General features: G+C 48.0%; 1 protein-coding gene and 1 long non-coding RNA gene across 6 annotated transcripts; one reads left to right on the top strand and one right to left on the bottom strand.

The window, feature by feature from the left end:
* Positions 1 to 44,716: 44,716 nt before the first annotated feature.
* On the bottom strand, positions 44,717 to 116,374 carry CYTH1 (cytohesin 1). 3 transcript variants are annotated; one of them, XM_061144653.1, is made up of 13 exons: positions 116,258 to 116,374; positions 64,701 to 64,783; positions 63,503 to 63,567; positions 61,489 to 61,555; positions 61,097 to 61,215; positions 60,708 to 60,788; positions 59,733 to 59,845; positions 58,785 to 58,933; positions 58,280 to 58,392; positions 53,034 to 53,112; positions 49,497 to 49,568; positions 48,461 to 48,615; positions 44,717 to 46,606 (listed from the first exon to the last, which is right to left on the bottom strand). In XM_061144653.1, exons 1-13 carry the CDS (start codon positions 116,277 to 116,279, stop codon positions 46,528 to 46,530), a joined length of 1,197 nt encoding a protein of 398 aa, XP_061000636.1. In that variant the 5' UTR covers positions 116,280 to 116,374; the 3' UTR covers positions 44,717 to 46,527. The 3 variants fall into 3 exon arrangements, with proteins under 3 accessions (XP_061000636.1, XP_061000635.1, XP_061000637.1); XM_061144652.1 differs by lacking the exon at positions 116,258 to 116,374 and adding an exon at positions 83,528 to 83,675 and having other exon boundaries at positions 53,034 to 53,110; positions 58,281 to 58,392; XM_061144654.1 differs by lacking the exon at positions 116,258 to 116,374 and adding an exon at positions 72,964 to 72,983.
* LOC133057749 (uncharacterized) lies at positions 115,264 to 121,934 on the top strand. 3 transcript variants are annotated; one of them, XR_009693079.1, is made up of 3 exons: positions 115,264 to 115,395; positions 118,213 to 118,321; positions 118,781 to 119,165. It is a non-coding gene; the product is annotated as an uncharacterized LOC133057749 (long non-coding RNA). The 3 variants fall into 3 exon arrangements; XR_009693077.1 differs by lacking the exons at positions 115,264 to 115,395; positions 118,781 to 119,165 and adding exons at positions 116,625 to 116,701; positions 120,733 to 121,934; XR_009693078.1 differs by lacking the exon at positions 115,264 to 115,395 and adding an exon at positions 116,625 to 116,701.
* Positions 121,935 to 122,438: the final 504 nt, after the last annotated feature.

Here is a 122,438-nt window from a genome sequence, read left to right as displayed (position 1 = left end):
AGGTAACGGGGCTACTGTCCACCAGCACCTGGGCTCCACCTCTGTCCTCTCGAGCCCCCTCAGCTTTGCCCCTGAGCACAGTTCTTGGCCACTCACCAGCTGACAGCAAACAGCTCCTCAGGCAGCTAGCAGAGCCAAGCGATTGGCAGACCAGTAAAGGAAATGGCTCCCATCCCTCAAGGGGCGCCAACTGCCGTGGAACTCCTGCAAGTCTCCTGGGAACTGGGATTCTAGAACTTTCTTAGGACCTGAGTGACCACTGTGGTGTGGCAAAGGAACAACTCTCCATCACCCACCACAGTGGGGAAGGCTCTGCTGCTGCTGCTAAGTCGCTTCAGTCGTGTCCGACTCTGTATGACCCCACAGATGGCAGCCCACCAGGCTCCCCCGTCCCTGGGATTCTCCAGGCAAGAACACTGGAGTGGGTTGCCATTTCCTTCTCCAATGCATGAAGTCGCTCAGTCGTGTCCAACTCTTAGTGACCCCATGGACTGCAGCCTACCAGATTCCTCTGTCCATGGGATTTTCCAGGCAAGAGTACTGGAGTGGGGTGCCATTGCCTTCTCTGGGGAAAGGCTCTAGGACTGAACAAACTTTGTCTTTGAACTAGAACATTTAGTTCATTTTCATTTCATGAAATTACAAATGTATCAGGATTTAAATCTATTATCTTATTATGTGCTTATTTGTCTTACCTTTTCCAGATTCCTTTTTCTTTTTTTTGCCTCTTTTAGTTCAGTTTTTATTGTTTCACTCCCTCTCCCCATTTTCTTGGCTATTACACATCTTGCATTTCCTAGAGGCACATAGACATTATAACATGTATCCTGACTCACACTAGAATCACACTCACTGAAACCTGATAATGAAAACAATTACCCATTTACAATAGAATCAAAAAGAATGAAATACTTAGGAATAAATTTCAGAGAAGGGCAAGGCTTTCTTGACCTACCAGTGGCTGAGGCACCAGCAGGGTCCTGGTTCCCACTGTTGACACCAGGCGATTCTGCCTCCTTGACATCTCTGGACTGGTCCACCTTCCTCCATGGCTACTGCTCTCTGGTCCAAGCTGCTGTTACCCCCTCCCTTACCCCCTGATCTACAGACACCCTCTCTCCTTCTCCACACCCCTTCTTGTCCCCAGCAAGTCATCCTCCAGAGCACCTTTAAAAAGACAACTGTCATGCCAACGCCTGCTTAAAACCCATTGAGTTCGCCTGCACCACTTCCCAGTCTTGACACAATTGCCCTCACACTCCAGCCACCCTGGCCTTCTTCCAGCTCCTCCAAGACACCTGTTCCCCTCAGGGCCTTCCAGCCCTGTATAGAATCCTGCACCTGTGCACTCCTCCTCACCCTCAGATACCAAGCTATGACATCTTTCTTTCCCAGCCAGGGTCTCCTTTGGACCGTCCACTCCCTCGATCTCTGCTGAGCACCCCGCGTTGCTCTGTGTCACTATGACAACTGTAATCAGTCAGGCACTAATTAAGCATCAGTCATCCAATTACCCCACTCCTAGAGCCCATCCCTTCTGATGAACACTGCCACCCCAGGACCTGGCCCTGTGCCTGGCCTGCGGGAGGCCTTCAATAAACATCACTGAAGCAACAGCCACTCTGATAAGTCTTGCAAAGGCTGTTTAACCTCATCTGACGCAGTGTTTCCCCTAACGCAGTTGTGTGTGAAACCCTTCTCTCCTTTAAGCTCCGTTACTCTTCTGAGGAGCAGTTTGAAACCTCAGATCAAGATTCTAACTGGTCTGTGCTGTATGGAACTCTGCTCAATGTTATGTTGCCAGCCTGGATAGGAGAGGGATTTGGGGGAGAATAGATACATGTATATGTAAGGCTGAGTCCCTTCATAGTTCCTCTGAAATTACCACCACCATTGTTAATGGACTATACCCCAATACAAAATGCTTTTGGTGTTAAGAAAAATTCTAACTAGTCCAACTTCCACTAAAATTGTGCTCCTCAGGGAGCACGCATCCCAAGGCACAAATGACCAAACGTCAGATGGTGAAATAGTGGAGTCAGGCAGACCCCCCACCCCCACTCTTTGGCTGTGAAACAGCCTGGGGCTCGGGGTGAACGCTCTGCCTGGCATGGAAGAGAGACTCAGGAGGGACGTGGAGAAAGGTTATCCCCAGCGGGTCTCACCTGAGGCCCAACCTGAGCCGAGAAGCCAGGACAGGACTCCCAGGGTTCTAGGTGGAAGCGTTAGCTCTCACAAGGTGGGGGAAACAGCAGGCCCTTGGGAAATGCCAGGCGGTGGGAGAAGCTTCCTGACTGGGAAGTGCACTGGGGGCTGAGCGGCGGGTGACTGGCCGCGTCTACCCCTCCAGGGCCACCTGCCGAGGTACGTGGCTTTCTCACTTCCTCTGTTCTGACAGTCACAGCCGGGGCTGGGGCGAGCTGAATGGCTCACCCTCTACTTACAGTCCCCAGGGAGCGCTTCCTCCCGCTGAATCAACTTGGAAGACAAGTTTCCGCTGTCGTGACCCATCATTAAATACAACTGGCAGGACGATTTTCCTCGGCTGGGGACGCTCGCGGTGGGCGGGAGGGCGGGCCATCTGGGTCTCATCGCTGTCCCCACCACACGCAGCCTCCCCGTGCCGGCTTTGGCGCTGCTCCACGTCCTCAGGCTGAGCTCCCGCCAGAAGGGCCAGGAGGAGGGCGGCTTTGTCCTCTGTCCAGGCATGTCCTTGCCCCTGGCCTTGGGTAGGAAGGGAGAGCAGAACCCCGTGGCCAAGCTGGCCCAGTGGGGACCTCAGGCTTCACAAAGCGGGTAGGGTGGTCTGAGAAATGTCTCGGATTCACGAGGTTTCCAAACGTCACTGCCAGGCCAGGCACCCTGGAGGCCTAGGGGTCTCTGCCTAGCAAGCCCCAGGGTGATGCTCCATGTGAGGCATGGACGCACCCGGATTCCAGCCAGGCTGCGAAGCAGGCGGGTTACTGGGAGGGTTTTGCAGCCCAAAGGCCTCTGCTTGCTGGATGAAGGGGGTGGTGGGCTGGGCTGCCCGTGGAAACACATGTTTGATTGATGAGCCTCAGGGACAAAGGAGCACGATGCTGATGAGAGGTGATTGAGCCAGGTTTTATTCAGTCCTGCTCTTATAGAGGAAAAAGCTGTGCTCATCTCCGAGGGCAGCAGAGGCAGCTGGGGCTTTCAGTCAGGGAGCTGTGAGGGGTCCGTGGGTGGAGAATTGCTAACAGGAGGCTCCAGGGGAGGGTGATTCTTGTTAAAGGCAGGCCAAGGAGTAGACATCAGAGATGAGGATGAAGGCGCTTGCTCCGATGCCAAAGGTGGGGGGTGACTTAGCAGGATTCTCTGCCGAGACTGGCTTAGGCAGGTCCCGAGCCAGGCCTGGGGAAACCTGTCTAAGGTTTGGTCAAGAAGAGCCTTTGCCTGAGTTCAGACCGGGGACAGGCTCCGAGTGTGGGGATCAGGCCAAGCTGTGCCTCAGGCTTCAGACAGAGAGTTCCCTCCCCGTGACTGTCTGGCAGGAGGGGGAGCAAGACTTATGGCCAACAGGTCCTGGTGGATACAGGGCGTGCCCAGGTGAGCGGGTACGGGAGAGAGCGAGGTTACCCCAGATTCTGCCTTTATTAGGGTCTGAGGGAGGGGTGTGTGTGGTTTTGAGGGGTCCCTCATGGACTAACTGAACATAAGAGGGAGAGATTGGGTGCAGGAAGCTAGAGGTGGGGTCACCAGCGCCTGGTTACCCAGGGCCTCCGTGGTGTGGGAGGAGGCAGAGCGTCTTACCTGAATGTTCCATGGTTGGCTGTGCCACGCAGCCGTCAACACGTTCATTCAGGATGGACGTCTTCTGAAATGGAGGCCTTGGCACTCGAAACCTAACGTCAGGCATGTACACTTCCAATTCGCCTGGGCCTGGTGCCCAGTCCCTCCTGCCAGCTCCGCTGTCAAACTGCTGCGGGGGGGGCCAGGGCACCTCTGACACACGCTGGCCTTGGTCTCAACCCAGCCAAGTCCCGGGAGCGTCCCAGGCTGCCCATCCCCTGCCTCCTCCTCCCCGCCTTCTCCTCCCCTCATCACGCACACACTTAATTTAGCCTAAGAATTGACGGCACCTGCGATCTCCTTTTATTAAATGTGATATAAAATAGTGAAAAGGTTAGTCGCTCCCTCATGTCTGACTCTGCAAACCCATGGACTGTAGTCTGCCACCGCCCCTCTGTCCACGCAATTCTCCAGGCAAGAATACTGGAGTGGGTTGCCATTCCCTTCTCCAGGGCATCTTCCCGACCCAGAGATTGAACTCCGATCTCCTGCATTGCCTGCGGATTCTTTACCATCTGAGCCACCAGGGACACCCAAGATTAAATAAGCTCCCTGTCATTTTCATTAAAAACAAACAAAAAACCACTTCAAGCAAGCCTTTAATTTTTGTTCCCCTCTTTAGAGTGTGGTCCTTACAGGGGGTCCCTGGGAGCCTGTTGAGGATGCAGGTGCTTGGGCCCACACTGACCTGCTGAAGCGGGAAATCTGGGGGCAGGGGGAGCCATCCAAATTTTAACAAGCCCCCAGGAGATTCTAATGCACACTAGAAGTTGAGAACCACCGGTTTAGAGTAGAATTTTGGTCTCTGTTTCGAGTAAATCCATTTGAAGCAGCCAATTCTCCTTAGCTATGGAACCCTCCTGTATTTCCTTTCATTTTGGGCATACCCATTTGAGGAGAACCCACCCCACTCAACAAGAACACCCCCTTGTTGAGTCCTCTTCAACAAGCCCACGGGTTACACCAGGAGCAGGTGCCTTGAAAACAACGCTTCTCCCGGCGGCTGTGCAGTGGAATCACTTGGGAACCCACACTCAGGGTTCTGGCCCCACCTCCAGGGGTCAGGGCCAAATGCCTGGATGTTCACAGTTCCCCCTTGGTTCCAAGTGGGGGCAGGTGTAGAAACGTGGCCTGGGAGGGGAGTGCCCCTCAGAGGAGAGTCTGGCCGCCTGCGGCCCATTATAGCGGAATGTGTGCGTGTATTAGTCACTCAGTCGCATCCAGCTCTTTGCGACCCCATGGACCGTAGCCTGCCAGGCTCTGTCCATGGGATTCTTCAGGCAAGAATACTGGAGTGGGTAGCCATTCCCTTTTCCAGGGGATCTTCCTGACCCAGTGATCAAACCCAGGTCTCCTGCATTGCAGGTAGACTCCTTACCATCTGAGCCCCCGGGAAAGCCCCGCTGTAGCGGAATACTCACTGACAAACTAGAACTTTGGGTGGACTAAGCGATAAATGCCATCACTGCGTGGCAGGGCTCATAGCAGAACTATACATGAAGGACCCAGAACTGGGAGTTTTCACCCCAAAAACCTCACAGTCGGAATTGTCCACACTGACTGTCTCCCTTGGGGGACAGACCTTGGATGTCCCCTGCTGTCCTTGCAGGAGAGGTCCTGTGAGGCCCCAGGGGCAGTCCCAGGCTGGTGGCCTCTCCCTGCCCCCGCTACCGTCCTTGTCTCCACTAACTGCTCATCAATCACACTGGCCACTCGGGTGCACTTTGTACTTTACTGGGGGTGTTCAAGGACAGGCTGCCCTTAAGAGGCCCAGCATCCCTCCAACGGCTTCCAGAACAATACAGCTCAACTTGCACCTGAGACCTGGAAATAGCAAGTATTTCTTTCTTAAAAGGACAAAGACTCCTTTTGAAATATTAAAAAAAAAAAATTAAATGGTGTTCTAGAGTAATTTCCTCTTCAATGACTTGATTTATAATATCTCCTACTGGAAAACAGTATCTCCAAGGTGAAAGTCAAGGACCCTAAGTAGTAAATGGGACTCAACACACCAGCAAAAAGCTACAAGATGATGGCTTTCTCTCTGAAATGTGCCAGCCCTCCCACAGGCTCTGTGCTTCCACCAACCAATGTCCTATTTGCCTGCAGATTCAAGTCTAACTTCCAACTTCAGGGGAGAGAGAGAGACCTGGGCCCTAGGGGCTAGGCCTCTGCTGGAAGGCCTTCTCTGCTTTGTTTGCAAAACAAAATGTACTTTGAATGTAATGAGTCAGGAAAGAAGAATTTGATGGAGGTCTGGAAATGAAATTTCCTGCCTTTGGTTGGACTCAGCCCGTCTGTCTCTAAATCTAGCCCAAGGACATTCGTTGTGCGGAGACCAGGCTGTCTCTGCATCTCCCAGACTCCTCGGGTGGGGACAGGCCATCCCGGAAGCAGGGTGGCTGCTTGCACAAACACAGCCGTGGAGACTAGCCTGCAGTGTTGTGGATGCCATCCATCCCTGACTCCCTCTCTGGTCTCTGCCGCAACTAGGGGATTTGTCACCTACGACGTGGCCCCTCCAGCCTGGCCTCTGTCCCTGAAGACTCCTTAAACAAAAAGGAACTGTAAATTTCAAGCCTTTTGATAGGGACAAAGTAGGTAATTAAATAGTTAATGCCATTAAGGGGTGAAAGGAAAAATATGGGAGACCCCTGTAAGTTAATGATTGCTCAAGAAAGCAGGTTTGTTGCTGTTGTTCAGTTGCTAAGTCGTGTCTGACTCTGCCACCCCATGGACTGCAGCACTCCAGGCTCCTCTGTCTTCCACTATCTCCTGGAGCTGGCTCAGATTCATGTCCACTGAGTCGGTGATGCTAGCATCCCATCTTCTGATGATGCTAACCATCTCATCTTCTGCCACCCCCCTTTCTCCTTTCTTTGCCTTCAGTCTTTCCCCACTCTTTTCCAGTGAGTCAGGACCACAACAAACCAAGAACCACATAGTCTAGCAACAAAACCATGCAACAGAAACACGAGACATACCCCCAAACAATAAAACCACAGTGGCACGAGACCCACATCCTGCCCAGTAAGGTCAGTAAGTTAATGATTCCTAGGACATGCTCCTCTGTGCACTAAAAACAAAAACATAAGGAAAATATGACATTAGACTGAAACCTGAGTTATTTACCATATTTACTGTATATTACTGCCTTTTTGCTCATCTCCACTGCATCATGGCAGCCCCAGTTTGACTGGGTAGGGACAAGAAAACTCCCTCGCCCAACGTGGAGAAGGAACTAATGATGAAAGCTTGATGTCTACTCGAGAAGGAGGAAGAAGGTGGTCTTTATCCCCTCCTTACTTTTCCTTTGATTATAAAAATATAGGGACACCCCTGGCAGCCCAGCAGTTAAGACTCTGCAATTCTAATGCAGGGGACATGGACTCAATCTCTGGTTGGGAAACTAAGATCTCACATGTTGTGCAATGTGGCCAAAAAATAAATAAAATTGGTAGGTTGGTTGGGTCTTTTTTGTTGTTGTTTGCCTAGGCTCTCTTTTTTTTAAAAAAATTATTTATTTTTAATTGTGCTTTACAATATTCTGCTGGTTTCTGCCATACATCAACATGAATCAACCAAAGGGACGTGTCCCCTCCCTTAAAATTTCTGAAAAATGTAGCCACTAACTTCTCAGCATGGCACTCCCTTGCCAGTCCCCTTGTATCTCTCATAAGCGTTCTATACTAATCATCTCTTTCCTCCCCTGTCAGCCTGCTCTGAGACAGAGGGACCTATGCTCTATTGAGTACCCAAGCGTCTATCATTATTAGCACTGTTAATTGTATTTATTTATTTATTTATTTAGGCTGTGTGGGGTCTTCATGCTGTCCTCGGGCTTTCTCTGCTTGGGGTGAGCAGGGGCTGCTGTTCGTTCAGCGCTCGGGCGTCTCACTGCAGCGGCTTCTCTTCTTATGGAGCACAGGCTCTGGGCACCCAGGCTCAGTACTGGCAGCTCGTGGGCTCTGGAGCGCTGGCTCAGTAGTTGTGGAGCACAGGCTTAGCTGCTCTGTGGCATGTGGGATTTTCCTGGAACAGGGATCACACCTGGGTTCCCTGCATTGGCAGGTGGACTCTTAACCCCTGGGCCACCAGGGGAGCCCCCCGAGCATCTCTGTTGGTGGGAAAGCACTAAGAAGAACCCCATGTGGCCATGCTGGTGTGCCTGAAACCAAGGGGCTTCCCAGAACTTGAGACCTTCTGAGAGAGACCCAGGCCCACTAAGATCAGTGGGTCGCCTGGTTGCTGCTAGTAGAAGTGACACGGCTAGCTAGTTCCCGTGGACTTGTCAGGAACCCCTACGAATTCCCTGACGGTTCTCAGAGGCGTCTGAACTTTCTCATGACCCCACCCATTTTGCAATCAGTGAAGCCAGGCTTGGAATCTGATTTTCCAATTCACCAAATGCTGCTGCTTTGTCCAATCAAGGGACCACTTTAATTGCAAAGCTTTATTTTAAGGTCTTTAAGCTTGAGAGCCTCCTACCTGAAGGGTGGTCCTCTGACCGGACCACCTGGGAAACAACTGGAAACAAAGACTCTCCAGCCCCACCCTGTAACTCCATCAGAACCTGCCTGTCACCTCATCTGGTGGCTCAGACGGTAAAGAATCCGTCCGCAAAGCGGGAGACCCCAGTTCGATTCCTGGGTCAGGAAGATCCCCTGAAGAAGGGATAGGCTACCCACTCTAGTATTCGTGAGCTTCCCTGGTAAAGAAACCACCTTGCAAGACCATCATTAAAGCCTCGCTTCCCACCACACCTCTCGTCTCCAAGTCCGTTCCTTGGGTGTGGTCCAGTGGGCTTTATATCTAACAAGGACAAAGCCCTGCTCCAGGGATGGGGAGGTAGAAACAGAATGTGTGGAGGGGTGCTGGAACCATCACTGGTCTTATTTAAAGACACAGAAAAATGCAGCCACTATGGAAAACAGTATAGAGATTCCTTACAAAACTTAAAATAGGGTTACCATATGATCTAGCAATCCCACTCCTGGGCATATGTCCAGAGAAAGTTCTGATTGAAAAAGATACATGTACCACAGTGTTCACGGCAGCATCACTTACAATAGCCAAGACGTGGGGCTCGGCCCTCTCTGAGGGTCCGGTTCTGAGAACACTCACCAGCTCCTGTCCAGCATCAGCCCCTCTCTTCAGCTCATGGGCCGATGCTCTGTCTTTTCTTGCCTGAATCTTTCGAGGCCAGTGCTTCTGACCCCGCCGTACAGATGGCAGGGGCCGGGAAGGGCATGCCAGCCCCTACGTGGCACTGGGCGGTGTACCATCGTCACTGTGAAGACCAAGGTACATTCCAAGCTCCTGCAGACTGTGAGGTCCAGAGCGATGACCCTGACACTCTGGGCTTCACTTAGTGAAGCCTCTGAGATGCTGCAAGCTGGAATAGCTTCCTTCTCCTGCCCTCTTACCTAGAGTACCTGGTCCCTGAGTCCTATCTGCAGCGCCCCCACCCCCATCCGGTTGTTCTTTTTGCCGCTCCTTCTGCTTAGACTGAAGGAGATGACTCTCCCATTTTCCACGGGTGTGGCCTCTCGGGGACAGAGCTGGTCTCATCACCCGTGACTTACAGGCCTCCTACTTAAATGGGTTCCCAAGAGGGGAGAACACAGTTTTGTGCTGTGCTGGGAAATCTGCAGTTGGCATCCATGGAGACTGGGTTTTCTGAAATATGAAAGCCCTGAGCTCTCGACCACTCCCAGTCTTACCAGGAATTCAGAGAGGCAGGCCCGCAGCAAAAGTTCCCTTCAAGTCCCCAGCCCACGTTAGTGGTCCTGGAGGCCAGCACCTTTTTTGTGTAAAGGACCAGATAATATAAATAGTTAAGGCTTTGGAATCTGGATGGTCTCTGTGGCAACCACTCAACTCTGCCATTGTAGTTCTGAAGCCGCCACAGATGACCTGTGGATGGTGGGTGTGGCCATACTCCCAGAAAATGTTACTTCTAGGACTTCCCTGGTGGTCCAGTGGTTGAGAATCTGCCTGTCAATGCAGGGGACACAGGTTCCAGAGGATTCCACATGCCATGGGGCAGCCAAGCCCATGTGCTATAACTGCTGAAGCCTGGGCCCATGTTTGCTGTGCAACATGAGAATAACCCCCGCTTGCAGCAAATAAATAAATTTTTAAAAAAATGTTACTTCCAAAAACACGCAGAAGGGCCTGATTTGGCTTTCTAGCGGTGTGGCTGACCTCTCTGTAGAGAAAGAAGGGGAGATATTAACCAGCTTAATTTTCTTATTCATGAGTTCAAGAAGGGGCAACTCAGGGAGGCCCTGCCCACCTCACTTAGCCGGGGGACATCCTTGACCACCCACCCCCAGTACAAGTGTGTGTTTGTGAATTATATTCATGTTCTAAAGTACTGACAGTATTCTTTGTGAAGGGCTTCCCTGGCGGCCCAGTGGTAGAGAATCTGCCTGCCAATGCAGGAGACGGGGGTTAGATCCATGGGTCGGGAAGAACCCCTGGAGAAGGAAATACTAACCCACTTCAGTAATTCTTGCCAGGGAAATTCTGGCCTGCAAAAGAGTCAGACAGGACTTAGCCACTAAACAACAATACTTTATGAAACCTACAGAATGGAAACATTTACAAGGATAACAAAGACAAAATGAACCATTTAAATTTTTTAAAAATCTAGGCATATAAGAACCTTTGTAATTAAAGGTACTGTTGAAAAATTGACTTCAGCTGAAAGTTATAACCATCATATTATGTTAACCTCAAATGGAGCTGATTTTACTGAATTGCTATTTTGTGTGCAATTACTGGCTTGTACTGAGGTATAAAGAAATAAAATAGCTTCATAAAAGAAAACAAAATATTGACTAACCAATTCTTGATTTGAAGGTCTGAGTTTTTTTCAGGCATTTTTTAAAATTTAGGGGTTTTTGAAATTGAGGTACAAATAACATTCAGCATTGTATTAGTTTAATGTGTACCATGTGATGATTCAGATATATACACAGAGAGAGAGAGAGAGAGTGAAATATGGGGGCTTCCCAACTGGTCCTAGAGGTAAAGAACCCACCTGCCAATACAGGAAACGTGAATCGTGTGAAGGCCTCAGGTGCTGACTTCTTGATAAGTCCTCACATAGTAGAGAGAGGCTAAGAGCAAGCTCTCAGCATTAATCCCACCACGAGGGCCCCATCCTCCCGACCTCACCTAACCCTCTTCACCTCCCAAAGCCTCCACCTCCTAACACCATCATCACACTGGGGGTGAGGGCTTCAACATATGAATTTTGAGGGGACCCCATTCAGTCCATAACAGCCAGGAAGACAGTTGCAGAGATAGAATGGGATCATAAAAAATAATCTAAAAGAAATCAGGAAAAGGGAGCAAGAGAACAGATGGGACAAGTTGAAAACAAATAGCAAGATCGTGGGTGTCGATTCATCCTATGGATAAATATATTAACCATCTCCCACTCCAGCACAAGCCAGGCCTCAGCCAAGAGTGAAAAGGTCGGGAGCAGGGGAAGGACCACAGAGAAGCCTTTTAGTGGATGAGAGACTGAGGTTACAATTTAGACCTTTGGGCCTTTTATACCACAAAATGAGGCATTTCTGACATTGAAAATAACCCACAGAGCTATGGAATCCACCCAAGAAAAACAGCTTTAGTGAAACAGCGGGGCATCCCACCATGGCATGGTGATGCCATGATAAAGAACCTGCCTGCCAATGCAGGAGACTCAAGAGACTCTGGTTTGATCCCTGGGTCAGGAATATCTCCTGGAGGAGGAGACGGCAACCCACTCTAGTATTCTTGCCTGGAAAATCCCATGGACAGAGGAGCCTGTGGGCTACCATCCATGGGGTCCCTAAGAGTTAGACATGAGCATAGCACAGTGGTGAAACAGGGCATCACAGCAGAGAAGGTCAAGAGTATAGGTCAGCCGGAGAGCCCGTGTCATCACAGACCTTAGGCTGAGAGACACGGATCTGTTCCTTATCCTAGAGGTCTGAGGGTTCCTGAGCTCAGACCTACAGTCAGGACCGTCTCCCCTGCAAGGCGAATGGGAAGGCTTGCCAGCGAGGAGCAAGGCTGATCCGATGCCATTTCCATCTGGGCTTGCCAAGCAGATGACACGGAAGGTTTCCCAAGAGGGGCTCTTTCACTGCTGCTCCCTTCACCCTTGTTTAACACCCATGGGTGGGCTACCTCTTGTGAGGTCCTGGGCTGGGGGTGATTGGAACTGGTTTCCAAAATTCCAAGTGTGTTTATGAAAGGGCAGGAATGTGCTGGCCAGGATAGAGAAAGAGAGAGGGCAGGGCCTCTCGGAGCCGATCCCTGGAGTCCTTGGTGCAGGTATCTTGTGGCTGCTTCTGACAGCTGGGCGGGGGGAGCCAAAACCGGCCCCCGAGGAACCAGAGGCACGTGGCTCAGCTCACTCCCTCAGCATGCATGCTGCCCACCAGAGGCCTCTCCAGGGACCCTCTTTCCACCAGGGCAAAGGCAGGGGGTGTGAGGGCTGCAGATTCCAGGACTCTGCCCTGAGGATCGTAAGCTCCGTGGGGCCAAGCCCACCCACTGCCGTTTCGCTCACTCTTGCATCCCCTGCCCCTGGCATGGTTCTTGGAACAGAGTTGGTACAAGAAAAACTGGGTTGCCCAAAAAAATTTGTTCAGGTTTTTCCATTAAAATCTTATGGAATACTTGTGGAATGAATTAATCATTAATTATTAATTTAAAAAAAAGAAAGAAGCAGAAACCACAATCAAAACCCTAACAAATCCATTAAAAATGTGTATAATTTACTCGCCAGCCCTGGAATACTAACACTAGACACCGAGGGGGAACCACCTGGGGCTTGAAGGCAAGGAGGAAGAGGGGTAAGGAGTGAGAGGCACCTGCTTTGGGTACAGAATTTTGGGGAATCCTTAACATTCAGAGATTAAGATAAATGACATGCAATGCAACACTTGAAGGAAAGCAAAGTGAATGAAAATTATGCATGATAACAAAATATCCATATTCCAAGTAAAGACAGGAGAAGCAGCAGTGCCGAGCTTCCCAGGTGGCTCAGTGGTAAAGAATCCGCCTGCAATGCAGAAGAAACGGATTGGATCCCTGGGTCGGGAAGATCCCCTGGAGGAGAGAAGTGGCAACCCACTCCAGTATTCTTACCTGGAGAATTCCAAGGACAGAGGAGCCTGGCAGGCTGGGCCATGGGGTTATAAAAAAGTGGGACATGACGGAACAACTAATCCGCAACACTAACAATAAAGCAGCAGGGTTACATTGCAAGGCAGCACAGGGGAGACTGACTTGAAGACACTAAGGGCAGAGGATTGTAGAAATGAGGCCGCTCCACTGGGCTTCCTTCCTCTCCACTCCCAGTCCCAAGCTCCCAGGATTTTCAGAGCTAACTGGCTAGAGAACAGTGGGTATCTGGCCAGGCAAGGGGGTCCTGAGGCTCAGCTTAGTCCCCACAGAGAGGACCGGAGTAGGTCCCGTCTGTGGCCACGATGCAGCCCTCCATTCCCACTCAAGGTGGGTGGAGCCGCCCTTTTCCTGGGACTGTGAGTCCACTTCCAGGAGCGGAGTGGACCCTCAGCTCCCTGGGGCACAATGCCCGCCAGAGCACGTGCAATTCCTGGGAGAACATTCTCAGCAGGAGCGATCAAACATACAGACAACAGCCAGACCGTAAATGACCATAGAACTAGGACGACACCCTGTGCAGCAATCAAGACAAAACAGCCAGGACTTGGTCAGTGACTGCCAGCTTCCCTGGTTTTTTGTCCCTTGTTTCAACTCAGGGCCAACCTGCAGAAAACAAATGTGCCCCATAACCAATCACAAAGGATGTCCTACTTCTAACTAGCCCACTGCCAGCTCCCCGATGCCAACAGTCACCAATCGGGGCTCACCCAAAGCTCTGCCTTTGTTCTGCTGGCAGCTCTCCACTGCTCTGGCTGTCCCCCGTCTCATTTCCTCCCTCCATCCACCCCTCTCCATCCATCCTTTCATCTCTCTGTCCATCTCTTTCCAAACACAGGTGATGGGGGAGGCTCTGTGCCCCGGCCGGCTCTGAGGAAGTAGCCTGGGCTCTTCTTGTTGGGGCCGTCTTAGCTTCCTGGAGCCTGGCCTGGGGCACGGGCACTGTCTTGGTCGCTGGTCTCTGATTGGCTGAGCCGGCGAAGTACCAGCTCTCTGAGGGTCCTGGGTTGTTGGGGCTCTGGGTAAGCAGGGCTGCTCCCTCTCCCCAGAACAGCTCCACCAGCTTGCTGAAAGGGATGCGAGGTACTCCTGAGAGGCAGGATGGCAATGTAGGTAGAAGCCCAGACATGTAGCCAAATGGCCAGTGGTTGCAGCACAAGCCCACCCTCAGCCTTGGCCAGCCAGCCCTTCAGGCCCCATATGAAAATGGGGGACAATGAAAGTGCCCCCCTCATAGGGCAGCATGTGGATGAACAATGGGCAATATTGCCTCACCTATTATTATCACCCGTCTCCATTTCACGTGTCAAGTGGAACAATAAACTCGCACGGTCTCCTGGAATTTCTTTCCACCCTGGAAGCTAAAAAGTTCTCCAAAGTCCCTGGCTTCATGGCAGTTTTTAGGCAGGCTCGACACTCTATTTCTAGCCCTTTGTGCACATTCTTAGATTTTGTTCTTTTCCTTCACAGTTGAACACCCAGTCCACTGGGGTGATGCCAATGAATGCATTATTGTTGCTAAAAAAAATTGCTAATTGCAGCAAGACTAATGATTTCTCAGATTGTCTGCACTGTGCTAAGTCTATGGGACCCCAGCGCACTCCCTCAAAGCTGCCACCCGCTGAGTTAAAATGAGCCCAAAACACTCCTCTCTCCTCCTGTTCAGCATGAGGGGTGATGTGTGTGTGTGTGAGTTAGTTGCTTAGTCGTGTCCAACTCTTTGCAACCCCATAGACTGCAGCCCACCAGGGCCCTCTATCCATGGGACTCTCCAGGCAAGAATACTGGAGTAGGTTGCCATTTCCTTCTCCAAAAGGAACTATAGAAAGAAGGAAAGTGAAGTTGCTCCATTGTGTCTGACTCCTTATAACCCCATGGACTGTAGCCTACCAGGCTCCTCCATCCATGGAATTTTCCAGTCAAGAGTACTGGAGTGGGTTGCCATATCCTTCTCCAGGGGTGATGTGTACCTGGCTTCTTTTTTTCCCTTTTTGACCATGCCATGATACATGTGGAATCTTAGTTCCATGACCAGGGATCGAACCCACACCCCCTGCAGTGGAGGTGCAGAGTGTTAACCACTGGACTGCCAGGGAAGTCCCGGGGAGCCTGGCTTCTTAACCTCAGTCTTTTCTGTTACCTTTTGCCCTTCCTTCTGCCCTCTCTGCTCCCATCTCCATTCAGAAATCCCTGGGGGGCTCATCCATGCGCTTCCACTGCTGATTCAGAGATCCCAGGCCTCCAGGGTTGACACTGTGTCACACATGTCAACTCTGGGCTCTCAGTTCTCATCCTGTGTAATGAGATTACTGTCAAAACACAAGTGTGTTAACAGATAAGGCTTCCCAGGTGGCGCTAGTGGTAAAGAATCCACCTGCCAGTGCAGGAGACTTAAAAGATACAGGCTGGATCCCTGGGTCGGGAAGATTCCTCTGGAGGAGGGCATGGCAACCCATTCCAGTATTCTTGCCTGGAGAATCCCATGGACAGAGGAGCCTGGTGGGATACCATCCACAGGGTCACAAAGAGTTGGATACAATGAAGCAACTTAACACGTAACACACACATTAACAGGTAAGGATAACCACGCACACTTTTCTACAGGTGGATTTACTTCACTGTTTAGAACCCTGATATACACAGTCAAGGGTCGGGGGAGGGGGGAAGCCCAACCAACCCAGCACGCTCATCCTCTCCTTCCCTTTAGTTTTCACCTTCTAACATAGTTTAATGTACTTATTTGTGATGTTTCCTCATTGTCTCCCTCCATTTAAAGTTCCATGAGATGAAGCAGTGCCTGGAGCATAGCACGCACTCGAGAAATATTCACAGAAGGAATTCAGGAGTTGCTCCGTGCTCAGGGACACCCCGAGACTGCTTGTCCTGGGCCTGTGGTGAACCCAGAAATCGCGAGCCATTGTGCAGACATAGCTCCCGGGCATCTAAATGCATGGTCATTTTCCCCGGTGGTTCATCTTTATCATATTTCACAAAAGTATAAGTTGCATAATGGATTGGAAATGAAAAACAAAACAAAGTGACTGGTTCTTTGCCACAGGTGGCTTGAGAAGCACCAGACTAGCAGACAAGAGGCCTGAAGGGCTGGGACACAGGAAAAGTGTACTTCTTAGGTATACGTTTAAGTCAAGAGGAGTCCATAGCTGGTATGCTATGTGCAGAGCAGTCACAAAGGAGGCCTGGAGTGAGCAGGGCCAGGTATTAAAATCCCCATGGTCAACAATCAGTTGGTGAAGTCAGTGGTGAAGTCTGTTATCTCGGTAGCATCAGAGAGTCTAGCAAATGCGAGTTTCAAGGACTGGCCGGTATAAAAGGGCTCATTCTGCATGGGCAGAGAGTGCAGGGTCAGCTCTGGGTCTGCGGGGCAAGGCGACAGTCCCTGGCCATCCATTCAAACACTAACCTAGATGCTGCTGGGAAGGTAATTTTGTGGATGTTATAAAGGTCCATCATCAATGGGCTTTACATAAGGGAAATAGCCTGGATAATTGGGGTGGACCTCACCTGATCAGTTGAAAGGCCTTAAAAGCAGATCTGAGGTTTCCCTAAAGACGAAAGAATTTCATCTGTGGCCAGCAGCTTGAGCTAGTGCTCAGGAGCCCCAGTCTGCCCTTTCTAATAGCCAGCCCTGTGAATTCAGACTTGCCCAACCAGCCAACCACAATCACATAAGCCAGTCCCTTGTAATAAGCCTACACACACACACACATCCTGCTGGTCCTGTTTCTCAGGTCAAACCTTGATTGATCCAGAGTGTGTTAGCAACCAATGCCAAGTTTTGGTGTGCTGTGGTCAGAATACCAGAAAACCATGAAAACCTCAAACTTCCATTTACCCAAATGTAACTGTCAATAGAACTTCTGCGTCGTGGAACGAGAAGCTAAATTTTCCATTTTCTCAATCCTTGGCAGCAAAGCACGGTTGTATTTTGTACAGAGGACGCATATTCTGCAAGCACGCAGCTGCCGGCATCAAAGAGCAGAGCCCAACCAGGAGATCCTGGTAGCGCTGTCTGGACCTGCATGCGGGCCATAGACCCCGCGTAGGAGGTGAGGCTGTTTCTCAGCATCTTAGTGAAAAGAGGTTCTGAGGAGGAAAGTGAGGCACACAGTGATGGGTGCCCCTCCTGAGGACGCGGAGCTGACACGGCAGGGAGGGAAGGCGTGTTCCGTGAGCCGAGTGCTCACTTATAAAATCACCTGATGGGGTGATCCCCGAAGGCCTCCTGCCTCCGCACCCTGGGGTTCGGTCCGCAGGACACAGGACTCAGCACCAAACAGCAGCTGTCTGGTCGGGGCAGCGAGCTTTCACTTTGTGAGCTTCATGCCTGTTGTGACGCGTCCTAACCCTGGAAATGCTGAACAGGCTCTGAAAACCCCTGAATTCTATATCGACTCAATGAAGCTTCAAGGCTCACCTGGGGGCACAGCTCTTATTAGCATGAGCCTTCATACCCCTGGAGAGTTTTTCAACATTTACAGATGTTGTGAGTGACCCAGTCTTTCCAGAACCAGCATTGGCGATGTTTTCCCAGTGCTGCGATTTAGCTCTTTTACACATGTAACCTGGGTTTGTCTCTAATGCACAAACACGCCAACGGTCGACTGTGACCTTAGCACCTGGCATTCTGTCTTTGCCTGTGAAACATCAGGAAACACTTGCCCCGTGGGAAGGCTTGGGGAAAGCTGGCGATTGCTGGTGGGGCTTCTTTCACTTGGGAATCAGTGCACGTGGGCTTGGGAAATGGCTTTGGGAAAGCCAACCTGGGGCCCTCCTTGGACCCAAGACCTACTGTGGTTGGCGGTCCGTCTGCTCATGGTGGGAGGGGTCTGAGGCTCTCCTCTTACCCTGACTCTTTCCACCAGTTTCTGCCACTCTTCAATGATTTACAAAAAAAATAGCCACAGTTCTCAAGACGGAGACAAGTCACGTAATGCCGAGGAATGCTGAAATACACAGGGCCATCCGATTGCTCTGACTGTGCAGATATCTGACATAAACGATGGAACGCAGAGGAAACCTCCAACTTTCCAAATGTGAGGAAGGAGGTGTGGGGAAGGAATCGCAGCCTGACCCGTGGGGAGCTGGCTGGGGCATTCCATCTGGAGGAAGCAGGAACTGACAGAAACGAGATGCCCTGGGGACCCCGTGGAAATCATAACAGCGATAAAATGAGGGAGCAGAACTTTGCTTTGCAGACGGCGCTGGATTTTGTCTCGCAGGCTGGAGACAGTTCCTGATTGATGTTTACGTCTGTGAGTCATTCTCGGGGTATTTATGAGACTGAAGGGGAGAGCATAGCAAAAACACAAGGCGTGCTGGGCTTTTAGCATAAAAATGGACTTTCTTCTACCTAGAATGTGGTTATGCTTTAAGTTGAGCAATCAGGGAAAACCTTGAGTCAGGATCTGGAAATTTCATTTCTGCCCAGTCTGGTCTTTTCATATTTTGGGCTTTGGGGCTGGTTCTTCGGAGTCTCCTAAACTCTCCCCACTTCCTTGTGGAGAGAATGAAGGAAAAATCCCAGTAGAAAACACTGATCAGGACTTCCCTGGCGGTCCAGTGGTTAAGACTCTGCCTTCCAATGCAGGGGGTGCAGGTTCAACCCCTGGTCAGGGAGATAAGACCCCACATGCCTTGAGGCCAAAACACCAAAACAGAAAACAGAAGCTATACTGTGACAAATTCAATAAAGACTTTTTAAAAAATCTAAACATACAGTTATCATATGGCCCAGGATGATAGTCTTTGACATTTTCCTGGAGGAAGAAAACTTATGTCCACATAAAAATCTGTATATACTTATTTATAGAAATTTTTATTCATAAAGCCAAAAAGTAAAAACAAGTAAAACGTCTGACAATAGAAGTAGGATGGTTAAACAAAAGCTGGTGCATCCGTACCCTTGAATAGCACTTGGCAAAAAAAAAAAGGTATTACTGACAACAACCTAGATAGGTCTCAAGGGCATTACGCTGAGAAAAAAGGTTTATCTCCAAGGGTCACATACAGGATGATTTTATATCATTTTGTCAAAATGACAACATCATAGAGATGGAAAAGAGATCAGTGCTTGCTGGGGGTTATAGGCAGTGGGGAAGGTTATAGGTAGTGGGTATGACTCTAAAGGATGTCGAGGAGATCTTGGTAGTGAGGGAATACTCCTGTGCCCTGATTGTGGTGGTTCCATAAATCTACACATCTGATCAAATGAGAGGACTATACACAATTTTATGAGTCAGTTTCCTGGTTTTGATACTGTATTATAATTATGTAAGATGTAACTGTTGTGGAAAATTGGGTGAAGTGTACACAGGACCTCTCAGTACACAGTTTTCTGTCAATTTATTTTATTTTTTTTAACATTTTAACATTTATGTGGGATCTTTTTTAGATGTGGCATGGGATCTTTAATTGTGGCATGTGGGATCTTATTTTCTGACTAGGGTTCCAACCTGGACCCTGCATTAGGAGAGCTGACTCCTAGCTACTGGACCACCAGTGAAGTTCCCCTGTCAATTTATGAATATTTCAAATGAAGAAGCTGTTTGCTGTTTTTTGTTTTGTTTTTTTAATATACACTGGGAAGGATGATAGAAGCTGAAACATTCTATGGTTCTACTTTTTGAGAGCAAATCACGGAACATTGATTCCTTTTAGACTAAATATTCACAATGTAAGGCTAACTAAAAAAAAGAATACAGATCTATGTAACTTTCAAACTACTGGGGTGGGGATGAACTACCGAAAGCACAATCAAAAAGACAAGAAAAGAGGAAAATATATAAAATGTAAAATAAAAGATTTCATAATATGGTAGATACAAACCCAGAATAGGAATTATGATTATGAATGGACTAAATTTGCCAGTAAAATGATAGAGGTTATCAGATTGGACTAAAAAAAAATTACTATCAAGCTACATTTTAATTACAAGAGATTCTGTTTAATTACAGAAAGACCAGGACTAGATATGAGAAGCAAACACTACCAAGAATAAGTTGGCTTATACCAGTGAGAGGTAATAACCAACTTCTTCTTTTGAAACATTCATAGATTGACAGGAAATGGTAAACTTTTGGGGGGGTTATAATTTTAATTATTTATTTGTTTTTGGTTGCATGGGATCTCTGCTGCAGTGTGTGGGCTTTCTCTAGTTGCAGCGAGCAGGGGCTACTCTTCTTTGGGGTGGGTGGGTTCCTCATTGCAGTGGCTTCTCTTGCTGTGGAGCATCGGCTCTAGGCCCATGGGCTTCAGTAGTTACACTTCACAGGCTCCAGAGCATAGGCTCAAGAGTGGTGGCACACGGGCCTAGTTGCCCCTTAGCATGTGGAATCTTCCCAGACCAGGGGTTGAACCGTGTTCCCTGCATTCACAGGCAGATTCTTCTCCACTGTGTCACCAGGGAAGTTCCAGGAAATGGTAAACTTCAAGGCAATAGAGCATCCACAGGAAGACTTACATGTGAATGTTGGTAGCAGCGTCACTCATAACAGCAAAAATGTGGAAAGAACATAAATGTCCATGACTGGTGAGTGGACACATAAAAGGTGGCACATGCAGACAATAGAACAGAGTTAAAAAGGAATGTTACAACATGGATGAACCCTGAAAACATGTTAAGGAAAGAAGCCAGTTACAACCACTTCATGTTCCTTTTATATGGAAGGCCAGAATGGACAAATCTCTAGACAGAGAGAAAGTGGATTGCCTGGGACGGAGAGAGCAGTGGTGGTGGTAATGAGGTTTGCCTGCTGACACGTCTGGGATTCCTTTTTAGGGGCAACAAAAATGCTCTAAAATAAGATTGTGATGATGGACACACAACTCTGCAACTACTGAAAACCACTGTACTATACACTTGAAACTGGGTGAATCATGAGTGTTAACGACCTAAATAAAGCTGTTTTGAAAAAGAGACTTTAAAAATCCTCCAAACCCAGGCCACAACCCATTTCCAGGATTCATATTAGAATCAATTTCTAACAGTTCACATATTTAATTCACATCAGAATTGGGACTCAGACATCAGTTATTTCAAGAATCCTGGGTCATTGCAACACGCAGCCACTTGGAGCTTCAATAGACCAGGTGACAGCTATGTTTGTCTCAGACCCCAAAACTCTAAGCTAGACCTTCTGGGGCCCCCAAGTCTGACGTTCACTCTTACATGGTGGTAGATACTCTATTCAGTGCTTGACTTGGCTGGGCAGGAACACAAAGGCACCACACACCGTAAACACGGCCCAGGCCACCAGCACTGCCAGCTGACATTGGACCTCCCACTCCTCTGCTTTGGGGCCTGAAGGAACAGCTACTCACAGCAAAGGTCGAAGCGTTCCATCATCTCCTGGAGATGCGGGTGTTCCCAGTGATGCTCAGATTATCCAGGGCCCATAAGACCACATTCCAGCCTCCAAAACACCTGCACTTCTGCGGCAGGTGGAGAGTCCACAAAAAGAGAGAGCCTCAGATGTTCCCTTGTCCCCGGATCTGGCCTGCTCACCGGCAGAGGAGATGAAAGATCCTGGAAAGTTGTCAGCTTCAGTAGAGACCCCAAGTCCCACACCACATTGGTTTGGATAGGGTCCCCCAAAGATTCACGTCCACCTGGAGTTGTGAGTGAGACTTTATTTGGAAAGTAACTAGTGAGATGAGATTCCTGGATAAGGGTGGGCCCTCATCCAATGAGAGAGTCCTTATGAGAAAGCAGAGGTGCATAGGGCAGAGGCCATGTGACATGTAGGCAGTGACCACAGAGATGCAGCCACAGACCAAGGATCGCCGAGACTCCTGGAGGCCTCAGAAGTGGGGAGAGGCAGGCAAGTTCCCCGCCTTCATGCCTTTAACTCCCATTTTGCACACCAGGGTTGGTCCTGGGCAACGAGATGGCCAGATGATTTCTCACCGTGGACCAGAAAAGAAAGAGAAAAGGCTTTGAGATCAAAGGCTGCCTGACCACACCCACCTCTCTCCTTCCCCTTTCAGAACTCCGTTTCTGGAGGAAAGACATCATGAGGAAGGAAAGCACATTCAGAATAATATATTCTGCAAGGAAGACGGTCCCCAGCAGTAACTGAAGACATTGGACTACTCTGCTGTCCCACCTGTGTCCCACCCTCACCCCAGCAGATCGTCCCGTGAGACAAAGGACAGCACAGCACACTGTGGGTTGGGGGTGGGGTGGAAAAGTGGTTCAACAGAAGCACCCCTTTCCCCTGAAGGTAGCCAAGAGGCAGACCCGAAGGTACATCAGAGCCGGGGCAAGAAGGGCAGGCAGCTCCCACCTGCGCCCATCACATCAAGGTTGGTGGGACAGGATTCCTCGGGTTTTTGGGGACCCAGGGAGGCCACTGAAGCGGCTGGAGGACCAGCCATGCCTCCCCAAGTATCACCCACTGGTGGGCTGGGAGTGCCCCTTCTCATAGGAATGAGAGCGGTGCTGATCAGAGACTCTGTAGGGTCCCCAACACTGGTTGACTAGGGGAGGAGAAGACAGTGCCACCATGGGACACGAGAGAAGTCTCCAAGAATTGGATGGGAACCCCACCCCCATAGCCCGCGGCCGGCCACGGGCATGCACCTCTCTGGGTGACTCCCCGAGGCCCAGCGCCCTAGGCAGGCTGCAGGCGTGGGCTCCTGGGATGGGAAGGGGTCAGAGGGCTCCCGCATTCTCCTCCTGGCAGCTGCACCTGGCTTGGAGAGGAGCCTGAAGCAGACGGAGGTGGTGGACTCACTCTCAAATGGGCTCAGATATTTACCTGAGAGGGATGGAGCTTTAAACCAGATGCCGCTAGAGGAAAATGCCTGACGGAATTGTTTACTGGGTTAACAGGAGTTAAATTTAGTGTTCTTGTTGTCAAGCAGGAACGAGGGCCTGTCAGAGGAATGTCTGAGCAGAGACAAGAATAGAATTGCACGTCTGCACACCCGGACTGAGAGCCGGCATCTCACACCTGCTCTAAGACAGACATTGACATCCGTGCGCTGAGTGTACAACTTGAACAAAAGGACAGCAACTGTCACGGGTAAAGAAAGGAGTTAATAAAGAAGGAAACACAAAGGACCAGATCTCCCCAAGCCCAAGGAAAACTCATCCTAGGTCTGAAAATAAGACTGACAACTAGCAGTTTGAAAACATCAGCGAGATAAGCACGCGTCTGGCAAGATTAATCAAGGAAATGGAGAAACTGCAAGTACATATTAGGAGTAAGAGCGTCTTGTGTCTTATGCTTAGTTGCTCAGTCATGTTCGACTCTGCGACCTCGTGAACTGTAGCCCACCAGGCTTCCTCTGTCCATGGGGAGTCTCTAGGCAAGAATACTGGAGTGGGTTCCCATGCCCTTCTCCATGGGATCTTCCCGACTCAGGAATTGAACTGCAGTCTCCTGCCTTACAGGTGGATGCTTCAACAGCTGAGCTACCAGGGAAGCCCCTAATGAGGGTGTAGTTATTGCAAATAAGAAGGAAAGTTATATATGAAAGCTGTAGGTACCATTTCATGCCAATAACTTGAAATTCTAGAACAATGTTTTGAGAAACGTGGTCTCCTGATCATGCTGGTTCATCTAGTAAGTTTTCAAAATGTTCAAACATACACACATGTAGCTTTAGATGTTTATCGCCATCATCCCCATCACAACCTGTAATAAAGAGATTCTTACTGAGATTAAATACTTTAAGTAACGGGTCACAGGCTATGGAAGAGTTTTGGCTTCCTTGATCCTGGCTGTCTCCCGGATTTAACTGAATGAGACTCTTGATTTTGGAGCAAAGGCAACAACTCGGTCGCCCACGGTAGCCAGGAGCCAAGCGGTCCACTGTCCACTCTGCTGCAAGAGAAGCACAGAAAACCAAACGTAAGGCGTGGCCTCAGTGAGAAGGGGAAAGAAAACCATCTCTTTTCCATAAATCTAGTTTTCAAATCGCTCTGTCCAAACAAGCTACTCTTTCCCAGGTGGTCCCTTCCCCTCCACCAGGGTCCACCTTCAACGCCACTTACCACTTTCCTCCAGTTCCCCCAGTTGAGATTCTACCTTCGTCTCCAAAGACTAAATTGGAGTGAAAATCAATTCACAAAGCTTCCCTGGTCCACTGTATCCCCACATCTGACTTCCCTCCCCCAGGTGTCCCAATATCTACATGATGCCTCCTAAAGAACCCTTTCTGGGGCTCCTGGGAAGGAGGGCCTGCCCCTTCCCTTAGAGCAGAGGTTCCGTCTTGCTGTTTTTCAATCTTTCGTCCTGCCTTCCTACTTAGGTGGCCAGTTACATGGTATTCATCTCAAGCCATTTTGCACGTGTTCTAGAAAACGTGTTTGCCCATGTAACTAAAGAGAAGAATGGGCCACATTCGAGGCCCAGTCCTGCAGGGCTCCCTAAATAAAATACCCGTACAGAGTAAAGAAAAGACCCTTCTTGGTGCAGACTCTGAGCAGGGCGGCCTACACTGAGGGGTGGACAAGGCCTTGGGACACCTGACCCGGCCTCAGATCTGCTGCTAACTCGTGCGCGTGACCACAGGCAAATCATTGACTTGTGGGCTGAATCACCTTTCTGTATTGAGATGTGAGGACCTTCGGGGTACACTAAATGCTAAAGGTCCTTTCAAATCTCCCTGATTCTATGTGGATTCTATCAATCCGTCAATCTCCTTATCTAGGAGGAGTAAACCAGCCATGGGGAGGCATGTGGAACTCCAGGAATGCTGTGAGTGGTCATTTGAGGATGGCTCCCCTGAGCCAGAGGGCTTCGCAGGTGGCTCAGGGGCAAAGAATCTGCCTGCCAATGCAGGAGACACAGGAGACCTGGGTTTGATCCCTGGGTAGGGAAGATCCCCTGGAGAAGGAAATGGCAACCCACTCCAAAATTCTTGCCTGGAAAAATCCCATGGACAGAGGAGCGTGGCATGCTACAGTCCACGGGGTCACAAAGAGCCGGACACGACTTAGCGACTGAGCACGCACACACTCACACCTGGCCGAAAAGACAGCCCCTCCTCACCCCACAGCCAGTTACCTTGGTCACTGGAACAAGCCTGGCCTGGATATTTGGCTGTTGAGGAGCTTCCATCACTTTTTAAACATGATGTGATTTTCAATTGGTGGCCAGTCCTTCCAGGGCCCTGACTGCAACACAAGGAACCACGGGGACATCCAGAACTTGAAGGTCAGGGCCATCCGCCACAGGGCAGTTTTGCTGGGGAATCCAGCTCTGCTGCAAACGTCCCATTCTTGCCTGAAGTTAATGACCACATCAGGAGGCAGGATTCAGATTGTCCTGAATGCTTGTCCCCCAGGCAGGCTGCTGCGGCCATCCCTTTCTGAGCAAGCACCCAAGCTCAATCTGAACCACTGAAGAGCTTCCATACCCACACGACCAGGCCCTGAGCACCTGCCCTGAGCCTCCCGTAGTGACAGACACCACGGGGGCTGCGACTACTCATAAACGGGAGGATTGCCTATGACAGAGAACCTCGGGTTACTCTGCCATTGGGTAATGTGCTTTACAATTCTTGCCAGGAGAATCCCATGGGCAATGGAGCCTGGCAGGCTACAGGCCATGGGATTGCAAGAGTCAGACATGACTTAGCGACTAACACACACACACATTTATAGACCCCACTGTCTATATGAGACAAGAGACACAAATGGGGACTGTCCTCAGCAAACGGGACGTTTGGTCAAGCTGGCTAAAGGAAGCAAGTGCTAAGAAGTTGGGGAGAAGAACAAGAGACCTTTGTGGGCTGAAGAGAGAAGGACATTTCCTGAGGGATTAAGGAGGTCGGAGCTGGATTCAAAGGATACTGACGTTCGGACCAGGCAGAGTGCTGGGCCCTGGGCTGGAGGAGCAGGAAGCCCCCAGCACCCTGGGCTAAAAGGTGGGGGGAGGGTTAGCAGATGAGCAGGATGGGGAGAGCCACCCTCAGGAGCCGGGCTGTGGTCAGGGGCTACAACCAGACTAGGGTTATAGCCAGACTGAGGGTGGGAGGTGGAGGAATGAACGTGCTGGCCCAGCTCTCCTTCCTCTCATCTCCAGCCTGGCTCCCCGTGTGTATTTACAATTCTGGGGTGCACACGGGGCAGTCTGCAGACAGTGGGTGGGGTGTCCAGGGCATCACCCCACGTGTTTGCCCATTGCATTTTTTAGACTTGAAAACCATACTTATTCTCTTGCTGTGCTGTGCTTAGCCGCTCAGTTGTGTCCAACTCTTTGCGACCCCATGATCATAGCCCGCCAGGCTCCTCTGTCCATGGAATTCTCCAGGCAAGAATACTGGAATGGGTGGCCATACCCTCCTCCAGGGAATCTTCCCAACCCGGGGATCGAACCCAGGTCTCCCGCATTGCAGGTGGATTCTTTACCAGCTGAGCCACCAGGGAAACCCATTCTCTCGCTATGTATGTGGACTACAGCTAATGACAGCTGCTCTTCACTTCTAAACAAGAGCAATTTGGCTTTCCACCACTTCAAAACAACAAAATTGGTTTTTCATTTGTTGTAATTGGCGGGGGGCTGTTCTGGGTCCTTGTTGCGGCACACAGGCTCTGTTGCTATACACGGGCTTTCTCTCTAGTTGCGGTGAGTGGGGGCAACTCTTCACTGTGGTGCATGGACTTCTCATTGCAGAGGCTTCTCTTGTTACAAAGCACAGGCTCTAGGCACGCAGCCTCAGTAGTTGTGGTGCATGGGCTTAGTTGCTCCAAGGCCTGTGGAATCTTCCCAGACCAGGGAGCAAACCCATGTCCCCTGCATTGGCAGGTGGACCACCCGGGAAATCCCCAGGATGGGATTTTTAAAGGATGCTTTAAAAAAGTATGTTGCAGCCACAGCTGCAGATTGGACATCAGGAGTGGAGCTGGGTGAAGGGGTGGTGAGGGTAGCGGATGTCTGGGAGCCTGTGTTTGTCTTGGTCCCTGATAACAGTATCCATAGTTGGGAGGACAACTCGAGCCGCTGTCTTCTGTGTTCATCTCATGGGTGGGCACCTGGTGTGGAGGCAGAAGTCATTCACAAAGATGGTGAGCTGGCAGGTGCCAGAGATGGAGAAACTCAACACTGCTCCCAGAGCCCCTCCCCTTGACATCCGTCACCACTGATGCCGGGGAGGCTAACTCAGGGTGGCCCTGAGACGGGGTGTGTGGAGAAACAGATGCTGTCTTGTAGCTGGAACTGCTTCCTCCATGTCCCTTTTCCTGCCCAGAACACAGAGCTGCTGCTGGGGGCTGCCCTGGCTGCTACGGCACCGTGATGGGGCAGCCACAAGGGTGACAGCCGCCGTGCCGCATTGGCAGGGCAGCTGAAACACCCCCAGCAGGCACCTGCCTGCAAGCTCTTTGTTGCAGGAGAAAAAGACACCTTTGCTTGTTCAGGCCACTGTTGGTTGGGCTTCTGCTACCTGCAGCTCAAAGCATTCCTGAGACAGTCCTCATGGTGGGTAATACAAATTCTGGCTTTTCTGATGCATTTAATGAAAAGACCACGAATACCAATTCAATGGCCTCATCAAAACAGGCATCACGCATAGCGTACAGAGGTGAGCGGCTGGTGGGGAATGTCCCTTAAGGGAGCAGCAACCCTGCAGGGAAGAGCCTCAGAGTGAGAATTCTGTAGATCTTCACCTACACCTGCAGATTTTCAAACCATGATAAGAGCACCAAACTGGGCGAATCCTCCAGGCAGGGTCCTCAGAGTGGGGCCATGGACCAGCTTTAGGGAAGGGACATCACTGGGATTGTATGAAAGTTTAATCAGTACATGACATGTGCAAATTCTGGGAAATTTAACCATAGCTTTTAGCAAATATACAAAGAGCCTCAATCATTAAGGACCACAGTTACCTTCAGATGATCCAAGCAAATCAGCCTGCGCCAGAACTTGGTCTTTTCTGGGGGGTATTACGTCAGGATGAGTATCAATGTCAGGAAAACTTCTAAGGAAGTTAACCCTCAAAAGGACAAACATTGTTTTCTTTTTTTTTTTAATGATGGCATCCTCCTGAGTTCACAGCCCTTGTGAGATTCCTGGGGAAGAGCAGAAAGTAGAAACGCTTGACAGGTGAAGCCTGGAGCAGGTGAGAGTCTTCTGCTGGGACTCTCTCGCGGTCAGTCTAGGAGGAGGGTTCATGAGAAATAGCATATTTGCACCATCTCCAAGTGTCTCCTCCCTGATTTCCTATCAGCTGCAGGGAGAATAAAGAAACAGCGATTATGCTGTGGAGGAATTAAGCATACCTGGACCAGGCAGTCGACACCCACATCGCCGGTAAGGGGTGAGGACCGGATGCCTCCTGATGGGATGCCCTTTGCAGGTACACCACTCCCATACAACTTGCTGCCAAAAATGCATAACCCCCATCTGCTCCTGAGGAAATGTGACATAAACCCCAAATAAGGAGCAATCTATTATTTTCTAAAAGGCTGGGATGAGGGGTTATTCTTAAAAAAATATATCCATGTTGGGTCTTCCCTGGTGGCCCAGTGTGTAAGATTCCGAGCTTCCAGTGTAGGGAACCCAGGTTGAATCCCTGGTCGGGGAACTAGATCCCACATGCCACAATTAAGACCCAGTGCAGGCAAAAGAAATAAATATTTTAAAAAAGATTTTTTAAAATGTCCATGTGATAGCAGATGAAGAAAAGCCATAGAAATTCCAGATTAAAGGAGGCTAAAGAAACAGGATAACTAAATGCAGTGCCTGATTGTGGACTGGATCCTAGACTGGAGGGAAAATGCTATAAAAGACATTACTTTGGGTCAACTGACAAATCTGAATTCAAACAGTCAATCAGACACAAGTGTTGCATCCATGTTAAATTTGCTGATGTTGGTAACTATACAGTGGTTTTATGGTTATGTAAGTGGACATTCCTATTCTTAGCAATTATGCACAGAAAGGTTTAGAGCTAAAGGGCTGGGTGTTTGCAAATAACCTTCTAATGGTAGAGAGAGAGCACATGAAAACAGCAAACGGGTGAAATATTAGCAGCTAAGTCTGGGCATACAGGTGTTCTTTATAGTAAAAATTTTTGGCAATTTTTCTGTACTTTTGAAATTCTTTCAAAAAAGAAAACAATCTAAAAGGCAGGGCCTTTCCCTGTGTGGGTTGGGAAGGGGATGTGGGGCAGACAGGACTGTGGAGAGGAAGTTGGTGTCCCTATCAGGCAGGGGGTGGGGAGGAATGAAGAGGATGGCTGAAAATTAGTGATGGAATCAAACAAAAAAGGAAAACAGGTCATCAAGAATCATTCCACTGATCTGCGCCAAGGATTCTCTCACCCTTATGACCCTGGCGCCTCCCTCCTTCTTATTTAAAAGTCTTACATCTTGGGATCCTGAGCTGTGTGGCTGATAAACAAGCCTCCATGTTCTCGAGTGGAGGGAAGTGGACCAAGCCACAGCCAGAAAGTCCAGGAGTCACTTGTGGGGCAGACAACCAGGCAAAGCCACCAAATAGGCGGGTCCATCAGGGAGTCTAAGTTCGAACAAAGGCCAGGCTGCTGCTGTTGTTCACTAGCTCTGCACAAGGAAATGCCCACCAGGTGCAGATGAACAGGTGGAAGACAGTGGGATTTGAGCAGGAGGACCTGTTCCTGTCCCCAAGGGCCTGTCAACAGCTCCCTTTTTTCCCAAGTGGCCACCTGCCGCAGATCAGCGTTCCCCGTTGTCAGAAGGAAGTGGTGCACAATGCTGACTGATCGTAATTTTTTTCTCTTCTAGCTCTAAAGAGCATCTTAGCTTTCAGCCTCCTCAGTGAAGTGGAATTGAGTCAGAGAGATGAGGAGAGACACCCTGACAGCTGGGCATAGGTTGCACAGGGCTGAGAATGGAATCACCAGGGGCTGGAGGGCTGTTCTCAGTTAGGAGGAGGACACACAGGGGCATCTCCAGGAAACACAAGAACATGGTCCTGTCAGAGGTCAGGGCTCAGAGCCACCGAGAAGGTCCCTGGTCTGGAGGCCTGCTCCCTGCCCACACCACCTGCTTCCAGCAGCTCTTCCAAGACTCTCGGAATGACATGTGTGTGTGCTCAGTCACAAAATCATTTCCGACTCTGACTCTTATGACTGCAAGGACTGTAGCCTGCCAGGCTCCTGTGTCCATGGGACTTTCCAGGCAAGAATACTGGAGTGGGTTCATTTCCTTCTCCAAGGGATCTTCCCGACCCAGGGATCTAGCCCACGTCTCCTGCATCTCCTGCATGGGCAGGCAGGTTCTTTAACACTGGGAAGCCCCTTGTAATGACACCATCACTCAAAATTCTGTCCAAGAACCACTGATCAGCTGTGATCAGTCAACTATACCCACTCTCTGGCAAGTTGTTCTAATTGATTTTTAAAGGGTTTTCCCCTAGATGGCTACTTGGATCAGGTAACTGGACACAGCTGCCCGGGAAGAGAAATGACAGCTCCCATTTATGCTTTGGGCAGCAAGTCTTGTATTTCTCTGGCCTTGTGACCCCATCTGTACTTTTCAAACTAGAAACAAATATTTTTAATGCTTCTGAGAAAGAATAAATGTCTGAGGATAGCCAAGAACATCTCAAAACCAAGGAATAATATGGGAGGTTTGACTCACCAACTATTAATAGCCTCTTTAGAAACAACTGTAATGAAAAGAGAACTCGTGACACAGGAGAAAAAGAAGCCATTCCAAAAATATATGGGAATTTAACACATGATAAAAGTGATATCTCAATGGGAAAATGATAATTTAATTAATAGATTGCATTGGCATTATCGATTACTTTTCTGGAATAAAATAAACTTATATCCTTTCCTCATAACATAAGCAAAAATGAACCTTTGGTGGATAAAAAAATCCAAAGGTCAAAAAAAGAAAATTCAAATTAAATATTAGAAGAAAATCAAGGGAACTATTTATTTTGGAGCAATGGCAACCTCTTTAAGACAAGAAACTTAAAACTATACAGAAAAAAGTAGACATATTTGACTCTATAAAATTAAAAATTTGGAAAATATAATGCAAAGTCAAAAGGCAAATATTAGATTTAGAAAACTGCTTGTAATATACAGGTAAGTGTAAGTTTAATATCACTTAATATCACAAAAACACCTACTAATTAATTTTTAAAGACAACCCTAGGGACTTCCCTGGTGGTCCAGTGGTTAAGAATCTGCCTTGCAACGCAGGGGACACAGGTTTGATCCCTGGGTGGGGAACTAAGATCCCACACGCCAAGGAGCAACTAATCCCAAGTGCCACAACTACTGAGCCTGCCTCACAACTAGAGAATCTGTGTGCTGCAACAAAAGATCTCGTATGATAAAACTAAGACCCAATGCAGCAAATAACTAAATACACAAAAATATATTTTTTTAAAAAAAGACAACCCTAAAGGAAGATAGTCACAAGGCATGAACTGGCAAAGCACAGAGGGAAAAATTCAAATGGATACAGCGAGAGAGTGTACATTGGCACATGAGGATCACATAAGGAGTCAGGGAAATATAAATCAAAACTCCCACGAGTTGTCATTTCTCACTTTTCCCCAGCTCTTTATATTGCAAATATTGATATTTACCCCCAGGCTGTAGTTTGTGAAATCTAATTTATTCCTTTTAAAAAACGTATGGTGAGTATTTCTTGCACTAAGAGATGTTGAGATGGGACAATCATGCAATGTCACTCAGCCTAACATGGGCACGTTTCTCCTTCTTCATGATCCCGAGCTAACTCAGCATCCAGAATGTATTTAGTCAACGGTCCCAGCCAAGCAACTGAAGTAGGAACCTTAAACAATGAGCTCTTTGTGGCCACAATGCTCAGCGATGCAGCTTCCTCAAGTAAATTAACTAAAGATGGTCTTCTGGGGAAAAGTTGGGGGAACCTTGCATTTCTGTTCTAGCTCTCACCATTTTCCAACATGTCTTTAGAATTTTCTCTGCGTTTCGGATTCTGTCTCAGACTATGGTTTGACAGTTTCTGCATCTGCCATAATCAATCCATTCACTCAAATAACATCCTTTACCCTTTTGTGGGCTGCACCCCACAGGCCAGCAAGCTTCGTAGCGGCCCGGCCTCGAGATGGAAGAAAGAGACCAGAGACAACACAGAGACATCAATGGTTCCTTGGACAGAGGATCTTACACAGGGGTCCAGGTGCGGCAGAGCCCAGGCAGGACACGGGAGCAGTCTTCGCTGCTCAGGAGAGGAGACTACCGTTTATTCGGAGAATTGACATCAGGTGGAATCAGAGTTACCAGGGACATTAAAACCCTACCGTGGAGAGGGCTGGATGGTCATGTGAGGGAAGCCGGGACTAGTCAAGCAGGGAATGTAGAGAACAAGAGAAGGAGCCATCTTCAATGGTCTGACCACACTCCCATAGTTTCAGTGGGTTTTCCCCTACACTCCCACTTAGACTTTTAACTCAATCTGTGTAGGAAGAGATAGGATCAATGTAACGACACCCTTTTGCATGTTATTGCAAAACATCCCACTTTCCAAACACATAAGAGAATGAGTGTCTTAGTCACACAGCCTGGAGAGCACTGGACCACAGTGCTTACCTGAGTCCAGGATTGACTTGAGGGAGTCTGGACCACCAGAAAGGCATGCAGATCCCACCTTTACTGTCTGCTGCCTGGGGGACCCTGGCGATAACCTCACCATAGGTCCTGACTATGCAAACATCCACCTCCAAGAAGGGTCCTGGTCCTGAGTTGACTTAATCAAAGGAATAATATGTTTATGACAATAGCAGGAAGTCAGTAGATAATCATCATGATTTCTTACATGAAATGCAAGACAACTGAAGGGCACAATGCATGGCAGAGTGATATCCACGTGGTATTTAACCAGTCGGTATTCAGGGATAACGATGACGGGAAGGGAGCTCTCTCACCAGGAGAGCTGACATAACCAGGGGGTAAGCCGCCGTGCCCTGGTTCTGTTTACACTGGGCACAAAGGTGATGCAACCTGGACACACCAAGTGTTTAAAGAAAAAAGCAGCAGCTGTCTCACCCAGGGCTAGGGAGGGGAGCTTAGCGGACAGGTAGCACCCGTCAGGTGGACAGAAACGGGTCAAGCGTCAGAAGAGAGGGGTGAGACCCTAGAAACAGGCTCCTCGTTTCTCCTCCCTATGCTGCGTCCCCTCTTATATCTTCAGGTCGCCTCCATCCTTACAAATCTGGACCACTTTAAAAAGAGTCAGAACAACCATCCTGATAAACTATTAATGCACCTGAATCACGTTTGCTTGGGTTACAGAAAACAAATTCAGATAAAACTATTCACACAATTCTGTCTGCTTCCACTGCAGGGGACATGGGTTCCATCCCTAATCAGCTGCTGCTGCTGCTGCTAAGTCACTTCAGGGGAACTTACTAAAATCCTGATTTTTTTTTTTTTTTTTTTTTGGTGCAGCCAAAAAAAAAAAAAAAAGTTTAAAAGCAAGGCCAAGACTGGGAGAAAATATTTGCAACACACATACCCAATTAAGGACTTGTATCCAGATTCTACAAAGAACATTTACAACCCATTAACAAGAAGACAACCCGAAATTTTTTTTGAAAAAAATGGGCAAATGACTTGAGTAGACAGTTTGGCAAAGAAGAAATACAGCGAACAAGCCAATGAAAAAATGCTCAGTATCATGTCACTAGGAAAATGCAAACTAAAACCACTATGAGATATCCCCACTAAAACTGGTAAAAACCAGAGACTGACAGTACCAAATATTAGCAGGGATGCAAAGCAACAGGGACTTGGGGTGTTGCCTCTGAGAATGTGAGGGAGAGCTTATTTGAAAATGTTTGGTGGTTTCCTCAAAGATGCCCTCGCTCTACAACCTAGCAACCCTGCTCCTGGGTACTTACCAAGAGATTTAAATGGAAGCACTTGTCCACACCAAGACTTGTCCATGCAAGTTCATGACAGATTACTCAGAACAGAGAAAAACTGGTGGATGGATTGACAATGAAATGCCTCCTAGCATCTAATGATTCACGCAGCAAAGTGGAGTCAGCACAAGGGCATCTGGCCAGGAGGTAACCCAACTGGGAGACCTCAGAGAGGGCAACGCAGTCATGAGTGTTGGGCGGCAGAGGACTTCTCTCAACCTTCTTGTCCTGGGGGTTTCTTGATAAGCCTGCCCCTTAGAGCCGGGCGAGGACAGCTGTGACTGGCCTGGGCTAGGCTGGGACACCAGGATGGGGGCAGAGGGGTTCTCTGCTGCTGGGTTTGGACCTCAATCCCTGTGTCCCTGCACCTCCGGGCGGGGCTTTCTCGTGGTCCCGCCGCTCCCAGAAGTAGGAGATCTCTGCCGGAGTGTGCCTCCTCACAAGCGGCAGAGGGTCTCTGCTGCTCCAGCCTCACCCTCCAGCCTAAGTCTCCAGCTGTGTTTTCTGCTCCTCCCTCGGGGACTGCAGGCTTTTGTTCTGTAAGGAGAGCTTTGAGGACTTCGAGGAAGCTTTCTCGGCTGCCTGCCCTGCCCCCGCCCCCGCCCCATGAGCGCTGAGCGGTCCTTGCAGAGGGTCCTGTGGGTCTCGGCACCCACTGCTCTCGCCCTCAGCTGGCCTGCTCCATGCCTGCTGCACTTCACTAGAAGTCTCGGCTCACCTCCTGCCCAGCTCTGCCCCGTGACCCACTCTCCTGCCCTCTTTGGAGGCCTGTCTGTCTTAGATTTCAGGCAGCTCCTTGATGGGCTTGGAATGGTTTTGTAGATCTGTCTAGACTTCTCCTGTTAGGATGAGAGTGTGACTCTTTCCAGCTTTCTGTGTCCTAAATGAAAGCCAGAATATCTAGCTTATTGATTTAAAAAAACTGCAAGGTTGGGGGAGTGACAAAATGTGGATAGTTGGAAATACTGGGTAGTAGGAATATGGGTTTTTGGTATTATTCCTTGTCCTTCTTTGTATTTGTGAAATTTCAGGAACTTCCCCGGTGTTTCAGGGGTTAGGCCTCCGTGCTTCCACAGTGCGGGGCATGAGTTCCATCCCTGATCAGGGAGCTAAGATACTGCAAGCTACATGGTGAGGCCCAAAAATTTAAAAATAAATAAAAATTAAAATAAAATAAAATTTCAACAATAAATAGAAAGTGTTTATATTAATTTATGTTTAAATATACATTTATAATAAATATATTTATATTGTAAAATATTTATAATAATTTTATAATATTTATAAATATATTGGGGGCTTCCCAGGCAGCGCTAGAGGTTAAAGAATCTGCCTGCCGATGCAGGAGATGTAAGAGACATGGGTTCGACTCCTGGGTGAAGAAGATCCCTTGGAGAAGGGAATGGCAACCTACTCCAGTATTCTTGCCTGGAGAAGTCCACGGACAGAGGAGCCTGGAGGGCTATAGTCCATAGGGTCACACAGAGTCAGACATGACTGAAGTGACTTAGCACGCATGCATAAATATCTATTTATAAATAAACAGTAAACATCTATAAATAAGTACATATGATGTCAATTCAGAGGCAAATTGGACAGAGCTGTGGGTGATCTGGGGAACCACCTCTTTTGATTGGCATTTGGAGTTGGGGGAGCAGCCTCGTGGGACTGCGCCCTTCACCCGTGGGATCTGATGCTGCCTCTGGGTATGCAGTGTCGGAACTCAGTTACATTGGAGAGCATCCAGCTGGTGTCACGGAGGGCTGCTTGGCTGGGGACAACCCCCACACATCTGGTGACAGGTTAAGGAGAGACTCACAGGAGGTGGAAGCAGCATCTTCCCAATACACTGCCCATATTTTCTCTCTGTGGACATTTCCAGACCCAACCTTTGAAAGGTAAAGGTTAAGCTACAGGCAAGGCTGTAAGCAGTAATTGCTTGGAAAGTTTAATGAGGCCAATTACACAAGACACGTACCAATCAATGTCAATATTTGCATGTGGCCACATCCTCTTTGCCGGGAACCTGTACTTACCTAGGAATAGGCCAAGGGCTGAGTGTATTTGAGGTTTGGGCTCTGCTCCCTGGGAACTGACTACCTCCAAGAACTATTTGGTGACTTGGACTAGCTTCTCGCTTCCTTATATTTCAATCCAGAGACCAAGTCAAGGAAAAAGTCCTTGACCTGGTCTCCAGGGCATACCACCCAAACTTCTGTTTCAGTAGGCTCCCCAGACCCGTGGTCCACCCTTTGCACGCCTGAACTTCAACGGGGTCTCCCCCATGTGGTGGGCACCTGGAGGAAGGCAGATGCCCCCAGTTGTGACATCTGGCGTATGCCACCCCACGGGGGCCCTTCTGTCCCTCCTCCCACAGCCTCCAAGGGAGCCAGCCCCCCAGCCCTGCTGAGCAGACCTGCAACATCACCCTCCCGTGAGTGCAGAAGGTGGCACCCGAGGTCTGGGGAAAGGGTGCCACAGTAAGACAGTGTCGTCCACAGGCAGATACTTTACAGGTGTGGGTGGGTCTGGTGCCAAACTGAGTCAACCGCATCACACATGCCCGGGAAGAGCCAACGCCGTCTGGGCAGGCTGAGTACGTGAGTCTGTAAAGCAGATGAAAGGATGTGGGGTCCAGCTCTTCCCCTGCACATCTGCTAAGGTTCTCTTCAGCAAACTCCTCCCCGGAGCAGGGGTTTCTTCCCAGGTTTCTCTGTGTTGTCTGTGTGAGCCAGGGTCCTCCAGAAGAACAGAAGCGACACACCCCAGAGCTTGCTTCCTCTCTCTCCAATGGGTGAAGACACAGCAAGAAGGCAAGACAGCCTCACCAGGAACTGAGTCGACTGCCACCTTGACTTTGGACTTAGAGCCTTCAGAACTGTGAGGAATAAATTTCTGTTGTTTCAACCACTGGGTCTGGGGTATTTTTGTTGTAGTATCCCAAACGTGTGTGTGTTAAGTCGCATCAGTCATGTCTGATTCTATGCGACCCTATGGACTGTAGCCCGCCAGGCTCCTCTGTCCATAGGATTCTCCAGGCAAGAATACTAAAGTGGGTTGCCGTGCCCTCCTCCAGGGGATCTTCCCAACCCAGGGATAGAACTTGCATCATTTTATGTCTCCTGCATTGGCAGGTGGGTTCTCCACCACTGGCACCACCTGGGAAGCCTGTAGCCCAAGCAGGTTAAGATAAATAGATCTATTTAAAGATTATCTCTTCTCTGAATAGGTATAGAGCACATAGGGAGCAAACACCGTGAAGAAGCAAACTCCATGCAAGGCCTCCTCCCTTTCCAATCCACCTGGTGCCTCTGAGTTCCGAGGACAAAGGTTCAGATGGGAACTGTTTAACCTGGGACCGTGAAGGGACTCCGCTCCATGGGACTCCACCCATTTTGCACTGGGGGCTCCCCGTGTACTTTTCTAAGGCAGACCATCTGTAGCGTGTATCAGCTTTATGGAAGGGTCCAAGGCCCACAGGTAATAAGAACCACTTCCTTGGAGGCTCCAGGTGATACAGATCCAAAAGTTTTTGCCAGATGTGGACCTTTCCCTGCAAACAAATGACAGTTCCTCACGTGGAGAGGGCTGATGAAGTTCGGCGTTCTCGACAGGGGGTGGCATCTTCACCCCGATTCAGAAAACAGAAGGAGATGCAGCTTTGATTCCTAGAGGATGCTCAGAGAGCCTTCAGATCGGGGGCACGTGAGGCCTGCGGGAGAAACTGGCTGAAAATGTGACACACCTGGAACCCTCATTGGCTACACCTGAGCAAACATGCCCCGTCGTGGTGTCAGGTCCACGTGGCTGCTGAAAGGAGGGTCTATCCACCCCGCCCCCTTGATACAGGGTGACGTCTTTAGAGGGACCACATTCTGCTGATGGCTGGGGAGACGGTGCTGAAGCAGACAGGCTGGCCTGCACAGACACTCACCCTCAGAGCCCACCAGTGTCCAAAGGCTGAGGTCAGCCTGCAGAGACTGTGGCCCCTATAGAGGTTGGGACAGCAAGGGAAGCAGGGCCCATTGAGAGTAAGGTGTAAGAACTAGATGGCCCCCCACCCCAGGTAAAATCAAGCCCCAAACGATGGGAGAAGCCCCCAGAGAACTTCCAGAAGGGCCTCTGGTGCTGGCCTGAGACTGAGCCGGTCTGAGATCACAAAGCTGGTGTAGGACCAGGCAGCACTCCCCTCCCCACCCTCTGGAAGTTGTTTTGAGAGCACAAAATGAGGAAAGTGCCCGTGGATTCTGCCTAGCTTGAGAGACAAACCGCTGCGAAATTAAAATTCAGTGTCATCACGGGATACTCGGCAAGCAACACAATTAAGAGCGTTACTTTCCAAACAGAAAAGGAAGAGTCAGCATGATGTGATGAATCACGACAGGGAGAGTCCAGGGAGCTGGTAGGGAATTTGGGATGAAGGCTGGGAGGACTCCTGAGGATGGGGGGGCCCCAGCTGGGATCTTAGGGATGAGCAGAAGCATCCCAGGAAGAGGGAGGTGGGGGAACTTGCAAGCGGAAGGCAGAGCAACTTGAGGAGCTGGGAGACAGACGGTCCCTGAGAACCAGGCTAAGAATCCAGAGGCTGGAAGGAGGAAGAAACCAGGAAAGGGACAAGAAAGAGCCGAGAATGGGAGACAGGCAGGTCCAGAATCCTGAAGCAAGTGGAGCTGCCCAGAGGGGCAGCAACAGCCTTGAAGTGACGCGGGGCTGGGCTCACCCAGGTCACCAGAGAAAAGCGAATAGACCACCTGCAAGGGAGTGCCAAGCACAAGGCCCAGGAGGTGCTGTGTGCTCTGGACACCTGGAGAGAGGGAGAGGCTGCAGGAAAGGACGCTGGCCGCATGGCCCAAACTGGCAGGTCATAAATCTGTTCGAGCAACACCCAGGAGCACATGTTATCACCTGGCAGGATGCTAATTTTTTTAGGTGGTAGTCAGGGACCTCCCTAGTGGCTCAGATGGTAAAGAATCTGCAATGCCGGAAACCTGGGTTTGATCCCTAGATCAGGAAGATCTCCTGGAGAAGGGCATGGCAACTCCCCAGCTCGGCAGTGCCCCAGAAGGGCACTCCAGTAGTCTTGCCTGGAGAATCCCATCGACAGAGGAGCTGGGGGGCTACAGTCCATTGGGGTCACAGAGAGTCGGACACAACTGAGCGACTTTCACTGGGATAGTAAAGAAATAAAAAGGCCAGGACACAGGTGCTCAATAAATTGTAATTACGTCTTGCTTAAGAGCATAAAGATCGGAGCAGTCTGTGTATGACAATCACCAACGATGTGACACTGAGGAGGCCGGCCAGGAAGATGCTAAGCAGAATCCTGAAGCAACAGGGAGTATAAACAGATTTGTCTCCACTGAGTTTGTACAAAGATCTAAACCAAGAGCAGAAAGTTGATTCCCCGCAATACAGTGTGGTGAAGCAAGAGGAAGACTGGATAAGCTAAGAAACAGCTAGTCTGGCAGCAGGCCTCTGGTCCCTCTCGGGGCAGAACTCGGGTTCTGGCGCCCGAGTCACGTGACCATCTGTGACTAACAGGGCCAAGGTTTTCTACTGTCTTCCACGCAGCGGGTCACACACAGTGGACTGCTCATGTTAACCAGATTAGTAAACATCTCACTCCAGGTAGAAGCCAGAGGTGATCTAAACCATGAAGATCTAGCAGAACCCTCGGCTGGAAAGGAGAAAGACGCACTTCAGAGCAAGACCCAATGAAACAGCTGCTGCTGGCCTGTCTACATTGGAGTCAGGACCCTCCAGAGAGGGGATTGCAGTTCCGTAATGGGAGTCAGACAGGGACCTCCTCAGAACAGCGAGGCAGAGTCCAGGGTGTCACGCGGCCTGGAGTGGCGGGCTGGCCCTGTGCTTTGCTTGCTGTGCCAACACCCAAATAACCTATGAAAGAAAAGACATGGCAGCATTTATCACTCGCATGTGATCTCTGCTCAGAGAGTTTCCTTTCTACCAAAGCTCCTTTTGGCGCCCTTGGGGAGGGGTCTGATGTTCTGCAGTACAAATGGGGCAGCTGCTTGGTGGGTCCATGCATCACTTTTTTTTTTTCTCCTCTGATTTTTTTTTTTTTTTTTATTAGCATCACTTTTTTTTAATAATTTTTTTTTTAGTTTTGGCTCTGCTGGTCTTTGTTGCTGGGCTCGGGCTTTCCCTAGTTGCATCGAGCAGGGGCTACTCTCTAGTTTCAGTGGGAAGGCTTCTCATTGCAGTGGCTTCTCTTGTTGCGGAGCACAGGATCAAGGGCTCTAGGCTCAGTCGTTGTGGCACATGGGGCTTAGTTGCTCTGGGGCATGTGGGATCTTCCTGGACCGGGGATTGAACGCGTATCTTCTGCATTGGCAGACAGATTCTTCACTTCTGAGCCACCAGAGAACCCCCAGGCAGCACGTTTTAAGCAGAACTCTGGCACATCTGTCCACCTGTTTGGAGTGAGCGGGTGAGTCAGCTGGCCCCTTGCTCTGGACCCCAAACTGGGATTTCATGCATGGCATGCAAAGGATCAGCAAAGGATTCCATAGTTTTCAAAAATAAGTAAAATAATGATGATAATGAGGATGAAACTGAGTTCCAGGTCCAGGCACTAGGCTAAGAGCTGTTTTTGTTTTTTTTTTTTAATATGCATCATTTGATTCATTCATACTTAGCCCAATGAGGTATGTGCTGTTACATATAGGTGTACCTGTGCTAGAGTGTGTAGTGTCCATGTGTATCTATGTGCATGTTTTCTAGCCCTGTTCACTGAAAGGGCAAAGGGACCTCAGTAGCAATGGGCACACCTAGAGGCCAACTCTTGGCCTTCAAAAGGAACCGGAGGCCCCTGGAGAAATGGCTGACCCTGGAACTGAGGGACGGTGGGTATGAGGTGATCCTGAAGTATTTTGTGATGCCAGGAAAGGCGTCAGTGCTAAGAAAATGCAGGGTATATCACCCATAGGACATGGAGCCAATGGATGGGGCTCCCACTGGCCAAACTGGGGACATTTTGAGCGTCAGACTCAGTAAGGACAGTAGTATGTTACAGACCTCTGGAAACAGGAATCCATGCATCCACGCCATTAACAGGTGTGCAAGCAGGACAAAGAAAGGCTCCTCACAGTCAGGATGCCAAGGGCCAACTGGTCACTCGAGGCGGGCGCTGGAGGTGGGGCTCATCATTTTGCAGCCACCAGATGAGTGTGCGCAGAGCACTCAGGCAAGAATCACTGGTGAGGCTATGCTCAGGGGGAAGTGTTGACAAGGAACCCTCCTAGGGCGATCAGAGCATGAGCTCAGGTACAACACGCTGAGTGTGCATGGGAGGCCCCGGGGAACCCCTGGTGGACAGACCCAATAGGGGGCAAAGAGAGAGAAAAGAGGCACAGAGGCACATTTTGGGGCCCCAGCTGGTTAGCAGGTGCAACCATGTGACTGGTCATCTACTTGGCATTTGCGAACACTAGAGGCTAGTCCTGTGGAGTGTCAGCAGGCGGTGGGTGGGCAGAGGGGTCAGTGAAACAGCCTGACGTCGAGGTGGCAGAGAGGTAGGTGAGCCTAGATTCGTCCATCAAAGCCGAGAGCAGGGAGTGGAGGCAGGTCCTTGGCTGAGGACGAAGATGCAGATGCAATGGGACAAACTGTCAAAAACGCCAGCGATGTTCACAAAACCTGCACATGAATGCTCATGGTTCCACTGTCCATAGCAGCCCAAGAGTGGAATTTACTCAACACCCATCAACAGATGAATGAATAAAGATGTGGTATATCCATAAAATGGAACATCAGTCATAAAACAGAATTAAGTACTGACAACCTACAACACGAATGAACCTTGAAAGCAGTGGTGAGTGCGAGCAGTCAGACAGAGGACTACACAGTGTATGATTCCAATTCTATGAGATGTCCAGGAGAGGTTAAGTCCCCAGAGGCTGAAATGAGGGTCTGCCGAGGGCTGCAGGGGGATGAGAGGATGCTAATGGGAACAACAGGGTTTGTTTGGGGAGAATGAATATATTCCAAAATTGATGGTTAATGGCTGAATAACTTGGTGAATATACCAAACCCACTGAATTGTACACTTTAAATGGATGAATTATATGGTACAGAATTATACTTCACTAAACCTGATGTGTATATACGTATGTACGCATGTCTGCCTCACAAGGAAGAGAAGCAAGTGTAACTGATCAGGACTATATGAGGCCTTCCCTGGAGAGACACCTTCCCCCACCCCCCAAGTCCTCCACCTGCCCCTTGTCTGGAAAAACTTTAGCCAAAGAATAAATTCAATCAGAGAAGTGAGAAAATGCAGAAACAGAGGAAAATAGTCAACAAGACAAAATAACAGTTATTAAACAAAATACCTTTAGTTCCTCCTCAAGGGCTGCAGGTAACATCCTCAGTAATATCCTTTTGGCTGTTTCACAGATACTGAAACCCCAACCAGGCGGAAGTTGTTAACAACATGATGATCAGACCGCAGACGTGACATAAGCTGCTCCATCTTGCACAACTGCAAAAACTGGCCTTAAGGAAATGGGAACTGACCCTGGATCTGAAGATTAACTGAACTTAAAATAATCAAGGTGACATTGATCAGATCACTCCATGAGAAATTTCAAGATGACTATTGGAGCCGACTGTGCTGTTCTGCACGTGGCACCCCAACCCCACGTGTGTACCCCTGAAACTCCCCCTTAGAAGCTCCTGCCCCCTGACTGACAAGGGGAAATGGGTTCTTTGGGACATGAGTCCACATTCTCTGCAGGATTGCTGGCTTCTACGTAAAGCCATCTTTCTTTGTAACCAACACTTGTCTCTTAACATTGGCTACTTGACCAATGAGCAGCCAACCTGAGTCTGGTGACAAAAAGAATTGGGGTGGTTGTTTAAGGCAGTATTCTCAAACAGTACTGGGCGCCAGAAGCACCTGGAAAACTTGTTAAACCGTGTCAGGTCCCAGCACAGCAGGCTCCAATTCAGTGGGTGTGGCGGGCACCTGAGAATCTGTACTTCTAACCCATCCCCAATGCTGCTGGAAATGCTGTCCAGGGAACCATATTTTCAGAACCACAGGAAGTCATGGCATTTATTCACTGCTGTTGTTCTAAAATTGAGATCTAACTCACTTACCATCGAATTCACCCTTTTATTTTTAAAATTGTTTATTTTTATTTTTGGCTGCGCTGGGTCTTTTGCTGCACATGGGCTTTCTCCAGCGGCAGCGTGTGGGGGCCACTCTCCAGCTGTGGTGCCTGAGTTTCTCGTGTGGTGGCTTCTCTTGATGCAGAGCAGGGGCTCTAGGGTTCAGTAGTTGTGGCGCATGGGGCTGAGTTGTTCCACAGCATGTGGGATCTTCCCGGACCAGGGATTGAACCCGTGTCCCCTGTATTGGTAGGCAGATTCTTAACCACTGGACTACTGGGGAAGTCCAGAATTCACCCGTCCATTTAAAGTGTACAATTCAGTGAGTTCTACTGTATTTGCAACATTGTGCAACTATCAACAAACATTTTCAACACCCTCAAAAGAAACCCTGTACCCATGCGCAGTCACTCCCGTTCTCCCCTGACATCACCAGCCTCTAACAACCACCAACCCACCTTCTCTCTCCATAGGTTTGCCTTTTAAAGACACTGCATATAAATAGAATCATATAAACCATGAGCTTCTGTGTCGGGCTACTTTCATGCAGCATGATGTTTTCAGGGTTTGGCCATGTCACAACACGAATCCCAACCCCATTCCTTTTCATGGCTGCGTGATATTCCACTGCAGGAACACACCAAAGCTCATTTATCCAGTCATCGGGTGAGGGACATCTGTAGTGTTTCCACCTTTTGGCCACTGTGAATCATGCGAATATAAACATTCAAGTGCAAGTTTTTGTGTGGACATGTTTTCAGTTCTCTTGGGCATACACGCTGGAATGGAACTGCTGAATCACATGGTAACTCTACACTGCACTTTCTGGTGAAACACTAGCTGAGGGGACAGGCTAGGGCTTGTCTGTCTCCTTACCCTGTGATGCTATGCTGAGTATCTTCTGGGCTTTTTGGGTTCTACCTCACTGTGACTCTTCCCTGGTGTTATGGAGGCACATCTGGAAACTGAAATGATACTGAAAATGTATTATAAAGGCTGAAGGCACATTTCTTGATCTTAATAAAAGATGATGTCTGTAGAGGTTGTCATACAGAATGAAGTAATTCAGAAAGAGAAAACCAAATACTATATAATATTGTTTATATGTGGAATCTAGAAAAATGGCACCGATGAACCTATTTGCAAAGCAGAAAGAGACAGATGGAGAGAACAAACTTACCGATACCAAGCAGGGGAAGGACGGGTGGGATGAACTGAGAGACTGGGAGTGACACATACGTGCTACTATGTGTCACTTGTCACAACAAGTAACGAATGAGAACCCACTCTACAGGGAACACTACTCAATGTTCTGTGGTTACCTAAGTGGGGAGGAAATCTAAAAAAGAAGGGGTATGTGCATAACGGTTTGATTCACTTTGTTGTATGGCAGAAACTGACACAACATTATAAAGCAATTATAATCAATAAAAATTAATAAAAAAAATAAAGTCAATGTCTGACATTTGTTTTTTCTTCCAGAAAAGGGGGAAATCACTATGCCAGTCATCTTTCTTGCTCTGCTCTCTTTAACAGGAGATAGCACCATCCTCCCCACTTCTGATCTTTATCGTCACTAGACTTGACCTGTGTGAGGTTCAGGCGACACACCCACCCTCACGAGTGCACCTGACAAGCAGAACCTTCCTTCTCAGGGCCCAGTCGGGCACGAAGCAACGCCACAGGTAACAAAGTGGTTTGGGCAGATTTAGAGTTTATTTGCTGCAGTTCCTTGGCGCTAGTTTACAATGCAAAAAACAAACAAACAAAAAGAAATTGGAATAATAATTATAATTTTTAAAAAACCCTGTCAACAACTTTCAGTCGTTTATATTTTGACAAAACTTTTTTTTAAAACAAATACAAAATAATCTAAAAGGAGAAAAACTATACATGGATTATTTACACCTCTGATAAATAGACTAATACTGATCCAGGTGCCTCTCTGTCTAGGTAATATTCACCAGAACCTGGGCCAAGGACTCAGATCACCAGAGGGGCTCCAGCACCGGCCCAGACTCCCTGGCTCTCGGCTGGCCCTGCCCTGGCTCTCTCACCCAGAAAGGTCAGGTTACCAGCCTGGACCCTCTTCTGTCACCTTCACAAGCTCCGGCATTAAAATGCCTGAAACCACTCCAGGGAGGACCTACACCAAGGGGAGGGCCCAGAAAGCACCCCCACCCCCCTTTATCAAAGCTATTTCCAGAGATGCAAGCCTGCCTGGAAGGAGTCGGGGGAGCCGGGGTCACACGGCCTGGGAGGGGTCTGGCAACGATGGCCCGGCCGGCCCTGCTCTGCCTGGACTGGGTGCTGGGCCCGGACGAGAGTCCCTGAGAGAACGGCAGGAGAGCGGTGGCCGCGGCTCCTTCTGGCCATGTGTCAGGAGTGGGGGCCGAGCCCTCAACCCTGGCTCCCCCCGCCCTGGCCCTGCCACGCAGGTGAAGGCCCGCTCCCCTCCAAGAGCCACCACTAAACCCATGGTGTGGTCCAAGTGAGGGCCAGCTCTGAGGCAGGGAAGGCCGAAGCCCTCAGGTGGTCAGGTCAGACCCGCTCCTTCCTCTAAAACGAGGAATGGAGTGTAGGGGCAGAAGGAAGAAAAACCAAATAAGAAACAGGTCATCCCAGACCCTCGGATGGGACTGCCTTCCTCACAGTTTTGGTTATTAGGTATGTAGCTCGAGGAAAGATGATGACTTTCTATTTTAAAGCCCGACAAGAAGGACTCCTGAAAGAGAAAGAAGAGCGCAGGCGGCGGGCAGACTCCCTTCTCCCCGTGGTGCTCCCCAGGCACCAGGAAGGACAAGCACTGACTGGAGTGGCTGGCGCTGCCCTGCAGACCCCGAGGCTGTCCTCGATGCGTGGCCCCCTCCTCCCTCTCGCCACCCCCTCTCCCACCCAGCCAAGCCCCTATGAGCACGGGGAGGCAGTCTGCCCAGCCCCTGCCCTGGGCTGACACCTGCAGCAGTGGTCCAGAGAGCTTCTTCTCCAGGGAGAAGCTTCCCGAAGCACATGGGACAGAATGCATCTGGACAGCTCTACTTTCTCTCTTTCTTTAAAAAACAAAAATATATCTTTATAGTATGTGGCTTCTCTTCCATTCCCGCCTTTTTCTTAACATATAATAAGATACGGATACACGTATTTATGGTACAGGGTTGAAGGCTTCTTCCCAGGGAATAACCGAGAGGTAAATGGTCGGCTCTGAGCTCTGCTCTCAGACCTGCTGAGCGGAGACCTGCGGGGGGCGGCCTGGCCGACAGGAGCTCTGTTCTTTTTTAGAGAGAAAGGCTCAAAACCCAAGTGTGAAGGCGTCAGGCCCCCTTCCTCAGGGGTGACCATCTACCCTTCTCCCACTTAAAAAAATTAGCAAAAGCTGAAGCTAGTCTCTAGGAATTCAGGGTGATGCTTGGCCAGACGCTCCCACTCTGTCGGAGGCGCGGCGGCCACCCCGGGCCTCACTGGCTGGAAAGCACTCGCCGGGCACGTGGGCCCCGCTGGCTGTGCAGACTCAGTGTCTTTTCGTGGAGGACACTTTCTTCTTCCGTGCGGCCAGCATCTCGTAGAAAGGGTCCCTGCTGATGGCCGCCCTGCAGCACAGAAAAGGAGAGAAATCAGCAAGGACCAAGGAACAGGAGATACAAACCCAGGCCGGGGCTTCCTAGTGGCAGCTGTGCCCACACGCTCCCCTCAGCTGCCTGACCATCCCTGTCAAGGCCACATCATGGCATCAGCCTTCGCTGGATCCACACGTGGCACAGAAGACAAGTCTGGAGGGAGATGAGGTACAGGTAACAAGGTAACTGTGGGGCGCTTACTGCCTGTTTCAACCAAGTAATCAGCTTAAGTTCATGAGTCCTCTACACCTCACGGCTGCGCTCTAACTCGGGAAACAGTCGCATGCGATGCTCCAGCTCTGTGACGACAGAGGCTTCGTCTGCAGCAGTGACTGCCACACAGCCCTGTGTGTCACCTGGCACGTGGGCATCTGGCTGGGCAGCTGCAGTCTGTACTCGGCAGTCTCTGAGTCCCCAAGTGCACCAGCTCAGCAGCCAAGACCTGTCACTGGGCAGCGGGGGCCGAGCAGCGGCCAGTGGCCTGCCCCACATCCACAGTCTGGTGGGGACACAGCCCGGGCAGCCTCCACACTGGCCCCAGAGACACCTGCACAGGTGGTGACAGCAGGCCGTGGCCCCCTGCTGCCCCTTTACACTGGTCATTCTCCATGTTCAAGCAAGCTGTGATCCACAATTTGAAGTTTCATTTGCTTTTCCAGAGAAGTGGTATTCCAAGTGCCGACAGTTTCCGGGCTTGTCACAAGCCCATGTGACTGTGGACTCTGCACTTGACCAGGTGCACAATGGCTCCTACAAGCTGACCAGGTCCTGTTCACAAAGAGGACGTGTGCACGGGAGGCAAGACCTGGACAAGGCCGGGACGAGTCCCGAGGGACTCTGCCATGCGGGTGTCTGACCACATGGAGAGGTTGGGAAGGAATCCTGCTTCCGTCTTCAGGGAGTCAGGGCGAGGAGCCAACCCCCAGGGACGCCACGGGACATCTCTGGCCCACATGAGGGGCCCAGGACACATGATGTGCTCAGGTCTGGAAGCCCCGCCCAGCCGCACATGTAGGTGTGCTCCTTCTTGTGGTCATCCTCACTCTGGTCCCAGGGACACCCTTAGGGGATGGCTGGGTCATGCCTGATGAACGCAGCACCAGTGGGCAGAGTGCTCCCAGGAGGAAGAGCCACTGAGACAAGCATGGTGATGGGCGGTGGGCATGATGGCGGGTGGGACAGGGTTCACAGAAGCCCCAGGGGGGAGTGGGGAAGAGGGGCTGCAGCAGGATACCTCCCCTGTGATAAAGTTGGTGACAGGCAGAGCAGGGACCAGGAGAGCCCTGGATCTGAGGATCTGTTTACACCTGCCTTCTCCCAAACCTTCTCTTCTTCACAGCTCAGTGGGGGGTGTGGAGCTCTGCTTTATGATCCTGGATCACTGCCACATGACTTTGACAAGCGTTCACCACTTACCCTCAACAGGCCTCAGTTTGCCCATCTGTAAATGGGACAACAGTGTCTCGCAGGATTAAGGAATTATAAAAGGGAATGGTTACAATTTCCGCTGAGCTGTCACCATGAAGATGAGACCTGCTTCCAAAGACATGAGAAGGCCAGTCTGGCCAGTGGCATCTGTGCCTCTAAGCCTGCTCACCAGTCCCCTCTGTGGGGCCAGGAGAGGCTCTTGGGAAACCAAGATGTGAGGTACTCTCTGAAAAATGTCCAAGGGTCAAGAATCCAGGGACCCAGTGAAAAGTCACCCGGGAATCAGAGTCGGACCACCCACCATGGATTCCGCACAGGGTGCTGAGGTGGGCGGGCACACACAGGTAGCTGGGGTGTGACTGTCTGGGATGCGAGGGCCCAGCGTCATATGTCACCTACTTGATGCACTTGATCCAGTCCTCCTTCTCCTCGGGCGTTGGGGCCGAGATACGGTAGACCGTGTGGTTCCCCTCAACCACGCGCCCATCAGCCTCCGTCTTACAGGCCTTAATCACCTGGTCTTTATTGTCGGGGATGTAAAGTTCAAAGCAGTTCTGAGAATTAAGAAAGAGAGGGAGAGCAATAAAGATCCAAGAAAGCTGCTGACCAAGAAAAAAAAAAGGTTCATTTATTTCCCCAAAAGGAAAATTTTATTAAAAAAAAAAAAAACGTTAATTTCTTTATTCTGACTTTCATAGGAAACATACATTTTCCTTTGAAAAAGAGGAGCCTAAAAGTGGAATTCTGGAGAACATACATTGTATATAAATAGGTCTTACTAGCAAAGATACCAAGCAGATACACATTAGCTCTACTCCTAACCTATAGAAAATATGGAGGTAACTGCAGGTAACCGAATGCCTTTTACAGCCAAGTCAGCAATACAATAATCCAAAACAAAGGAAAAATATTTATAAGCCATCTGAAGATCAAAAAATAAGTGGCCCAATCATGAGAGCTTGCTAAAGCCTTTTAAGGAAGAATAATCCTATACCTTGTGTGATAGAAAGTGACACTAAAGCAGATTGACAGAATGCAAGACATTATTTAGTTTCTTTCACCTCTGCCTTACCTGTAAAGATAATTTTAAAAGTTAGGCTAAACTAAATTAGTACTTCTGGAGTTTTTTCAAGTCCTTGACCCTTGAGTAAGGCGGGGGTGAGCACCGACCTTCTGCACAGTAAGAGACCACGTCTGATGGACAGGTGGCCTCCGTCTGTGCAGCAGAGGCTCGGCCTCCAAGGACTCGGCCCAGCGCAGACAGTGTTCCACTGCAGCAGTCACCACTGAGAACAATCCGCTTGTAAGCGGACCCGCGCAGCCCCAACCATGTTGCCCAGGGTCAATGGTAAACCTTTGTGACTTCATCTTATGTTGAACAGCTGCTAAGCCCATCTCTTCTGTCCCTCCGAAGCAGCTCATCAAAAACACTCACTGGTTTTTTGGAGTCTTCCACCTCCCGGATGCTCAGGTTCTCTAGCGGAATAATTCCCCGGGGCTCCTTATCCTGCAGAAGAGATGGAGAGAGGAGACCTCACTGCTCGGCTTCCGAACACCTGTTCTGTTACCCTCACACAGAGACTCAGCCCAGCTCCTGCACCTCCCCGTGACCTCAAGTCCACAAATCAGCTCTAGAGCCCACACCCTACATTCTAAAACAAGAATAGGGTCAAGAAACGTGTGGGTGTTGTCAACATATCACAGACGAACCCCTACAACCGAGAGGCCTTTGAAGAGGTGCTTCTGCAGATGCTCTGACAGCATGAGTGTGACAAGAGCTATTGGTGGCCTTCCAGTGGGGAATGTGTAAGTCCCTTTCACACAAAAACTATCTTGCTTCTTTGCCTAACTCATCTTTCAAGCCTCAGTTCTAGTGTCAGCAAAGCTAGGAAGCCCCAGTCTCACCCTGGGCGCCCCTGTTCTGTGCCCCCAACATCTGGACTACAGCTGCATCATGTGTCACTACCTTATCATTACCTCCGGCACCGTCTTCCTGCTCCAGGCTGTAGGATCCTCAAAGAGACACTGCCTGCCTGATAACTCCACCTGGACCAAAAAGGCACCTAGACTCCTGTCCAGAACAGAGCCCCGCGTCCTCTCACCCCCGACTAGCCCTCCTCCAGGGCTTCCCATCTCAGCCAAGGCCACTCCCACTCCTGCCGGCACCTGACCAGCAGCCTTCACCTCCTCTCTCGGACGTCCAGACACCAATGGCCAAAAACTGTGTTCCAAGGTCAACAGTTTAACTGGGCTATGCCACGCTTCGTAGAGCAAATGTTCCTAAAATACCATGTGCACCCTTTTGATTTGCAGACTCAGGTTTCTTTCTCCTTTTCAGGGCAATAATCTCATGACCTGTCTTTGCATTTGCATGTCTTGGTATTCTGGCACTGGGAGCATTCTCACCTGTCCTCTGCACCTGTTAGCTTTCTCCCCCCGCCCCAATATTTTATTTATTTGGCTGCACTGGATCTTAGTTGCAGCATGAAGGGATCTTTAGCTGTGGCATGTGAACTCTTGGTTGCAGCATGTGGGATCTAGTTCCCTGACCAGGGATTGAACCCAGGTCCCCTGCATTGGAAGCCTGGAGTCTAAACCACTGGACCACCAGGGAAGTCCCACTAATTGCTTTAACGCTTATCTTTCAATCTCTGGGATTGTCTCAAGCCTTTCCTCTAGAACAGGAATTATATTTCTGGCTAATCATTCCTTAAAGTTTTAACTTGTTAATAAATAAGTTATAATTCCACACTTATATAGCTATATTTTGAATATGCAGTTTTGGTTCTTACTTGTTTTTAGTCTGAAACTTCTGGAGGGCCGGATATCTTGTATTCTGGCAGCTTCTGACCCCCAGGAGAGAAGTGAGTGGAGGGAGCGCCCCCCTCAGACACCCTGCGCCCTGACTCTCCCCTGAGGCCGCTGGTGTCCAGCGCGGGTTGGAGCTGACGCGCACTGCAGACCCGCCACGGACAGTCTGCTCACATGAACACATCCTCAGAGCTTTTACTGATATAGCGAGTCCTGTTGTTCCACTGTTCCCTGGTTTCTACCCTTCAGCAGACCTCTCTACTCTCCATCCACAGGGGTAAAGGGAAGAACTCCTGCTGAGGTTGCTTCTCCTGGACTTGGGCATGGGGCAGGGAGGTCTGGGGTTCGCTGGGCCTGACCATACAGCAAGGGCCCTTCTGCTGGCCCCAGGATGCGCCAAGGCCCCTTCTGCCAAATGGGAAGCGTGCTGAGCTCTGCCCTTTCCTTATCCGGCTGTCTTGTTCCCACTTATTTCTACTAGATTTTCCCTCTTTATTAGGTAATTCCATGAGGATGTCTCCACCGACCATCTTGAGCCCGAGGCTCCCCCATCAGCATCTTTGCGAACGTTTTCTCTGGTTCCCACTGCCCGATAAAATGCTGATGCACTGCTAGACTGAATTCAGGTAACACTGGCATGGTCGGCGTCATTTTAAGAACCACAAGCTTCTAGACTCTCACTGCACTACCACTGAGACCGCCGGGGACCTAGGGGTGCACTGCTGAGACGCCTGCAGAGAGTTCATTCTAACCCAGAGACCAACGAAAAAGACCCAAACAACGTTTTAGAGATGTCATCAGTCTAGAAGAAAAAAGGCAATACATGTCGGGGGAACGGGTGCAAAACAGAAGAAAGTTTACCAAATTGTTCACAGCGGTACTTTGAGGGAGTTAAAAAAAATGTTTGTCCTGTTTTTGGTATTTGAAATACATCACTCTCCTATTTGAAAGGATTTTCATAACAGAAAAGCAAAGCTGCAGAACTTCTGAGGCATGAGTTCAGCCCCCGTTACACACAAAATCCCGGTCAGCCTCCCTTGGGGACTGCTGAGTGACTGAGTCACCAGCTGGGGCTGTCACGACTCTCACTGCCGGGCTGAGAAGCCACACCCACATGACGTCTACCAGCTGAAGAACCGCCGTGAGGGACAGAGTGGAACCTGCTTACCCCTGAGCTGCAAAGGGTCAGGCGTGGGCCTGCCTCCTGGCTCCCACTGAGTGTCACACAAACACGACCAGGACTCTCATCCCATTGTGCCCCACCTTTATGATACAAGATGCTTCTAAAATCCTCATTCTCTCAGGAGGACCTCGATTGCCCTGACTTATGTAAGACCCTCGCCAGTGCTGCCAGCGGTATGTGTTTTCTTTTCTGATGACCAAGGAACAGGGCAGAAACAAGAGCACCAGCCGTGAGGAGCCTGTCTGAGAGGGCTCCAATCTGAGGCCACCAACCTGCCAGGCTTCCTGGGGGCTCCTTTAGAGGGAGCTTCAGAAAAGGTTTTGCTGTACAATCTTTATGCTCATAGGTCTTGTTACAAACGGGACTTGTATGTAACAAGTATTTGTACTGTGTTACAATTTCATTCCCACTGAATAAAAAACCAACAAAATTTTCAATTTAAGTAAACATCAGTTTCTTAAAACTCCAGGTAGTCTCTAACTTTTCCCATTTCATTTCACTTTCTTTCCTCTGTTATACATTGTGCCCTTTGGCTATTCCTTCTAAATCAAGTGCTTCAGTATTCCAGCTACCACAGATGCGCATTCTCCAAATCACAGTTACCTCTGTCTCCTTTTCAGTGGGGCCACAAACTCTCCCCTGGCCATGGATCCAAACTCATTAGCTGGGCTCCATGACCCCTTTCTAATGCCATGTATGACATTCTCTGCCACTGTCTCCCAGCCAGGCACCAGCTGTCCCAGTTGAGAGCTGGACATTGGCTCTGAACTATGGTTCCTGTGGCCACACACCGCACACCATGCCCAGGCCCCAGTTTTGAGATTCCTCTTAGCCCTTCCTCTTCACTTAAAACTCTTCTCCTGCCCTCAGAAGCAGCATCTGACCATCACCCCCACCTCCTCCAATCTTGTCTGATTAGAGCTGTTTTAACCACAAAGCCTGGCCCCCCCTGGTCCCAGCCGACCAGCAGGCGCTCACCGTCGTGTATTCAAAGTAGTAAAGGCAGTTGTCAGTCAGAATGAACCAGCGTCTTTTCCAGGTCTTTACCCTGCCACCTGCAGAGCAAAGAGAGATGTGTGTTGGATAGGAGTCCACTGGCCAGGGTGCGGGACGAGGAAGCGAGGACAGGGCGTCAGGAGGACACTGAGACCATGGCAGATTTACATCAGTTACGAGACACAGAGCCAAAACAGAAGCACCTTTCACAGTGTGAAAGTCTGTGGGTACAAGCAGAGCAAGCAAGTTGGGCGGCCCCCTGCAGATGACATCAGGACAGCAGATGAGCGCAGGGGCTGGGGAGGGAGCTGGGACAGCGATGAACCAGAGAAGCGTCAGCAGAAGCCCATGGATGCAGTGGAAATGGGGCACACAGAGGAGGGGAGAGGGTCAGCCCCCTGGCCACGCTACACTGCCGGTCCACCAGCCCAGGGTTTTGTCAGAAAAGGGCGGGAGAAGAACTGGGAAGTAAGACATCTTAATCCCCTCACAATCAAATCCAGTGTTCCTGGAACAAGGAACCCACAGTCCTGCAGTTTCACCGTCCAGCCCACCTTGCTGATTGTAGTATGTTTCTACTCTGACTTTTTAGGTTTCTGGGCCAGTGTCCTAAATTCCCCCAGAGTCCTGGGTGGGACAAAGCAGGATTCCTGGAACAGGGAAGAATCCACTGGTAGGCTGAGGTACCTATTCAACTGTGGACTTCTCACCAGAAGCTTGAAACAAAAATAACTGGAGGAAGAAGCCATAGGCCAAGTGAGCTCTCACGGGTGGCGGTGAGCTGGTGAAGGCTCCCCTAGTCCTTTTAAATGTTCCTCAATCAAAGGAAACGTCAGAGTCATGACGTTATCCTGAGATGATGTGAAGGAAGAGAAACTTTGCCATGACCTGGGTGAAGGAAGGCACACTCTGCTCCCAGTCTGACCCTGAGCACAGCCATTCTCCTCAACGCACACCAGGTCCAGGAAAAGTTTTCTGAATACGAACCAAATGAAAAGCCTTCACGTGGTAAGATACGCAGGCTGTTTCACAAACAACCTCGCGCTGCCCTGGACAGGAGGCGCTCTCTCTGCCAACGTAACCTATAGAGGGCACCGCTTCTCCGATCCTCACAGAAAACAAGGACCACAAGGTGTGAATCCAATGACCCCAGTCACGTTTCCTCGCTTGCCCCTCACCCCCAACAGATGAGCAGGGGCTTTAGAGGGAGTGTCTCCAGCTTCCAGGATGTGGCTGTGCCCTCACGCCTGGCTTCCTCAAAGGACCCGATTGCTGGAGCAATGCAAGTCCCATTCCAGAAATAAAGGGTCCAGCACAGGTCCTGGCAGCAACTCTAAGGGCTGCCTGACTTTCAGGCTCCTGGCACGGCTCTGCTTGGATGCCCAAGCTCTGAGAGGTTAAGCGACTGCTTGTGAACTGCGGAGGTTCTCAATGGCACAGACCTTGGTTGGGGAAGGAGGCTGGCCGTAAGCCAGCGCGTGCTACGCCCCCCACCCGCACCCCCTGTCCCGTGCTGGTGTCAAGCAAAGACTGACTCTCTCCCCCACATCGACTGCCAGCTTCTGTGAGCACGTGCTTCTGGCCCCTGAGGCCCTAGGGCAGGAGTCAGGAAGACCATGGATGGAAATATGACATGCATGAGGAAATGGGAGAGGCTGGGCAGAACCAAAATAAATGAGGAGAAGGAAGACAAGGATATACTTAGGACTGGAGCTGATTTGCTGTGAAAAGGAAGCCCGCCCCCGTCAGCGTCTGAGGAAGTGGCTCTTCTGCCTCTTGGGCCTGCACCCCCACGCGGGGCACCCCACACAGGACACCTCAGCCCACGCCCACTGCCGTGCGCTCCCCTCACAGGACTACCCCGGGGGCCCTCGGATCTTGGGAGGTTGTGGAAGAGGGATCAGATGCCAGAAGGAGGAAGACGGGAGGAAATCGAGGACAGAAAGCAAAGCTGGACAAAGCCTCTCCCTGGCGAAGAAAGCCTGGCTATTTCCCAACGACCTGCTGCGCTAACAAGCTCCTACCATGGAGCACTGCGTGGTCCCAGGGGCACATTCCATGTTGGAAGGAAAATAGACAAGAAAGAAGCAGACAGACTGATGCGCGCACCTAAGACAGTCCCTGAGGAACTCACAGGACCACTGCCCTGCCCACCGGCCTCCACCCCATAGATATAAAGGCCTGACTCTGGCTCCCCGGGAGTTGGGAGCCACCTGACAAGGCCCCAGAACGTTTTACAAACATCAGTGTTGGGGCTGTTCTTTCCTGTGTGGCTCTGCTCAAGTAACAGACACCCAGGGACTCCTCATCTGGAAAACACGTGCCCCGAAACCAGCAAGGGGAGGGCAGACACCAGCGACATAACTAAGAGGCCAATCTAGGGGTCTGAATGATGACTCATTGATAAAGAGGGATAAAAACAAAACATAAAAAAACAGAGCCGAGGTTGTAATGCCCTCCCCCAAAACAGGAAATTAAACGGAAGGCCTTCAAGAAGGGGTTTTGGGGTTTTTGTCTTTTTTTTTAAACCTTACTTGGCCTCATTCTGAGTTTAAGAAACACCATTTCCCTTTTTCATGCAAAGGCAAATGTCCTACGTTGTCTAATTTAATTCTTTTCCTAGTTTGCTTCTCTGGTCATCGGAGGTGTGTCAGAAGCACACGGCCGTGGGAGTCACTTCCTTCTCCTCCTCCTCTTCTCCACTTGAGAAATCTCGAAAATGCATGGGTGTCAATTTGAATCAACAATATAGCATCCGCCTGACCAGTAAAGTCCAAGAGAGAATTCAGTGACTGCTTTGCTTGCTTTTAAAAACCCACTCTTACTGCGTTTTCTTACACTATTGCCCTCAGGAAAGTTCAAATTATTCCACATCTGGGCCCAGCTGTTGGACACACCGTGCACCACCCCTACCAGGGAAAGATGACAATCCCTCCGCACCCCAAGCCTGACCAGTTCCCGAGGGACTGTATGGTAAGTTAGAAGCAGCATTAACACTACCACCAGCAATTAAAAAACAAAATAACCAAAAAAATAACAAAATAAGAAAACGCTGCAGCGATTACAGTGGCCTGGGCAGAGCGAGCGAGCAGGGTTGAGGGGATTACATACCTCCTGGAGTTTGGGGCAAGGAAAAGGAGAGCCAAAATCATGGAAACATACAAATGAGGGAGAAAAGAAAATTAAAACAAAGAAATTAAACCCGACTCCTTAATCTTAAGGTGCACTGTATTAGTCATTCATGTCTGCCTGGGCGGGGGATGGGGACATAAAAACAGTCACAGGGCAAATGCTGCTGTCTGGCGTGGGAATAAGGGGCCTGCCTCATCTGCCACGTCCTACCTGGTAAAGGCAAGACCCGAGGCACCACCCAAATCCTGGCCCCAAAGATGCCACCAATCAGTTCTCATCGAGCTGACATTTATTACTATATCCAGAATCCAGAGCAAACACAGTGAAGATTACTTTGGGAGAAATTAAATGTCTCTCTTTGGATGGCTACTCCTATTTAAAGTGTGAAAATGCACACTCACAAGCCTGTGAATACATATGTACATATGTGTATACACAAGAATACACATTCTTACAGTTATATGCATACACAGACATACACATACAACTAGACGGCCGGAAGGCCCGCCTTCCGTGGCACACACACAAACAGGGGTGATTCTAAGTGTGCTACGGTGAAAACACGACAGGAAGAGTTTAGGAGGGTTTGGTGGAGGTTCAGAAAAAGTAATGCCATGACCTAAAAATGAGTTTCACATTTAGTTAAATTTTTTTCTTTTTTAAAAATATGGGATGCCTCATGAATTTACATGTCATCATGGTGTAAGAACCAAGATAATCTTCGTACTGCTCTAAATTTAGTATCTGGGCTGTCAAAGCTAACACTTAGTATTAGCATTTAAACAAATTTCACTGGAGGGGAAAGCAAACCCAAACTTGGATATACTTCTTACATTTCCAGCAGGTTTCCTTTTAACTCTGTCCACTTGGCAATCAGGACGCAGAGCAGAGTGGCTGCCACTGGGATAAGTAATTTTAGAGCCTTGACTTCAAAGATTCTACTGGCTTAAATATATATGGCATGCTGACCAATTTGAGAGACATAAAAAACTCCGATCAGTGAGGTGGTGCTTTAAGGAGAATTTATGAATTAAGTCATTATGTATAAACACAAGGACTTAGAATTTTAAAAGAGTATACAAATTCTCCTGAACGAGACAAAAATTGAAGATTCCATTTCAGCACTTCCCAGATGTGTCAGTAACAGCCTAGGATGTAATAAGGACTTCTAATCTCACTGGGACCTACAGCTGGAATGGTGACAGGAGGATCATTCCAATGACACCTCCTGAGAATGCAGGAACCCACACATCAAAAGGCCAAGGCAAAAAAACACCAGAGGAATGTACTCTCTCAGTGGCCAAAAAATTAGCATCATTATGTCTGGGGGTTCTCCCTGTGTGCTGAAACTGTCAATGAAACAGTCACAGGTACATGTGCGTAAAAACCTACTGCTCCTTTTGCTCACTCCTGTCCCTCTGATGGCAGATCATGACCACACAGCTCAGCAATACCAGCTCACTTTTGGCAGAGGGAAGGGGAGCAACTTTTAGTTTTTCTGAATGAACAAAATCATTAATGTGGCTGATTTGGATTGGAAAGGAGGGGGGAAAAAAAACCAGCGCCCGAGAATGAGTAAGAGTGCCGTGGATTGCGCTGCAGCCAGGGCCCTGGGTTTGCCATGCACGCTGCCTGTGGGGAGCCAGATGCAGAAGGAAGTGATGATGCACTGGGGGTGGGGGAGGCGGGAGCACTGGGCACAAACTTGTGATGGGAAGTAGAGAGATGGGCACAGCTGGCCACCCTCCCAGTGGTCAGGGGGGCTGGGAAGGGAAAAGGACGAGGTCCTCGGGGAACCGCCTTGAAACGAACCCTCCTCAATCCACCCCAGAGAGGTAGCATGGAGCGCAAACACCCGTGGGCAATATTCATGTGGGCAAGTCTGCCCCAGGAGTCTGTGTGTCCCGTGGGGCGCTGGCCGTGCATTCACTGTCTCTCGGGAGGCACTTCTGTCAGAACAGTAGGAACTCATACCACAGTCTCTCCTTAGCGCCTCCTGTACCAAACCCCCTTTCCCCACACTGCACGTGCGGCTGTGCACACGCACATCCTTTCTAAGCTTCTGTGAGGAGCCCTGACCCAGAGGGCATCACTTACCAAGCTTCAATAGCCAGCCTTCTCGGTCTGGGTTGAAAAAAGTGTGGGTGAGGTCATTCCCATCGTCTTCGGGGATTTTAAAGGGTTCATTTTTTATGCTCTCATACAGGTTCTGGAAGAAAAGACGACGACGTTGCCCGTCTCCGACCCTAGAAACACTTCTCCCCCGCCCCTGCCCGTCACTGATGCAATGAGCATCACTGCGTGCCCTGCACTGGTGGCACGAGAGCCCTCTGCCTTCAGGACCCAGAGACAAAAGGAACAGGGGCCTAACCGGCGGGCAGGAAAAGGGGAGACCAGCCCAACCTCCACGTGAGCCTCCAGTCTCAGAGCTATAAATCACTTTCCCCCACTGACTGCTCACTGGGCCTGCTATCAGTTTCTTAATGCAATTCATATAGCTGAGTGGACGGGCCGAGCAGACACTGGATTGACCCCACGTCCCTCCTGTCCCCTCCATCAGCATCGCCTGAGCCCGTGGCCTTGAAGGAGAGCTGAGCTCACCCGGAGCAGCTCCTCGGGCAGGTCTCCCCCATCATTGATGCCTCGATTCATGGCGATGAACCTCTCCACGGTGGGCTTATCTTTGACATTGGGGTTATGCAGGCTGGTGTTCAACATGATGATGGCAAATGAGAGGACATAACAAGTGTCTAAAAGGAGAAAACAAAATCCAGTCAGAAACATCCCACCATAAAGAACAAGAAACGCCAGGTGAGACTGAGATTACAAAGCAGTGCCCCCAAGAGTAAGCCAAACCCACACGTCTGGACACACTCCAACTGAGAAGGGCAAGGCACAGGAAAGAATGTAAAGCGCTCAAGATGTAAAAGTGTTTCATTTTTCTCAGCTTGTAAAAGAAGAACATGTACAGAGAAGCACAATATATGAAAAAGAACATATAAACTACCTACAATCCCACTACCTAGGAATAACTTATTTTGCTTTCTTACATAAATGTGCCTACACGTAATGTATCACAAAATGTACCTCAGAGGTTTGACAGAAAACAGCAAAATTCTGTAAAGTGATTATCCTTCTATTAAAAAATAAATAAATTTTTTTTAAAAATGTACCTCAGAGATACAGACTGTAACATAATTAGAATTACAACAGATACATAGTTTTGAGGTCTGCTTTTGGCTAATCTTATTAGCATTTTTCCATGTCAATAAAGCCTCTTTATAAAAACATAAATTTTAACAGTTGTACACTTCATAATTCAAGAGGTGCCCTTACTTAGATGCCTACTACCTTACTGGCAGACTTTGGATAGTTTCCAACTTTTTACTATTATAAATACCATTTATTTATTTTTTTTATTATAAATACCATTTAAAGTGATGTCCTTAGGCAGGAACCTAATCCCTCTGGTTTTAGGAATGACCCAGTACCTAGAAGAGAAGCTGGCAGGTGCTGCCGACCTCAGGAGGGGACGCCCCTCGTGCTCACCTGTGGACTGGAACACCCCGTGGTTGCACTGACAATAGCGCTGGGCGAACGCCTCCATCATCCGGTCAATCTTCTGCGCCTCTCCCGGCAGCCGGAAGCTCCACAGGAACTGCCTGGAGGGGAAGACAGGGTGTGTTACCGGACTGGGGAGAAAACCTGTTTGTGAAAGATTTCTGCAGTGAAGGGAGATGCGGGGCCTTCAGCCTTCTGTCAGATGGAGGCTAACCACTCCACATCTCTGTCCTCTCAACAGGAGGGAATGTATTTATGAAAAGAAAAAAAAGAAAAAGATTTTCCTATTCAAAAGAATGGTTCAGCTCTTCAGACGGATACATAAGAACTCAAATTAAAAGAACTCCAATTTCCAGAAAGAAACAAAAAAAAGACATAGCAGGAAAAGAGACTTTCTATCAAAGCAGTCACTACTGAGCCCTTTAAGTCAGAGACCCGTGGCCAACAGCTTTAATTCTGGATTTTTTTCATCTATCTAAACAACAACACAAAACATGGTATTATTCACACTTAAACAGCAATGAAAATACCAAATTACAATTTCTCAAAAAGCACAAGGGGACTACATTTAGCAAAAAAAAAAATTAATGTTGACTTTTTTCCTTCTAAAATGAAGGGCACACTACCTATTTCCTGTTTCAGGGCAAGAAATTTAAAGGATTTTCTGAAGTGAAATTGGGAAAGATTCAAAGGGGAAATTTTCATCAATTTCCAATGATAAAGATCTGAGGAAGAGTTTTGCAAATTTTGCTTTCAATTTAATCCCCTTTAACCATCCAATCATTTCAATCATAGATACTCAAATCACCACCCAAGGTACAATTTCACTACAACGCCAGGTTGTGCAGGACCCACGGTGTCGCAAAGAGTCGGACATGACCAAGCTGAACTGAAGTGTGCAGGACAGATCTACAACCAGAGACCCGTCTCCCTCAACAAGGTAGTGGCTGCGAACACACTCACCGTAAGGCCTGGACAAGGTTGAGATCGGTGAACTCATGCAGCTCCACAAACGCATGAAGAACCTGGATGTTAAACTCGTCTCTAGCAAGAGAAACAAAAGATACGGGGTTAGGGAGAGCAGAAGTCAGACAATGATGCTGAGAATCCAGGGTCGTGCAGACCCCCAGTCAGGCTGCCTCCCAGGCTGAGCGCTGAGACCGCCCGCAGCCCAAGAGGCACCCAAATGTCAAATGAAAGATCTGCAGCCCTCTGTGCACTGGCTGAACACAGGACAGCAGCTGCTGAACACCTCCACCTGCCCGGGACAAAGCTCGGGGCATCTTGGAGTTTGTTTCTCTAGGTAACTGCCGACTAACCTTCTCTACTGCAGGGGTCCCCGGAAGTCTTACCTCTCCCCCAGGTAGTCGCCAATGGCTGTTTTGTTGAGCCCTTCACCTTTATACAAGAACTGGGCAATGTCTTCACAGGTGTTCTTCAGCAGATCATTCTCTATTAAGAACTGGATCCCCTGGAAAGGCAGCAAAGATGCCAATAGTGCTTCAGACGCCAGGAACACCCAGGAAGGAGGTGGGGGCACAGGAAGAATGGGTGCAGGTGCTCTGCACACAGAGTAAGTATATAGTGAGTACATCCTATGTTCTGCAGGAGGCAGGGCTCATGACATGAGCTGCACTCCACAAAAGGGAGGGAGGCTGTCTCAAATGCCCCCGGTTCCCGCTGACAATGTGGAAACCCCCACTTTACAGACTACAGGCTCTGGCTGCTGTCTTTTGTCACTTACTTTTTTAGGATCCATGTTGAATTTTTTCCTGCCCATGGCTACCTGTTTGTTCCTCTGCATATTTTTCCTGTAAAACAACCATCACAGCCATTTAAGTATTCTCGGTGATCGGGAATTTTTGAAAGACTGACATAACTCCCACATGTGTCACTTAAGTGCACTGATTTCTGAGATTTATCCAGGAAAGCTCAGGCACACTTGGGTCTAACTATGGAAGGTCAACTGAAATCCTGACCGTGGTCCTAGGCGCCTTTGTTTCTTCTACTACAATGGGTTTCTTTTTTTTCCATTTCATTTTTGAAACTTTATTGAGGTATAATTTACATATCATATAACATACCCATTTTGAGTGCACATCTGAACAATGTTTAATAAGTTTACTGAGTTGGGCAACTATCACCATAATCCAGTTTTAGAGTATTGTCATAGTTACATATTAACTATGTAAGTTAATAGCTCATGAAATCATCTGTTCATCTGTTGGAGGACGTTAAAGCTAATTCCAGTTTTGGGCTATTTTAAATAAGAACGCTATAGATGTCCTCATGTGTGTGGGCATGTTCTCCTTTCTCCTGAGTAAATACCTGGGAGCTGAATTGCTGGGCACAGCAGGGGTATACGGTCAACATTAGGAGGAACTGCCAGTCGGTTTTCCCCAATGTTTACACTGCTTGTTCTCACCAGCTCTCGGCAACACGAGGCACCACCTGTCTGTTTAACTCTGGCCGTTCTAGTGGGTGTAAAGTGGCATCTCCTCATGACTCATGATACTGAGCATTTTTCACGTGTCTATTATACACGTAAAAGCGTTCACGGTTTTTTTTTTTTTTTGCCTGCTTTTTAGTCAAGTTGTCTTGTTATTAGTGAGTTTTATAAGTTCTTTTTATATAAATTCCAGATACAAGTCTTTTTTCAAATACAGGTAATGCAGATATTTTCCCCTTGTCTGTAGCCTGCCTATTCATTTCCTTTTTGAAAAATTTATTTGGCTGCGCTGAGTCTTGGTTGCAGCACACAGGATCTTCATTGTGGCATGTGGGATCTAGTTGCCTGACCAGGGATCAAACCCAGGCCCACTGCATTGGGAGTGCAGAGTCTTAGCCCCTGGACCACCAGGGAAGTCCCTATTCACTTCTTTTAAGAGTACCCTTTGCAAGAGCAGAAATGGTAAATTCTGACAAACACCAATTCGTCCATTTCTTTGAAGCTGCAAATTTTTTTTTTTTTAGTGGCAAGTAAGAAAGCTGTAATTCAGAACTGGCAAAGCAGAGACTGGACATGATGAGCTGGCTGGTTTCTGCTGGACATGCAGCTTCACTAATCCATATGACCCTGCTCACACAAGTTTAAAATAACAAAACCCAATGGTCTCCTGAAGCTAGACGGGGAGACTTAGGCTTAGAAAAATACAGACATGCAGTGAATTAGAAACAGCCCATTTACAACATTAAGCAGTTAGAAAACGGTCTGGGAACCCCATTCAAAATTAAACTCTCAAATCAACTAACATTTCATGTAGTTAAAGGAAAAAAAGAACCAGCAGACACGCCTTGGCACTTTGTGCTATAATCTCACTTCTATGTTCTCTTAAGTGTTAGGGAGGCACAAGCAAGCTTGCAGTGATGCCTAGACACAACTGGGCCTCCAGCCTTCTGGAGCTGCATCAGCAGCATCCGTTCAGCTTTTCCTTTACCCAAAGCGAAAAATGGAAACTCTAAAATAGGAACCCAGTGGATATGAGAAGAGAAGAAATAGTTCACACAACAATTTAAAGGCAGTTTAAGATTTTGGGGGACCTGCCAAGTTCTCCAGTTCAGCCTTTCCAAAAACATTCAAAAGCCTTCACATTCAGGAGTCCCTGCGCGGAAGGCAGAAAGTATGGCTACATAGGTGCTTGCTCAGAAAAGAAGGCAGAAGACGCACTTTCTCCTTAAATACATGACATGGGCACAATTCCAGGCTGGCGCTTAGCGATGCCACAACCACAAAACCACCCAGAAAAGGACAGACTCACCTCTCTTCTGTGGACCCCAGGTTTTCAATTTCATTAGCTACTTCTGCTATCTCATCCTTCAGCCTCTGCAAAACACAGTCCAGAATTACCAGGAGGAAGATATAGATCAGATTAAAATCACCAAAATCAAAAGAAAATAAAAATAAAAAATAAAATCGCCAAAATCTCCTATAACTCCCTCTGACCAAAAAGTAAAACAGAGCAAACCAAATAAAGACAACACCGCCCCAAAACCTAAAAATTTTTGGAAAATTCGTCTGTTCAACAAATGTTTCTTGAGTTCCTACCAGACTGTAATCATTCTAGGGAATACAAAGAAGAAAAAGATAACAACCTGACCTCAAGGAGTTTACAATCATTTACACTATGTAAAATATATATTTTCCATTGGAAAACAGCTGCCTGGCCAGTCTGTCACAGTGTATCTGCAGCTCACTGAAAGGGGGACAAACCAGTCCCCAGGCACCCCACTGCCCAGCCAGCAGTGCCCGGACTGGGTCAACACTGCCGCCAAGTGGCCAGCAAGGGGAACGCCACTCCTGGCTATGCCTTCCTCCTCCTGCCCCATCTAACAAACAGGTCTGCAGAGTGGACAGCGTTCACTGCTGGGGTGGAGGGGACTTGAGTGAAGAACTGCTATGCTTTTCCAGCATTCACCAGTGAGGCAGGACTCAAAGAACTACGTAACAGCAAAGTACGCTCACACCAACACAGGAGCAGACCCAGTCCTTCCTCGACACGATGAAGCTTGGGGTTACAGGGTGTGCCCCCTCCCTTCCCTGCTCTTGGGCTTCCAAATCTTTTACAGAGAATTCTAAAAGAAATGGCTTCCCCAAGGCCTAAAATAATCCAACTAATGGCAACCTACCAAGAGGTGTTTTTACTCCTATCTAAAGTTCAAAGAACCCAAATTCTCTCTCTAGAATTGCCCTGCCAGAAAATAGCCACTAGGACGTGGACGTGGGTCTGCTTAGCCTGAAGCCTGGGTTCAAGTCGCAGTCAGGAGACCTGGGGTCACTCTAGCCTTACAGCCGACCAGCTGGGTGCAGCTCACAGAGCACTCCCCCACTTAGAGGTTCCATTCTTCCTTGTTGAGAAAAGCTGGTTGTCAATTCCTGCACCTGGTCCGAAATGTGGTGAGAGCAAGTCAGAAGGTGTCATGAGAAGACACCTGGTCAAGGAGCTGCCCAGCTCCTACCTGGATGTCGGCCAGCAGCTCCTGCTTTCTCCGCCGAATGTTCTCCAGCTCCTGGCGCTCCTCTGCAGTCAGGTCACTGGGAACTACAAAAAAAGGAGGGAAAGGTTACTAAGAAAGCTTTTACCTTACCAAAAATAAACACAATTTGGAGACCACAAAAGGACAAAGATACCACAGAAGAGGCGAGAAGCATGTGTCGGAAGTGACCGACTGCTGGGGAGACTCTGGCTCTCATTCACCATCAGGTTGCCCAAAGTTAGAAAGGACCATGGATCACAGTTCTGATAAAGGAACAGCTGTCACCAAAAAAAAAAAAAAAAAAAAAAACAAACCCAAGAGAAAAGGCTGCCTGTGGTGAGATGAGGTTGGCTAGGAATGAAAGAGGAGGACCATTAATCAGGGCCCAGCCATTTCCATCCCACAGGCTGGGGGGCTCAGGCCCCTGGTTAACCAGTCTCTCCGGGTCTCTGCTCCCTCACTGAATCCCACCCTGACATGGGATGATGTCTAGGACCCCAGCAGGGAGGGGGAGGTAACTGCAAAGCAACATGAATGACAGTTTTGTGCCATTTCTGGAGTGGGGAGGCTAGTATGTACAGAGAAAAAGATCTAGAAGGATACATCCCCAAATTGAAACAATGCTCAACTCTGGGGATGGGGTTATGGGGACTTTTCTCTCTGTTTTTTGAACATTTTTGAATAATGTTTTAGAACGCGCTTATCATCAGAACAGTTACTGCAGGCATCCATCTTTCGCGCAGGCGCCAAAGTGAGAACTGCTCCATGTGACATGGTGGCCATGGGCCACGTGTGGGTAGTAAGCACTTGAAATGTGACTAGCCCGGTTCGAGATGTGCGGTGTATGTAAAAGACACACCAGACTGTACAAAAAAGTAACATATTTCTTTAATACTATTTTATATTGATCACACATTGAAATAACTTGGTACACAAAATACAGTATTTTAACTGCGCTTGCAGGGGCTACTAGAGAGGAACGCTGCCCTTGTGGCTCGTGTGACATTTCTGCTGCGCAACACAGAGGAATGGCTTGGCTTCAGAGTGCGGTCAGGGTGCACGACTCACCAGCCGTGCTGCTGAAACTGAACCTACTGCACTCAGAGAGCAGTTCTTCTCCCCGAATGTTTCATACAAATCGTGCAAGACAGCAGAAGAGGGTAGAAACGAGAGACCACCACGATTCAGTCTCAGCACAGGTTAATTAGCTATATTAGAGTCTCAGCTGACTTCTCCCTTTTAATCCAGTTTTCCCCCACCCTTTCATAGAATAGTGTCTTTCAAACTTCAAGACCCACAATTAAGAAAGGCATTTGACTTCACGACCCAATCTGCCCCAAACACAACAGTAACAAAATAATACCCTCATCATGTGAAATCCATTGACATTTCCTACTGTTTTAGTTTTCCTAACAGTAGCTTTAGCCCATGAAATTGATTTCATAGCCTAATAAATGCACTGCAGTTTGAAACACACTCCAGTACACTAAAGGCTGGAAGACACAGCCACCTAGAGATCCCAACAGACCACCTAAATGCAGCCCAGGCCTTCCACGTGAGGCTTCAACTGTGTCTCTGGGAAGCCAGGGTGAGCATTCCAACGGCTATGTCGGGAGAAAGTTAACAAACAACAGCTTAGCTGTAGTTTGAGCAAAAACCACGCTGAGAAACAACACAAATTCTACTGATTCACACCCCATTCTAGAGAAAAGCAAGCCTAAAGGGAGTTTATTCTGCTTTTTCTGGACTTCACAAACCAGAAAAATTTCTAGTCCATGAAGATGAGAAGTTCCCTTTAAGAAACTTTTTTAAGAAAATTTTTTGAGGTTCTAAAAGACAAAGATTCATTCCAATATAACATGGTTTTGAGAATCTGAGGCAATAGCTCATCTCTTTAACAGCTATTCCACAGGGGAATGAACAACCAGGCTTTGACTGTGAACCAGAGATGGCCTCATCAGATCACCAATGAGTCTCGCCCCCATCAGAGGCAGGACTACAGTCCCCATAACAAGGTACATTTAAAGCAGAACCATGATAAGAAAAATCTGTATCTCAAGACTGCTGGGTACCCTAAGAAGTCAAATTTTATTGTTCCAAACTGGAAACTCTCAGTGGTGGCTTCCTTTTCAGAATCTAAGCACTTGGCTATTCTGGGTTAGCCTTCACACAGGACAGTTTTTCTGGAAGGTCACGAAAGAATAAATAGGAAAGAGCTGGAGTGTTCACGATGGAAGAAGGCATCGCTGGGTCTCCTCTCAGCAGAATAACAAGGCAGCTGGAAACAGGAAAAACAGAGGATGCAGGGCATCAGGGTACAAGCCACAGGCCAAGGGGAGGCACAGAAGGAGAGGCATGACCCTGGTGCTGGGAACAGCTCCCAGGAAAGATGATCAGCGCGCACTCTGGTCTTGGGCAGCGCTAGTGGAGCACACACAGAGGCTCATCCAGGCTCCACAACAAAAGCTGTATGTAATCAGCTGTCAGCTTGTTGAGTTCGGGAAAGCGTGGACAGAGGCTAGAGGGCTGGAGGAGGGCAGGGAGCACACGAAGGGCAAGCAGGGTCCCTGCGTTTCCTCCTACAAAGGGGCAGGAGGCACTCATGAAAGACCACAGACAGAAATCAAGGTTGTGAATGTGTGTGTGAAAATCTCAAAGATGAAAGTTAAGCAACCACACATCTGTGCTAACCTATCAGACAGGGAGAGAGTGAAGAAAAAGAATGCTGCTAGTGAAGGAAATCAGGAGAGAGTCTTTGATAAAATAATCAGCAGGACAAGAATATTAATACAGACCTGGCAGCACCTACCAGAAGATCAAAAGTCAGAAAAAGTTAATTCTGAGTGACTGCTTCTGGGAAGGGTGTGTCTGGGAATGGAGAGAGATGGGGAACATAAGCTCCTGAATATCTGCTTTAAAAAAATACAGCTAGGTACAACTGGATTTTTTTTTTTTTAATGAAAAATAAAAATGTTAATCTATGGTTATGAGAAAAGATAGGCCTCCTATGTCCTGGTAGTCAGATGGAAGGTGTTCTAGCCCAAGTGCAGCTAGAACCAGCAAGACATTCAACCACATTTACTTTGAAACAGTCTCCTGACACTAACCCCATGATTTCTAAATCACTTCTCCATTCTACATCTAGTCCCCCTCAAATCACAATACTGCTTCCTTTATGGGTCAATAAATCACCTAAGAACTTACCAAAAAAAAAAGAAGCAGATTTAGATCTCATTTTTCTAGTGGAATTTTGTTCTGAGATAAGAAAAAAAAATCCAATATTTTAACAAATGTATTTTCATTTGATTAAACTTATCAATGCAACACCAAATCTTCAATTCAAGCCTTCATTCTCATATTGCCCATGAAGAAAAAAAAATTCACAGACAAAATGCTTAATTTCATTTAACAGCATGAAGAATCAAAACCATGTCTGGAGAGGTGAAGGAGAGAGGGGTCCCAAGGATCCTGGCTGGCATCTCCAGGACCCTAACTAGCCACCACCAGGAGAGAAACAGCTGGTACTCAGAACCCACCACATCCACCCCGAGATTCTGAGGAAGTGGCATGGGCACCTGGCAAAGGCATCTATCTGCCCAGGCCCGGGCTTTCCTGCGTAGCCACTGGGGTTAAACTGTAAAATATCTGCTGATGGGCCAGATGGCAGAGCAACAAACAACTCCTCCCTCCCCCGACTGCCACGTGCTGCAGCCACACTTCTGTGCCAGGGAGGCAGCTAAGCCCTCTTCTCCTGAAAAGAATGGCAGCGAGGGAGGCAGCGGCCCGCGCAGAAAGGACACAGAGCAGAGGGCCCGGAGGCCTCGGGAACTCATGCCTGCAAAGGTTAATTTACAAGGTGTCCTGCTTCCAGCACGGGGACCATTCCAGCAGCAGCCCCTCACCATTCCCTTGCAAGGCCCCAATTTAATGAAGGGGATTAAAGAGCCTACAACAACAAGGGACCATTGTACTCAGCTGTGAATAGGAAAGCCACACAAGGGGACCTTCTATTTATTTCTTTATTTAAATGTTGCTCTGCAGATTTAACCAGCAGAAACCCAGAGCTGCAATGTGCTCCATCCAGCGCATACAAAGGAGGCTGTCTTAAAGGGACAGTGCCCTCCTTCCGGGCTGGGGACAGGTAGAAATGCATAGGGTGGCATTGCTAGGTTCAGCTTCTCCAGCCCCAGAGGCCACAGGCAGGTGCCCAGAGACCTTCTGTGGAGTCCAGCTGAAAAGAGAGATCTACTGAGAGCGGTTTCTGCTCAACAAGAATACAGGCCAAGAGGGACCATGCTTGCTCTCTGTCCCCGCTCCCCAGGAGTGACGTACATCAAAGTGTTGAAGGTGCACTTTAGGGCCCAGACACAGCTCCCTGAGAGGCTCTAGCTACACCAGGTCCCACTGCCTAGATTTAAATTTGCCTTACCTTTTCCACCATAATCATCAACCATCGTCCTTATATATAGCCCCTGCCTTTCAGTGATGACAAGGGTCCAAATTTAAACCAGCACAGCAGGGTAACATTTTAAAAGGCAGGTCAAGAGTCAGAAGGCCCTCCCATTCCCCACATGTGGAGAGGGTAGACAGACAGGTCTGGCCCCCATGCGGCCCAGGAGGGTGCCGCTGTGCAGATGGGCTTCCAGCCCTCCAGAGCCTGCACCACGGGGCCCTGCTAAGCAAGGGTGGACGGACCCTTTCCAGGCTGGAGTTTCATGAAACTGAAAACACACAGGGCCTCAGAAACCCCCTGCCCGCCTGAAGCCACAGCAGCCGGATCAAGGATGCCGAATAGCAGATGCAAAAACTATTGTACACAGAATGGATAAGCAACAAAGTCCTACTGCAGAAACAGGGAACTATATTCAATATATTGTGATAAACCATAATGAGTATGAAAGAGAATATGTGTGTATATATATACACAAATATATATATATATATATATATATATATGAATCACTCTACTGTATGCCAGGAATTAATACAACACTGTAAATCAACTATACATAAATTACTTTTTTAAAGAAAGAAAGGTAAATTAAGCACTGGACCTTGCTGTACCCTCTCCAGAAACTGTTACCAGCTCCAGAGGGAACACAAGCTATTTACAAACAGCTTTTGGGCTTAAGAGCACAAATCTGGGAAGCTGCCCATGGACTGAAGGCGTTGTGTCTACTGCCTCCAGAGACAAAGATCAAAGAGCCCGCCGTGTGGCGAGTGCTGGTCACACACTGTGCCCTTCCTGACTCAGCCTGTGCAGATCCTCCGGTCAGATCACTTCCTCTGCCCCGCCCTGGGGTAAGTCACCTGGTCTCCCAGGTGATCCCAGCACCTTCCAGTGTGAAAAAATTCTAAAGACTAGAAAAAACTCAGGCTTTGGGTGACACACAGTCAGCAAACTTTCACAAAACTCTCAATTCTATGCTGACATTAGAAATACACAAGGTCAGATATTCTCGACAGGGATAAGAAAACAACCAAAATTCACAGGGTCCTTAAGAACAGGCAACGTAGAGATGAGTGAAACAGAAAGATACAATGAATAAGGGGCTTCGCTGACAGCCTCACACTTAAGAGACAGACCTCAGGGTGTTGTCAGACCAGAGGACACAGAAGGACGAGGCAAAGGGATGTGACTGAAACCGGAGACCTGGGGATACACACGTGGCCAACTGGGTGCTGACCTGATCACCTCACGACTTTACAGAAAGCCTCCCAACCTTGGGGAACAATTCCTTTTCCCTCCAGAAGTCAAATCTATAGCAACCCTTTGTAAAATTTAATACCATATTATTCTGCCTTGAAAAGGAATGAAATTCTGACACGTGCTACAGGATGAAGGAACCCAGAAGACACTACACTCAGTGAAATAAGCCAGCCACAACAGGACCAATCCTGGACGATTCCACTTACATGAGGTACCCAGAGAAGCCAAATTCACAGAGACAGAAAGTGGAACAGTGGGTGTCTGGGGGAGGGGAGAACGGGAGCGAAAATTCAACAGGGACAGAGTTTCAGTTTCACAAAAGTTCTAGAGATGGATAATGGTGATGGTTGTACAACTATGTGAATGAATGAACTTAATGCTACTGAACTGTACACTTAAAATGGTAAATTTTATGTTACGTATATTTTACTACAATTAAAAATAAATTAAACAAAAATTTTAATAGCAATATACTGAATTCCTGATTTCTGCTAAGCTCAGTCCCTTTCCTCAGAAGTTATGATCTGACTTTTGTATAAAGCACTGTAAAAGAAGTGTCTCACCACCAATTTACAGCCTATGCTATGCTTAGTCGCTCAGTCACGTCCAACTCTTTGCAACCCCATGGACTATAGCCTGCTAGGCTCCTCTGTCCATGGGGATTCTCCAGGCAATAATACTGGAGTGGTTTGCCATGCCCTCCTCCAGGGGATCTTCCCAACCCAGGGATCAAACCCAGGTCTCCCACATTGCAGGCGGATTCTTTACTGTCTGAGCCACCAGGCAAGCAATTTACAGCCTAAGTGTCTAAAAGAATGTAGACATACCAACAGGACCAGAAGGAATTAAATTGGCATGTGCTAGCATAACTGACATTCAACATCAAAGGTGAAAGGTGCCTTCCAGCAAATTACCAATGTGAATATTTACTCGTGTAGCTTAAATTTTTTCCACATAAAAACCACTCAGTCTCCCACCCAGAAGTAAGTATATTAAACATTTTCCTCCTCTAGTCTGCATCTTTAAGGAAAACTTTGTTCCTATATCTATCTTACAGACATCTCATCTAACCACTAACCTAAAAATTCAGGCCTCCTTAACTGAGATGAGACACTGCCCAGGAGTTGAGGTAGGGGGCACCTGAGTGGGGCTTCACTGACCAGTGTGGTTCTGTGACCTGGGAAAAACCACCATCTCTCCCTGCCTTGGTTTCCTTAAGCAGGAATGGGCATGTCAGCATCCTCGCCCTTCCCAGTAAGAGGGTGTCTATCAAACAGCTCCATAAACTGCCTCATGAAAGCAAAGCACTTTATCATCCTACCTTACTTAGAGAAGGAATGGACACATTTTATCTAATAAAAAGGAAAACTTGAAGACAGGTTTGGTAATCAAAGGGAAATGAGGTCAAATTTCAAGGTAGTAAAAGAGACAAAGTCATAAAATTTTATCCTGAAAGTTTGGTTTAGAAAAATAAAGTTAACATCTGCTTTCAATAAAAGCTGAAAACTAGAAAACAATCATTGAAGACCCTCAAGCTCCTTCTAAAACCTGGCAGTGGTAATACGTGGTTCAGCCGGACTTCTGCAGCAGTTTCTTCCCCATGCTCACACTTTCAAATCTCTGTCTCCAAGGCTGTTTCTGAAAGGGTCTCATGGACTGAAAGCAGAGTTGGAGCCAGCTTGACAGGAGAACCATGTTCTACCTCTGGCTTCTCGAGAAAAGAGCCCTCCACTCTCAGGGCAAGCCTGGGAGCTCCCGTCCCAGCAGACAAACCCCACCGTCATCAGTGCCCTTCTCCTTCCTCCCAGGCAGAGCAAGCACTGCCCCCTCCCCAAGCCAGCTGCCATCTGGGCACTGCACAGCTATGCCACCACACCCCTTCCCTCCAAAACAGAGGCTCGGTGGGGACCCGAGGCACCCAACTCAGTTCCCTCTGCCTTTACTCACCTTCCTAAAACCTATGTGCACGCTGGCCCTTTGTAAAACCCTGAATATTTCTGCAGACTGAAACATTCCCCCTCAGCCTGACAGCTGGAACAGACTCCTGGCAGCAAAATAAACAAGGGACTCCAGCTCCTCTTCTATGTGCATTTTTGGGAAGAGGGCTACTCATAGCAGGGGAAGGTTCCCAAGTTTTTGATGAGTAAAATAAAAACTCCAAGGGGTGGGTTGGGAGGGGGATCTCTCAGAATTTGCCCCTCTGCTTTCTGTCCTTTTTTTAACCTCATCCGAGCAGGACCATACAAATTGGTTATTAGCTTATTCCTTAATCTGGGGCCTAGAAGAAACCACACTGAAGGCTGAAACCTCTATTAGAAGCTACTGCAGGAAAAAAAAAAAGAAACCCTAGGACGAGAGAGCAGAATGCGAAACCACACAACAGACATGCAGAGAAGCAGCGCTGCACACATCAGGCTTGCCTGGCTCTGGGGTGGGAGAGGCCGGCAGCGGCACATAGTAATAACAGGGATTCGCGCTGCACAGGAGGAAGCTCCACACGGTGGGCTAGCCCACGCCACCCACCCGGCCTCTTACCCGGGGCGAGTCCCCTCTCCGGTGGCCCCAGGATCCCCGGCAGCCCTGGGGCAGCGACGTCAACGCCCCAGCAAGTGGCAGCTGTCCGCTTCAGAGGCCATGGTGGCCCGGCACCGCGACCCCCCAGTCCCAGGCCCCTGGCAGCGCCCCCAGCGCCGGGTGGAGGCAGGGACGGAGCCCGCGCGGCATGTGCGCCCGCACTGCTCGGGCAGAGGCGGCAGCCAGGCGGGGACACAAAAGCTGAGGAGAAAGCCGGGTGCGGAGGAAGGCGATCCTGGTGGGGAAGGCTGGCGTGGTTGGAGATGGCCGCGGAGCTATCGCCAGGCGTACACTTGGAGCGTATGCTCAGTCCTCCAGGCTTATTTCCATGAATGCAATTACAGCGCCCCGCCCACCGCGCCCCAACTCGAGGCCTCCGAGGGGGAGGGGACGCGCCACGAGCCTTTGCTCACAGGCTGCAGCGGCTTTTTCCTCCCCCTTGGAAGCAAAAGGCTGATGGTGGCTTCCCCGGGAGGATGTTAACCCTTACTTAAGGTACCTCTCCTCCCTGAGTGGATAAACAGGAGGGTAGGATCCAGAATGCAAGCTATTCTGTCACCCTCAGCAGAAGGCCACCTCCCCTCTCCCCCTACCCCCTGACTCGCACCCCACCAACAGCGTCAGCAGGCAGGGATGCTGACCCCGCTGCTCCAACATCCTGCCCCCCCCCCCAGGCCCCACCCCTTCTGGTCCTCTGCAGCCCTAAGCCCCCTGTCTGCAGGTGACCTGCTCCAGCCTTTTACTAAAACGGCTTGCCTCCTACTCAGGCCACAAGCACCAGAGGCTCCAACCCAGCGTGCCAGTACACACTGGTTAGGGCGAGTGGCAGGTGGGTCTAGGACAATACTGTAAGACGGCTGGTGACAAGAAACGTCACTACAGCCTGAGAGGAGTGGCTGTCCCCCTCAAGGTGTGAGGATCACCAAGGGCATTGGCAGACACACACCGGGGACCTCAGGCCCCAGACCTGGGGTCTGGAGGCTCAGGCCCTGTGTTAAAGCAGAACACAGGGCGACTGCAGGCTGTGTCTGCTGACTCCTCTGGGAAGCACTGCCTTTGACTAATAAGGGAAGAGACCTAAGGATTAAGACAAGTGCCAAATACACGAGGAGAAAAAGAGAAAATAAACTACTACACTAGATGACGTTCTCCGATCTCGGGACTACTGATGTTCGGGGGCTCCTTCTGTGTGGGAGGGTGTCCTGTGCCTTAGAGCACATTTAACTGCACCCTGGCCTCCACCCACTGGATGCCCGCAGCAGCATCCCACCCTACCCCCTCAGAGGACAGCCCCACAGGCTTCCAGATACGCCAAATCCCCTGCAGGGTCAAACCACCCTGCCTAAGAACCACTGCTCCAGACACACAACAAAAAGAGGAAAAAAACCTAAAAATCCCACACTCTGGCCTGCCTTCCAGTGCTCCGTCCTCAGGAAACTGCTGACAGACGGCTGATAGACGGCTCCCTCCCGCCACTACACTAATGTGGGTTCCATTCTCTGAGGTTTCCTCATCACCAGGACAGGGTCACCAGACTTGACCAACACTTGGGTTTTGCAGGCCCAGCCTGTCTTTAAAGAAACAGTCACAGTATGAAAAGTTTTATTTTTGTGTCATAAGAGTTCTCATCTAAAAGAATCATACCAAATCTATGAGAAACAAACCCTAAAATTATGAAATCTCTGTTTAAAGCTACAAAGGAAGACAAGTTTTCAACAAACATACCAGCTGAGAATCCCTACTAGATACTGGGTCTGGTAAGCAATCACACACAACCTATCTCCGTTTCCTTCTTGTTGTTTAGAGGCTCATCCTCCCCAGCCATCAAGATCACCTCTTCCAGGAAGAACTCCCTCAGTTCACACAAAAGAACCATCACTAAGGCCTTCTTCATCCATATGGTCTCCTCTGAACGTGTTTGTATCACGAAGTTTAACACCTGGTTGGACACTGTCCTGTTCGCAGGGGGGGGGTTCTGTCCATGAAATGAAGCTCTTGCCTTCCAGTAAAATATCATAAATATTCTCACAGCACTCTGCACAGTCCTAAGGGCTACATCCCCCTTTTTGAAGTAACATCAAAATAGGCACACATACCCTCCAGGGGTGTAAAGGGCCCAGCAGGCGGATCCTGACATCACTTCCTGGGCACAGCTCGGTCATAAGGCACAGGCTCGGGGTGGCTTGTCCTGAACACACCAGCTACAACTAAGCGACACAGGATCCACTGCTGGGGCCGGACTTGCAACGTGTAAACTGGCAAAGACCTCAACATGTCTCCAGGCCAGACTCGCTGGCAGCAAAGCCTACACCACAGTCAATTCTCTGCACAAACAGTATGATCCGAGGAAGCAAGGAGACGAGAAGTGACGGGGAAAAGCTACCGACAGGAAGTCTGCAGTGTGGCTCACCTCATATCTACAGACAGATCTCAAATAAACAGCCCCAAAATCAAGTTTATGAAATCACAGCAATGACTGGAGAAAAAGACTGGGCACTGGGTAGTAATCTCAGGAAATCTACCAACAGGGAAAATAAAAACTTTAAAAAATTACTTTCTCAGATTCATACTCCAACAATCTTTTGGGGAAAAAATGGTTACCACCCATAAACTAGGTGGTCTATTAGTTACTGTAGAAGATACAGAAAGACACAGGTTTACCCCCAAAGAGCTTCCACGTTACCGCTCCTTTTAAAGAAAAAGAGTCAAGCAGCATAAGGGCCAACGGAACACTGGTGACAGGTGCTGTGGGGTCAGCAACGGCAAAGCCGGTTGTCCCAGGAGGCCTCACGGGAGCTGAGGCCAGGCCAGCGGGGAGAGGGCACATGAGGCTGGGGACAAAGGCCAAACGGGGATACAGAACAAACTGGTAACTCCTGGGAAAGCCGCACGAGTCAGAAATGGTGTCCTCTGAGTCTGGCCTGGAGACAACATCTGACTGTTGTAGGACAAGCGGTGAGATAGTCACAGGGGGTGTCGGGGCACCAGGAGAGAAGGATGGGCAGCATTTCTGGGGTGACCAGGGAGAAGTGACAGGGACACAGGGCATTCATCTAAGGCAGGGAAACTTCAGCTCAGGAGTGGGAGCACAGAATTAAGTGTCTTCTGCCCCCTGACAGCTCAGAGCTTCCACGGCCACCCACCTGCACTTAATTCCACAGACAACTCCTGAGAGGCAATGAATCAGTGTCTTTCAAATCATCAACATCACAAACTTGCTAATCCATCCCCAAGCCCCACATCCTCTGGGCAAAGGCCCCAGGCCAGCCTCCACCAGGCAGAGCCCTGGGCGTCTAAGCACTCCCACCTCCCCTGCTTCTGCAAAACAGGAAACTCAGGCATGGAGTTTTCAACCATTCTACTCCATTCCTTCTGCTTTAAAATGCTGAGTTACTCTTTAGTAAAAGATAGGAGCATAAATGTTTCTTCAAAGAAGCCAAGACGGGCTTCTGTTCCCGCTCTGAGAAGGGTCGGAAGCAGTTAAGAGGGTAGCAGTTCCTAACTCTAACCTCAGACTAGAAAAAGCTGGCTCCTGGTGCCAGACATCAACCCTTCTCAGAGCTGCCCGAGGTCCAGAGAAGGTTCTCGAGGTCTGAGAGAAGCCTGAGAGGAGCTGGAGGCACCAACCCAGGCCCCCACTCTCTGGGTCCCAGCAGCCTTGAGTCCGTTCACAGGCAGCCTGCCTTCCAGATGGGGGCCTGATCCCAGCCGCAGCATGGGGACTCATCCCTGCCGGGGCTACTCTCGGGGTCCTCTCCCTCGGCCCTTGGCAGACGGCGCGGCAGGGCGGCGGGTGGGGGTGGGAGACTGCAAGCAGGGAGGGAGGAGGGCGGGAGGCGGGAGGCGGGCAGCTCTGCCCATGGAGAACCAGGGTCGCTCAGTGCCCCTCCACCGCCAGCTCTGGGAGGCAGGCTGACCCGGGAGAGGGCACGGGCCTCCTCCATCTAATACAAACAGATCCTCCCTCAATTCTACCCCCAAGACCAGCAAATTCCCTGCAAGCTAGCGTGATTACCATGGCTGGAGGAAGCCACCAAGAAAACAGGAACGCTCTGAGCACAGGCAGGAGGACCCCAGGGCGGGAAGGCGGTCCTCAGTTTGCACATCGGTTTCTAAAAATACTATTTACATTACGAACAAGAGTTTTACAGGAAGTGTGACGGATAAAACAATATTAAAGTTCACATGGAAAATGCATATGTGAATAGCACAGGCAACTATGAAGAGGAAGAAGGGTAATGTGAGAGAGCTGCTGCCAGAGATTAAAGTGCGGCGGTGGCGGCTAAGTCGCTTCAGTCGTGTCCGACTCTGTGCGACCCCATAGACGGCAGCCCACCAGGCTCCCCCGTCCCTGGGATTCTCCAGGCAAGAACACTGGAGTGGGTTGCCATTGCCTTCTCCAAGAGATTAAAGTGAGGTGTCAATAATTTGAAATTTCAGCAATAGAGAAGGAAAACAGCAGAAAGGAAGCTCAAGAAATACTGAAACACTTCAAGTCATGAAGTCTCATAAAGAAAGTACTTTTAAAAGATACAAAAATATAAAGAAAAATAGGATTATTCAGTCAATGGTGGTATGGCAATTAGCTACCCATTTGAGGGAAAGCTAAGCTGAATGCCTACCTCATTTACATCAGAATAAATTCTAGCTGAATCAAAGATTTTAATATAAAAAAAAGAAATTACAGAAATTCTAGAATAAAGCACAGATTAATGTGGTCATAATCTCAGAATCTGTTCAATTTGCTATAATAAAATGAAAGGCTTCTGAATGGAAAATAAAGTTCTATGAGCTAAAAGGTAAACAACCAGGACAACAAATGTACAAAATCTATGACAGAGGGCTAACTTCTTTCCACAAGGAGAGCACCATACGGAGCAGTAAGACAAAGATAGACACGAGCCATGAAGGACATAAAAGGCAGGTTACCGAAACACAACGGCCAGACATGAAGGACGGACGCTTCAACTCTCCGTTAAAGAATGGATGCCACACCGCTTCCCGAGAGCCTGACAGAAACAAGTGTCTGCCAAGGGCACAAGGGTCCAGGCTCTGCTGGGGGAGCGTAGAGGGCGTAAGCTTTGCACAATACTTCTCCATTCAGCAACTGCATTTAAGAACTTACCCAACGGACATGCTCTCAAAACTGCAAAAGTGAAAAAAACTACTTACACACAATTTGGTCGTTAAAAAGAGTGAGCTGCTCACAGATGCCAGAACAGCAAGATCTCCCAGACACAGTGCCACGAGAAGGAACAGGACACCACGCATGTGACACTGATGCTGGGAAATGCACAGATCTGAGAAGGATGCACTTGAAACTGTCGACAGGGACCCTCTTCAGAGACAAGGAGTGTGGACAGGGAATGAGGAGGCAGCGATGCCGCACTTTATACCTTTCTGTTTATCTGGATCCAAAACTAAGGCAAAAATTTACACTGAAATCTCTGTTCAGAAAAGAATATGGAAATGTCACCAGCCAATTACCCCTAAACATTTGCTCAGCTTATGCCTAACTATTTCTTTTGTGGGAGGAACATACTTGGAGTCCTGTTATATATAATGCATGTAAAATCCCTGGGGGGAACTATACCATCAGGCTGTGTTGTCTATGTAGGATTCCACTGGATTTCTATGAATCAGAATCCTGAACTCTTAACAGAAGAGACAAAGGAGAAGAGACTCAAGATGCCAGAAAGAAAGGAGATGCAGAAACAGTCACTAACTTGGAAAAGAAATGTGCTGCATTTTTCTAGGTCGGAAGTTAAGCTTTCATGATTTCTCTGTACGGTAAAGAAGGAAAACCATACAAAAGTCAAGAAATTATCTTCGGAAGAAGGGAAGGAAGTGGCGGGGCGAGTCCTAACCATGAGCAGAGCTGAGGGCAGCAAGCCTGACTTCTGTGTCCATTCTCCCTGGTGTGTCACACCCAGCACGGGCTCAGGAGGAGGACACGTGGGTCCTGAGAGCAGCGAGTCTCAGCAGCACTGCCCAATGCCAGCCCTGGGGGAGCTCCACGTGCCCTGGGAGCCAGCATCCCATGAGCCCGTGGCCCGTCTGAACTAGTGACAGTCCCAGCTGCAAGGTGAACCCATCTGAGTCCCCATGAGCAGAAGCTCTTCACAAGGTAACAGGAAAAGACAGAAGCTGTTACAAGAATCTTTCTAAAAAGGAAATCTCAGCTTGGCTTCAGCAAACAGAGAAGCAAAGACAAGAACAACGTAAATTCAGTAAAGGTGCCTTTGGAAGACTGGCAAAATGCAAGGGAAAAGTGAGAAATAGATACTATATAAAATGTGCAGAAGGTCTAGCCCTCCACTTTTAAGGTAACCAGCAGCAAACTATATGTAGGTCCAGTCAGCCCCTCCCCACCACCACCACAAACACACTCAGCGAATCTTCCAGAGCAACAGGGAGGGCTGAGTGGCAAGGTCCTGACGCCTCCTGTCCAGATCTACCACATCTCCCTTGCTCTTGGCTCTGCAGCCCACTCTACAGGCTGGGGGCTGCTAAAGCCCCAGTCCTGCGTCCTGCCAAGACCACACTCCCTGCCTGTTCTTCCCACAATGCTGGCTCCTCAGACAACTCCACCTGCTGCCCTCCACACCCCACCTGCCTCCCGGATGCTGGGTCCTGACCACCGACAGCCAGCCCTATGCTTTTATGTTCCACAGCAAAGAAAACTTGGGAGGCTGTGGAAAGCCTCACATGACAGATAAGGGTCCACTCTTTTCAGAGCAGAACCTGAGCTTCATTTCTTCAACCTCCTTCATCAAGAAGAAAGGGCAGTCCTGACCTGTTCAGCGCTGCAGCCACTCACGCTGGTGTGCTCCACAGACAGCCTGTGAAATTCAGACCAGAGCCAAAGAAATCCAGACCAGAGCCTAAGAAATCCAGACCAGAGAGAGGCCCCTTCAAAACTGGTCCTGGCAGATGGTGATGCAGGTCTGCTGAGATGTGTGCTTTGTACAATGCCAAGAGCTCTTGCTTAAAAATAGAGATGTAACCATTTTTGGTTCTGCAAAATACAAACTCAATGCATGAGGAAGGGAGTGGGGAGTATCTATGGGGTGTGCACTTATAGCACCTCTGCTTTCTGGATTAAAACTCCTCTCAGCCTCAGCAACCTGCCCAATGGGAGGCTGGAACAATGGCAAGGACCACACTGAGAGGGTGGCATAAGGGGTAAGTTACCACTGGACAGAGTATTTCAGATGCAACCTGAAAATCCAGCGTCCTAAAGGAGAGATACTCTACTTAATTCCATTCCAGTCAGTATATTTTCCTACAAATAATACTAACTTATACGCACATAAGATCCACGACCTAAAATCTTTTTTTATTTCCATTATTTCAACTTGACAACAAAGCTCAATTGTGAACTTTGCGCACTTCCTGACAATGAACTATGTATGCGGTGTTACCTCCAGTTTAGAGATGAGGTAAGATTCAATGAGTATAAATAATCCAGGAACAGACCAAGGCCAACTCAAACTCACTGGCTGAGCTGTCAGCTCTTTCTTTTCTCTCCCCGGAATAATCATGCCACGTCAGCTCAGTACTCACTGCGCATCTGCATATGCCCTGCCAATGCTGGGGAAGGCATTTAAAGAGCTCAGCCCTGCCCTGCACAGAACAGAGAGGACAGGCCAGCAGGGGAGGCGGGCGAGCCCTCAGCAGCGGCACAGGCAGCCACCGCAGCCAGGCTGCTCAGGACGAGCCTCAGAGCCTGGACTTGAGGACAGAGCAGATGCAAAGAGAACGTGGATGCAAGGATCACGCGAGGGGAGGAGGCTGGAGTAGCTGAGTGCCTGGGGACAGTGAGCACAGCTCCGCTGAGGGCCCGGGGCACCCAGCAGACAGCCTGAGCTGTGCCGGTGAGGGTCTCGTATCCCCCTCAGCAGGGAGCTGCGATCCGAGTCCAGAGAGAAGGTTCAGAGGCAAACCAAGGGGGGTCAAACATTCAAAAGATAACAGCTAAAAACAGCCTCAGGCGGCTAAGAAAACAGTGCTCAATTCAGTACAATGGTTAAGTCTCACACACCTGCATAACTGGACACTATCCTTACACACATGTGCATAACTGGCCACTGGTTAGGTCTCACTCACATGCACCTGCATAACTAGAGTGGAACTTGATGAGCCTAAGTAACAGGGAAGGACAGAGGCAAAGCCATGTCTGTAACTGAAGGACTGCAGACTCTCATGCAGCAGGTAAGATCTGACTTCTTTAGAGACATTTTTTAAAACTTCATTCCCCTGTGCTGGATGGCCCTTAGGGTGACGGTCTGATCAATGCAGCTGTGTGAGAAGCACATGCTGACACTTCCCCTGCCCTCCCGGGATGCTGGGGACTGACCCGGGAAAGTCCATTTGCTCCCTTCACTTCCACATACGCCCAATGCCATTTGTCATCTCATCTCAGTACCTAGGGGCAACTATCTTAGCAACACTGTGCCCCCCAATGTATCAAACAAACAACAAGATGAAACATTCCCGGAGGGGGGGTGGGGGGAGCTGAGGGAAATGGAGAACCACCCATTCTGAAGACTACTTTTTCAAAAGCAAAGTTGCCCATTAATCCTATCTCTAAAAATTGATTTCTAAATGCCCTAGCTCTACTCCCACCCACGAATCAAAAGCACACACACTGAGCAGTTTATGTTGAATGTTAAAGCCTCTAGGATGGCCAGAAGCCAACGGCATGGAACCCCTTGATTTTGACTTTAAAGTGATTGTTAGCACCACCTCAGCAGGTCTGAAGCCAGGCCACCAGGAAGGAGTAGCGGCAAGCAAGAGGGAAGAACCAGCTCAGCGAGCAGCAGTCACCCTCTGCCCAGGCCGGGCCAGTGCACCCCTACCACCCCAGCATCATCCACCAGTGTCCTCCCCCACTCTCACAAGGGTCCCCTTTCGAGCTAGAGACCGTGGCTACGGTGGACACACCTTTCAGATACAAAACCTCCAATGGGGGCAGTTCAGCCCTGACAGAGAACTGCTTCATCATCTCCTCCTCACATGCCAGGTGTTGTCGACCAAATGCCCCTCTCCCCCATAGGCTTTCACACACAGTATAGCTTTCCGAGCCACCCGGTGGGGTGTGGTCCATGATACCATCTGACACAAAGATGAAACTTCAAATACATTTTACAGTGAACCAGATAAGGAAAAAGATAAAAAGGACCCCTAAAGTTTATTATCACTTTCACAAAGTCCATTTTGAAAAACAGCTTAATATTTATTTCTGACTTATTCACATCATCCAATACCATCTACAAACCAGTATGTATTTTGCTTCTTGTTTTAAAGGCACTAAAACGTGGCCATCTGGGACTTTCCTGGGGGCATGAGTGGGTAAGAATCTACCTGGCAACGCAGGAAACCCAGGTTCAGTCCCTGGTCTGGGAAGATTCCACATGCTGCTGAGCATCTCAGCCCACGCACCACAGCTACTGAAGCCTGCATGCTCTAGGGCCCTCCAGCCCCAACTAATGAGCCCCTGTATCGCAAGTGCTGAAGGCCGTGCGCCCTAGAGCCAGCAAGTCGCAACTACTGAGCCTGCGTGCTGCAACAACTGACGCCCACACGCTTAGAGCCTGCGCTCCGCAGCAGGAGCAGCCGCCACGGTGAGAAGCCCGTGCCCCAATACTAGAGAGAAGCCCCCGCCTGCTGCAACTAGAGAAAGCCCGTGTGCAGCCACGAAGACACAGGGAAGCCATAAATTAATAAATAAAACACAAAAGTGTGTACATGTCACAAAAATCAAAACAAAACACACAAAAAATACATGGCTATCTGATGAAAGTATCACAATAAAGCATACACAGGTCCACACACAAAACTTCAAGACATTTGAGAGCCCTGACCTAGGGTGCTTTAAAGCCAGTCCTTCTGCAAAAGCTTTTGGGACTTAGAATCCACAAAATTTGTGAGCCCTTTACTCACAGCTTCAGTTTACAGTGTGGGTGTGGAGAGGACAAAGGAAGTTCCCCCGACCCTGCAAGGCTTCAGTCCTTACCTAATACCAAAAGAGGAAGATCAAACAACTACGGATATTCCCTCTGTTACATTTTTATTTAATAAAAACAGTTATTATTCATCCTGAACCTCACGCTTATTCTTCATCCTCAGGTACTTTCAAACCTGGTCTCTAAGATCTTTCCTTTTTTAGTGTCACACTGGTGTACACGCAACTTTCAGCGCTTCTAAGACTGTTACTCAGACTCAGGAAGTCAGACACCATCGCCAAGTAGGAGGGCAAACGCCACCAAGACACACCCAGGGCGGATCCCCAACAAAAGGCAGAGTGGGGTGGGGGCTGGGGGACACTTTCAGTTTAAAAACAGTCTCTCTCTCTCTCTCTCTCTCTCACACACACACACACACACACACAAGCAAGAGCCTTTCAGTTGGTACTCCTCAAGGGGCTGTAAAACTGTCTGTCACACAGCACATGTCGTCACATGTTGATCCAAAGAGATACCTAAGCCTCACCCCACACACCCAGGCCAGGACTGAGACTCACCATCCTCTTCTTCGGTTTTAAGGACCATCTTTTCTGTCACAGCAGGACCCTGAAGGCTGCTGGAGTTTGTACTTCAAAGGAGAGCTCAGAGTGCGAAGCCCTGGGAGGCAGGGCGGGAATACCTGTGGGCCGTCCAACACTGGGACAGCTCAGAGCTGCTTCCTGGACTGCCGGGGAACTCCCTGGCTGCGCTCCTGGACCAATCAGCCTCCATCCACAGAAGCGTCACTCCCAGCTGACGGCCACCACCCAGTTCCTGAAGTCAAGCTCAAGGAGCTCCCTAGAGGCTAACCACCTCCTCCCTGGAAGCAGTCTGAGGCTGGAGTCCAGTGAGGAACAGTGGCACTTCTGGTCTCAGACTCACCCAAAGCAAGACAGAGCTGGCGTTTCTCTCTTCACTTCCCAAGTACTTTCTTAGAACGAAATCACTTAAAAACCTCAGGTTGTCTCACAGTGAGGTAACAGCACATTTCCCAAGAGCGTGACTAAGAGATCATAATCATTACAGTATGTTATGAGGTCACGGGATAAAAATAGGAGGCAGATTTTAGAGGCAAAAAAAAAAAATAAACCCACACCAAAACAACTAAGGGCATCATTCCCATATAAGTTCAATTTCATCCCCATTCTATGTTCTAATATATTGCACCAAACTGTTCTTTTCTGCATACTCTTAATATATTCATGACACGTTTATTGTTGAAATTAAATTATAGTGGGGGGGGCTTAATCCTATCACTCAGGTATAACCACTGATTTCAGACATTTCTTAATATTCATCCAGATTTTTGTTTTCTATGTTATATTCTCATTCTCTTTTTTACATATTTAACTCTTTATATATATATCAATATCTATATCTCTCATTACATCTGCCATATTTACTACATATAATAACCACATATACTATATGTGGAATATATTTATCCTTTTCTTAAGACATATTCACCTCAAGAGCTAAGTATACAGATGGTCCCTGACTTTCAAAGACTGACTTTTTTTGTGGCTATGCTGTGGGGCATGAGGGATCTTAGTTCCCCAACAGGGATCAAGCCCGTGCCCCGTGCAGCGGAAGCATGGACCCCAAACCACTGGACTGCCCAGGAAGTCTCACAACGGTTGACTTATAACTTTTCGATTTTGTTATGGCGTGAAAGTGATACACAGGCAGTAGAAACTATACTCTGAATGTTGCTCTTTCTGGGTCATCAGTACGTGGTCCGATCCACTCCTGTGTTGCTGAGCAGTGGCAGCGAGCACAGCCCCCTGTCAGCACGCTGTCCCGAAGGGGACCAACGGACACTCACAGCCGCCCTGGACGCAGACAACCGCTCTGTCTCCTCTCGCCATGTCAGGACAGTGCTCCAGTCACCGCAGGAGACAGGGGCACGGGCTGCGCATCAGGCGGCTTGGCCCCACTGTGGCCGTTTTACTGTTCTGGGCACATCTAAGGAGGCTGTGCTCAGCTGCGCTGCTCGGTCTGCGTATATCACATACATGTTGACCTATGACATTTTCAACTTATGATGTGCTTATCAGGATGTAACCTGAAAGAAAGCTTCTGTGAATATTCACATCATGTTCTGGGGAAAGTCTTTTCCTCAGCATAACACCCACATCAGTCGCAATCGCAAGGAGACGGACACACACTCAGTGGGAGTGACGGTCTAGAAGAGCAAGGGCAGGGTCCAGGGAGACCACAGGGAGAGATGTAGCCCTGGGCCGGTGAGAGTGGGCGGCCCTGACCAGGCCAGGCCTGCGGGGCGGTGGAGTGGAGGGGACCCCAGGTAAGGGTTCAGCTGACCTCAGCTGCCTGGACAATCCAAAGGGCCAGAGGGCTGGGGAGAGTGTAGAGAGTGGGGCCGGGAGGGCACAAACCCACACTGACCATCCTGACCACACAAGCCCCAAGGCCAGGAGCCAGGCCCGAAGTTCTCAGTCCCGTAATCAGCACGGCGCCAACACCCTCCTCCTGGGACCCTGTGCCTTTCCAGGCTCTCTCACCACCACGCCTGGTTTGCTTCTCTAAGCAAAAGACACACACATCACAGAAAGCAGGTAGTACCTACGGTTTGAAACAGAAAACCACAGCTTCCTGCCCGACTCCCCCCTCCAAAATCATGCTCCATAGACGTAGGTCTCTCGGCTATTTCTTCTGCTCATCACCTCTCTGCTGCAAAATAACTAGTTACACCACTTGTTCTCGAGTTTTCAACTCTAGATATCAACTGCCTGCCACGGAAGATGAAGACTCGGCTTCTACCCCACACCACACCCATGTGCACACACATGCACACACCCCCTTGGTATAATTATACAAACATTTTTGGTTAAATCAGTATTTGGTATTCCCATAAATACTGCTCAAAACCTAGCTACATAATGTACTGCGGTTAAAATAACCACATAACGGCATTAAGGGTGCTTTTTGTGTCTATCTGCTCAGTGCCAAACTCTCTACCATGCTATGAAACCGTCAATATGGTCAGACTTGTGGTCTGTCTGCTGAGACGGCCTCCAGAAACCTCCACGCTTCTGCTCAGCCTAGTCTTAAGGTTCTGAGGCCCAAGTTCTAGGGACCACCCTGTGGACTCCCTCCACTGTTTCCCACCACTGGTCCTGAGTCTCTGATTCTATGTTTTCTTTCTTTCTTTCTTGGGATTACTCCCTCATTTTGATGGAGCACATCCTCTCACAACTGACAGAGAGAGGCTGTGAAGGAGTGGGTTTTCATCACCGGGGCTGTGAATTTTGCATGTCTCTTCTCTTACACCTGACATTGTGGCTGGGTGTGGCACTCTAAGTGAAGTTATATTTCCTCCGCGAAGTGGAGGCATCCCCTTACTGCTCCCTCTTCCTGTACTGCTGGTAGCGATGGTGCCACTCTGATTCCCAATATTTTGTATGTGACCCTTTCCCCTATCAGGAAAGGTTTTCAGGACCTTCTCTCTATGCAGAGTGTTATGAAATTTCATGTTATGTTAGCCATCAGGTAGAACCTATGCCTGAAATCTTATACTCTAATAATTAAATTTCTGTCCTTTTTTTCCCCCCAGTTCTTGTTTTTTGACATTTTTATTAGCATTTTATTAGCATCTATTGACATTATTATTAACTGGACCTCTCTTGTGGATCCTTTAATTATTCTTACCTATTCACTCCTACTTTTCCTTTTCTTTTTGAGCTGCTTTCTAGGAAATATTCTTTCAATGGACCAAATGTTTGTGTCCCCACATGCACAATGTGATGGTATTTGGAAATGGATCCTCTGGGAGGTGCTCAGGTCATGAGGGTGGAGCCACCTGAGTGGGATTAGTGCCCTTATATGAAGAGGCCAGAGAGTTAGCTAGCTCTCTTTCTGCCACGTGAGGACACCGCAGGAACGCAGCTCTCTATAAACCAGGAAGGAGGCCCTCACCAAGAACCCAATCCACCAGCACTGAGACCTTAGACTCTCAGCCTCCACAACTGTGAGAAACAAACATCTGTGCCACCCATCCTGTGCTACTTTGTACAACAGCCGGAACAATTCTCTGCTTTAGCTTCCAATCTTTCTATCTGAATGTTCTATTTCTGGTATTTGTTTGGTTGCTAAGTCATGTTAGACTCTTTGCCACTCCACGGACTGTAGCCTGCCAGGCTTCTCTGTCCATGGGATTCTCCAGGCAAAAATACTGTAGTGGGTTGCCATTTCCTTCTCCAGGGGATCTTCTGGATCCAGGAACTGAATCTGCATCTCCTGCATTGCAGGCAGATTCTTTACCACTGAGCCATCTGGGAAGTCTATTTCTTTTATTTTTATTCTGCAAGAACTCATTCTTAATCTCTGAATTTATCTTTTTGATAGCATCCTATTCTTATTTCATTAATATAATTTCTGAGACTCTTAAGTATAGAGTTTTAAAGTTTTCTTCTATATCTTCCATGACCTGTTTCCTCTAATTTCTTTTCTTTTCTTTAATTTTTCCTTTAATTTCTTTTCTTTTGTTTACTTTGTTCTATCATGTTCAGGGATTGTCCTTAAATGTCTAGTAAACTGAGGCTATTTCTTCATATTTAAGAGAGAGGCACTGACAATCTGATTAAAAACTGTGTAGTAGCTATGGCCTGTTGAGTGGTGAGTGTCTTTGTAAAATAATAAAGCAATTAACACATAGAAACACTGCATGTAGGGCTCTGTAGGTTCTTCTCTTGAGCAGTGACCTAAAGACACACGATCTCCAATAGAGCTGGCCAGTAGCACCTGGGCAGGTAAGTAGAGAGAAAGGGAAAGGAGCTCCTAAGTAAGTACACACACGTTCCCTCACTCCCCTTACAACCTGATCTCCATGTTTTACCACAGGTAAAGAGAAATCGCCTTGCTACAGGAGATGGAAAAGAACTGGGTGTCTTAACTGCCTGTCGTGACTTCAGACCCACCCTCCAGTTTCTAGCGTCACTCCATATCTCCAATCTCAGAGGAATTTCTGAGATCTGAAGATATGTCATTTTGTTTCCTGATGACCTCTTTCTTTGCAGCTTAGATCTTTCCTGATAAGCTGCCAACAGGAAGGGCTTGGAGAACACAATCATGCAAGTGTCCAAAAACCCACAGAAGTGCATCTGTAAGGTGACACAGAAAATGACAAAGAACCTCAATCTTCTACAGACAGAAACCTGCAGTTGCCTAGAAATATTGCAAAGGTCTTTTGAAAGTTACTTCTACTTCTTGGGCTTCCCTGGTGGCTGAGACAGTAAAGAGTCTTCCTGCAGTGCAGGAAACCTTGGTATGATCCCTGAGTCGGGAAGATACCCTGGAGAAGGAAATGACAACCCACTCCAGTATTCTTGCCTAGAAAATCCCATGGATGAAGGAGCATGGCAGGCTACACAGTCCAGGGGGTCGCAAAGAGTTGGACACAACTGAGCGACTTCACTTTCTTTCTTTCTTTCTACTTCTTGGGTTACTTGAAAAATATGGATTTGTACTGTTTTTCCTCATACACATGAACAGCATCAAATCGGCAATGTACAAAAACAAAAAGACTTGAGGACAAAGGAAATACTAGGCATTTGTTGCAGAGAATGCAAATAAAAAATTTCTGGATGTGCACTTAACTTGCACCTCACTACTGTTACCTGCACATACTTTGTAAGGCAGAATTTTTAGCAGTTTTATCATCAACAGTAAAAGTCAATTAGATATTTTTCAAAAGCCCTAAGCCATGTCCTTTTACCCTTTGTCTTACTTAGACAATCTGAATTTCAATTTTTTCCAAGAAGAGTCATTAACTTTTGCAAGGAAAAAAAGAGAAAAGTGTAATTCTTCAGAATCTGATCTTAATTTCCATGTGAAGAAAATTCACTATCAATGCCATAGAATGCCATAAAACGGGGGGGGGGGGGGGGGGAACCATGTGGTTTTGAGTATCTGTGCAATTTTCCTTTAAAAGGGGGTCGACACATCACCAGAGGCTCAATGAGGACCTTCATGCTGGGGGATCTGCACGTGGATCCAGTCCTCCAGGAGCCAGTGAGAGCAGCCCTATCCCTGAGAGAAGCCCGGGTGAATGCTTAGCGCCCCCCAGTGGTGATGGAATGACGCCCCACAGGACTCACACCAGTCGTCACCATCACACTCAGAAACTTGGTCCTGTGTGCTTTAGAAAACATGCGCTCGACCTATTCGTGATGCTAAAGAGAAACGTCTTCCTCCACAAAGACACAGAAGCAGTAGCATGACTCAAACGAGAAAGCAGTATACTGTATTAGACGCTGAGGAATTCCCTGGCGGTCCAGTGGTAAGGGCTCTGTGTGCGTCTACTGCAGGGGGGCTGGGTTCGACCTCTGGTTGGGAACTAAGATCCCACATGCCTCATGGTGCAGCAAAAAAAAAAAAAAAAATTAAACTTGATATTGAGATAAACACTGAACTACATCTGAAAGCAGTTGCTACAGTTTTAAATGTCCTTTAAAATAAAGTCAAAATTACTAGATGTGATAAATTCGAACTGTGCTGCCCTCTGCTGGCTACACGAGAAGATTGTTAAAAGGTTTACAATTAGCCATTTTTGCAAATACATTACCTTTTGAATGTATACAGAAGAAAGTCATATTCTACCTAATATGTAGGGCGTGCTCTGGTGATATTCCACTGTTCTCATTTCCTGAAAGGTTTTCGTTATATGAAAACTGGTTTGCCACTGTGATTAATTTATGGGACTAGGTGATGACCAATGGGAATTTATGTTACACAGGCAGACACAGACAACAAACAATATTCACAATAAATAATAAATTAACTAGCATGCTAGAAAGTAGCAGGTGCTATGCGGGAAAGAAGGATCCAGGAGTGTGTGTGTGGGGTGCAGTAATTATTGAAATATTAAACACGAGGCTTCCCTGGTGGCTCAGTGGTAAAGAATCTACCCGCCAACAAAGGAGACATGGGTTCCATCCCTGATTTGGGAAGATCCCACATGCTGTGGAGCAACTAAGCCCATGTGCCACAATTATTAAGCCTGGGCTCTAGAGCCCAGGAACTGCTACTGCTGAGCCCAGCCACCGTAGAGCCTGTGCGTTGCAACGAAGAGTAGCCCCCCACTTGCTGCAACTAAAGAAAAGCCTCCCCCAACCCAAAATAGAAACACTGGACACAGGCTTTTCAGTTCCAAAATTCTGCAGTATGTGAGGTGCATTTATATTCTCCTCTGAACCTCCTGCTTCCTGTTCCCCACCACATGGACTAATGAAATTAACGAGGCACTGTGTGCATGACTAGATTCCCAAAGCTGTTTCCCCATGAAAAGACCTGAGCTCGGGGACCCAGAGCCACTATGGTGGCTGAACCTCCCACTTCCTGTGTCCTTAGGAGAAGTCTCATCCCCTGGTAACCTGAGGGTCTGCCCACCATGTTCTAGCTGGTGTTCACAAAGCTGGTGCTCATTATTTGAAAAACATAGTGCTAAGTTGTTGTTTAGTCACTAAGTTGTGTCTGACTGTGACTCCATGGACTCAGAGTGCCAGGCCTCCTCCCTGGCACTATTTCCCAGAGTTTGCCCAAGTTGATGTCTACTGAGTCAGTGATGCCATCCAACCATCTCATCCTCTGCCCCCCTCTTCTCCTTTTGCCTTCAATCTTTCCCAGCATCAAGGTCTTTTCCAATAAGTCAGCTTGTTCACATTAGGTGGCCAAAGTACTGGAGCTTCAGCTTCAGCATCAGTCCTTCCAAGGAGCATTCAAGGCTGAGTACTCTGCATTCCCTCAAAAAAAGACTTGGATCTCTATTGTGTGTTCAGTTTGAACTGTGCTGAGTGCCACGCTAGCTGGGTGCTGGGCTCCAGAGGTGGCGAGAGCACAGGTCTCTGGAGGCCCTGGGTGGTGGCAGAGGTCACCTGAAGCCACCACCTGGTCTGCTCAGGACTAGGATGTGAGGGTCGGGTGCTCCAAGCTCTTGGAGAAAGAACACCAAAAATCAGTCCCTGGGGGCAGCAGGAAGAATGGGGGCGTGAGCAGTCCAAAAAAGAAAAGTGACTTTTGAGAAAATCCACAATCTTAGTGGCTATATCTGGCATTTAGGAGGAGATCAGGGGTGATTCAAATACTGCCTTGGGGTCACAATCTTGAAGAGAAAAGTAGAGGTGACCTTTATGGGTGAGCAGGCACTGTCTGGGAGAGGAAGGGCATTTTAGATATAGAACTGCCCAGCACAAGAGGCCCTTCAAGACATGGTCCTGCCTATCTCCCCGCTTGTCTGCTGTCACCCCAACAGAGTCCCTCCACCCACAAAGACCTACCTGAATTTCTGTCATTCGCATAGTGATCATTCATCCTTCCAAGACTATGGGCCCCAAACTTAACTTCCCTCCACTGAACAAACCCTCAGTCCAATTAATTACCTTACTCTTCTTGAAAATGATTTTATACCCAAAGCCACAGAATGACATTTGTATTGGTGGGGCTGCACATTCTCTTCCCAGTCAGGAAACCTACCTGGAAAGAAGTCTGCAGGAAAAAGAGACCTGAGAAATGCAGATTCAAAGACAAAACAACGCAAAATTCCAAACATGAACCAGGTTCATGGTGCTGCTGGACAGCCTGAGGTTTGTCACTCTGACAGAAGGGACACGTGCTGCTGCACCATACCCAATCAGGTAACCTTCAAAAGCCGCGTCAGTTTCCAAAGAGACACAGAGATGTTGTCACAGAAATACAGAATTTCTCGGGCATCAAAACCACCTGCAGGAGACCAGGCAGCACCCCAACCACCACCATCGCCCTTCCACGATGAAGAACGCTGAAGACACGGGAGAGCTGAGGAGCCATGTGACCACGGTTGCCAATACCAAGCCCCGGGTCCCTCCCAGGGCAGAGTGCTCCCTCAGCCCGATGGACACACGCCCCAGGCACAGGAACCAGACACCTCCAGCGGAGAAGTCATCACCTGTGAATTCCCTTAACTCTGAGACTGCCTAAAACACAGCCCCTCTCCACTGAGGTTAGTTTAAGAAACACAAATATGAATCAGTAAGAAACTTTTCCTAAGGGCTGAGTTTAGGTCTTTGTATTTTTATCAAAGAACTGCTTATAAAATAAAGCATAAATATTAAATAATCATTCTGAGTTTTTCTAACACACAAAAGAGGATGATCTCATTGAAGACAGAAAATACCATACTTACTGTCTCCCTATTTTAAATTATAGAAGGAGTACATGATTACTACATTCTGGGGGTGGGGAGGAAGATGGAGAACATATAAAATACAAAAATAAAAGTACATTTTTTTTTACTTCTTATATCACAAAGTTAAATTTAATATATGATTTTCTGCAAGTTTTTTTTTTTCATAGAGATTTTCCTATGTCAGGGCATATAAATCTACCTCAATTGTTTAAATTGGTACATCCCACAGTAAAATCTGTATTAACGCTATACTTTGATTTTGTACTGGTGAATCTCTGTTTACAATACTCTGCCATCAAAAGCTATGTGAAATCAACATTGTTTTTTATCTATCTTTCTGAACCCGCAAAAGAGATTCAGAAACTGAATTCCAGAGTCAACCAGTATGAGCAGCTAACTTTTTATTTTGAAAAATTTTAGATCTGCAGAAAAACTGCATAAACATGGACTTGCCATATGTCCTCCAACCAACTTCCCCTAAGGTTATCTTATCAACACAATGCTAATAGGCAACCCGGTAAACCTACTGGAACCTCCTCAGTTTTCTCAATAAGGTCCTCTTCTTCTAGTCCAGGATCCAATCCAGGAGACCCCACTGCAATCAGTCTGATCATGACCATTCCCAGTCTCAGTGTATGACCTTTTCACTTCAGAGTATTGCTCAGTTGTTTCGTAGAATGTTCCCCAATCTGGATTTGCCTGCAGTTTTTCTCCCAATGCAACTGAGGTTGTGTATTTTTGGCAAGAATTACACAGAAAATGTGGAGAAGGAAATGGCAACCCACTCCAGTATTCTTGCCTGGGAAATCCCACGGACAGAGGAGCCTGGCAGGCTACAGTCCATGGGGTCGCAAAGAGTCAGACACAACTGAGCAACTTTCACTTACACTTACTTACTTACACAGTAAACAACTAAAAGATAAATGGTAAAAAAAATAACCTTAATAATAAGCTTTAACCCAATATATCTAAAACATTACCATTTCTACATGTAATCAATATAATAAATATTCTGCCTTTTTTTTGTACTAAAGTTTCAAAATCCTGGATTTGTTTTACGCTGAGAACATACTTCAAGAACTCAGTAGTGGTTATCATGTGAGACAACGCAGGGCTAGACTAGCTCATGACATAGCTGCATAATACACGGTCACAACGATGTGACACATGTACCTGCAAGAAAATTACTGAAAGAACTGAACAGCCACCCATGGCTGAAAAGACCTCCTGACAAACTAGACACAGGACGCATTTTTTTTTTTCAACATGATGAAAGGTATTTACAACTCACAGTAAATGTTACAGTTTGTGGGGAAATGCTGAAATCTTTTCCCTTAAGATGGGGAAGAAATGAAGGGTGTCCACGCTCAGCAACTTCACTGGTACTGTGCCGGAGGGTTTTTTAAGCCCAATCTTCTCAGCCAGGGAGCCCCAGCAGAACTGGGCCCAAATGCTCTAGCCAATGAAATGGGGCAAGGAAAAGGGCACAAAGATTGTAAAGAAAGAAAAAAAAAAAAAAGGAAATGATTATCTCACTATGGATTGACTATCCACATAGAAAAGGTAAAAAAAAAAAAAAAAAAAACAACCTAAACTGTTAGAATCATTCACAGAGGTTGACAAGACTGCTGGTTACAAAGTCAACATATAAAAGCACAAATTAAATTGTTGCTTAGTTGCTAAGTCCTGTCCAACTCTTTTGCAACCCCCTGGACTGTGCCCACCAGGTTCCTCTGTCCATGGGATTTCCCAGACAAGAATACTGGAGTGGGTTGCCATTTCCTTTTCCAGGGGATTTTCCTGATCCGATTGAACCCACATCCCCTGCATTGCAGGTGGGTCCATTACTACGAGCCACCAGGAAAGCCCACAAATTTAATTAACATTGGGTGATAAATCAGTTCAACAATGTGTAAGAGTTTAATGGAAAAAAATTCTAAAATTTTGTTGAAAAACTTGAAAGAGGACCTAAATCCATGGAGAGAGAAAGCACACTCAGGATCCAGCACTCTCAGCTGTCACTTTTCCCAGAGGATCTACAGGTTCAATATAGATTTGTCACTGCGAAGCACAATCCCAGTAGGTTTTTACTTCTCTGTTTTGGGGGTTATAAGATGGGTGGTCCTGACATGGGACAGATCATCAGAACAGAATACAAGCCCAGAAACCCTTGTAGATATAAACATTTGACATATGACAGAGCTGGGAAAAAAAAAAAATCACAGACTGAGTTTCCTATAAATGCTAATACATCATTCACATGAATACCAGGAAACACGAACGTGAACAGTCCCAGCGGCACTTGTAGTGATAACCCCCAAGTGGAAACCACCTACATGTCCAGTGAGAGTGGAACGGTTTTTAATTGTGGTATATCCAGAAGATAAAATATCGTGTGTTTGTAAAAGTGAATATAACTATGTGAGACAACATGGACAAATCTCACAGGCAGAATGATAAGCAAAAAAAAAAAAAAAAAGTAAAGTAAAAGTCTTCAAAATCAGAAGAAAATTTTACTAGAATTTTATACCTAGTCCAAAAAGTGTTAAGGACAGACCAAGACATTTTCTAACATGTGGACTCAGAACACAGACCTCCCACATACCCTTTCGAAGGAAACTTCTAGAGAACGTACTTAAGGTAAATCAAAAACAGGAAAGACACAGACGAAGGAAAAGGTGATTCAACAGAGAGGTAATCCCAAATGACTCTGGGGGGAAGTGGAAACAAAGGCCAGACAGCAGACCTAAGAGCAACTGATCTAGATTTGAGCAGAAAAATGACGGGCACAATCCAGGGGGACACAACTGACTGATGCACTTAAGCAGACAAAACACATCACAGATAAGCTTACGGCTCAGCTGCCGTATTTTAGAAAACAACTGATAATTTCAAAGACAGCTGGGCAAAGGGAAAAGTTGAGGCAATTAATAGCTCCAGGAAAAACAAGGAGTGGTACCAGGAAGACAGAATGATTGCCGAATACTACGAGGCTTGGCAGTGTTGTGCTCAACAGAAAGTCCGCAGAGCAGGTCTGAAACTGGCCATCAAGAAGCAAGAGAAGATTACTGTTGAACAGCTTAAAAAATTCAAAATGGCTGCCCCTCAGGAGGAGGATCTCAAGGTGGTGCAGGGAACTGCTGCTTTTCATTTTATTGTTTTTAGTTCTGTAACACGGTTTTCTTTTTTCCAAGGTGGCAAATGTTTGCATTTGAAATTTACAAGACCAATTCTTCAAAGTCCAGCTGCTGAGACTCCTCCCATGACCCTCTTACTGTCACCTACTACACCACATATACAGGAAACAAGCTGAAGGTGTTGACTCAGATTTATGGTAGGTTTGGCTCAGACGGTAAAGCATCTGTCTGCAATGCAGGAGCCCTGGGTTCAATACCTGGGTCGGGAAGATCCCCTGGACAAGGAAATGGCAACCCAGTCCAGTACTCTTGCCTGGAATATCCCATGGATGGAGGAGCCTGGTAGGCTACAGTCCATGGGGTCACAGAGTCGGACACGACTGAGCGACTTCACTTTCACTTTTCACTTCCCCTCTAAACATTTTATGACTCTGTGAACTAAGATTCCCCTTCTCAAAGATGAAAAGCGTCTGCTGAACCAGCGTCCTACGGTCTCAGGTAATCACAGAGCAATCACGTTAGGTGTTCCATCAGCTCAACGCGATACTCATCACCCACCGGATGATGAATGGATGGGTTCAATGCTGTCCTGCATCAAAAGGAAAACATTTATGAATCAAACAAGCCGAAGGTTTTGTAGGGGACAATGGTGACTAAGCTATCAGGCAAGTTCATTCTTTAACTGTAATACATGAAAAGCACTAGCCACTGAAGATAAATTCAATTGATATTTCCAGAAATGATCTGATACTTTTACTACTTAGGGGAATATGAGCAATGTCAGGGAGAATGATCAAATTAATTCACTGGGTGTTCTGTGCACTTCTAAACCAAATTCAATTAATAGTTTTTAGAAAAAGTGGCCAGCCTTCAACAAATATGAAAACAAGTGTCATTATGGTGTGAAATTCACGTGTTTATGAAAGCAAAGCTCTCTGACAGCTCAGAGTAAGGACAGGTGGGGCTGGAGAATCCAAGAGCTTGCCTGCCCACTCTTTCTTGCCTTGGACATCAACTCTGATGCACAAGTGCTGCATATTCTCTTCCTGTTTCCTTCCCTCCCTTTCTGACTTACTAATTATACATCACCCCTTTTCTTCGTAAAACCACAAGACGGACGTTATAAAATCGGTGCACTCGACCCATCCTTTTACTCAGCTGACAGAGTGCAAAGTGAACCCATGGAAAGGCGCCAGGGCCCTGCTGATGAAGCCACCACGTGAGAGAGGAACAGGAGGGGACAGACCACGCTCACCCTGCGTCACAGGGCAGGGCAGAGAAGGCGGAAGGCAGTGCCACACACACAGCCAGTCCGAACTTCTTCTTGGTGCCCGTCACTGATTCTAAAAACAAACTAAGCGGAAACCATGGTTTTGTCTAAAATCTAATCTCCTTGTTTTAGAAGACAGGTGGTTTCAGTGAAATACAAAACAAATAAGAAAACTCTAATAATCTATTCTTGAAGGGGCATTTCTTCAAGATTTTCTTCAAGCTCTTAAACCACTGTTCTGATGTCTATTTTCCCTATAAAAAGAAAAAAGCAAACCTCCTTTCCAGTCTCAAAAATATTCCTACCAGGTTTGGAGGCAGGTCTGTTTGCAGAAGCTACCATCACCCAGAGTGACGTCAAGGACTCAAACCACAAAATCTTTCTCAGCCTGCTCCCTCTGGGTCCTCCTGAGAAGGAACAGCTGGTCAGGTGTCCATAAGGGGGAGGGCACGGGATACAGGGTCACAGTGAGGGTGACACAGGGAGCTGGGGTCGCATCCCAGGAGCAACGCCAGGGGTCTCCACTCATGTGGCAGCAGGAGAATGGAGAGAAGCAGGGGGTTCAGACCATGTTTGGAGGTGGAATGGACAGCACCACTAAGAAACTGAATGTGGAAAATGAGAGAAAGGGAGGAATCGGGGTTGATTTCTCAACATGCGGTTTGCACACCACGTGGGTGGACATGCTGTTTCCTAGAATGGGGACATCTCGGGGTTCTTCCGTGCCACGCCAAGCACAAGGCCCCCTTTAGACGTCTCGGTGGGGAGGGAAGAGAAATGAGGCAGTGAGCCATCTAAGCCTGAAGCTTAGAGGCGAGAAAGAAGGCTAGCAATACAGTCAGTCCTCCTAATTCAAGCATCCTAGAAAGGCTCCTAGAAAAGTCACTCTTAAACCCGAACTGCCAAATACTGAAGCCAGGTCCCGGGGAATACAGGGCTAGGTTCCTGTGAGCCCCTGATTCCAGTTCCGCCACGGACCAATATGTGAGCATGTTTCAGGACACACCTCTGACCTGAAGGAGGCTCACTGAACACACATGTGTTCTCGGTGGGTACATCACAGCTTCTTGCACTTGGAAACACCAGTCAGCACTTCAGCACTGTGCGTGGGGCCATTTTAAACAGAGAAATCACCAACAGAAATACCAAAAACATGGCACTAAGCAGAGTGGATCCAGGGCCCCTGCTCACCACCTCAGCACCGAAACGGGAGGCAGAAGGTCCTGGGAGCCTGCGGTTCTGAATGTTCAAAAGATCCGATTAGGGGTTAGAAAGAGAAAGAAACCTGACCTACTTTACAAATTTGCAACCTGTTCCCTGATGCCTGGCGTTAGGGGGATGCCTTCTCTTCACCAGTTACAAAGCCTGGTGGTTTGATCTCCACTTTCCTCTTCCTTTTTCTATTTCCAGCAGTTCAGAACATGGCAGGAAAAGAAGGGGCTGTTATTCATTGCTCTCTCTCTCACTGGAAAGGAAAGAGCTTTATCATTCGCATTTCATAGCAACTTTCATAGAAATTACCTTTAAAACATATCTAATAGGAGGAGAATATCATCAATTAACTGGCTTGGGATTATCAGGACAAATAATGTTGTCAGTGGTTAAGACGATGACTGATAACTATGCAAAAGCATATCAGTGAGTTTGTTAACACTGACCAAGTAAATGGAGATAATGTCACAAATGTCTTATCACAAAGTAATGGGACAGATTGAATCCTATATTGAAAATGTAAAATGTCTAATTAAATACAAAACTAAAGGATATCCTGTAGAGTACAAAACTTCTTGTTTCATAAACGACAGTCCGGCCTGGGCGGGAAACAAGACATCCAAGGATACATCAAGAAAAAGAGTACACGCAGTCTCGCCAAAGTTTACCCCTCCTTCCGGAAGCCTGCAGGTACGGACCTGAGTGAGCTGGGTGACGAGTCAGCAGGAGCACGAGGACGCGGGGCCGAGCCTCCCAGCCACCCGCAGGCTGAAGGGCTGCAGACGGAGGCTCAGCGGGCTGCTGGCGCCCGTTGTTCCTCACGTGGGGTGTACACAATGACCTGAGGGAGCCTGGCATCACAGCCATTAAACTAAGCAGTACTAACAGTCAGGACAGAAAACGGTCTATAGTAAGGTGCTAGGTGGACTAAATCGCCGGCTAGCCACGTTGCAATTATGAAAGGACTAATTTCCCAGCTCTAAGTTAAACTACTTTTAACTCCCACCATCTAACTCATCTGGGGACATAACTCACTGATTCTTTAGAATAATCTTTAATTAATACCTTAATTCCAAAGTAGAAAACTTTTTGCCTGGTAGTTCAAATGCCAAAAACCCCTAAACAACAGAACTGTTCAAAAAGATTTTACAGAATAATTCCTTTTAAAATAAATATTTAACTCCCATTTCCCTCTTTTTGAAAGATTTACACTTTGAGTGCCAGTGGCACAAGCAATTCAGTGGGTGGCAGAGGCCTGACTGCTGCCTTGAGAGGGCGCCCGTCCTCTGGCTGCACTGGAAGGAGGAATAAGGTGACCATCAAAGGCCTGTCCACGCTGTGTCTGTCTCACAAACATCATGGACAAAAGCCACGAGCTACCAGGAAGCAGCTTACCTAGATACACAGAGCAACTCTGCAAGGCACACACAGGATACAGGGAGACCCTTCCTGAGGGCCGCCCCGCCCCCACTCTGACTCTGCTGTGCTCTTGGGTGCATTTGCCCACCCCCAAGAATTTATACTTAGAAATTTTTGTGTGAAGCTTTCTCTTCAATTTTAAGGAAGCACAGAATTGTGTACAAGAACAGGAAAAAAAATTTTTTTCATTTATTTTGTGATTGTTTCAAGTTTTATTGTCACTGTTTTTTCTAGGAAAATCCAGTATTTTTTAACTGATGCAAAATGATAATATACTAAAACACACTTTAACTGATTTGCATATTATACTTACATTAAACAAAAGCTTTTCTGAGACATTTTAAACTAGTTACATACTACTTGTACATACCATTTCTTACATATAATAAAACATTTTTTAGGAGAAAAGGAAAACCCTACCATACAACCCAGCCATTCCATCCACGGGTATTAACCCAACAGAAATGAAACACATCCACACAATGACTTTACACGACAGCTCACGGCAGCTTTATTCACAACGGCCTCAAACCAGAAACAATGCACACGATCAGGACAGGTGACTGGATAAATACAGACAGTGGGACACCACTCCGTAGTAAAGAGGAAAGACGGACCTCCCAACAATGACCTCAATTACTTCATGCTGAGGGAGGGCCAGATACAGTAGAGAATACTCTGTATGATTCCATTTATACAATTCTGGGGGACACAAACTAATATATAGTGACAAAAAGATCCAGGGTGCCTAGGGTGGAGGGAGGGATGGGCTGCAAATGAACCTGAAGAACCTTTTCAGAGAAATGTTCTGTATCTTGACTGTGATAGCAGTTTCAATGGTGTATAAATCTGCCAAATATATCTCATCAGACTGTACTTCAAATGGATACAATTTATTGTATGTAAATTATACCTCAGTAATTTTTTAAAAAACTACAATAGGGGGGAACCAGAAAAGTTTTTAGCAAAAAGATAAATGGAAATGAATGTGTTTATTATCACTAAGTAAGCTGTTTCAACATCACCTTTGGTATCCTAGCATCTGTGGCGGCCCTACCAAGCCCTCCAGTGTGGCCACAGATGACAGCCATCACTTCACTCTCCAGGCTCCTGCTGTGTGTCCCCCCCGCCCCCGACTGATGTACATAGAGCATCTCACTGGACCTTTCACAATGACCTGCAAGGCAGGTGAGACTGTGTCTTTACCCCAAGTCTGTGCCCCTGAGAGAAGACAAGATAATTTGCCCAAGGCATAAGGTGGCCTTCGGCCAAAGGGTAAAAATTAAGGCTGACAGATGAAAGATCCATGACAATGCATTTTGCTCTTTCTCTGTTTTTGGCCATAGCATGTGGCTTATGGGATCTTAGTTCCCCAATCAGGGACCAAAGCCAGACCCTTGGCAGTGAAGGCAGAGTCCTGACCACTGGACCGCCAGGGAATTCCCAGTCAGTGCACCTTGGAAAGAGTAGTAAGAGACAAAGTTACCAGGTCAAGTTTAAGCTTCTTTCCACCAGAAAGTCCCTAACAGGCACTGTTCTCCCTATCCTCACACAAAAGGATTCTAAAACCTATCCGTTCAGGATTAAATCGTGGTTTGTGTAGACTCACTTTCAAAAGTCTTTAACACAATTTGTGGATGCAGATGTCTTATAAAAAGGCCCTGTCAGTTGCAAGGGGACACATGAGTGCTGAAAAGTCAGGAACACAAAGTTCAACTGCTGACCTGTGTCCAATAAACACAGGGTGGGAAGCAGATGAGTTCTCACCCTTGCTTAACTCTTAAGAAACCTTCATCTGAACTCCACATACAGTTGGATGAAACATACACTATCCAGAAAAACCAGCTCCCTTTCTTGCTTAAAGGTCAAAGTTCTCCTTGCACCTAGAATGCCAGGTCCCTGAGATTTCATGTCTAAATCCCAAGACCCACAGAGTGCCCAGCTTCTAGTTTGTCCTCAATAAATATCTGTTGACTAAATTAACAAGAAATGACCTGGGAAAGAAGCTGCTATAAATCCCATTCTGATTTATACGAACACCAGGCCAAGGTCTTAGAATAAAGCTACCCTACCAACACTGTGAAGAGAGAGAAAATATTTAAAAGTTACATTAAAAAACAATTCAATGTTTAGAAGGATAAATTAACAAACATTATCATATATATCATAGTATGAAATGTAAATGTGACAGAACTTTCTGGAAAATCACTTGGAAGTACATATCAAGAGACTAAAAAATAGTTTTTAGTCACTGGCCTAGTGATTTCACTTACAGAAGTCTAGACTAAGAAAACAATTAGAAACGTGGGCAAAGCTTTACCAACAACGATATTTATAGGGTTAACCTGTTACACAACAGAGAGGAAACTTCTAAATGACCAACAAGAAAGGACAAGTAATCAAATCATGGGGCAACCATATTATACAGCCTTGGGCAGAGTCAGGCCACCATGGGGCCTGAGCATCCCTGCACATACTCTGTCACAGCTGGTCGGCCAAGGAGGCCACAGCGCGACCAGGTGGCTCCCGGGGAGGGCGGGCTTGTCTGCTGCGGAAGGTGCTAAGCCCCAGGCAGCTGGTTCCTCAGCTGCAGACTAACCCAGTTCAAGCGTGGCCATCATTTGGGCTCACCTTGTCACCCCATGGGCCTTGGTGTCGGGGAAGCAGCACTTCCAGCCTGGGTTCCGGCTTCTGCTGGGCTCCATGTGACAAACTGTCTGACCCCATGAGGCCTGCTCCCTGCCTCCAGCCCCCACGGAGCCGAGGGGAGACAGCCAGCGGCCAGCACCTTCTTTGGAATCTTGCTTCTCCTGCCATCCCTGTGAGGATGGGGTCCTTCCCCAGCAGATGCCACCAAAAAACTCATCCATATATACACTTCAAGGGCAGAGAAAAATATTTATCTTTCTTTAAAAAGCTACAAAACATTCCACAGAACGACTGGAACTAATTTTTAAACTTTTTGTTGTTATCATTGTTGTAAATAAAATCCACACATATAAGCCCCGAGCTTCAGTTGATCTAGTAATTTCAAATTTCTCCTTATCAAATTTTATACTTTACTTTTTTTCCAGCTGTTATATGTAAATTACTTTCACATGCATTGTCTTATTTGACCTTGCAACAACTCTGCAGGGTAGGTAGAAAAGATACCACTGTCTATATTTTCAGGGGACTTGGTGATGCCAAGTGACTTGCCCAAGATCAAAGGGTCCTTAGAGACAGTACCAGACCCAGAGGCCAGGTTCCATGCCCAGTGCTCTTTCTACCATGCCACTTGCTCAGCACTATATAACCCGACTGCTGAACTGTGATCAATGGAGTGGAGGCCCTCCTCCTCCTCTTTGCTAATCCACTTCCCTTCAAGGTGGGAACTTTTCTGGGCAGCTGCTCTGTCTTCTATTTCACTGATTTCTGCTCTTTTATATCTTCCTTCTGCTTGCTTTGATCTCATTTTCTCTTTTTTGCTAGTCTCTTAAGATTGAAGCTGAGGTTTAAACTTATTTTTTAAATCCTACATTTTCCAAGAAGGACTTAAGGTCGGTGGACATGTAGGAATATACATTAAAAAAAAAAAAAAAAAGACTGAAAGGAAACTACACCAAAATGTTTGTGGTGATGGGTCCACAGGAGTTCATTACATTCTTCCATCCACTTGTGCGTGTGTTTTAAAGTCTTACACAACGTTAACTTTTCAAAGCTCATCCAAGTAAGAAGGACATCACAATTACAGCCAGCCTAGCACAGCCAGACTGTCTACCAGCACCCTCGGAGAGGCTGAGAGCCGCTCAGAAGCTGCTCTGGCGGGTGACTGGGCCTCAGCCCTTCCGCAGACCTCACATGCCTGGCAATCCACGTCCCGAGAGAGAGGGGGGAAGACTCTTTTCAGGTCACTTCCTCTGCCGTGCAGATCAGGACTCCAGGATGGTGCCTGCCCAGCAGCTGCCCAGCAACTGAGCAACACACAAGGAAGGTGTCTTTCTAAAAGGAGCAAAAACTAAAACCACACAGACACTTGAGGAAGCTGAAGCAGGGAGGCAGATGAACTTGGTAGCTATAATAGAGGAGTAAAAATAAAACCCAAGCTTGGTTATTTTTTGCTTCTTTGATCCGCGAAGCCTTTTCTTATGAACCTCTGCTTGAAAGCTCAAAACCCTCTAAGGGGAATTCTGAATGGCCTAAAGCAAAACCACATCAATTAGATGGTTACAGTTGGGAAAAAACTGCATTTAACACTCAGTCAATCCTTCCTGTAATCCTGGACACAAATCCCCACACCATCACTTCAAACAAACACAGGAAATAAAGGGAACCATCTCTAACCCAAGACAGGACCAAGCAACGTGACCTCAAGGAGAGCAGCACAAGCTTCCCAAGAATTGGTCTTCTACATCTGGGCTCCTGAATTCAGGTGCTTTGAAAATATGTGTGTACACGTGTGCACGTGTGCGTGTGTGTGTGTGTCTGTACTCATTCACTCATTCCTGGATCCTACCCTGGAGGATCCTGGTTCATTAGCCATGGCTAGAGCAGGGCCCTAGAGTAAATTGCTTTTTAAAATGACCCATGCGATGCTGTAGATAAGCCAGGTATGGGAAGCACTATTCTAACCCCTATTTACTAGATTCCCAACTTCAGGTGGGCAGGTAAACAAGCAACTTTCTAAATTTCAGTCTGACTCCTGCAGTAACTCAGAAGTACATATCCTTCCTCACGTGGTCTCCTACATGTGAGACCCCCTGACTTTCGCATCCAAAGGGTTCTAAGGTTCCTATTTTCTCCAAGCTGCAGATCTCCAAGAGCAATTCAGTCTCACAAGGACTGCTTTCTTCACTTCTGCTGCACAGGCAGGAATCGGGGGATGATGTGCAACATATTTTTGTGTGGAAATCAACTGACCTTGGAGGTAACACAGAGAACTAAAATCATGCAAACTTCCTAGAGCCTCGTAGAACCCTTTAAAAGTCAAAAGTGACTTTTAACTATAGGCTTTTCTCTGTCAATCATATTTTTACTAGAACGACAAGTTGCTGTGCTGTGCTGAGTCGCTCAGCCGTGTTTGACTCTTTGTGACCTCATGGACTGTAGTCCACCAGGCTTCTCTGTCCAAGGGGATTCTCTAGGCAAGAATACTGGAGTGGATTGCCATGCCCTCCTCCAGGGGATCTTCCCAAACCAGGGATCAAACCCAGGTCTCCCACATTGTGGGTGGATTCTTTACCATCTGAGCTACCAGAAACACTCAAAAATACTGAAGTGGGTAGCCTATCCCTTCTGCAGGAGAACTTCCTGACCCAGGAATCAAACTGGGGTCTCCTGCATTGCAGGTGGATTCCTTACCAGCTGAGCTACCCAGAAAGTCCATAAAGATATGTTACTTCTATAATTTTTTAAAGCAGAAATTTAAATTCCTCTTATTAAAAAAGTTGTACGTATACATATTTATATGTTTGAGAAAATGAAAAATAGACAACAAGATCAAAAAAGGGAAAGAACAGTAGTATTTAGCCAAAAATTCAGTTCCATAGGAAACTAAACCAAATGAGCCTTTAACATGAATTTGTGAAAGAGTGTCACACCTCGCCTGCTTCCTCTACATGAGATGCCCATCATGTGACACTAAGAACAAAAGCAGGTCAAGATCTTCTACAACAAGGAACTCCTTTTTCCTAACAAGCTCCGTTGTTCAGGGATGTTTTCATTACCTGAAACCAAAAGAAAAAAAAAAAATTCTCTTTGCTACCAAATTAAGTATCAACACAAAAACATTCAAGAACAGGCAGCAACAACTGAAGACATTCTCTGTTCTAGCAGTCTGATGATAAACAGGGCTGCTGAGGAGCAGAAACAGGACACACAGGTCAGAGTGTGCTGCTGCTCTGCACGTGTGCTACCTCTGAAAGAGAAATTCTCTTCCAGGACGAGAAATGCTTAAAGCAATTAGAAAAAGTCCACACAATACTGCAGTCCTTTCTATCCACATGGAACATCTCAAGAAGAAAGAGGTCCCACCTCACAAGAAACAGCCAAGGAACAAAATCACTAGGGTGATCTGGTCTGCAGAACAGACCCCAGATCTGTGGATCTGGTAAATTCCATGGTGAAGGGGAATTAACATTGCAGATGGAATTAAGATTGCTAATCAGGTGACCTAGAGATGGAGAGATTATCCTGGGTTATCTGGGTAGGCACAATATGATCACAAGACTGCTTGAAAGTGGAAGTGGCGGGGGGGGGGGGGGGGGTGTGGAAATGAGGAAGTGGGGCAGAGTCAGCATCAGAGGGATGAGATGTGAGAAAGCCTTGACCAGTCATTGCTGGTTTTGAGGATGTCATGAGAGGAATAAAAGAGAACAAAATGAATGAAAAAGATGTAACAGGGCCATGAGCCAAGGGATGCAGATAGCTTCGACAGGGTGGAAAAGGCAAGGACATGGATTCTCCTCTGGAGCCTCCAGAAGAAACAAAGCTGACACCCTGAGACCCATTCCAGACTGTGACCCCCAGGACAACAAAACAAATTAGCATGGTTTTAAGCCATTCAATTCATGATACTTTGTTACAAAAGCCATAAAAAACTAATACAGTGAAGCCACTTCTTTTGTCTATCATGCGGCGTGTCCAGAAAAGGTCCAAGTCAAAGCAGCATCCTACTAACATGTCCAGTTGTCTTCCTGACTTTTAAAATCACACACAAAAAAACAATTAACAATTTTTAATCCATGTCACATAAACCACTAAGCTACTAATGGCTCAGTGGGTAAAGAACCTGCCTGCAAAGCAGGAGACACAGGAGATGCGGGTTTGACCCCTGGGTCGGGAAGATCCCCTGGAGGAGGAAATGGCAAACCACTCCTGTATTCTTGCCTGGAAAATCCCATGGTCAGAGGAGCCTGGCAGGCTACAGTGCCAAAGGTCATAAAGAGTCCGACACGACTGAGTGGCTAAGCACTCTGTGCACACCAATCCTTGTCAAGAGGCATACATTTGTCAAATACCTTAATACTTCCTAACTCACACCAGAAATCACCTTACTGTAGGTGATAGTAGCCCTCTTAAAGAATTTTCTTGCCACAGTCATCTTTCAAGAACAGAATAATCATATGCTTTGTTCAAAATATCCCTTTTTTAAGATTTGTATTGAAATCTCTGAATGCATAGAAATTGTACTCATAACACTCCCAGCAAGCCGGCAGTGAGAAACTTCCTAACTGGTTATCACCATAACCAGCTGCAGCAAGAACCAAGCCCCCAAATAAACCACAAAACACAGAAGAATGAACCCAGACAACGCACATGTGAGGTAAGAGGGCTAAATTCTAATTTCAACAGCTTGCAAGTTGACAGGAACAATCCTGGCCCCCTACATTGGGAATGCAGAGTCTTAGCCACTGGACCACTAGGAAGTCCCCATGAAACACCGTCCTCGTGCAGGCACTCCCACAGCTGAGCTGAGAGCAGTCAAATGACCAAAGGCTGGCTTTAAAAACTTCTCACAAACGTCATCATAAATCAGCATGCTCGCTTAGGAATCTAGGCCCCAAAGTCTTTTTCAGTCCGCAGAGCTAACTAAGTCTTGCACCAGAACCCTCGGTGATCCCTCCAGGGGACGGTCTAACAGACAGCCCCTGACAGGAGGCACAATGATGAAGTCAGAGTGGTGAGATGGATGCTGGATGAGTGCCAACACTGCCACTTCCGTGAAGAAACACTGTGCCTCCACAGCCGTCTCCCACTTCACTGCTGAGTTTCCTCTCTCGGTAGCTCCTACTATTTCATCGTAAACGGTGAGAGGTGAAGAGCCACACCAGAGGGCCCTGGAAATGGCGGACAGGCCAGCTTCGGGGCAGGTCTGTAGGAGGCAGGGCTCCTGCATTAACCTTCACCTGGTTACCTGGCCTTCCCACATAAACGCTGGTTGCCCAACAAGACAGGTCTGGCTCCAGGGAATCTTCAAAGGCCAGGAGCGCCACTCCTGTCGTCACACCAGCCCCCATTAACCAAAGGCCCCAGGAGAGGCCAGCACAACCCAGCAGACTAAGAAAGAGACAGGCTTTACTGTACAATCTGACAAACCCCTCAAATCTCAACCCTAACAGGAGCAACAGGCTCTTTCAATATTAATCTGTTTAATAACCTGTAACATAGGTTTTAACCAAAAAAGTAAACGAAATGTATCAAGACATGGGATCGTGGAATTGGAACTCCTAATTCCAAGAGAATGTTTAGAAGAGGTATGTAAAAGTACAAGTATGTAAAAGTAAAGACAGGGGTGTGACATAATAGGAAATAAGAATAAGCAGACTATTTGAAGCAATGTGGATGGGCCCAGAGACTAACATACTAAGTGAAGTCAGTCAGACAAAGACAAGTATCATAATTATCACTTATATGTGGAACCTAAAGAGTAATACAAGTAAACTTATTTATGAAACAGAAAGACTCACAGAAAACAAACATATGGTTACCAAAGGGGAAGGGGGCATAGGGATAAATCAGGAATTTGGGATTAATATATACAGACTATTGTATATAAAACAGATGACCAATAAGGACCTACCATATAGCACAGGGAACTATATTCAATATAATAATCTATAATGGAAAATAAGGTGAAAAAGAATATACATACAAACGCTTGTATAACTGAACTGAGGTGCTGGAGAAGACTCTTAAAGGTCCCTTGGACTGCAAGGAGATCAAGCCAGTCAATCTTAAAGGAAATCAACCCTGAATATTCATTGGAAGGACTGATGCGGAAGCTGAAACTCCAATACACTGTCCACCTGATGCAAAGAGCTGACTCACTGGAAATAAGACCTTGATGCTGGGAAAGACTGAGGGCAAGAGGAGAAGGGGGCGACATAGAATGAGGTGGTTGGGTGGCATCATCGACTCAATCCTCATGAGTTTGAGTAAACTCTGGGAGATAGGGAAGGACAGGGAAGCCTGGCGTGCTGCAGTCCACTGGGTTGCAAAGAGGTGGACACGTCTTGGCGACCGAACAGCAACAATAACTGAAATCACTTTGCTGTATACTGAAACTAACACATTTGTAAATCAACTATACTTCAATTAAAAAAAAAAAAAGAACAAGCAGGCCATGCAGCAGAAATGGTGAGCACAGGGGCTCTGAAGTCTGAGAAATCTGCTTCCAATAGCAGTTGTACAGCTCTTCAGTCAGGTCACCTATTATAAATAAATCTCTCAACCTCTATCTCCTCACCTGTTACGTGGGCGCGGCCACTGTACCTCCCACCCAGGATTACTGTGAGGATTAAGGAAGAACATGAAAAATGTTCAGCAGTGAACTTAGCGCACAGCACACAGCTACCTGCTGGAGGCACAGTGGTAACACATGGTCTATGATGCTCCCACCTCATTTGATCCCAAGGTTAGGTGTTTTACTCAAAAGTGTCTCTCACCCAAAACACACTGAAGACTGGAACCCTCCAGGCTTTACAGCATTTATTACGTCTCCATCAGAGCATCTGTCATGTATTCATATATTCTGACTGAAATTTTTCAACTCATCAACTACCCTGCACTTTGAGTTTCTTGAAAACAGGGGCCCACCTTTTAAAATTCTTCATAGCCTTGGCATCAAGCAAATGCGTAACACAAAGAAGATAATGAAAAATGAGATGGATAGATGGATGGATGGTTGGAAAACTATTCAGAAGGCAAAAAAGACAAAGGAATCAAACATTTTTTCAAGCCTCAGTAACTGAAGTGATAAGAAAATGGGGATAAAAATAGAAAAAAAAAAAAAACAAAGGAGTCTGGAGGGGAGAGTAAGACAGGAGACAGGCAGAAGGCTGCACTCTGATGCTGAATTCGAGATGATGATAGGATACCCACAGGGAAACATCGAGCAGGCAGCCGGAAACGCAAGAACACAGCTAAAAATCAAAATGTCCTCAATTTCAATTACTAGGGCTGTTGGAAACAGTATTTCAGGGAAGCAGAGATCATAATAGAAAGTAATTTAAGCTAAAAAGGTTGCAAAAACACATGCAGTCCTGCAGCTGCTGTGTATAAAAGCCTCAATAGACAAAATGAAATATGAGTCCCATCCTACGTGGCGTTCACAGCACACAGTCTATGAATACCTTAATCCAAGGCTGATTCAGAGTAGTTTTCAAAAAAGAGTCTGCAGTCTTAAGTCTCCCCAAATTAAAAACAAAAGTCTCTCCATTCTGCACGGCCTTCTAGCTGCTGCCCCTTCTCTCTAATTTCCTATAAAGAGCCATCTATACACATAATACAACTGCACAGTCTCCTTTCCAGGCCACTTTCTCTGCCCAGCCCTTCAACGGTGGCACGCCCAAGACAATGTCCCTGGACCTCGTCTCAGCACGTCACATGACCCCCTCCCTGCTTCCACTCCCACTAGTATGTTGGTAATTCCCTGAGTGCTGGTTCTGAATCCAGCTGCCTAAAAGGATCAGGGGATGGTCTGTACAGACCTCACGACTCCACTCAGCGTGTCCTCACCTGAGCTCCTGTGTTCAACTCTACACACTCAGTCTACACACTCTGTACCACTCATTCAGCTTCCTTACCTTCCTTCGATGCTCTGTCTCTCCCAAACTCTGGCAACCACATCCTATTGATTTCAGGTGTCTTGTAGTTGTTCGCCTCTTCCCCCCCACCCCTACTGTCTTAACTCAGGTCCCATCCTTTCCCCCACCTGGATGCCTGCAACAGCTCCCAGAAGGACTCCGGCTGCACCGCACCGCAGGGGATCTCTCAGAAATGCAAAATAATCACCTGGAAACAGCCCAGCCTGACCCCCTCTACGGATCCCTGTGGCACAGAGAGGAAAGTCCTGGGTTCTACGCAGGAGCCCATCCAGGCACACAGAGCCACCGGCAGCTCCCCTCAGGGGCCAGATTCTCCAGCCACGCTGGTTCATTCTTGGCCTGAAATGGATGTTTTTGCCATATTTGCCTAGTTGGCACCAACTCATCTTTCAAAGTCCAGCCCAAATGCCAGCTCCTGCATGAACTGTCTTCTGCCCCATCCAGTCCGACCCCAGCTCCAAGCTGAACTGCTCTTCTCTCTGTGCCTACGTTTTCCTGCACACTTGCCACACCCACTCTGACACACCCCTTCACAGCCTCCTCCTACATCTGTCTCTTCCTGCACGGCTCCAAGCATCTGTGATAGGGGCTATACGATGTGGTCGCTAGCGCCTGCTGACTGAGTAAGCCTTTACAAATAGCTCACAGAGTCCAAACCAGTTTCAGGACTACTGGAGGGGGAAGTTTTTCTAATAGCATTAAACCTATTCCATCATTTATACCCAACTTTAATAATTACAATGTAGACTGCAACAATGTCAGATTAAGGAATGTTTTTGAAAGAGAAACTTTTTGGGGGGGGGGGTCTCACAGCTTGCGGAAGCTTAGTTTCCCAGCTAGGGATGGAACCTGGGCCCTGGGCAGTGAAAGCTTGGAACCATCAGGGAATTCCCATTGAATCCTTCCTTAAGACTTAGAAAAGAGGTGGAAGACACAGAAAGCACCCGGCTAAGGAAGGTGACATCCTGACCCTTGCTAAAGGAGCCAGGCCTCACAGGAAGCAGCTCTCAACCATCTCACCACTGCAGTAGCAAAGACACAGGCTCGCACCATCATGGATAATGAAGAGTAGCAAAAATCCCCTACAGCCTTCACCCTATAGTACGTGTTTCGTTTTTTTTTTCGGGTCCATGCAAAGAGAGAAGCAAAACAACATCACCAGCAGTTTCACAGGATGTGGGATTCAATTCTTAAAACATTTCTAAATAATTTTCCACCTCCTCCAGGCCTCTTATTGCAACTGAAACTGAGCAACAATAATTAAGACAGTTGAGAGGCTGTGTGGTAATGGGGCAGATGGACAGGTTTGGGCAAAGTGCTTTTCTTTCGGAGCCCCCGGCCCACGACTTAGCCTTGGAGGGTGAGCAGGAAAAGGGCAGAGAGGAGAGTCCACTGGCAACACGGTTCAGGCTCAAGCGTTTCATCCTCTGCCTCACCATCTCTCTCATATACATCCCCACTCTCCTCCCCCACCAAGTGACCTACATGTTTGCTCTCACCCTTGGAATGAGAAAGCGTCCTCCTTCTAGTTCACACTGGACAACTGCCTAATTCTGAAGGCATGAAATACACAAGAAAAAACTGTTCGGCAAAATGGCTTTTGACTAACACAGGACTCTCAGAAAGGGGCAAGTATGTGTCCGAAGATCCCACAGACTAAACTATTTATCACTGTCATCCAAACCAATAAAAACTACAGAACTCACAATTTTCTCCCGTAAAGGAAACATTCTGTATTTGGGCAGAAGACAAAAATGGGTTGAGAGATCCTCAATTTTTAAAAGGAAAACAAAGGAAAGGTAAATAAGCGACTGCTACAAATGGTCCAACCTAAACCCCAGTCAAATTCAAGTATATATTTTCCCCATGCTTAAAACATCATCTGTTTTAAAACATAAATCTGTTGATTTAATAAAGGCCTTAAAGAAGGAGTTAATCTCAGTTAAATCGATGAACATAAATCTCACATGAACAGCCATAATACAGGTCATAATATACAAACAGACAAAAGAAATTTTTTTAACCTAGCTAATAATCAACAGATATAATGAGAAACCATTCTGTAACCATTAAATTAGTTTTCTTTAAAAAAGCTTTCATATGCTAATCCTCACCAGTGGCACACTTTTAGTGATACTGGAACACATACCCCCATACATGGCTAAGAACAGGGTAGCTTAATACAGCCTTTTGAAAAAGCAAATTGACACCACCCATCAAGAATTTCCAAAATGTTTATATCCTCTGACATGTTAATGTCACCCCTGGAAATCTACCTTATAGACCACAAAATGTGTAATTATGGTAACTTTGTGTTCCAGATTTTCTAAGAAAGCCCTGACTTTATGTAATTGTATCCTTTTCAATAAACGCAAATCACTAAGAGTGGAACTACATTTGGGAACAATGAAAGTCATCAATATCATAGAAAAATGAAGAAAACTGGTTTGGCATAGGGTCAAGCACATTCATAAAAGTGTTCCAGTTTGTTTGGGATGGGGGGAGAGAAAAATTCAAGTTCAGCAAATGTTAACTTTTGCCACATAGAAACTGGCTCAATCTATTATTCCCTCAAGAGTCACCGAGCTGCTTCCACTGGGCCCCACGCTTGTTCTAAAGGCACAAAGACCAAACAGCAAATCTCTCCTGGACGCAAGAGGCTCCCACGCACAATCCTGCAACAGCACCCATGCATGCCATTGCCTACGCATACCGCTGCCCACACCTCACTTTCATCATCTGAGGACGGCAGGTGCGCCTGGCTAAGATCAACATCTTCACTTTCTCAAGAGAGGCTTACTTCTTAAAGGCTTCTTCTCCCTCATGCAGCAGAAAAGGGATAAGCTGAAGCCAATAAAAGCTGAGAGGAGTAAGGTCCATATTTGAGAAGTAAAGGTCTTGAACAGCACCATGGGTTCAAGGATCTTAAGAACCTATGCTCAGAAATCCGATTATTTTGTCAGAGTCGTGATATAGAATCATTACCAACCAACATTTCCGATGTTACTACTGGATGGACCCTGCCCATCTCTACCTCGAGACCTTTCGTAAGAGAGAGGCAGGCAAACCTCTGGAGCAGCAATTCCCAGAGTCAGAGCTGTTCAAGAACTGGATTAAAGCAAAAGACTCTCCAAAAATGCACGTTCACAAATTCTCACATACAATCTCAGAGGGGCCTGAAAGCCCATTAAGAAGCAGACTGCATGTTAAAAATGTCTGCTTGAATTCAGAAGTCACAAAGAGGAATACAGTCACTGAGTCCTTTCGTGGGCAGGGAACCCTATGAAGGCAAAAATACCTCTTCCTTTTGCAAGTGAGAACTGTGACATCCAGGAAGTACAGTCATCTAATAAGAACGTAAAATGACCCCCCCAAAATCCCAACTATTTCAGGGTTTAGAAAGAAGCTGGGGGGGAATAAAGACCAGCCAGCCACAAGCATTAGGAACATCTTTCTTAAAGTGTTAATTAAGCTTTTAGAAAACCACTAATTCCACATTTTTCCTAAAAAAAAAAAAGAAAAGCTTTAAAATGACTTTTGTTTAACCGCCGCCCCCCCCCCCCCCCCCCCCACTTCACACAGGTATTCACAGAACGGTTTATCTCACCACACGTGTAGTTTGAGCCACGCTGTACGGATCTAGTGTGTTATAACTAGACCAAATAAACAACTCAGGACCACAGGGAGTGTACAAGACAAAGGGCTGTCGAACTCAGTGGTGTGGTCTCTGGGTCTGCACAGGACATCAAAGAGTATGCAGTCAGGAAAAGCCTTCTGGTGAGTTTTCAAAATTCTCTTTCGTTGAACAGAGAAACTCTAAGACACACTCTCTTTCTTTAGCCTATTATAAATGAGTTATGTTTCAAAGGTTTTATCTAGCAAGGTGATAGCATGGAAATCATAAACCATGTCCCCAAAGATATAATGTTAAAAAACCATGGTAGTGACCTAGGCTGACTCATGAACCACCCATGGAGGTTCTGAGGGAACCCCCAGACCTGGCATTCTATGCACTGTTCAAGTTCATAGCACCCACTTTCTTCTGAAATGTGGAATCTGAATAGTCGTCTTATCTTTTGAGGTAAATTCTCTATAAAACCTAGGAGAGAGATGGAAAGTTCTGGAGACCGAGGCAAACCTTAAAAAGAACTAGGAACCTTTTTCTTGTTATGATCATCTTGAACCATTAGGTACTTTTTGTGTGGTAAACCCAACGAGTGGGGGAATCTCCTTTAAATCAACCTTTCTGCTTCCTCCAATATACAAAGAATATGATTTTTTAAAAAAACTGTATAAATAGAAAGAAAAGAACTTCTTCCTCATGTTTATGTGTGGTCAGCAGAATAATGGCCCCCAGAGACGGCCCTGTCCCAATCCCAGAACCTGGAAACACATTGCCCCTACATGGCAAAAGGGGATTACCATTGTAGAACTAAGGCTGCTGATCCTTATCCTTATTCAGGTGGGTCCAATGGCATCACAGAGCCCTAACTAGAAGAGGCAGAAGTCAGAGAGAACTGAGAAGATGCTACCTGCTAGCTTTGAAGATGGAAGGCGGCCAGCAGCCAAGGAACGTGGGCAGTCTCTAGAAGCTGGACGAGGCAAGGAAATGGACGTTCCTGTTAGGACCTCCAGAAAGGAACACAGCCCAGTAAACACCTTGATTTTAGCTTAGTGAGATCAAATTTGGACTTCTGACCTCCAGAACTGTAAGATAATAAGTTTATGTTGTTTGTGCCAATCTGTTACAGCCACCACAGGAAAGAAATACACCCTGCTTCCATTCACCCTTTCTGGACACGAATTCATGCCATGCCTGGTAGCAAAGCAATCATTGTGTTAAAAGCAACCAGACCAACAGCTTCCTGCCTTGAGCGGTGGGTAGAACACCAGGAGAGGGCACAAAGAAAGCCTGGATTAAACAGCAAGAGATGGTACAGCAGCATGCAAAGCTGGAGAAGGCTTCTCCTAGGTGGGCAGAAAGAGAGAGGCCTAAGGGGGGGTGAAAAGTCCTTTGGGATCAATCCGTGGGTGTGTGTTGTTGGTTGTTTTTTTTTTTTTTTTCAGTCACAGAGGAAAAGCACACACTGCTTTTACTTGGAAGGTAACCGGGGGACATCTGATGGATACCCATTCCACGTGCTCTGGATTTCAGGCCACAAGTGTCGGCCTTTCCCCTGTCTGCCACTGTGGGTCATAAACCCACCTATTGCGGTCAGCGGTTCCTCAATGACTTACTCGTAAATAAACAGAAGAGTAACAAGGTGCTTCACCTTTCACATTTTAACATACTCCACAACAAAGCTTGCTCCCTCAGAGCTTAAGAAACAAACATCGCCTGTGTCACTTAGTCAAGAAAGCGGATTCGCTTCCACTAAGCCACACAAGCATTTCAAACTGCTGTCTGTACTCTGCTTACCAAACCACAAAACTTCACCACTTGTTCTATCTGCCATTCTTTCATCTCTCGGGAATAAAACGTTAAATAAATTAACTAAGGCATTCCACATAGCCTTCTGGCACCCTGACAATCTGAAGCCATTTGACGGACGAATACCCTGCAGATGGCCAACAGTTCCAGGTGAGGTCAGCAGGAGGCTTTGGAAACGGGTAGTTCCCTCAAGTTTTCGCTGTCGGTGTGGCGTGAGGGCTGTACCGCGTCTCTGGGCACAGATGAGAAGGCAAACTTGGGTTTCTCGGCGCCCCTCGGGCTCGACCCGCAAGCGTTGGGGGCCGGGCAGCCCCGTTTTCGCGGAGCGGCGGTCAGCCTCGGACCCTCGGATGGCCGGCGGCCGGAGGTCCCGGCCCCGACGGCACACTCAGGTGGCAGCCTGTCCACTCGGGGTTCGCCGCCCGTGTTTTCTCATTTTCGTTTCAGAACAAAGACATGGACCGGGGCACATAACTTGCCAGCACAGGAAGGGCTGGAAACTACGGAGAATGCCCGGGGGAACTTGAGCGTTCGCTGGGGGCTCCCCCGCGGGGCTGCGGGAGAGGCCGGGCCTGCGCGGGCCAGCGACCCGAGACCCCCGCCGGAGACCCCGGCCCCGAGACCCTCCTGTCCTCGCGAACCCCGCCCTAAACCCTGGCCTCGAGACAGACGCTCACTCCGGAGGACTTCCGCCCCGGAGACTCAGGCCCCAAGACCCCGGTCCCACGACTCCGGCCCCAGAGACCCGAGTCCGGCGGCCCCCAGCGCCGGCCCCCGAGACCCCGGCACCCCGACGTCGGCCCCTCAACGCCCCTCAGCCCTTAACACTCTGGGCCCCAGGTGCCCGCTGCCCTGAGGAGGCCCCCGCCCCACCCGGCCGCCCTCGGCTCGCGTCCGGCACCACAGTCCCCGGGAAACGCGAGTCGCCTGAGGCACGGCCAAGGCGCCGGGCCGGTGAAGGGAGGAAGTGAGGGAGGGGGCGTCCGCCCGCCGGGCCGAGGGCCGTACTGACCGTAGCTGTCGTCCTCGTCCATGGTGCCGGCGCCAGGCTCCGCGCCTGGGCTCGCCGCTTGCCCGAGGTCCCGCAGCTCCCGGCCCCGCTTGCCCCGCGCGTCTCAGAGCCCCGCCCCCGGCCCCGAGCCCGCCGCCCGCCCCTCGGCTCCCGCGGGGCGCCCCGCCCTGCGCACGCGCGCCCGCCCAGACCCCGCCCCCGGGCCCGGGGCCCCGCCCCGTCGCCCGCGCGCGCACCCCTGGGGCTGCGTCCTCTACCCTGCCCAGGCCTGCGTACGCGCGCCCGCCGAGGCCCCGCCCCTCCGGCTGGCCCCAAGCGCCGAGGCCCCGCCTCTGACCACGCCCCAACCCGAGGCCCCGCCTCGGCCGCCTCCGGGAGCCCAGCAGGTTTCGGATTTCCGAAGGGTGGCGCAGGCCTGGGAAACAGACCCGGCCGCCCACAAAGGTATCAAGGTCGTGTCCGGCCACTCAAGGGCAGGGTGGTCCTCGCTGACGTTAGTTTCGCAGGTCCGGCCAGTCCTTGGCCGAAGACCAGAATATTTTGAGTTCATTATTTCTGCAGTCTGAACCTTAGCACCCTGAATGTCAGTTCACTGCCTTTATATACTTCCTTTTCTTTGTCCTCTGAATTTACCCCGATCAAATTTCAAAGAGAGGCACCTCAGCCTCACAGCGTGTTAGGATTTTGGTGACCTTGATTCTTGCGACTCTTAGATTCATACGTTTCTAGGCTGTGCCTTACATGTTTTATTTGCCTGCACTGGGCCAACGGACCAGTATACCTACCTACCCACTGGTTAAACTGAGCTGCCCTTTGAGGAGCATGGGCAGTAGCTCTGCACCTGGAGGCGGGGACATCACCAATTTTTAACTTAGAAAAATAGAGGAAAATGCTGCTTTTCTAGTCGTTCCTGGATGGACATGCTCTTTCTTGTTTTGGTGCTACACATAAAAATTATAAATGTGTCATTTGGAAGGATCACACAGGGATGGTCCAGGACCCTCCTGGGGGGCATGACCCTGGACCCCCTAGCACAATGTGCTGTACCGGGGGTGCTGCGGGAGAAGAGGTCAGCCCAAGGTCCTGGCAATGCCCCTGAAAGGTCCGGGAATATCTCCATCAAGGGGAGTTGTGACCGTCCTCAGCAGTCTGTTTCCTTACAGGCCGTTCCAAAACATGCCTCCCAAGAGACAATGAAGAAAAGTCCCTTTCCTCTCATGGAAAAGGAGTAAATGAATGAGGAAACTCTAGGTTTTCTTTCCACATCTGCTTCCTATTAGCCCTGTGATCTGGGCAAATACCTCATCCCCCAGGACCTATCTCACACTGGTGAAATGGAGCGTCTGCCTATAAAATCCAGGCTCCCGCCCAGTATTGATCTCTGATCTTTTGCTCTCTTCTACTTGACTTCAGCACAGCTGACAATGTTTTTGTTAGATGAGACAGATTCCAACATTATCAGTCTAAGGGATCCTAATCTTCACATTCCATCAGGGCGCAGCTCTGGCCACCCTTCTGGTGGCTAAGAAAATTGTGCATTCACAAACGAAAATATCCCTGTTACTCCCTGAGCTGTCTGACCCAGGCTTTGATGGTGAAGCTTGATGTCTCCCGTATGTCCAAGAAGATGGGCTTTATTTCCTTAGGCAAGGGTTTCTTTCCAATGGCTCCAGAAATCAGACACTTCCCTCATAGAGATTATCAACCATAAAAGGTTGATTCTGGTGGACCTAGGAGTTTAATCTTCACTGATTTTACATAACTCTTGCTCGATGACCAAAACTTGGGCAGAAAAGCAACTGAGGCCACAGGTTAATTCTCCCTGTGATCTGAACTCCCAAACTTTTGGATGGGAAGGGCATGAATGCTAATCACTTCGATTAGCCTGGTTTTTGACTGTAAACAAATTCCCTTAACTTACATTGTTTCATTACAACAGTGTTTTCCAATGGCAGGTCCTGACTCTGAATGGTTGAAAAACCAATCTCCACTGAAGGAAGAGAAGATAGAATAAAAGAGTATCAGCGTCCACCTGGTACCATAAGGATAATGTTTGTTTTGGTTGTAAGTGAATGCACTGGGTAGGGATGTAAAATGTACTTGACAACATGTGCGTGCTCAGCCGTGTCCAGCTCTTTGTAGCTCCGTGGACTGTAGCCACCAGGCTCCTTTGTCCATGGAATTTTCGAGGCAAGATACTGGAGCAGGTTGCCATTTCCTATTCCAGGCAATTTCCCCTGACCCAGCAATGAAACCCAGGTCTCTTGCATCTCTCGCATTGATAGACAGATTCTTTACCACTAGTGTCACCTGGGAATCCCTACTTGACCGCTGGTGACTGTCAAAGACCCTCTGTTAGCTCACGTTCCTGGCTCAGGGGCTGGGGGTGTCGGGGGGTTGGGGGGTGTGTGGCATTATTGAGCTGTTATCTCCATACTGCAGATTTGGGAACTGAGGCCCACAGAGGTCACAGTATAAAATGGGAGCCAGCAGGTCAGTTTCTCTTACTACTTGTGTCCTCAGCTCCAGGGGACCTCAGAGGGAGACCGCAGAGCGACAGCCTCAAAGGGAGGACGGAATGGAGATGCCGAGAGGGCCCAGCATCTGGAATCCGTCTACTGCTTCCCCTGACCCACCCCCTGCCCACATCAAGAACTTTGAAAATGGGCTGGGGCTCCCTGCAGGCCTGTCACTGTGGTCTGTTCTCCTTAGTGGGTTGATCCACCTGACAACTTTTTTTTAAGTTGACGCCTCCCTTCCGAAGTCCTTGCCTTACATAATAGTCTCAAAAGTTAGAATAATGAGGAACTTCATTGGCAGTCCAGTGGTTAGGACTCCAGACTTCCACTGCAGGGGGCGAGGGTTCGATCCCTGGTTAGGGAACTAAAATCGCATATGCTGTGCTGCATGGCCCAAAAAAAAAGGATGAAGGAAGGCTTTTGAGCAGAGGTAACCCAAAATATATCTATTTTTTACCCCATGCTTAAACTGTGATGTTTTGAACTTTTTTAGAAACAATGTTCAAAAAGGAACAGGTTACTAGATACCGGTACTTTCATGCAAGGGAGCACCCACAGTTTTTTAAAAGACTGAAGCTGATTTCTGCGTTTATCAAAGTGAGCCAGTTTCCAAGCTGTGTGAAGTGGGAAAAGCTAGGACAGAACATGGGTGTATAATGTATTTCTATTCCTAGCAAAAATGCATCTACGTGTGATGTACATTTATACTGTACACTCAGCCATTCCACATATATTCAGGACTGGGGGACAGTGCTGTGACAGGCACTGTTCAAAATACTGAGGACACAGCGACAAAGGGAACAGCTGTAAAGCCATGCCCTCTCAGGGCTCCCAAACTAGTGGGCAAGCACAGACCTTGGCTAACGGGACGCACAGAGGACTGGGGACCACCCTGCCTCTGGGAGGAAAGTCAGTTGCCAGGGAAACAGGAGTGGGAGACTCTTCATTATGTACCCTTCCATACTCTTAGGGGTTGAATTGTGAGCCCAAAAAGGTATGTTAAAGCCCTAACCTCCAGCGCCTGTGAACTGTGATCTTATTTGGAAATGAGATCTTTGCAAATATAACCAGGTTAAGGTGAGATCATAGGGTGGCCCAGATCCAATGACTGGTATCCCTCTAAGAAAGGGAGATTAGGACACAGACACACACAGAAAAGGCCATGTGAAGATGGAGAGGCCATTTGAGAGGCTAACACTTGGCTCACCAGAAGCTGGAAGAGGCAAAGAAGGGATAGTCAGAGAAAGTGTGGTCCTGCCAACACTGATTTCAGACTTCCAGCCTCCAGACTGTGGGAGAATAAATTTCTGTTGTTTTAAGCCCTCCAGTCTGTGGGACTTCGTTGAGGTGGCCCTGGGAAACACACAGTTTTTAAATGATATACCATATACATGTATTACCTGTTTTTATTTATTTTTTATATTTTTAATTTATTTTTTATTGAAGCAGAATTGATTTACAATGTTGTATTAGTTTTGGGTATTATACAGCAAACTGATTCCATTTTATATACATATATATTATTTTTCATATTTTTTACCATCATGGGTTATTATAGGATATTGAATATAGTTCCCTGTGCTACACAGTAGGGTCTTGTTTATCTATTTTATATATAGTAGTTAGTATCTATTAATTCCAAACTCTTAATTTATTCCTGATCCACCCCTTTCCCCTTTCTTAACCGTACATTTGTTCTGTATGTCTGAGTCTGTTTCTGTTTTGTAAATGAGTTCATTTTTGTCATATTTTAAATTCCACATATAAGTGATATCATATTCTATTATCAGCTATTTTAAATAAAATTTTTAGAGTGGACTTAGATATAAGATACCATGGCAAGGGATTTTACTGTGACCTTTCTGTTCTTCCTCATGCCCACATTTTTTTTATCTGGTTCCTTTTTCTAAAACAAATGATTCTATTTGTTCTCTCTCTCTCTCTTCTCCCATCAAGGTGAATAAGGCAGAGCTGCCTTGATGGCTCAGTGGTAAAGACTTCACCTTGCAATGCAGGAGACATGGGTTCGATCCCTGATCTGGGAAGATCCTCCATGCCGAAGGGCAACTAAGCCCATGTGCTGCAACTATTGAGCTCTAGAGCTGGGGAACTGCAACTACTGAAGCCTGTGTGCCCTAGAGAAGCCTCTGCACCACATCAAGAGAAGCCACTGCATTGAGAAGCCTGTGTACCACAACTAGAGAGTAGCCCTTACCTGCTGCAACTAGAGAAAAGCCCACGCAGCAACAAAAACCCAGTACAGCCAAAAGTTAAAAAAATAAATAAATAAGGATGAGACAGCAGGGGCCCAAGTGGGCGGTACAAGCTGGAGGTTCTCATGAAAAAAAGGGAGGACAGTGTCGCCTCCCTCCATGAACACTGACACCCCTTCCACGTGCCAAAAGAACCACTCCCGCCACCACCACCCACCACCATGGGGTCAAGGAACACGGCCTGCTGAGGCCAACAGACCACAGACCCAACAGAGCCACATCCTAAGCCCTCCCCTCCGTACAGAAGCATAGTCGGCTGCCTGATGAGCCACAGCTTGGAGCTCTGCCAAGGCCAGGGCCGGAGTTTGAGAGACAGCTACCTCGGATAACACCTGCTTCATAGGCGAGGAATGCGCTCAGCTGGGCCTGCCAGCCGTCACCGACCAACCACTCTGTGAACCCTTCCTTCTCCCTGAGACCAAGGTGGGAGGCCTGACTGAGGCTGGCCAGAGGCCCTGCTAGAAACCAGCCTTGGACCTCTCCCCACCCAGGTTTAGACAGGGGTGTCCTTCGTAATACAAGGCAGGGCATGGGCGCCCCGGCCTAGGGAGAACCCTTGCCAGCTTCGCCATCCTCTCCCAACCCCCCTAGCCTGCACTCGAGAGGGAGGTGGGGCTGGGGAAGGAAGTGTGGTTACAGAGAAGAGGAACTCAACCGCTTACACGGGCCGAGGCTGGGGCATTGTCTTGCTTTGAAAACCCCCAGATTTTATTTTGCTAAAGCTTGCAATTTCTTCTGTGTGTGAATGGCACTTGGAAATCTGTTTGTAATGGATCTTGATTGTATCCAGCTGTCACCAACTGTTCCCCTGCCGCCTAAAAGACAGCTGGCCACGTGCCACATAGTCCAGGCTCTCACTTCAAATAGAGGAGCTAATGCTCTGGTTCCCGCCAGACCTGCCAAAATGTTTTCACTTGTGGGAAAAAAACAGGTGGGGGATGGGGGCAGGGGCTCAGAGATGGCAGCGTCAGGAGGACTGGGCAAGGCCATCGACGGAGGCAGACTGGCTCCATTCTGAGCCGTGAATAGGGGCTTCCCTAGTAGCTCAGTTGGTAAAGAATCTGCCTGCAATACAGGAGACCCTGTTTCGATTCCTGGGTGGAGAAGATCCGCCGGAGAAGGGATAGGCTACCCACTCCAGTATTCTTGGGCTTCCCTGGTGGCTCAGCTGGTAAAGAATCCCCCTGCAATGCAGGAGGCCTGGGTTCAACCCCTGGGTTGGGAAGATCCCCTGGAGAAGGGAAGGGCTACCCACTCCAGTATTCTGGCCTGGAGAATTCCATGGACTGTACAGTCTATGGGATTGCAAAGAGTTGGACACGACTGAGTAACTTTTACTTTCAACCAGGGCACGGTCACCAACCACGCTCCTGTTTGATTCATCCCTTC

Source organism: Dama dama, chromosome 5 (assembly GCF_033118175.1).
Source record: "Dama dama isolate Ldn47 chromosome 5, ASM3311817v1, whole genome shotgun sequence".
In the NCBI taxonomy this organism is placed as follows: Eukaryota; Metazoa; Chordata; class Mammalia; order Artiodactyla; family Cervidae; genus Dama; species Dama dama.
This window is presented reverse-complemented; position numbering and strand designations above follow the sequence as displayed.

Coding starts and splice junctions, on each gene's coding strand:
- CYTH1 (XM_061144652.1), bottom strand. CDS start 83,555: ATGGTCCTTAAAACCGAAGAAGAGGATG. Junction 64,784..83,527: donor TAAAACCGAAGAAGAGGATG/GTGAGTCTCAGT, acceptor CTTTTTTTGTAG/TTCCCAGTGACCTGACTGCA. Junction 58,393..58,784: donor TGCCCGAGGAGCTGCTCCGG/GTGAGCTCAGCT, acceptor CTTTTCTTCCAG/AACCTGTATGAGAGCATAAA.